This window comes from Hippopotamus amphibius, chromosome 1 (genome assembly GCF_030028045.1).
Source record: "Hippopotamus amphibius kiboko isolate mHipAmp2 chromosome 1, mHipAmp2.hap2, whole genome shotgun sequence".
In the NCBI taxonomy this organism is placed as follows: domain Eukaryota; kingdom Metazoa; phylum Chordata; class Mammalia; order Artiodactyla; family Hippopotamidae; genus Hippopotamus; species Hippopotamus amphibius.
Genome location: NC_080186.1, coordinates 141,145,145 through 141,289,323, shown reverse-complemented (window position 1 = coordinate 141,289,323; position 144,179 = coordinate 141,145,145). Strand labels below are relative to the sequence as shown.

At 36.7% G+C, this 144,179-nt stretch overlaps 1 protein-coding gene and 1 pseudogene across 6 annotated transcripts; both read left to right on the top strand.

Moving 5' to 3' along the window:
- The first annotated feature begins 24,241 nt into the window (after positions 1-24,241).
- Positions 24,242-133,540, top strand: GABRG2 (gamma-aminobutyric acid type A receptor subunit gamma2). 6 transcript variants are annotated; one of them, XM_057747412.1, is made up of 12 exons: positions 24,242-24,348; positions 53,175-53,326; positions 55,015-55,082; positions 59,293-59,513; positions 62,621-62,703; positions 65,238-65,375; positions 82,379-82,403; positions 97,947-97,960; positions 124,320-124,472; positions 129,624-129,829; positions 131,736-131,759; positions 133,185-133,540. In XM_057747412.1, the coding sequence occupies exons 1-12, from the start codon at positions 24,242-24,244 to the stop codon at positions 133,458-133,460; spliced, it is 1,467 nt and encodes a 488-aa protein (XP_057603395.1). In that variant the 3' UTR covers positions 133,461-133,540. The 6 variants fall into 6 exon arrangements, with proteins under 6 accessions (XP_057603395.1, XP_057603412.1, XP_057603406.1 ...); XM_057747429.1 differs by lacking the exons at positions 82,379-82,403; positions 97,947-97,960 and having other exon boundaries at positions 53,184-53,326; XM_057747423.1 differs by lacking the exons at positions 82,379-82,403; positions 97,947-97,960 and having other exon boundaries at positions 124,323-124,472.
- LOC130859913 (tubulin alpha-1B chain-like) lies at positions 57,234-58,799 on the top strand (annotated as a pseudogene).
- Positions 133,541-144,179: the final 10,639 nt, after the last annotated feature.

Sequence of the window (144,179 nt, the reverse complement as noted above, 5' to 3'; positions counted from 1 at the left end):
AAGATGGAGTCCAACTCCTGTGCATTTCTTCTCTAACAATTTTACCTGCCATTAAGAATAAAGAAAACAGCAAACAACTGATTTTTTAAAAATATTCTATGCAGCTTTTATAGTCTTTCTCTCTCTCTCTTTTTAAAATTTTCTTGTTAAAAACAGTCACATGGTCTACTGACAGCTACTCCATCTTTATCAGAATCTGTAGTCATCTCTGGTCTAATGACAGCTATTCCATCTTTATCAGAATCTGTAACCATCTCTTCTTATTCTTCCACATGAAGTTATAGTTCAATTATAAAAAAGTAAATATCACTTATATTGTAATGCTAAATTTCCTCTGCTGACCTCAAAAGCAGATGGGAGGTATAAAGTTTAGAGAGTGAGGGGTTGGGGGACTTGGAAAGAAGGCAAATAAAAAAGGGGTGGGGGGAATCTTTATACATTGTTTTACTTCAACACACACACGTATATATATGTATATTTATATATAAAACCAAGTATATTATCTCTATCTCAAAAAGTGAACATTTAACTGAATTGCAAGTATTTTTGCTTAAAGCTTTTAAATTTGATTTGAGTCACTTCTCATTTGATTAACATAACTCAGATATATTCTGATCAGGGACACATAAATAATTTGAAGCTTGCTTGAAGTTTGACATTTTTGTAACTATTCCCCATTTCCATTAACATGTATAATTAAAAGGTACTCAGTTGGTAGCGGCTGTTATTATCCATATTTAAGATACATAAAATGATGTCTTCTGAGAGTACAGTGTTTTAGGGCTTAAATAATAATGTTACCTGACAAAAAAAGTTATTTAATAGAGTTTTTAATTTAAAGCTTAAATATCTTAAGGTCGAAATTATTTTCCTTTAGTAATGTGTTTTCCAAACCTGAAGAAAGAAAGTATTTTTCCTAAGCAGCAAGAAAGGAAAAAAGAAAAAAGAAAACCTACAAAGCTTAATAAGAGGCAGTACTTATGTCTCAAGGTCATTCAGACATTCAAATTCTAACTTAATTCAACTCACATCCTTGTCTTCACTCTGAAGTGATGTTTGTGGATGTTAAAAATAAAGCCAAGTCATTTGTATTTACCAAAATTGCATTTGTAAAATCACAAACCTATTGAAAGTAAATGTCCTTGATTCCTGATTTACCTCCAGTGAGCTCAAACCAATTTGAAAAAAAGAATACTAAACTGGCACAGAGACATTCCTTGCTGTAGCTGCCTGAGGTATATTCATGCTTTGAAATATTTCCAAAATATAGGTGGTTAAATTTCCTCTAAGAAAGTGTTGAAAATCTCCCTTAATGTCAACTTACTTGTCATATAATTGATGTTCCCATTCTAAATATAAACTCTGACATCTAGAATTAAAGATTAAAGGACATTGAGGAGAATTTTATTTGACATTTTTAGGCTTGATGACCTGTGAAGAAATGAACTTGCTTTATACAGGAGGAGCCCCACAGATTCCTAATAAAAATCCTGAGAACTGTCACTTACTGAGTACCTAATACACTGTCAAACAATTTACATAAGTTATCTGTAGTAACTCTCCCAATACTTTATAAAGTATTATCCCATTGCATAGCAAATGAACCTGTGACCTCAGATGGCTAGGTGATTTGTCACGATTCTGAGAGGTAGTCAGTATCAAAGCCATGCTTACCCCATGTCTTCCTGGATCCAGAACTAGGGATCTCAGTGTCTTTGCCATTTTGTCTTAGAACTGATAGGACAGTTATGCAAATTTAACTCAGTAAGTTTCTGACTAGACAACTAAATTACAAGTTCAGAGAGAGTGAGACCACTTCTAATCTACCTCCATCTCTATGGGGTATTCATTTTCATTATTTCATTCACTTATTTATTAACTCAGTTAACAAGTATTTATTAAATGCAGTCCCCCTGAGCAGGAGAAATTTAAGACAAGTCAGACAAAATTCCTGCCTTATGGAAATCACATTCTAGTAAGGAAGAGTGACAGTAAGCATAATAAGAAAACTAAACAAATAAGAATTTCTAATAGTGACAAGTTCTATGAAAATTAAGCAATATGATAGAAATGGAATGAAACTTAGCATGGTCAGGGGAGCCCTTTTTTGTGGAAGTAGCATTGGATTTAAAAAAATGCACAACTCAGCTTCAACATTTTGAAGCCTGAATTTCATACCTGTCAAGCCTTGAGTTTGATGAATTCAAATTCAGATTTGCTCTCCATGTCTTTAATACTGCTTCCAAGGAAAACTCATTGAGCTCCTCGGATGGAGATGCGTCCTTCTATTGCTAATATTCTTTTTAATCACAGATATTGCTTTATAGTAAGGACATTTTCTTGAAAGAATAATTGGTTCCTGTGGTAGTATAACTTCAAAGAAAAAGTGATTATTTTTTCTAATACTCGTTCCTTGCCATTTCAAAGGGCCTCTTCTGCCTTTGTTAGTGTTGTACATGGTTCTGATAATGAGAGGAGAGTGACCTGCCTTAGTGGAAGCAGTGTGTCAATCCATGAGTTGGCAGTCACTTTCTTTCTTCCCTAATATGTCAGGAACAGCAGTAACCAACCAGGCGAATAGGAGAAGTGTAGTCAGAAAACCCAGTAGTTATTTGGGCACTACCGTGTAGTTGGTTGTTCTGAATTGAATAACTGTTCACAGCTTGTGTGAACCAAACACTTCCTTGATGTTTACGTTATAATGTAATGAAAAACAATACAGGCTAAATCTTTTTTTAATAAATCAATAGTCAAAAAATTCTTACCATCATGAAAATACACTGGTATGTTTATTGCCTTTACTAGCGTAGCCTCTGAGTTAAATTTTCATTTGTAAAGTTTCCTGATAGCATCAAATAAAACCTCTGTAAGTAGAGGTAGTTAGAAACTTGCTTTACACAGGCGAAAATGTACCACTGACTTTAAGAATGTTCTTCATTTGGAGGACAGATGAAGGCAAACCAGATAGCTCGATGCACCTATTAAACTCTGAAATAGTGTTGTAAATTGTAATTACATATTGTTTTACTATGGCCAAACTATGATTAAAAGAGTATTTGTTTTCTTATTACCAAAAAGGTACAGCACATTTTTTTTGGGCCTCCTATGAATTGAAGTGATATAATCTCTAACAGCGAGAGTAGAGCCATCTACTCTCTTTGCTTCTTTTAATCATTTTGTGTTAGTTTTGACAAAGTGTTATTCAAGATTTATTGCAAAGAATTCCACTTCGCTGGAGCTTAAGCCTTACTGTGTAAGCATGGGCAAACCTGAATTCTCTGTGACTTGTGTACGTGGTTTTGAAATAGCTGTGTTTCCAAAACAAAGCTCAAAAGGTATAAAAGACACAAGATGTGACAGGTGCCATATACAGTGTACCTTTGCTGAAGGCAAGGTTTGGTAACCAAAATTCCTTTTTTCGTTAACCTCTTTATAACTTGTCTGAACAACCATTATGTCTTCCTGAATTTTTGTTCCACAGATGTTCAGTCCTCTGTTATTCTAGCACCTTCTTTATAAGGTCCATCAGGGGTGGTTATTTGAAGAATAAATGTTTCCTGTTTACAGCCACTTGCTGTCTCTTGTAATGGTGTTAAATAACGATGCTTTCTTTTCTAAGAATCTTCTGAGAATCAAGCGCGACTTTATTTGCCTATCGACTAACTTCTTTTAATTCATTCAATTACGTGAAATCCCAAGAATTATTCAACATTTTTTCATAATTCACATGAAAACTCACCTCCTTGAATCCTGGAATGTTTGCAGTGGGGCATAGGCAAATGAGATAGCTTGATGAACGTGCAATCTAACAACTTACTCAGAATTGTCTGTCTATATCCCTGACCTTGTATCCCTCCACCTTGCATGAAAAAAGAAACAAAGTTGTACACACATTCACAAATGGTATTGAAGCAAAAAACCACTATGAATCTCAACCCTGTAAATATAGTGGGGAATTTAGATATTTATTTAAATATAATTTAAATACTTTTATTATGATGGGGAAATCACCTTTATTTTTCTGTGACTTCCGCTGTGAGAAATTATAAATTTTCTTTTTTTAAATAAAGTGATATTGACACTGTCAACTTGCAGCCCCAAATAGTGTTTGAGATATAGTATGAGGCTATCAGTAGTAATGTAAACCATTGCAACATTTTCTGGATAATTGTAAGGAAGTAATTTTAAATACTTTGAGAGGTACACCTCCTTTGACCTAACTACTAACACCAAGGCTCTATTTTATGGATATGAAGTATAGTTGGATATATATATGAAATTATAATTTTCAAATTAAGTTACAATAAATACTAAATTGGAACAAAGAAATAGTCATTGCTATAATTGCCTGAGGTATATTCATGCAGAAGAAAGCTTTGAAATATTTCCAAAATATAGGTGGAATATATATTGTGTATATGCATTCATGTATATATTCATTGTAACTTGTAAATTGCAGGGTTTATTTATTCATTTATTCACTCATTTATTTATTTATTTTTGCTTTTGAATAAATGAATCACAAGGGTGGTTATATAAATACCCATTTGTGCACCTCCCATCACTCAAGGTCTTTCAACTATTATTGGGCAGAAAACAGTACATTTATTTGGTCTCAACTTTATATGTGGGTTGAAAGTTCTACACTTAAACTGTACATTCATTATGAATAAATGTTATGTTCTTATTAACAAGATGGGACTTTCCTTCAACAAGGAAAGATTATGTGATTTTTTTTACCTTGTGTTAGGTATACATGCTGATTAAGCTTGCATTTTTGTTTTTCATTTTGTGTTTTAATTCTTAGAGCATAGTTAGTAAGTTCTTGACAATATCACATTCATTAATTAAATTAACAAAGGTTAAGCCATATCATAGGAAGTGAGCTTCATTGCACTCTCAACTATTTATATATGAGTCTTGTGTGGAATGTGTGTTGATGAATGTAAATGTTTTCTGAATGAGAGGATAAGGACTATGTATTTAATCACTGATTAGAAACTTCAAGGGTTATGTACTTAGTCACTGATTAGCGACTATAAAATGGTAATCTTAATACCTCTTTAAAAAATCATGAAAAGATATAATATCAAATGTTAGTGGCAGTGTTGACCTGTTGGAGTGTATTGCTGGTGGGAGAGAAATGATATTGTGACGTTGAAAAATAATTTAGCATTGCCTGATAAAATTGCACATACCCGAGGCCCACTAATTCCTAAGTATATGCTTCATATATTCTCCATCCTTGTATATGTGCACCAGAAGAAATAAGCAAGAATGTTTATAAAAGAATAATAATATGTAACTGAAAAAACAGTGCATAATCCAAATAACTATCAACATTAGAATGGGTAGATAACTTGTGATATATCAATTCAACAAACTATCCCACAGCAGAGACGAAAGTATTATAGCTACATTGAACAACATGGATGAATCACAAAATTTGAAATGAGTAAAACAAAATTGAAAAATACATAATATCATTTTATTAAGATCTATTCCAAATGAAACAGGGTATTTTTAGGGATATAAGCATATACAGTGAAAGAAAACAAAGGAACAATATAGAAATTCAGTCAATGGCTACTCTGAGGATATAAAGGAGATGGGGAAAGGATTGAGTACAGAGAACCTCAGGCTAACGATAATAATCTTTTAATTAAATTGAGTGTTGTGCCCACAGGGATCACCATATCTTTATTCTTTATGCTTTACATATATTTTATAAGTAGTCTTTTACATTTAAATATTTAATGTAAAAATCATTTAATGAGAATGAGACAAAATTGTTTAATGTGTTTAAAATAGATATTGTTTTGATTAAATAAGAATTAAAACCCCAAACAAAATTTAAAATGAGATGGAATGAAACAACTATTACTTTAGATTCCTGACGTTAGCCACTATCATTGCCTATCTGTCACCGTGGTGTCATTAAGGTGAGGACTTAGGCTTTGCATCTTATTTTTTGGCATATACTATATTTTAAAAAAACCTGATAAGAGCTGTATCATTTTGACTCTCACAGAAGCCAGGTTCTTAGCCAAGTTTTTAGTATGCATTTTTTTGAAGGTAGGTGTTCATGTGTGTATGCACAGCAAGGCACTATATCCAGGTCAACATTTCATGCATTTGAGACCCCCTTCTTCTTTTCAGGAGCTATGACGTATGTCTGATAAGTTGAATCTGGAATCTGGTTGTAGGATGATATATGACTATTATTCCATTGTGAATTGTGCATCACAAGGGAAGTCAAGCTATCAAGCTTCAAAAAAGAGTTGTGGGAATTAGAAAGTATTAAAGTCAACTCACACAGGTTTTCATCTTCCTGTGTTACATGTCAAATGCCCAAGGTCCACCTCAGTCCTTCAATACCCGCTGTCTAGCCACAGCTGCACGTTTCACCAATGCTCAGATCTTTAACCACCATAACACTGATTCTACCTAACATAAGTTCTGCAAAATATGTTTTCACTGGCAGATATGTTTGGCAAATACATTGCCGAAGGTAATAGATTTCTTTACTGAAGAACATTTTAGAGGATGTAAAATCTCTAAACTGCTTTTTGATTCTCCTCTAAATGGGAGATATTGCACACATCGTTCCTCAGTTTCACTTGATTATGATGCTTTTTTTCCTTTGGAAGATCATCTCATGGGATTAGTGATTTGTATAGTAGACTTTGAGGAATGTTGCTAACATTTATTCAATTCTATGCTCTACCTTTTCCAAAAAAACGTATAGTAATTAGAGAAATTAAGCTGTGTCAATAGACTGTTAGAATATATTATGGGGTGTTAGAATGGGCAAAGAAGCAAACTGAAGTAAAATATATATGTATATACACACACTATAAAATATTAGAAAAGGTATTTTATAAAAGCATACTTTTTCTTTTGATCTCTCAAGGTATTATTAAAGATTCCCTTTATCTTTAATATATCCTCTTCATCCTGTTGTACCTTTCCTTCCCCCTGATCTATACCCTAAAGTATTAATCTGGCCTCTAGAGTTAAACAAACAAACAAAAAACCACACACAAAAAAGGAGTCTTCGGGTAGATTCATCATCTCTTTAATCAGGCCAAAGAATTTTCACTTTAAATATAGAAGTATGTCTCACTGAAGTTTCTCTACAACTATCATGTGACCCACATCCTCCTTGGTTGTTTTTAGATTCTTAGTCCTCATAAAAGGAGAAGACCAAAAGGTGAGAGAAGTCAGGTGAATGTTCTGAATGAAATGGAATAAAAAAAATTACTGAACAGTCCATATGGAGCTATATTTTATTTAAGTGTGAAATTGGGGGGAAAATAACCTGTCGTGCTATTATTAATGCCTTATGGGTTTTCAGAATTTTCAAAGTAACTTTGCACGTTCTAATTTCCCCTCACAACTTTTTCAAGGGTGTGCATATATAGGATTATTATTTTTGTTTTAATGTGCTGATTAGTAATGTGCAAGACACAGCAAATTTAGATACCCTATATAGTCACAGGGTACAGAGTGATTGTCATAAAATGAGACTTGGACTAAACGGGCCTTAAAGGTTGATTCCAAATTTAACTGTGTTGAATTCTATCCTGTGATAACATTCTTTTTAGTCACAACTATCTCCCAATAATATCAAGGAAATATGGCAACAGGGAATACAACCAAGGCTGTATCTCCGGAATAGTCCTGATACTTGATATTAACCACATTTACCACCTTTATCAATTTCTAAATCACCATTCATGTTTGAGTCCAGTGAGGTAGCATGTGCTGACTGATCAGGAGTCCATTGCTTGTTCCCCACTTGCCTGGGCATGGGGAGGAGAATATTACAGCTCCTTGATCTATAATAGGGCATGGTGGAATCCTGTCTGCTAGGACATATGCAAAAATAAAATGGCATGCAGAAGCTGGATAGGTTAAATAAATTAAAAAATATAAAAATAAGGCATGATGGACCGCTTGTTTCCATATTCCTGGTCTGTTGGTTGGATGAGGTTTGTAGTTCTGTCAACTGGAAAACTGTCACTCAGCATAACCCCCTCTGTAGTCTATCCAGCATCAGTACAAGTTTGTTCTGTGAAGCCTTCAGAAAATGAAATGTGGTGGTAATACCAGCGGTTGGCTAAACTTCAATTGGCAATTATATTTAATAATGAATCTTGCAACTTCTACATGAATTATTTGTACACAGCACAGGATAATCAGGTGCTGAGATCAAAGCATCAGCCAATGTGTAGACAAATATAGGGGAATGATACCTCTTCGTTCTTTATCTTGTGTTGAGCACTGCTGTGCAGACTGAGAACCGGAAATCTCAGTTCTCAGCAAATCTTTGGTATAAAGTGTACCTCTTAAAAAGATTAGGGGGACTTTGGCACTACAAAACTGTAGGATGGTAAATTCCAATATTTTTCGTATGTTAATTTGTCTCTCAAGCCTTTGAAACAGTTCTTATAGACTACTCTGATTATTTCTATTATATAAACAGAAAGCCATTTCTCACATTAAGAAAACTAACAAAGAGTGAATAACTGGAAATGACAAATTCAGAATTCCAACTTAAATGTTTCTGACTCTAGCACTCAATGTCTTAAGCACTAAGGCATGCTGTCCCTAAAGAAATTAGAAGCATCACTTAATGTAGAAGAGGACTTTTCTGAAACCCTGAAATAATATTACTGTAATCGCCTGTCTACATAAGGCCAGTTTGGCATCACTCTCACATTTATCTCATCATCAGGGACAAATTTATCCATATATAGGTGTAAAATTCAGGATTCTGGGGTTTTCTGTCTGTGAGATTTGAGGCAAGTTACATCCCCTTTCAGGACTCAGTTTCCCTTTTCATATAATAGGAAAGTTGGAGTAGATGATATACAAGATGATCAAATGCTGTTCAAAATTCCATCACAGTTTTCCCTTTCTGCCTTGAAATAAGATTTTAAAACCTGTCTAATATATGATTCTTTTGTACAATGGGATCATACAATAAATGAATGGATAGATCTGTAGATAGATAAACTTGTATTGACATTAATGCTTTCCAACCTAAGTATTATAGATCTACCTTTTACACTTTACAGTTTTATAGTGCTCCCTAGAAATCTGATATTTCATAATGTACCAAGTTTATTTAGTCACACACCTATCAAAGGGCCCTCCTATTATTTCCAGGGGTTTTATTTTTGGTTTTTATTGTTTTGCTTTTAAAAGTAAGGTTACAAGATATATACTATATTTAAATTGGACATATGCCTAAGATTTTCTAGTATTGTTAGCTAGGACAATAGGAGGTGAACATTTTAATTTGTTTGCTGATGAGTATCCAAAAATGTTACCATGATTTGTCACCATTGACAGTGCTAAGATATCAATGTTATAGTCTTCTTTGTGTTGCAACTAACAGAGTGTCAATTTTAGTTTATTTAAATATAAGTCATTGTCTTGTGTAAGTAATTCGGAGGCTGAAGAGAGTCCTCTTCAAGTCTTTCTCCCCTCCTGCTATCTGATCACCCCCACCAAACTCTCTAAGAGGTTACAGCTCTTCCTGACACCATCCAGAGGCAGAATTGGATCTCTTGATCTATTTTTTAAACAGTGGGCAAATCCTCTGTAGAATTTTAGCAGCAGATTTCTCCTCTCATTGGCCCAAGTTGTGTCAGAAATTCACAATAAAGCCAATCACTGGAAACTGACTCATCAGGATTCAACCCTGGAAGTGGAATGAGGACCAACATATTTTGCAGTGAATGGGTGTCCTGAGAAGGGTAGAGAGCTGGACAAAATTAGTTGTTTTTAGAAATAAAGTGGTAATTGGTTGTGGTTAAGCAACCAACAAAGTCTGCCACAGATATCTTCCATCTTGCAGAGAGAGGCTGCACTAGTCTGATGGGTATAATGGTATCACGTGGTTGTTTTCATCTGCTTTTCCTTGGCTACTAGTGTGGTTAATTCTTTTTCCATGTGTTTATTGGCCTTTTGCAATTCCTCTTTTGTTAACTTGCTATATCCTTTTCTCGTTGTTCTGTTGTGGTGAAATTACTCATCAGTTATAGGAGCTCTTTGCAGAATAATATATTAACAACTTTTGAGTCAAATATTTAAAAAAAAATTGATAGTCTGTATTTTGACTAATTGCTTTTATAGTTCACTTTCATCATGAAGATTTCTCTTTGCCTCACCCTGCTTTATGGATTCTGGATTTTTGTCTTGTTTAAGAAGCTGTAAGCTGTAAAAATATTTTCCTGTGACTATGGAAGTAAAATCTAATGCATTTACTTACTGGCTTTGATACCTTTTGATGTAAAGTATTATTATAAAGTGGGGTAAAGTTGCCATTAGACTCAATTAGAATAAAGGATGCATCAAAGCAGGATGTTAAGGACTATGTGTGGCCTTCCTTGAGCCCCATCTCAATACAAACACACCCTCCACCCTGTTACTATGTCTCATTGCAACTTACTTTCTCAGTGGTACTTATTACAACTTGTTAGTTCACATTTATTAGTGTGTGTTTTTCTATTTAATATCTATCTCCCCAGCTAGAAACCAGCTCAAAGAAGGAATAGACCCCTCCTGCTTTATTCACTGATGTACCTTCAGGACATCTAGAGCACATTGTTTAGCACATAATAGGTTTTCCATAGTGTATATTAAATGAAGTAATTAACACAAGGTGAAGTAGAGTGGTATCTCATGAAAAAGAACATGAGAACATTGAGACTTCAGTAATTGAGCAAGTGGAAGAAAGGAGCTATTATCCTGGAGAGACCATTTCTAAGATTTGGTTTCTGCTACATTGCAACAACTTGGCAATTTTGATCAAAAAGCCAAGAATTACAAAAATACTTCTGTCCTTTGACTCAGCAACTCAATGTCTAGAAATGATCCCATGAAACTAAGTGGAGAGACAATCAAAGCTTTACATACAAGAATATTCTTACTATGTTATTTGTATTGGTGGATATTTGGAAACAGTGTAGATGCCCAAAAAAGAGGACTTGTTAAAAAATGGAATATAAGAAGTGATGAAATGTTATCTAGTCATCACAATTGGGATTTCAAAGAGTACGTAATGGCCAGTGAAATAGCATTAAAGGGGAGTTTCAAAGATTTTTCTTCATTATTTTTCCAAACATTTTACCTAGAATATGGTTTCCTTCTACAATTAGCAAAAAGTGAATATTATAAAAATATAAAGACTTAATTACATTTCTCAGAAATAACATTGGCACAGTAAGTATTTTCTAAGGCAAAAAGTATTCACTGATTCCTTATGTATTAAGTATGCTTTAAAAAAAGAATAGCCCCTTTAAGTAGCTACATGTCACATTTGAGTTTGAATTTTCTAAAAATTTTTCATTCCTTTAAAGACAGAAGCCCAATGTCTGAAATAAAATGATAAATGACTAAATAGGTTCTCCCCAGGCAGCTGGAGATGACAAGGTTAATATGGTCTAAAGGAAAATGAAAAATGTTTGAAAGCCTGAGTTTTTATGTTAGAAGGGAACATTTTGTTCATTTTTCTTTGCTCATACTAAAAGCCTTATGCTAGCCTAGTTGAACAAATTTTTCTCAAATAGAAAAAAAACATAATCACTACTTACATTGCTGTAGGTCTAAGATTTACAAAGTACTTTTTAAGAGGTAACCAAAATAAAATAGTTGGCTGTCAGTTGGGTGATTACCTGGGTAGAATCAAGATTCTAAGGAAAAAAGGAAGACAATCTGAAGGGAAGAGTAGGAGGCTGAGACTGTTACCAACTCAATGATTCAAACCAAGTTCTATCATTGAACTAAACCCTTAGCTGACCAAGGCTACCCTCCAACCCCTAGCACTCTTTTCTTCTGTATCCCCAGTATCATAAATGATAAATGGTGTTCTGCTATGTTGAAGAGTTAAACATCAGGACTCAAAAAGTACATCATCCGTTGAAAACTATATTAAATAGGAAACAGTCTCATATATTGCAGAGTATTCAATAAGAAGAACTGAAACAAAAATACTTGATAGTAATAATCTTCACCTTTGTCTTAATCTACAAACTGAAGTTTGTTTCTTGGGGAAGGGGGTCATAGGTGGAGGGGAGGCCTGGCAGTCAGGAAATCTGCATTGCCAGTCCTGGCCCTGGTATTAATCAGCTGGGTAACTGTGGATCCGTCATTAAACCTCTCTCAGCCTAATTTGCCTTTTTAGTAGAAAGAGATGTTTTGGTTGCATATTTTCTAAAGTCAGTTTCAGGCCTTACATTATATTCAATAATTTTCACTGAGTAATGAATTTTATGCTGATTAATGGAAATGTCTAAAGTAATAAAAGTGTTAAACTATCTAATTTTCCAAACATAACATTAACGAACTAGTCATTTCACAAAGTTTTAGTTGATACCCCATTCAATATCAAGTTCCCACAACCAGCCATGTGTAAGTTCTTAGAATGTCAACGTTTATTTCGTTGTCGTAAATCATTTTTCCAAAACATACACACAGTGTGCCTTCCTCATGAATCTGTGTGGGACTTGAGGACAAAAGTCATGACTTACTCACCTCATAGCCCAGCACTTGGCACAGTGTCTGATACCTTAGCTGACAATTAACAGTATTTGTAAATGAATGAATGAATGAGTTGTTAAACTGACTTGAAAGTATACTGGTTTGCCTAAGTTTCTGGGTAATTAAGTTTAATTTTTTAAATTAGAAATAGGAATCTAACAAGGAGGAATAAAACTTTATAAGTAAATATCTGCTTTACTAATGTGAATTGAGAGATAAATACAAAGGAATCCTCTCTCCTAATTATTATCATAATGTTGTATAACCATGACTACATCCATCTCCAGAACTCGTTTCATCTTGTAAAACAAACTCTATGCCCATTTAACAATAACTTCCCATTCCCCTCTCAATGCTGATGGTGGCAACCATTCTATTTCCAGTCTCTAGGATTTCAAATACTCTAAGTATCTCATATAAGTGTAATCATGCCATGTTTGTCTTTTCGTGACCAACTTATTTCACTTAATGTCTTCAAGGTTCATCCATTCTGTGTATGTGCGAGAACTTCCTTTCTTGTTTAAGGCTGAATAACATTCCATCGTACATATATATGTACTGCATTTTGCTTATCCATTTATCTCTTGATGCACACTGGGCTTGCTTCTACTTCTTAGCTATTGTGAATTCACCCCTCATTTTGAGCCACAAGTTTGGAGTTCAAGAGAACTACTTAAAGAGAATGACGTGTTCCTTGAAGAACTTGGAGAACATAGGGATCTGTACGTGATTCAGAATTGTAACAGTCTAAAGGCAAGAGGCTATGACTAGAGCTTTCTGGTAACAGAGGAAGAGACTGGGTACATTGGGAACATTCTATACTAAAAGCTTGGCAACAAAATTGTGTGTTTTCCATGAGTCATATGTGGCTCCCAGGAAAGGGGTTTGGCTGTGCATGATCTTGAAAATTTCACATAAAGGACTTCTATTCAGTTCAAAAGGCCTGGGATCTTCTAGAGAGGCAGCAACTGAGGGAGATCTTTGCCACCACTCAAATACATTTTCTACTCCAAGAAGCTTCTTGATAGCCCTTTGTGGGTATCTCTTAAGAACTCTCAAAAATGCCTCATAAAAGAGAGTAATTGTGTATCTAAAGTTCTGACACCAGATTTTAATATACCAGGTGATAACTCCCCTTCACCCCAACACCTTGGTAAAAAGCAGCTATAGGATGCGTACCTCTTTGTGTGTTTGCACGTGTATACATGGGTGTGTGGGAGTGTTTGTGTTAGGGAAAGAGTAAGGGAAGCTATACCAAGAAAAATCAGAAATGTCATTTAGTCTTCCCCTTTTCTTCTCAGATTTCTTGTCCTGAAGTAAATCTTTTCAGTGCAGCAGGGATGTTTAAATTGCAAAGTGTTTAGAGTCTTAAGTTGAATTGTACATGTTAAGACCTGGTAAATACCTCTTCATTTATTAGCTACAGTGCCAGGGAAAGCTGTGAGCTATTGCCTGGGATTTCATGTGTAAGAAAGGAGTCCACAGAGAGACTTGAAATGAGTTTTTGTGAGAAAGACTTTATACGAACTTATGCCTTCGATGTACAGAGTTTGTTGCTCCAGGAGACTCTGAAGTGAGGGGGTCTACAGGGCAGTTGGATATGTATTTATGAAAATAGAAGATCATTGGGAAAGGACTTACTACATTGTGTTCTGGTGAGAGTGAGAATGGTAGAAAATTAAGTCACTAAATGATAATGTCCTCAAGGGCAGGAGATGTGTTTCATGCAGCTTTGTTTAAATGATGCCTAGATTGAGGCCTGTAACTATTTGGTACTAATAAATTTTGGTGAATGTTATTGAATAATACAAAAACACATCATCATCATTATAATAACATATAATGTTGACTATTTAATATGGATCAGAAATTGTATAAATTGTTTACATATATTCATTTAATCCACACAGCTCTATGAGCTTAGCATTATTTGCTCATATGCAGATGAGACAAATGTAAAAAATCTATCAATTGTGACAGACAAGATAGTAAAATTTCTGATAAAACTTAAAACATGGACTAATTTTTCCTTCTGAATCCTATTTTTTGACAAAGACAATAGAAATTATTACACGTTTTCTGTAAGTTTAAAGAAGCCATGTTTTCTATTAAGTATTACTTTGAGGTGCTGAAATTATTTTCCTCAATAAAATAGCCTGATGATTTAAAACTACAGTTTGGTAGGCCCATATTGTGTTTTCTAAGTTTCTACATTTTCTTTCTTCTGATGTAAACTGTGATGAATAAATTATGATGGCTACAATAGTGGTTTTATTTATATATGTGTTTTATAATTAAATTTTTTAAGAAATAAAATCAATCATTTAAGATCTGATTCACCTTTTAACTGAACCCCAAAAAAGGGAAATTAATTAAAAAGAAATCCAAGAATGCCATAAATTATCACTATAATCATGTGCTATCATTTTCTTTTGTCTTTTATTTTCCCCTGCAGTTTAAAATCCTCTTTTAACGAGTACTTAAAGGGATTCTGAAGCCAGTAGGGGGAAATTCATACTATGGTGCCAGGCCTGTCTGTCCCACCAGTGCCATCCACTAATCGTCACACTAAAGGACACCCCCGTGACTCCAAAGTCTAAAAGAAAGTCCCTGGAAGGCATATAATTAGCAGTGAGAGACAGCCTGAGACAAGTCTTTTACTGTGTCATGATTGCCTAGAACATCTGAAAGGCATTACAAGATAATTCACAGCATTGATCAAGTTCTTACATCATATACCGTACTGAGTCAATGTTGAGAATGCCTTAGTTTTTCAGGACTTAGTTTTAACCAAAAAAAAAAAAAAAAAAAGGTGTATATCTTTATCTATATACGTATATCTCCATCCAGGGGCTTCAAAAGAATGGCCAAATTGGCATTCATACCTTTTTGTTGCAGTGTAAACTGGCACAATGTTTCCAGAGGAAACTTTCTAAGACTCAAACTTTAGACTTCAACAAACAGTCAGTGAGCATATAGTATGTGCCAGGCCCTCTTCTAGATACTGGGGAGAGAGAGCATTGGATCTGGCAAGTATATAAATAGTCTATTGTTGTGAAGAACTGATGTACTTACATGATGTCAGGGGTATTATAAGAGGATGAAGATGGAGATGAGGCTCTTTGAGGCCCAGAGTTCAGAACTGACACATTTGTTCATTACAGTGGACAAAGAAAATCCTAAGGTCAGCTCAAATTCAAAGTGAGAGAATTAGACTCTGCCAGCCTCATCTAATATCCTGAGCAATGAGGTACTTGAATTCTCCCATAAGATTTAAGAAGACTAAGGTTGAGAGGACTAAGTCAAACTTTTTTCCCCAGTTTATCTTAATGTGCAGGAACATGGACACTGACCCTATTAATGTCGTGTTGTTAAGCTAACTTACTCGAAGGAGCTGTAGATATCTCCTCCCATCTCACTCCCAAGGAAATCCTATTCAAATTATAGGTCACTGAATGCTTAGAACTGAAAAGATTCTTATATATCACCTGTATCATCCATCATTTTATTGATGAGAAAATAAGGCCTAGAGAAATGAAGTAATTTCCCTAAAGTCACAGAGTTAATGACAGAACTAAGATTTCTGACTCCAGACTCTATGGTCTTTGTATTACATCATGTTTCCTCTAAAGTTTTATTATAGCTCATGATTAAGGAAGTGAATTAGTAACTTATTTATTGCCACAGTCATGTTATTGAAAAACTGTATACAACCATGCTTAAGAGATCAGTTTCTTAGATCAGACTGAGTTTAAAATCTGCTCTGCCGTAGAGTATAAAGTGGACACCATGGGTTATCTTGGACAAGTAATTTCACCTCTCTATATTTTAATCTACCCATGTATAAAAACTTGATAATAATATTACCTTCTCATTTCTTTTTTATGAGGATCAAATAAGGCCTGTCACACATTATGCTATTGATGAGGATATTTTATCAATAAAAACTATTAAGGTGAAATTAATAGAGAGTGAAATGATCAGATCTGTTTTTTTTTGGCTGTGTGTGGACTTTAGTTGTGAGTGGGGGTACTGTGTTGTGGTGCGTGGGCTTCTCATTGCGGTGGCTTCTCTTGTTGTGGAGCATGGGCTCTAGGCGCACGGGCTTCAGTAGTTGCAGGACACGGGCTCAGTAGTTGAGGCACACAGGCCCTAGAGTGCTCAGGCTTCAGTAGTTGCCGCATGTGTAGCTGCGGTGTGCGGGCTTCAGTAGTTGTGGCACGCAAGCTCAGTAGTTGTCGGCTTGGTTGCTCCACAGCATGTGGGGTCTTCCCAGACAAGGGATTGAACCCGTGTCCCCTGCATTGGCAGGCGTATTCTTTACCACTGGAAGTCCCTGATCAGATCTTAAATGTATAATTTTATGAGTTTTATCAGTGTATAAGCCTGTGTAATAACTTTCCTAATCAAGAATATTTCCTTTCTCCCAGAAATTTCTCTTGTGCCTCCACCATTATAAGTAACCTCTATTCTAATTTTAATTGTGTAGATTTTTTTTTTTTGCTTCTCTTGAAGATCATGTAAATGGCATCATATAAGATGTGTGCTCAGGCTCCTCACTGCGGTGGCCTCTCTTGTTGCAGAGCATGGGCTCTTAGGCACGTGAGCTTCAGTAGTTGTGGCTCACGGGCTCCAGAGCACAGGCTCAACAGTTGTGGCGTACAGGCCCAGTTGCTCAGAGGCACGTGAGATCTTCCCAAAGCAGGGATTGAACCCATGTGTCCTGCATTGGCAGGAGGACTCCCAACCACTGTGCCACCTAGGAAGTCCCTGCCTGGCTTCTTTTAACATATTCCTTTTGAGATTCAACCATATTGTCGAGTGTATGTATTTATATATATCTGTATATAATATATATATTTATGTGAATAAATTATTCATATGATTACCCTTGAATAATGTTTTTCTATTTTCTAAATATACCCTGGAATCTGATTATCCATTCTTCTATTGATGATAATTGGATTGCTTCAAATTTGTCTATACAATTCTTATTCAGGGCTTTTTGGGGTAAACATATTTTATTTTTCTTTGATAAACATCTTAAAGTAGAATGTCTTGGTCATATGGTAAGTGAATGTTTAACATTAAAAGAAAATGCCATAATCTTTTGCAAATAGTTTTTATCTTTTTTATATATATTTTATATTTTTATATAATGTATAAGTATACATTTTATATTCTTTCCAGGAAATGAATGGATTTTTGGTTGTTCTGTACCCTCAAAAAATTCGGTATTGTCACTTTTGCTGATTTTAGCCATTACAGTGCATGTGAACGATATCACTGTGGTTTCAATTTGAATTTTCTTAATGAATTCTGATGATGAGATCTTTTTCTTGTGCTTATTAGATACACTCATAACTTTTTCAGAGAGTCTGTTCAAGTGCTTTGACCTTTATGGGGTTGTCTGCATTTTCGCTATTAAGATGTAAGATTTCTTTTATGTTCTTTATTCTGGGTACAAGTCCTTTTTAAGACACTTATATTGTGAGTATTTTCTCCCTGTATGTGACTTGCCTTTTCATTTTTTAGTAGTCTTTTGACAAATAGATACTTTTTATTTTTGTGAAGACAAATTTATCAGTCATATTACATATTTATACCTTATACCTTCTCTAAGCAATTTTTGCCTACCCCAAAGTCATAAAGACATTCTGTTTTCTTCTTTAAATTAATAATTTTAGCTTTTACATGTGAGATAAAATAAAGGGCACATGTTATTCTTTAAAATAATTTAATCCTTTGTTCCAACATCATTACTTTAAAACATTAATCTTTCCCTTTCAAAATGCCTCGCCTTTATTGAAAATCAAATGAATATATATATGACTATTTTTTCTAGCTTCTAAAGTCAAATCTTAGATCAGTGTTTTTAACCTTTCTTTTTTCTATGTATTTAGTTACAAATTTTCCTCTAAGACTTGCCTTAGCTACACAAAACAAGTTGACATGTGGCATTTTAATTCATTTTGAAACATTTCCAACTATTCTTGTGATTTCTTCTTTGATTCACGTATTATTTAGAAGTATTCAATTTTCAAGCTTTTTGAAGCATTCCTACATATTTTATATTACTGATTTCTAATTTAAATCTGTTGTAGTTAGAGAATATATAAGCTTTCAAAATTTTGAAATTTTTGAGGTTTATTTTATGAACAGTTGAAAAGGATGTACCTTTTTTATTTTACTCTGCAATTATTGGATATATTATTCTATAAATATTAAGTCAGAGGACTTTTAATGTCTCCACTATGATTGTGGAATGTGTCTGTTTTTCCTGTTCTGTCAGTTTTTGCTCCTATTTATTTTGAAGCTCTGTCATTGGCTATGTAAAATTTTATGATTTTTATGTCTTCTTGATGAGTTAATCTTTTTTGGCATCATAAAGAATACCTCTTTATCTCTTGTGATATCATTGTGTTCATGTTTATTTTCTGCCACCATTTTGCTATTCATAATCTGATTGTCCCATTCTATTTCCCCTCTGGTACTTTCTGTCTTCTTTTGCATTTGCTAAATATTTTTTTGGTATTTTATTTTAAATTTTCTAATGATGTTTAGCTATACCTTCTTATATTACCTTTAGAGGTTACCATATTCACGTTTAACTTGTCAAACTGTATGTACAGTTGCTATATCATTTCATGAAGTAGAACAAATTACAAAAGTACAATTTTATTTAATCCCAATTCTGGGATACTCTGTGCAGTTGTTGATATAAATTTTATACATAAATGTGTATGACATAAATTTTATACATGAATTAAACTGTATAGTTTCCTCACATGTTATCCATTTTCAGGGCTCTTGATGTAGATCTAGGTTCCCATCTGGCATCACTTTGCTCAGCCTGAAGACTTCATCTTAGCATTATTTTCGTCTGATCTCTTCATCTGATCTCAGCCTTCATTTATTTGAAAATGTCTTTTTTTTCCCCTTTCATTTCTGATGTACATATGTACTGGATATACAATTCTATGTATAATTTATTTTCATCACTTTAAAGATATCATCTACTGTTTCCTGACCTCAGCTGTTTTGATCAGTCAGCCATCATTGTAACATTAACCTCTAGCAATTGTAATGTTTCATTTTTCTCTTGCTACTTTCAAAATTTTCGTTTAATCTTTAGTTTTTAGATGTGTAACTGTGAAGTTCCCAGGTATACTTTTCGTTGTGTTTACCCTGCTTGGGGTCTACTAAGCTTCTTGGATCTATATGTAATATTTTCACAAATTTTGGGAAATTTCTTGGCCAATATCACTTTAAATATGTTTATGTTTATTCTCTTTCTTCTCCTTCTACACTACTTTATCAGGAGGCTTGATATTGTCTCACAGTTTCCAGTAGTTCAATTTTTTTTCAACGTTTTTCTCTGTGGTTTTTATATTGAAATTTTTTTAAGCTCTTTATTGGATGATTTTTGTTGATGTGTTTTCAAGTTTACCAATCAGTTCTTCTACTGTTATTCTTCAATTATCAATCTTATATTAAAACCCATGCATGATTTTTTTCTGTTTCAGGAATAAATTTCAGTTCTAGAATTTTCCATTTTGCTTTTTTTTAAAAAAAGTTTCCATTTCTCTTCTGAGAGTCCCTACTGTATTCTCTCTGACCATGTAAGCATCGTGTCCATGTTTTGTTTTAAGTCCTTCAACTATTTAAAATAGTTAATTGAATATCCTTATTTGCTCATTGCATCTCAGGTTTGGTTTGTTTGTATTAAATGCAATTTTTAAAAAAAATTGTCTTATTGTCCTGTATTTTGTATATTTCATGACTTTGTTTTTACCGTGTATCAAATGTTTTATATATTATCAACATTCTGGTTTTTAATACTCCTCTGAAGAATATTGATTTTTGTTCTACTAGGAGTTAAATTATTGACCAACAGCTTAATATTGTGCAAGATTAGTTTTTTTTTTTTTTACTGTTTCCAGGTTAGTTTCGGTTTTGTCCTCAGGCTTAGACAAAACCTTTGGTCCTAGAACAGAGAAGGGTTATGGTCCTTCTAGAGTTTTAAAAGAAAGTCTGAAGTATTTATTAAGACTCTACCTTGATGGGATTCAAACTCCAAACTCAGTATCTCCTACAGGGAGTGGCAGCTGAAATACTGGCTCAACTTTTTCAGTCTTCAGTTTATGCTTTCTTGTAGGCTTCTTGGTGCCTTTTTGCTCTTTCCATTCAAAAACCGATAGGTAAACAAAGTTTGCATATAGATCTGGAGTCTTAACTTCTGTTGTTACTTTGTTTCTATGATTTTTCCCTTAATTTGAGCTGCTCTGACTGCTCCAGCTCTCCTCTGAAACCTCAAATGAGTAAGATTGTTGCCTTCTGATGATTTTCACCATCCTGTACCTCTGAAATCCAGGGTTTTTCTGGGATAGGGGACTTTACAAGCCAAAACCAGGGAAGCTGCAGGCAAATAAGGAGAACTTAATCATTTTTTAAGTGTCCTCAGGGAAAAGCCTCTTAATCCTAGACCTCATCTGATTCAGTTTCCTCTTTTTATGGTCAAATCTTTACCACTTTCTGCCTGATTTTGGTAATTTCTAGTACTTTACATAGTTGTTTATTTAATGTTTTGTCCACCAGTTATACATGTTATCTGCAGGATGGTTAGCCTACTTCATCATTAACCTAAGTAATTTATTTTAATGCTGCAAGTGATAAGAGACTTGGTGTCAACAACCAAATTGATCCAAATTTCGACCTTATAATTCACTTCTGAGTACAGTAATTATAATAATAATAGTAATAATAATAATATAAGGTAAAAGTGAAAATAAACTTTATTCAGAGAAAATTAACCCGCCAAACAATTCTCCAATATATTGACAATGGCTTGTTTGAATAAGAGGATGCAGGTGGTAGTTTTTTCCTTTCTATGTTTTAATAATTTAAAAATTTTAGTATAAAATATAGGCATATATACATATATTTGCAATGAAAATATGAACATCGCATTTATCAAATAATGGTTGTTTAAATATGTATCATAACATATCTTCTTAAAAATGGGCAAGATTAAATATAGCTAAAAGGTGATTACAAAAGAAATTAGTGAATCAAGTGTCTTACAAAACCAGTGAATACATGTGTGGCAAAATCTTGGAAAATTTATTAATATACTTCATTTTTTTTTGTAGAGAGCAGCCATCAGATAGGAAAACTCCACAGAGGCAAACTGAAGCTTACTAGCCAGGAATAGCACAGTTAAAATTGTACCCGGATACTATAAATAGTAAAATTTCCTCTATGGATTCTCTTAATATGCTGGGAGGTATTCCATTATTGAAATAGATTATAATCTACAGGGATCATTATGTTACCAATAAGGAATCAGAATTTGAATTACTACTTTGTGAATGTGACAGCATTCATTCTCACAGCCTCAATTGCTTATCACTAAAGTCAAGGGAAAAAGAAAACTTACGCTGGAAAATTGAAAATGTTCTATTTTGTAGAAGACAGAATTGTCCCATCAGTTTTTATTTGCAGCCTAATGGCCTTGCATACCTGTTGGGTTTGGTCTCCTTTGTATTTTAAAAATTAGGACATTTCTCATAGTTGTATTCCCATTGTCCTCTGGGAACTCTGACTGGAACAGAGCAGTGGCAACTCCATTCACATGGGGTATGGCCACTCCAGTGTGCATGGTTTCCACCACTGTACTGATTCACTACTAGCCCTTTTCTCTTGCTTATCTCACTTGCTTGGTTTTTGTAGGCATGGGCACATGTGAGCCTTGGCCTACAAAAATATGATAGAACGTCTCTACCGAAAACAAATATACACCTATTAACAACCTAGGCTCTTTTTGTTAAAAAAAAAAAATATGAGGAAGGCCAAAATTCCTCACAATGCAGTAAGGAATAAGAAAATTGCAAAGAAAGGGATTTGCATTTATCCTGCCTCTAATTTAATCACCAAAACAGAAGTCTGTTGACTGCTGCACGTGAATGCTGTTCTTTTAACTGGATTTTGTTCAAATGTCATAGAAAATAACTGTCTAGGTTCTGAAGGCATGCAGGTTTCCAGGCGTGTCTGTTAAGCCTTTTTGCTTCAGGGTCAGAATGTGTCTCCCCAGCCTGAAGGAAGCTACCAGTACTTCTCTCTGCTTTCCTTAAGTATATTTTAGGGTTGCAAATGAAGTGTGCACCGACTCATCCCATATGCTAAAATTTCTGTGCCTCCTGGACTCCTTACTGAAGTTACCTACCCGGAAGACTTTCTTGTAGAAAAGGCACTGGTTTTGAAATGACTCCCTGCTATGTTCCATGAAGGGGTCTGATTGGTCCTCTTCACTTGGACTTCTACATGAACATCTTTGCTGTGGTCTTAGTTCTGCAGGAACCTTGAAACACTCCTCCACTTTCTTCTCCAGGGTGAGTGAATGGGGTTTCCTCTGTGGTGGATGAACTAGGTTGGCATAAAGGGATATCTCCCATGTATCAGTATCCATGGTAACATTCTAGGCAAGAAGGCAGCATGCTAACAGCACTCATCCACCCTAGAAATTTTCAGAATTATCACCAAACAGAACAACAAGAAAAGTAAAATCCCACAGAGCAAATAGAAATCCCTTTATATGGTTAATTCTCTTGACCTTCCCCATTGTCCACCCTCCTTTCAAAAAGCAGCCCCCTATTTTATGCTGTATGTATATACTCAGGCAGGTATTTTCACACAGTTAGATTCTTCAACCTTCAAGTAGTTTGTATCTGTACATTTTCACTGGGGATGGAGAGCAGAAAAGACAGGAGTGAACACTGGGGAGTATAGATTCTTCTTGTTTTGTAATTCTATCAACGTTTTCTCCCTTCACCCAAATTGGAAGTTCACCAAATCTGTTTTATTCTGGGATGCTTTACAGAGAAACAGCCAATCCTCCCCCATACCCTGCTCCCCCTCCCTCTAGGAGGTAATCATGATTTCTAATATTGCAAGATTTTAAATAAGGGTTCTTGGCAAATCTGAAGAGAGAAACCTTCTGTCATTGGTGATATAGTATTTGGGCTTGCTAAAGCATCTCTCGTCCCCATGAAAGCCAGTCCTCCCATACTTGTGTGTGCAGTAAAGGGTTAAAAGGCGCTGGAAAGACACCACGCATGTGTTAATTCCTGCTGCAGCAGCCGCGCATCGCTTCCACTTTGACCTCATAGTTAATCTGCGTGATAGTTAATCACGCAGAGATTCCAGTATTTCTTTTAAACACACACACACAGACAGACACACACACACACACACCTGCCGCCCTCTAAAAAAAAAAAATCAGAGCAAAGCAAGCAAATAAACAAACCTTAACCGATGGACTTCGGGGAGTATGTGCGTGTGTGGGGGGCATGAGTATGTGTATGACTGAGCCCGAGTTTCCCTTTCCCTTATTTGTCTCCTGTGCGTCTCTCCCTGTACCCTCCCCCTGCCTCAATTATATTATTCCCCCGGACTTGGAAGCGGCTCCCTGAGCTGACGCTTTGATGGTATCTGCAAGCGTTTGTGCTGATCTTATTTCTGCCCCCTGAATATTAATTCCCGAAGCTGGTAGCAATACAGCTCCCCAGTGACGGGACCTACTAGAGGCAGGTGGGGGGAGCCACCATCAGATCATAAGCATAATAATAATACAAAGGGGAGGGATTCTTCTGCAACCTAGAGGCTAGAGGCAGGGGAGGAAAAAAAAGCGATGAGTTCGACAAATATATGGAGCACAGGAAGCTCGGTCTACTCGACTCCTGTATTTTCACAGAAAATGACGGTGTGGATTCTGCTCCTGCTATCGCTCTACCCGGGGTAAGATATGCCCTTTTCGGTGTCGTTTTGTTTCAGAGAGGTGGGGGAAGGGGTGGGGACAGGGAAACTAGGGAGACCACCCAGATTTAAAAGACTCTTCTAGGATTTGGGTCTTTATAATTTAGGGGAATGCAAATATATGGGGCAGGAAAAGGAGGGAGGAAAGGGGAAGGTCACTTTCATTTATTTATTAATTTATTGGATTTTATGTATTTGTTTTAGAATGGAAAAGCTAACGTCATAAAGACTTTGTGTGTGGGGAGTAGCTTTTTGATAGTACTGCAATGTGATGTCTAGGTGGGCTATGCTGCTGTGTGCCTGGCATTTGAGGCCATGTTGGAGGCGTCTGGGTGGGGGTCTGGAGGAGAAAACTGCAAATGGGGTCCTGGCGCACACGGGGGAGACGTGTGTGTAGTGCGGGGGATGGGTTCTGTTCCTGTAACCAAAGTATTGCTTGCTCCTGCACCTGGGCATTCTTAAGATCAGTCAGCCGCGTTTTCTATCCAGCCCCATTGACCTGGCAGCCGACTCCCTGGTGGGCTAACATGGTTCAGCACCAGGGACAGCAGTCCTGCCAGGGCCAAATAGAAGGAGGCTTGTCTAACCCCATAGGACAACTTTACATCTACCTACACAGGACATCCTTATAGTATAGACAGAAGGCCGATGGAGCCAAGGAGCACTAATGACGTCTGGAGACCCTGCTCTGATCATCCCTACCCCCTCTTGAGATAGGAGGGACATTGTTGGGCATGGGGCAGAGAATGCAGTTAATCAATACATGGAGGGATATAGGTCTGGAAGAGTTGGCTTTGCTGCAATGTTGAAAAATATGCTGATCCAGGTGAATGTGATGCCAAAATTGTAAAGTTATGCATTAATGTCTTAGAGCCTTATTGCACTGAATAGAAAAGATGGGAAAGGGGGTGATGGATTCCCCCAAATCCTGAGCAGGTGTGTAAGTGTTTTGCACCTAAATTTTTTTGAACTTCCTTGCATTAAAGGTATCAAGGAAATATCCCTTCACATATAGTTCATCATTTATCCACCCACCAAAATAACCCCCCTGCCCAATACGTACCATGAGGATTTCCAGCCAAAACCAAAGGCAGGTTAGAGGTCTATTGTACTTATATTACTTGCACTCTTCTATACTGTCACATTGAAAGAAAGCTCTAAAAATATTGCTCCAAATTCCCTCCTCCAAAAAAAAAAAAAAAAAGGAAAGAAAGAAAGAAAAAAATGAAAAGCTAGCTATAGAAGAAATCAAGCCATTGCCCTAATGTTTTCCTGGGAGTTGACACTCTTATGTAGTAGTCATAATAAAGGGAGATAAAAGGGATGGGGATTAAACTATTTTATTATATTGGAAATTTCTAGTCAACTTTGCTGGTCCTCGATTCTCTAGGGTAGATAATAGGAGGTACAGATTTCAGTAGAAAAGAGACCCAAGCAAAACAAGGAGTGAAAGTCTCTCTTAGGATCTTAAGAGTCTTTGGAGTTTCCAAGCAGACAGAGGCTCCTGCTTAATTCTACCAGCACTTTTCATACCTTCCTCCTTTACTATAAAAATAGAATGTGTTTTCTTTAAGAGTGTAAGATTAAATAGCTTTCTCAGAAGAAGGCCTTTTACTGGAAATGGTTTATGTGTAATACATTTTAGTGGAGTACTGTAAAAATGGTGCTTTTAATTAAAATTTGCACACATTTTACCATTTAATGTTGTATATAACCCTTTATTTCAGAAATTAGAAAATTTATAGTTGCTTGTTGATAGAAAATATCATTCTCATGTTTCTACCATTTATGAAACCTGTGGATTAAGATCTAGTCAAGACATAGTGAAATATCTTTCCTTCCTACACACTTAACATCCATTTTAGTAAACAACTTTATAAATAAGTAGATGAGGACATTTTCACGTATTTTATCTCCAATGGTCTTATTTTAACCTAAAAATGCAGTTTTATTATTATTCATAATAGTATCATATTTAAGATGTCATTGCAACAATCCCACCTTTTCTTTTCCAATATCATATAAAAAGTAATACATGATGATACATTTTATTTTTCAATTCTTAGCATAGTAGCTTAGATAAGCATTTCAAATAACTCTAAATAATGGGAGTTATGGGTCATGTAAACTCTCCAACAGGAGGATATTCACATTTTCTCAGTAATAACAGAATGGAATTATTGCAGTTTGGTGCAGAGAATGTGATCAGAGTTTCAGTTTGCTGCAATCCCATTTAAAAAAAAACCCATTTGAGTAGCTGAATACAGCTGGATGAAAATAGGAGCTTTGGTCTCTGCAGTTGATCCTGAAGAAAGACAATAAGTGACTAGAAAAATGTGGGATTCTAGGAGCAATTTGAAAAAGGCTCTTTGGGTAAACAGTGGTAGTAAAACTGCCTAGAAAGTTGAAGGGAAATTAAAAAACAAAACATTTAAATGACTTTTCGTTTACATAACTCCAAAGAATAATTTTTCCCTCTCATTAAAATGACTAAATTTATTAGATTGTCTCTACAAAAGTAAAACAAGGAGAAATATGAAGCAAAGGAGTGAGGATGTTAATAGCTAACATCTCTTATGTGTGGAATAGTTAATTTCTGAAACTCAGAACTATCTAAACTGTCACACATCTTACATACACTGCTATTATAGGAATCATCTGGAAAATTTACTAAACTTGTATGAGTTTTGAACCATACAAGCTTGTTATTTCCTATCTTTCCAAATTCTCCACTTGGTTTCATTAGAAAAAGAAAAATCAAAATCACTTCCTCAGAATATTTAATTGCTTAGTTACAGACATAACATTTCATATAGCCTACCCTGAGGCAAACATCTATTTGGGAAAAAAAAAAAAGAAAAATATTTATCACCCAATATTTCCCAGGATCCAGCTGCCCACTACCCTTTAGACAAAACATCTGGATTGTAGGCAGGAATTTTAAACTTAGCTTTTAATTTAAATTAGTTACACAAGTGTCTCTGATATCTTAGACTCAGTTTAGAATAGCAAATATCCTCAAAATAATTGAATTATAGTAATACTTAGTAATAGAAGTCTCTGTTTTACACATTTTAAAATTTGCTTCATGTCAAGGATTTCTGCTCATATTGGAAGAATGTTAAGACTGACTTTAGAGACTTTATCTTTGTTGTACATATTATTTTACTAGGGCTGTGGCTACTTCTCACCTAGTCATTCCAAGACAGACTTTCTGCAGGTTAAGTACAAGTAGGCTTTACTGGAATAACATATACTTATTGAAGGGGAGTAGAATTTACCAACCCAAAATATGCCTCTTTGGCATAAGGATTATTTTAGGCTGATTATTTTTAAGAAACAGCAGATACAGGTGAAGCTTAAAACTGAGTGGAAGTTACACTTTTGCAAGAGGCATTCACATTTATAATGTAAATCTCCATTTTTAAGGGTGTCTCCCTCCCTGTACCAGAAACAAGAGTTTTGCTAAATATCTGGAAACTTAGCAATGGTGAAGGCAGGGACTTAAATCTGCCTGACGACTATCCCCCTGTTGACTGTGCTTTACATAATAACCTCCCATAACAGGCTCTCCCTACTCCCAACATCTTTTGTCTTTAGCTGGAGATAGTATTTAAGGTGATGGCTTGTGCCATTTGAAGGACTTACTCAGCTTTCCTGAGTATCTCCCACATATTCAGGAAATACACGTTATTATATGTCTGCTTTTTTTTTTCTCTTGTGAATCTGTCTTTTTTTTATTATAAGGATGTCTCAACCAAGAACATAGAAGAGTAGGAGGAAAGTTATTTTTCCTCCCCTACATGGTTGTCCAGAGTACTTCTGCTAAATTCACTGATCACAGAAATTTGGTAAAAAGTTATAATTGGTGCAGTTTAGGAATTGTTTGATCACCACAGGTGTTAGAACAATTTAAGTGCTTAAAGATACAGGATTTCAGCTGTGATTGGCACATTACATATCAGGTAAATGTGCAAGAAAGAATTCATCCTTCTGCTACTGGGTTACAAGAGATCCATGTGACATCTTCAAAGTCAGAAACCAAATAGCCACAAAATAATATCAATTTCAGACTTTCCCGTCTACTTGTGACATATATGTACATACACTGAACCAAATTTTTAATATATAAATATTAATATATAATTCATATTTTTAAACATATAGTTATATAACATATTTTTAATGTATAAAATATAATATATACGTTACATATATATACACACAGTTAACTTTTACTAAAATCTGTGAAGTAACTCTTGTCAACCACATTTGACAGTCTTAGAGACCAAGATTATAGAGCAATTAAATGACTTGCTTTAATGCAACAGATAATTAGAAATAGTATAAAATAATAACTATGTATGTGGATAGAAATAGAGACATATAATGATAAGTGTATACATTTATATACACATCCGACCAATCTGGGGTTCCTTCCTGGGTCCCCTGGTGGGTGCTCTCCAGAACCAGGACGTGGTTCTCACTCTAGTCAGCGGTTCTCACTCCAGTCAGCAACACTAAGTGCCCACCCCTACCCCAGCAATAGTTAGCAGCGAGTTCCCCCCATGACCTACCAAGGGTGTTGATACAACTGGAGTTTTCTCATTTTGTGGCCCCCACCACTCAGCACTTACCCAGTACTTCTCACCACTTTGCCCCAGACCACTTCTCCCTCAGCAGGATCTCAGAGGGCCAGTCACCTCCCTGCCTTGTCTCTTGGGCCATAGCCACTCTGACCTCAGTGTGCCTTTTGCTAAATATGTTTTTTCTGTATAAATAAAAGATGATTGTTCTCTCAAAAAGCATTTTTAAATGTATATATACATACATGATAATAACTGGTTATATTTTAGATATGTCGCTAATTATCTTCTGAATTTTATTTTTTCTGTTTTGTTTTTTTCTCTTTTGAATTTTTTGATCAGTTTCATCAGTACTTTCTCATAAGTGTAGTAACTAAACTAGATTATTAAGATACTGATCAATTTTAATTTTCATAATTATCTGATTCTACATTCATATAATAGGAGCTAGAAAAGATACCTTATATCCAATCAGCCTACTGAATAAATTAAAATATTGAATCTACATAGTAGTGTGACTTGAGGTCCTCATTTTCCATGTCACTCCATATTTAAATTTATCTCATAATTTTGATTGAAAGCTCTAAAAAGATATGCTTAGAAATAATCCACCATTCAGTTGTTTTATGAGTTTAAGAACATGTTAATTGATACTATTGAGACCCTAGAAAAAATGTTTAGAAAATATATTTTCTTAATGGTTATGTGTAAATAAAGCATAGTTTAATCTGCAATTCAGTCATTACCCAGAAATTTAACTACTGCTTGCCATTCCATTTTCAAAAAAGAGACTTTGTCCTCCATTGAGAAAATTTTATAGGATAACTTGCTCAATGTTGTCCCATAGTTTTCCTACAGAAATTCTATGTCGAGGCAACCATACAGAATATTAAAGCAGAAATAATCACTGCTTCAATATCTGGATATCTCTAGCTTCAATATATAGATATGTAAAGCTGATATTTTTAATCACCTCAGTCGTACAAGCAACAGCTTGATTAACTTTGGCATGTGAAAACTTAATATCAAAGTGCTTAAGTTTTAATTTCTAGAGGAATAAAAATTATACTTTCTAGAAATTGGGGCTTTATTTTTTTCTGAGAATGTTTGTGTGCACACTTTTATTCTCTCTATAGCTTTGTGTGTTAGATGAGGGAGATAATATTTTACCTTTCTGATTGCTGTTCAAAATGAGATGTGGAGCAATTCTGGGACTTGTCCAAGTCTTCTTGAATGTTGATTGTAGAGCAGGGGTTAAGACTTCCCCAGCCACATTCCTAGTGCAATATACCACCACACCACTCAATTACAGTTACTCTTCTCCTTTGTAAAAATCAGGAAACACTAGGATTGTTTTGAGACATGAAAGGCTTCTCCAGTTTGCTTTACCAGGCAGGTTGTTTGTTCTTCATTTCTTCCATATTCTACAGAATATGTATCTTTTAAAAGGAAACAAAAACCTCCTTTTAAGTTACACATTAGTGGCTTAGGGTAAAAAATAAAATTTAACTCCAAATCACATTAATCCCTACAGTATTATGAAATAAGAGGGCAAAATATGGTAATAATTCTATATTATTACAAAAATTGTTATGTAACTCTATAAAGTGCCATGTAAATGCAAATAAGTAGCCCTGATAGTACATTCTCCACCCATTCATAAAGAAACCAAATGAATACCAAATAACATAATAGTGGGAAAAACAAAGAATGCTTTTTAAGCAAAGGTCCTTTGTAATAATTGAAACCCTGCCATGATCTCAAGTACAGTAGTAGAACCAAAGTCTATGTAGTGAGACAGATAAATATCACATTCTGTAATTTGTTTAGGCATATTTAAAATTGTCAAAACAAACCGAATATAACTTGTGAATATAATCTTGATAGGAAGAAATAAATGACTTACTCTTATTTATGTTCTTTTCTGCAGGTTAACAGTCGCTTTTTGTAAATTGCTTTTGAAAACACACTTGAGATATAATGAGGAAAAAACTATAGATATATACTGTAGAAATGAATTAATTCTTTTTTTCAGATTTATTTTCTTATTTATTTATTGTTTGTTTGTTTATTTGGCTGCATTGGGTCTTTGTTGCTGCATGCGGGCTTTCTCTCGTTGTGGCGAGCGGGGGCTGTTCCTCGTGGTGCGCAGGCATTTCATTGCGGTGGCTTTTCTTACTGCAGAGCACAGGCTCTAGGTGCATGGACTTCAGCAGTTGAGGCTTGTGGGCTCAGTAGTTATGGCTCACAGGCTCTAGAGCTCAGCTTTAGTAGTTGTGGCACACGGGCTTAGTTGCTCAGTGGCATGTGGGATCTTCCCAGCCCAGGGATTGAACTCATGTCCCCTGCATTGGCAGGTGGATTCTTTACCACTACACCACCAGGGAAGCCCAAATTAATTCTTAATTAATTCATTAAAGGAATAGTATTTCAGCCAGGTCTGTGCTAGGAACTGGGCATATAATTATGGGGCAGCAAAAGCCATGATATCTGCCATCATGGAGTTTGCAGTCACATGGGGTGACAGGCAGTGATCAAACAGGTGCACAAATAATTATTAAGTTTTAACTTGGGTAAATGCTACACAGGAAAGAGAGAATACATCAGTTTTCTAACTTGGTGAAACCATAGGCTAGAGAAAATCAGTGAGATTTACAAACTAGCTGAAACTGATCTATAGTCACCTAATTGGTTGGTTTTAATATTTCAACATTCTTTTCTTCGTTATAATAGTCTTTGCTCGATTTTTTGCCCTCAGTTGGAGAGGTTTTTCATTTGAAAATGAACTGTGTTTTTTGAAAAAAGAAAATTGAAGATTTTTTTCATGTTCTGGAAACCATTTTTTTTAACTATTTAAAAAATTATGCAATAGACAAGAACTATATTAAGGATAATTAAATAAAGTAACACGTCATTTATGACATTAGTAAATTTAGTTTGTGTTAAAATAATCAATGGCCAGTTGATGAGTTTTTGCTCCATTCACCTCCTATCTAGTAGGTCTACATGTTATGTATGCATAAAAGTAGACCTATTTTCCTGTTGTCACCTACACCTGAGGCACCTTCTCTGATTCTTTGTCAATCCTATATAAACAATCAACTACAGTCAAAGAGGGGGAAGAAAAACACATAACCATCTTAAATATAAATATCAGTTGTGTGTGTCAATTAATTTCAGACTTGGATACAATACAATAAAAAATACTGAATATTTTGAGGATTTGAGAATTACATGCAAAATGCACTGTGTATGACCTACAAAAATGTGTTCAGAAGGCGACCACGTAGCTTACAGGATCTTAGTTCCCTGACCAGGGATTAAACCTGGGCCACGGCAGTGAAAACCCAGAATCCTAACCACTGGGCCACCGGGGAACTCCCTCAGTCACTTTTCAGTATTGATAAATTATAATCTTTCAGCAAGAGAAGAGATGCTAGGAATTACATGTTAATAAATTATCAACTGTTTTTAAAATCTATTTTACCTATTTTCTTCCAGTATCCCCCTTTATCTTATTCTTAGAATAAGCAAGTGTGTATTTAGTTCCTTTTAAATAATCATCATTCTAAAAGGAAGGTGTCCTACGCTTATGCAGATAAACACAAATATGCAACTTTGGATAGTGTCCTTTTTAGTCTCATAAAAGAATACTTTTCCTATTATAGCAGAAAGATTGAGTGAATACATTTTCTCTAAAATTATTCCAAATGAAAGAACAAACAAAAAATTAGATCTGAGGTAGTATTCAGATATTTTCTGTTGTTAATAGAAAAGTAATTTTCCCTAGTATTTCTTAGAAGGAAAATTTAAAGTGATAATTTTTAAAGTCAATAACAGCATCTCAATGATTCCAGGTAAAAATTATCATTTAACCAAATTATTTCCTTTTAATTTGATTTTGTTAATAAAAATCTACATTCTTTATTTTAAAATTAGTTCTTAATAAATGTCAGAAAAACTTGTGAATTTTAAAAAAGTGTACTTTTCAAATTATTCTTCATTAAATTCCACAAATTATTTATTACTTAAATTATTTAAATAATTATAACATTCATAAATCCATAATCAAGTTATTAGCAATTACAAAAATTTAGACACTTTTAGTTTATTCTACATCCAGGTAATTTGTTATTATTTTATTTTTTTATTATTTAAAAAAAATTTATTTTATAATGGAGGATTGTTGATTAACAAAGTTGTGTTAGTTTCAGGTGTACAGCAAAGTGATTCAGTTATACAAGTATCTATTCTTTTTCAAATCTTTTCCCATTTCAGTTATTAGAGAATATCATATGATATTTGTCTTTCTCTGTTTCACTTACTTCACTTAGTATGATAATCTCCAGCCCATCCATGTTGCTGCGAATGGCATGATTTCATTCTTTTTAATGGCTGAGTAATATTCCATTGTATACATGTACCACATCTTCTTTATCTATTCATCTGTTGATGGACATTTAGGTTGCTTCCATGTCTTGGCTATTGTGAACAGTACTGTGATGAACGCTGGGGTGCATGTACCCTTTTGGAACCGCATTTTACCTCTGTATATATGCCTAGGAGTGGGATCGCTGAATCATATGATAGCTCTATTTTTCGTTTTTTAAGGGCTACACCAATTTACATCCCCAGTTCCCCTTTCTCCACACCCTGTCCACCATTTATTGTTTGTAGACTTCTTGATGATGGCCATCCTGACTGGTGTGAGGTGAAATCTCATTGTAGTTTTGATTTGTATTTCTCTAATAATTAGCAATGTTGAGCATCTTTTCATGTGCTTCTTGGCCATCTGTATGTCTTCTTTGGAGAAAAGTCTGTTTAGGTCTTCTGCCCATTTTTTGATTGGGTTGGTTTTTGGATATTGAGCCACATGAATTGTTGGTAAATTTTGGAGATTAATCTCTTATAGTTTACATTGTTTGCAAATATTTTCTCCCATGGGTTATCTTTTCATTTTGTTTTTGGTTTCCTTTGCTGTGCAAAATCTTTAGAGTTTAATTAGGTTCCATTTGTTTATTTTGTTTTTATTCCCATTACTCTAGGAGATGGCTCGAAAAAGATATTGCTATGATTTATGTCAAATAGTGGTCTTCTTGTTTTCCTCTAAACTTTATAGTATCTGGTCTTACGTTTAGGTCTTTACTCCATTTTGAGTTTATTTTTGTTTATGGTATAGCTTCTAAACTAAATTATCTTAGGGAGTCCTTTAGCCCTATGACCACCATTTGTTTTATATCTGTAAGACATTTAATTGATATCGGTATATTGTAATATGTAATGTTCCCCCCTAAAAATGTGGAGAGTAAATGTTAACAGAAATATGACCATGTTTAGATGTTATTATTCATTTAAAAAATCTTTAATTTTATGCCTATTATGAAATGATACTTAAAATATGCCTGAATTTCCCAGTAACTCATTTATTGAACATGCTGAACTTAGATAGTTATGGTCTGGAAATTATGTTTCTCCTCAAACTTCGTCTATTAAATCACTCTTCCCCACACCTGTACAATACCTAAGACAAATGCTATGAATTTTCCATTCATTTTAGAATATATAATAATCTCATTTTCAGGTATTAAAGTCTCCCCTAAATTGGTCCTTCAAACACTCAGAATTTTTTTGTGTGTGTTCTCTGATCAGGCCTGACCTAAGTTTTCTGCAGCCTGCCTGACACAGTTTCTTCATTTTTTTGTTAGGCTTCTCCTCTTTTTATGCTGCTTTTGGCTTTTTCAAGATTAGGGTGGAGGGAGAAAGGACAGTTACATTTGCAGAAAGATCTGATTGTACTCTGTGGGTAGAAAATGCCTAAGTCATGAGTTATTCTTTCATGGGGGGATTGGATGGGTTCTATGGAGCTAAGCCTCTTCCTCCTAGCTCCTCCTGGGGACCTTTAGAATTACAGTATGACCTGATGTGGGTCATGCTGTATGGGGGCTTGATGTTTTAGGACAGGCTCTTAGCTCCACTACAAAGATACATCCTCCCTAACTTTCTACTAGCATTTTCTTGCCAAATAGACAGTCTTTTCAAGATGATTCCAGCATGACTGTTTTTCTGGCATCCATTTAGCTCAGAAGGAAAGAATGAATGAATGAAAAACTCGGGAAAATTGCTTGTCAGGTTCTGAAAATGAAGGTCTTTTTCTCACTCAAATTAACTGTTAGGATTTTTTTCAGGGCTATCACCTTTAGACTTTTTCAGGAAAGAATCAGGCTACATTAGTCATTTGGACTGCCTAAATTATAGAGACCACAGGCTAAATTTTGTTAAAAATTCTCTATCTAGCATGTGTTCAAACAGCATTAAGAAGCAGGTATGCAAGTTTTTTGTTTTGCGTGGAGATAGAAATTACCCCTGTTAGTCTTCTTTAAATAGTAGACATCTATGGGTGGGTTTCTTGACTTTGTTTTTCAATTGCCTTGAGGTAGAGGTGGAACATATATCATTGTGAGGAGGTGATATGAAACTGCACAACTCTTTCTACACTTAGGCCAATAAACTTTTCCATAAGAACTGCTCTCATTGAATCCTTAAACTTCTGTTTTATGGTCCCAAAGTAGGTGAAAGGAAAAGAATCTAGCACTGGTTTTTGGCCTTCTCTAGCAAGTTCTGTCTCTTCTTGGCAGTCTACCACATTTGTTTTAAATGAGAGTATAACACTTCTCACTTATTTTTCTCAGTCCTAGGATGTCAATTATGATAACAATGGGGAAAGTGTATTTAATATTACATTCCCTATGTGATTCATTTCTTCCCAATATCCACTAGTTAATTCACCGTCTTCAAATCTTTGGGCAAATATTGCCTTCTCAATGCCTACCCTGATTATTCAATGTAGTACTGCAAATGTCCCTCAACCCTATACTCACAATTCCACTTATTCTCTCCTATGTTTTGCCTTTCCTTAGTATTTATAGTCTTCAGTAATTAAGTAGAAAATTTTTTATTATGTAACTTACTGGCTTATTATTTTCACTTTTTATTTTCTGCCTTAGCTAGAATCCAGGATTGATGAGAGCAGAGATTCTGTTTTGTCCACTACTATACTCCAGGCTTTTAGAGAAGTTCAATAATTACTGTTTAATTAAATAGTAAAAACTGCATCTCCTTTTCCCTGAAATTATCCTCTCTTAAAAAAGGATAGAAGAAGAACCTTGTCATATTTTCCATAGTACCTCACTCTAAGTCCAGCATACATGGCTGGTGACCAAAATGAAAAAGCCAACAAGTCCTAAAGTGTAGTGTAGTCCTTGAGAGCATAAGCTATGGAGCTACACTTGACCAGGACTCATATTTCTACCCTTGACATTTACTGCGTGATAGCCCTCCATAAACTTACTTAACTTCAGTCATCCTTAGTCTCTTCACATAAAAAAAGGAAGATAATACTTTTTCATATGCATATTTTGAGTAGCAGTTGACATAATACATGGCACATAGTAAGCTTCTCTTGCTTCTCTTATATGTTATTTTTGTTTTTGCTACAGGGTCATTATTTATTTCCTGGGCATATTCCTAGAGACACAAGTAGCCTGTCCACCCCTGTCAAACTCTAAATTTGGGGAAAGTACAAGGAGAGGGGTTTCTTAATAAAAATTCTGTAATTCTGTAGTCCCCTATTGTAATTTGAATAAGATGAGAAAATTGGATAAAGGTCCCTAATGAGTATATTATTCATTACTTTTAATGAATGATTATATTTGTTAATTTTAGATAAATATTATAAACTTGATAAAATTTCTAACACATGTGGATTAGGTCCCAATAACAATGAAATATGTGCTGACACATGGGACTTCTCCCCGAATACAGCTTCTTTAACTATATGCAAAGAAGACAGAGCTGATATTTTTCTATTCAGTGTCATGACTGAGTTTTCATTTTTGTGTGTGTGCCTTATGGATCTGATAATAGGGTGAAATTCAACACCATCTGTCACCTAGGTTACTGCATCAGCCACCTAAAGTATCTTTCTGATGCCAGTTTTGCTACCTTCTGATTCATTCACCACATACCAGAGAGACTTTTTTTCCTAAAAAATATTTTCCTAAGGACATAATTAAGATTCAATAACCTGTTGAGAATTTAAGTATAGAGTTAGATAAAATTTTCTCAAATGTATGCACCAGTATAGCTACCACCCATACGTATATATACAAACATATATTAGTTTCCAATGTATATTGGTTTCCATCACACTTGCAGGTTTTCTGGTGCCCTTTCCAATTAATCACTCTTCTATGCCCTCCTCCGTCCTTTTTGCGTGACTTCAGACTGTAAGTAATCACCTAAGTATATCTTAATAGTTGTTTAAGTATCAATGAAATATTTCAGAAAAATGAAGATGCACATAAAGCAGAAGTTTGAAGACAGGGGTTACAAATTCTGACTCAGGTGATCTGAATAGTGTCCTTCTGAATTGCTATTTTGTGAATCCCATTTTATTTAATCCCCACTGACTGTGTTCCTGGCACTATGCTGCATGCGGAAGCTATAGCATTGAACAAGGCAAACACAGTCTTTTCACTTGTGGAATGTGTATTTTAGAATAAAGACAGGCTTTTAAAAACATAACACTACATTATATATAATATATCATATATTACAACTACACTTATAAATATTCTTATAAACATTTGTTTCACTTATTGCCTCTAAGTAAATTTGTGTAACCAGATGCACATTTTACACTCAACCACTTTTTAAACCCACATATCCATGTGATTCTGTCCATTGTCCCCTTGAAACCAGCTAAGGTGGGATGTCACTTGACTTGTTGAGCTCTCCAGCCCTATGTTAAATGCAGAATGAAAATAAATGCAAAGTAGACAAATTTCCTCCTTCTTGCCTCCTGCCTTCCTACCATAAATATTTATTTCATTCCTAATATTTGTTTGGCACTGGACTAGGGATTGGAGATAAAACAGGGAGAAAAACATGTATTTTTTTAATCCTCTTAGACATTTCAGTCTAGGGACAGGCAGCTAGCAAACAAACAAATTTCAAATTGTGGTAAATGTGAATAAACAAAAGGTGTGGTGTGATGAAGAAAAGAAAAAATTGTTTCAGACAGACTACTCAGGAAAGGCCACTCTGAGTAATGGATAAGAAGTTGATGTTATAAGGTTATTAAAAAAAATTCAGCCATGAAAAGATTGAAGGGAAGACCTTTCTCACTATAGGTAACAGCAGGTGCAAGGGCCCTGAATGGAGAAAAAACTTGGTGTGTTTTAGGAACTAAAAAATAGCCCTTGTGGCTACAGGACAGTGATCCTTGGATGAAAAAGTCAGGATATAGGATTTGGAAGCAGAAAACTGCTTCCTATGGTACAGCCTTGTGGCCATAGTGAATATTTTGAATTTGGGGTAATACTTCATATAATAATAGTCAGTTTTATTCTTAAGGAAGAAGTGTGCCTCTGTGATTTGGGAAACGGTGAGGGTTGCAATTTACCTACCAATTTTCAATTGTTTGGCAATTAACTAAACTGTTGACTTATACCTTCCTTAGAATTATATTTAGTGTTGCTCTATATCTTGCTACAAAATCTTAGCAGGATCAAAATTATTGATTCTGCTATTAGATTAATTATTTGAAACAGTCATTATTTTTTGGCATTATTATGAATGTCATGAAATTATGGCATTATGAAATGATTGCACTACATTTCACTCGTGTTTAAACATATTTTTATAAAGATAAATACTTTGCATGTAAAAAAATGGCAACGGTAGTTTCTTAATTCCAAATTAATTAATGTTTTGGGGGGATCAGTTACTTGCCTGAGTAATTTTTAAATTTTAAGAGATTCTCATAGGGAGAATTAACAGATGTGCACTTATTTCCTATCCATAAAATATATTATTGAACTTTATCTACATAAAACAGAAGCACAGAAGGTAATACTCCTAAGAGCCTGAAAGAGATACAAAAATCTATGTACCAAATAAAAAAAAAAACTACCATTTTATTAATAAAAATTTCCTTCTTCCCAATAATTTTTAGACTCAATTACCTTATACTTTAGTATCAGGAAATTTCACAAAAGTCTCATGTCAAAGAATATTTTGAAAAATTCAGTGATTTAGTTTACAGCATAATAGTTTTGTTTTTGTTTTATTTTTAAGTTAACAGAGAACAAAACTAACCTTTATGGGTGTACAGTTGTATGAATTTTAACACACATGTAAATTCTTATAGTTCAGTATCCCAGATCAAGATATTGAACAGTTCTATCTGCTGCCCTAAAAGCTCCTTCCTACTACCCCTTTGTAGCCACACCCTTCCCCCACTCTTAACTTCTGGCAACAACTGCTCTATGACTCATCACTGTAGTTTTTCTTTTCAAGAATGTCATAGTTGTAGAATCATATAGTTCACTCAGCATAGTACCTTTGAGATTACAGAAGTTACTGTGGGGTCAACAAGCACATGAAACCTGTAAGTAAGTGCAAATTAAAACCACAGTATAACACTACACACCTAGCAGAATGGGTAAAACAAAAACAATACTGACAAGACCAAGAATTGGTAAGCATGTGAACCAACTGGAATGCTCATACATTGCTAGTGGGAATAAAAAACGGGGAACAATTTAGCAATTTTGTATAAGATTAAGCATACATCTAACATTACTCAACAACCTCACTCTGGTTTGCATGGGAGAATTGAAAACTTATGTTCTGGAATAATAGCTTTTATTATTATCTAGACAATTTTTTTCAGAAATGCTTACATAAGTATGATCACATCAAGTTTTCCAGATAAAATGGTGTTTTCCTTTATTTGATTTGAGAGTACGCTCTTGATTGAGTTACTCAGAAGTTTAACAGTTATGTGATCTGCTTTGATACTACTTGTGATCATGTATCTGAGGGCATTGGAAAGACTGGAAAGAATAATGACTGGGAAGACACATGGGTTCTGTGGGAGCTCCTTTTTTAATCTGTGTAATAGGTTTGCAGTCTCTTGAAAAAGGTAAATATACTACTGAGAAAAGACAGTAAGTCGTTATGCCCTTAAGTTATTTTCTTTGTAATATGAATTATCATTTAAAACATTTAACCTATTGTGACAGGGATCTAAATTTATAAAAATATAAATGACACAAACTGACCTTTTTTCTATTATATAAACTTTAGTTTTTCTATGAAACCAGCACGCTGGTTTAAAACACCCTTAAACTTTGGGTGAAGTTAAGATGATTTCAAATTCCACTGGGAATTTGTTTTTTACAATGTTCCAGAATTCTAAGAACAAAAGTAATTGTGGGCTTAGTAAAATACATCCATAGAATACTTACTGATGCTCACTGCCAGCATAGAACGTTTTAAAAAACATCTACCATATTTTCATAGGCAAAAAAGTAGTAATTCCAAGTGCTGAGAGTACTGTTTAGCTCATAGGAGATGTCTGTGAGTAATCGCAAATGACAGAGTAAATACACGACTTCCATGAGCTGGAGCATCCATAATTCTTAGTTATGCAAATTTATATTATGTAGAGACAAAGATGGACTCTTCATGTAATGAAGGTGGAGGGAATGAGGAGGAAGAGAAATGCTAGCAATAAAACTGAAACATAAGACTTGATTGACTTTTTCAAGTGATTGATAACACATTGATTTTGAGAAAATGTCTTATCCAGGAAGAGCCAAATAATGACAACTTAAGAATAGTCTTCGAAAAGTGGCCACACCACAGGAACAAATTTCAAATTTGTATGACTTGAGTTTAAAGACTATAGCACAATATTAAAGAAAAAAAGGAAAAAGAAAAGGAAAAAAACCAAGAGAAAGAAAAATTCCCAGAATCAAGTACATTCAGATGTACACATTGGTAAAATCCCCACATGAAAATGAAAATTTAGTCAGCCACCTGAACAAATTTGTTCCATAGTTCCAAACATCTGTATATTAACAAGACTAGAATATGACAGAATAAAACAGACTATAGTGATATGAGTTTTTAATACATCTAAAGAACATTTAAATTTGATACACTTGAATATACAAAGGAATATATGATGATATTGCATGCGATGTAATCAGCCTTCATTTTTATAAACTGGCTCTCAATGACCTTTAAATTTGGAACAGTCTGACCTCTTGTTCATGGACCATGAGAAAATACACATTTGTTTTCCTACCTACCTGTTGCCCCCTTATAAATAAGTGGACAATTTTGCATGTTTATATGTATATTACCTGTTATTTTGCTAGAAGAAGAGCCAACAGTTTCATCAGCTCCCCAAAATGTTATTCTTACCATAGAAACTGAGATTTGGAACTGATTACAGAGGCACGTTGATAGAAATAAACTTCATACCAAGTTGGAGGTGCTGGCAGACAGAGATTAGTCACATTCTACCACCATGTGACAATGTTTTTCTTATTGCCTTGCATTGTTATTTGTGTTGCATTTTTTCTAGCTGTTCAGGTATTTGTTTGTCTCCCCAAGTAGATGTGAAGTGTTTTGATATCAGCATTGTACTTTGCACATCTTTCCATTTGTAACTATACCTTGCACAAGTGTCTCAAATACAGGCTGATTAACTGAAGGACTGAGAAATCTAAAATTACAAGGCATTGTTTCCCAAATTCAGCCATCTTCATGATTTTTGCCATATCTAAATGACACTTGGTTATTTTTTTACTAAATATTCTTCATAAACCAACCTTTTAAATATAATTATTTTATTTAATAAAGCTAACAAAAGTAATTAAACCTAAAATTCAGTTTCATTTTTCATAACAGAAGAAAACTGCAAAGTAAATTCCGTGAAGCCAGGACAATGTTATCAAGTTTTAATTATATATTATTGTTTACCGGAGGTGCTAATCTTGTTGTTCCTCGTCTTTAGAAAGTAGGTTAGTGAATTGGAGAACACAGTTAAAGACAAATTACAAACAAACTGAGACCTTGTCTTTAATATGATTGGATGAGTTGAAAGAAAATTTAAAAGAGAAAAACTAACTAATTATGGATGTCAATGTCTTTTAATGCTATGCATATATGCTACGTAAAATTGTCTTGGGTACTAGCAGCAGGTGTCCCAGACTTTAGGAAACACTAATATAAGTGATCTTAATAGGATGTAGGATATTTATTTATTTATTTATTTGGTTGCGTTGGGTCTTCATTGCTGCATGTGGGCTTTCTCTTCATTGTGGTTCGCCGGCTTCTTATTGGGGTGGCTTCTCTTGTTGCAGAGCAAGGCTCTAGGCTCACAGGCTTCAATAGTTGCAGCATGTGGGCTCAGTACTTGTGGCGTACAGGCTTAGCTGCTCTGAGGCACATGGAATCTTCCTGAACCAGGGATCAAACTCATGTCCCCTACATTGGCAGGCAGATTCTTAACCACCGTGCCACAGAAGTCCCAGGACATAGGATCTTAATTGCATATGATGCTAATTTGAATTTCCAGTATACCTTGAAACACTGTAGTAAATGACACTTATTTGGCTTGCTTGAGAGCGGGTACCAACATGCTGTTTATTCAGAAAAGAAAGTCCAAGTAGCTCTGTCATGCTCTCCTGCAGTAGCTCTTCATCCTGGCTGCTCCTTAAAATTAGCTAAATACCAATGTCTTGGTCTCATCCTAGTCTAATTAAATTAGTATCTTAAGAGGTAAGCTTTCAGCACTGATATTTTTTTTAAGCCCTCTAGGTAATTTCAACATGCAGCCAGGGTAAGAACAACTGGTCTGTATCCAGCATCAGATATTCAGTGTATGCTGGACATTCTACACTCTTAGTGAATGATAGTCACCGTATAAATGAAGAAATTCAAAGTATTTCCTTCTTTGAATATTTCTTGACAGTAAATAATTATATTTTTCTCTGACATTAGCTTTATGGTTTGCATATCTTCTGTGGTTAAAATTGGTCTCGGATGTCAGTAGTCAGAGAATAGCAAGAAATGCAAACTTCGTTTGTTTCTTGAGTGAGAGAGAGCAGCCCCAGAAGTTGTGTTGGCCTAGTTCATCACCATGTTGTTATAGTTCAACAACAATGCAAGTATAGTATCTAAGTTCTGTCATTTTGTAGAAAAACAATTTATTTCATGAGACCAACATACTTGGGGCCACACTTCAGAAAACTGCCTTCTAAAAATTCTACATTGGTGTATAATGTACAAGATAAGTTGTCTCAGATTCCCCCAAATAATTCAGATTTTGAAGCCATGGCTTCCTATCTGTGGCAAAGTGTACACAAGCAAGAACTTGAGAATATTATTTTTCCTTCTAGTGTATTTTTCATGTCACTTATGTTCTTCATTTGTTTGTTTGCTTTTCATATTTTCTAACTCTTTGTTAAAAACTTCGAACCTCACATTCTCTGAATCCGTTCTCTGAATCCATTCTCTTCCTGAGTTCTTTGATCATCTTTAGACCATTACTCTGAACACTTTCTCAGGTAGACAGCCTATCTCCACTCTACTACATCTTCTGGAGTTTTATCTTGTTCCTTCATCTGGAATATGTTCCTCTGCTGCCTCATTTTGTCTAAGTTGCTATTTGTATTTTTATGCCTTTGGTAGGTTAGGTGCATTTCTCAGCCTTGGAGCAGTGGCCCTCTGTGGGAGGCCTCCTATGTGTCCTAGCAGTGCAGTCCCCTCTCATCACCTGAGCTGTATGCTCTGGGGGTTTCCCCTAAGAAGGCTGCTTCGGTCCTTCTGTTGTGGCAGCTGACTATTTGGGCAGTCTGATAGGCTTGGTTGGTCCCTAGTCTGGTTGGTTGCTAGGCCCTGCCTTGTGTGGATGCTGCGGGTTGCTATTTATTGGGGCCTGGTCACCAGGTGGCTGGTTGAGGAACCTAGGGGGCCCCAGGGCTAGTGCGGGCTCACTGGTGGGCAGAGTCAGGGTGCCAAAGATTCTGGGACCATCGCCCACCCACTGGCAGGGGAAGCTAGATTCTGGAGTTAGTTCTGGACTACTGGCAGGCAGAGCTCATTCCTGGAGTCTGGCTGCAGGGCCCAGGGATTCCAGAGGTCATTTCAGATCATTGGTAGGGGGTACGGTTCCTGACACAGTTGGGTATGACTACTGGGGTGTCTCAAAGGTCGTGTTGATCTGCTGGTGGGCAGAGCCTGGTCCCAGCATAGGGTCTGACCTGTGCTGTGGGATTGTAGTTTACTTGCTTCTTGTGGGTAAGGTTGATCTAGAGGCTTGTGTAGACTTTCTTGCGGGAGGCACCTGTGCCTGGCCACTGGCGGGTAGAGCTGGGTCTTGGCCCTCTAGTGGCCTGTGCCATGTCTAAGGGACATGTCTAGAGGTAGCTATGGGCTCTTTAGTCTTTAGGGAGCCTGTCTGCTGATGGGTGGGGCTGTGTTCCCACCCAGTTAGTTGTTTGGCCTGAGGTATCACAGCACTGGCACCTATAGGCTCTAGGGTAGGGCGAGGTCTTGGTGCTAATGAACCAACATGGCAGCCACTGTGTTCTCCAATACATCTGATGCCAGTGTCTATGTCCCCAGGGTGAGTTGTAGCACACCCCCCCTCCCCGACCCCCACAGGAGACTTTGCAAGACCAGCAGTTTCAGTCCAGCCCACACTCCTGTCAGATTACCGCTTTTGCCCTGGGTCCCAGTGTCCATGAGGCTTTGTGTGCACCTTTCATAGTAAAGTCTCTATTTCTCCCAGTCTTGTGTGGCTCCTGCAGTTAAGCCCTGCTGGCCTTCAAAGCCAAATGCTCTGGGGGCTCGTCTTCCAGCTACCAGACTCCCAGGCTCTGGAGCCTGACGTGGGGCTCAGAACTCTCACTTCTGTGGAAGAACCTCTGCAATATAATTATTCTCCACTTTGTGGGTCGCCCAACTGGGGGGGATGTGATGTGATAACATTGCGAGTCTGCCCGTGCTACCTGTCTCATTGTGGTTCCTTCTTTATGTCTTTAGTTGGAGAAGATCTTCTCTGTTAGGTTCCAGTCTTTTTCATGGATGATTGTTCTGCAGTTAGTTGTGATTTTGGTGTGCTCATGACAGGAGGTGAGCCCAGGGCTTTCTACTCTGTCATCTTGGTCACTCTCTGAGAATACTATTTTCTTTATCATTTTGTAAATTATCACATGAAAGTGCTTTACAAGTAAAGGAATAAATTAAATGAAGAATGTGTCCGTTTAACAATCATTATTCTCATTACCAAGATGTATTATTATTTACAATATAAGAATTCCTGTATCTATTGACATGTCTGTCTTACCACAATTTAGCATCAGCACTTTTATTTTTATTCTGACAGCCATGGACAGTTAATATAACCTTAGAACTGCTTTCTTGAGTTAACCTTGGCCTTATTTCCTTTTTAATCTCCCTAAATATCAATATTTTCAGTATGTGTTATTTGAGTTTTCACATGCAAGACATCGATAGCATTTAATGAAGAGAGTGATGACACTCATTGGATGGCATTTTATATAAGTAGCTCATTGTAATATTATCTACAACTGTTACATGTGCACATTTGTAAAGAGTCAGTTTTACCAAGTTAATTTTCACAAACTTTGAACCTTTAAAAATATCTATACTCTGTGATTCATTCAATATTTTGAAAAAGTATTCATGGGTGTTTTAAGTGCCAGGCACTTGCAAAGTTGTGGGAAACAACACCACTGAAGACAGATATTTCTTGCACTTAGGAGCCTATTATTTTGCTTTTAACATTCAAGTCTAAACCGAGGATTGAAACACCTTTTTGTTGTTGTTACTGTGAAATAAAATGTATATAAAGTACATAAGACATAAATATGAATCGGTGGATCATTATGAATTGAAAGACAAACGCATGTTACCACCCACCACTTCTGGAAATAAATGTTGCCAGCTCCCCAGAAAACATCCTCACCCCCCTCCCCATGTCTATCGACTTTCTCTTCCCTCAAAGTAACCATTTTTCTGACTTTGACCTCTATAGTTGAATTTTGCCTGTTGCTAAATTTTGCACAAACAGAAACACAACATATGTGTGAATGTGTGTGCTGGGTGTGTGTGTTGTATCTTTTACTCAGATTTTTATTTTTCAGATTTATTTTGCTGCACATAGCAGTCGTTTGCTGATTTGTATTGTAAAATGTTTCATTATGTAAATAAATATGCGATATTTTATTCATTCTACTATTGATTTAGGTTATATAAATTTCTATTACCAATAATGCAACTATGAACCTTCTTGTACATGGCTTGGAGTAGACATGTGTATGCATTTCTTTTTGGAATAAATCCAGAGATGAACTTTCTGGGCAGTAGGATACACAGGTGCTCATCATTAGCAGATAATGCCAAAATGTTTTCCTTCCAGCAGTGTCGGAGACCTAGCTGCTCCACATTCGCCCGCTTTTATTTACGAGGGAGTTAAAACAAATACACAACAGCAACAGCAACAACAAGTGCAGTGAGGGCACTAAGCCAAGGAAAACAGACTTCAATGATAAGCCTAGAACATGACCTGATATGACCTAACCCTACTTACACTCTCTGTTCCTGTTGAGTGCTGTGGTTGTCTTCTCCACATTTTCCCTCCTTTTCTTAAATATCTCCATTTTCATTTGCTCTCTGTGTAGTCCACATGCTTTTGGGGATGTCAATTTCATCTTTGATACTAGTGGTAGGAAATATAATTACGCAAAAGAATGAACGTAGTCCCACCCTCTAGCTATAGATTTGGTTTCATACGTATGATTTCATATGTAGTCAGGCTAATGATTCACAAAATGAGAACTTCTGGGGACTTTTAGAAAAGTAAACTTCTGGAAGAGTTTATCTCTGTTTTCATGGATGTAAATAATGAAGCATAGAGGTGAGGAGTTGTTGGCAGCATCTTGTGACTGTACAGTTAAGCCATCTTTGGGTTGAAGCTGATACCATGGAGGACAGAAGGGTGAGATAGGAGTCTGCGTTTTTAAATACATGGTTGAAAAGCTGAATAAAAGCACCATGAAGCTTATCCCATATTAGGCTGTAAAATTATATATCCCTCCTAATTTAGTTTGAATGTTCCGATCCTTGCAGTAAAATTCTTCTTAGTTAATAAAACCCCACAGAAATTTATTTGATACAGGTCATCAGCAATTGCTAATAAACAGTTGCATTTTGTACACTGGAATATATAATCTGATAATTGACTCAGTCAAATAAACACACTCAGCAACAGCTGTAGACCTAATTATCAAAAAATTGAATGAGATATGAGCTAAGGGGGTCATAGTAGGTAGAACAATTCACACAGAATCAATACTTAAAATTTACCCCCTGCCCTAACTCTACCCTCTGTGCATATACACACTCACATACACACCTGTGCATACAGCACCCTTCCCAACAGGTCTGCACAGGTTCTTACATGTCCTTACTGAAGGTATAGAATCCCATAGGCCACTAAAGGCCCTGTATGAAAGAGCACCTTGTGCCCCAGTGCTCCCATTGACTGAAATGCAATGTTTCTCAAGAATCCTGGGTCCTCTAGAACAGTACAGAGGAAGTCTCCTCCTCTCATGGTCAGATTCTAAGTCCCCTGTGCCAAGGATTTATACTCACCTAGCGTAGTTGCTTCTACACTTGATACCAAAGTCCACCTTTTGCAGTGACTGGAGGACATTCTTTGAAATGAACTAGCTTATGCCTTACCCTTGCAGTGCGCACTGCTTTCCAAGCCATGGAAGAGTTTAAGTGAGGCAGCTGATCACATCCATTATGCTAAATTATGAGCTCTGCTTGTATTCCTCATTGTGGGGAGATCAAATCATTGGTACCTGCAATGGCAAGCTTATGAAATTTGAATGTTATTAACTTTGTGCTGAAGGCGCCATACTTTTATGGAACTCAGGCATAAACTGATTTATTGTCCTAAGGGGAAGAGAGCTTGAGCAACCATTTGTTTTCGATGATCTTATTTTTTGATGAATGTACAGTTGCAGATTCTTTGGCCCAATTCCTTTCTCAAACCCTTGCAGCATAATGGTTAAATATTTTGCTCTTGACAAACTAAAATGATTATTGGTAAATATCATTGTTTTTCTTCATTTGTAAAATGGAGATAATTATAGGAACATCAGTGTTCTAAAGATTAAGTGGAAGAATGTATGTGAAGTCCTTAAAGTTATCCATAGAACACAGTGAATATTTAACAGTAGCCAATGTTGGTAGTATTTTGTCTTAGGAAAACTAGTTAATGAAAAAAAAAAAAGATTCTTTTCAAAAATTTTAATTGTAAATTCCGTGCACTCATGGAATTTATAGTTTAGTAGTGGAAACAGACATAAGCAAATCAGTAAATACACATTGTGATAAATGCTGCAAAGCAGTCAAAGCACTGGTGAGAAATATTAAGAGTTGGGTGGGTGACACAGATAGATAAAACAGTAAGGAATGACCTCTACTCATATTCAGAAGGTGATTTTTGTGTTGAAAGTTGAAAGCTTATATGCAATAAGCCATGCCCAGTATTTGTTTGGGAGGTGGAGAGAAGAAAAGATTGTAGGCAGAGAAAGAAAAATATATATTCTGTGTTTATGATGCCAAATACCAATGGATTTGAAGATACCTAAATGAAAAGACAAATGTTGTTATTGTTTCTCACCCAAATGTTGGCTGTTATACTAACCTAGGAGAGTACAATGACTAGAATTTTGTTCCTACACAACTTAGAGCTGTATTGAATCAGTAAAAATATGAAATACCTGGATTAAAATTAAAAATTGCATCAACTACATGATTAATCTTCACAGTAACAAGTATTCAAAATAAGTACCAAAATTCAAATATTTAAAGTCTTCTGTCTAATTGAGAGCAACCTCTCATTGAACATCTCTTCAATATTTGTTTATTTTTAATTCATCTTATTTACTTGTCTTCAGATCTTTATTGGAGTACAACTGTTTTACAACATTGTGCCAGTTTCTGCTCTACAACAAAATGAATCAGTTGTATTTATACACAGATCCCCAGATCCCCTCCCTCTTGAGCCTCCCTCCTACCCTCCCTACCCCTCCCCTCACCAAACATCCAGTTGATCTCCTTGTGCTATGCAGCAGCTTCCCACTAGCCTTCTATTTTACATTTAAAAGCCACTTTTTTTCTTAAATGAAATTGATTTCTGTTTCTGATTATAAACATGAACTCATTACATGTTTGTAATTGTGCATAAATTCAAATCATGCATAAAACTGTAAAGATGAAAATTAAAATTAATAATCTCATTTACAACAGAGATTCAGAGTCAAAAGAGCTAAAATAGAAAGCTGAGAATCTGCTTTTATTTTTAAAGCCTACCCCAACACATAGACACAAATACACAAGAATAAGCACCCCTGGCTTAAATACTCGATGACTGCGATTTGCAAATTTTAATCTGCATATGAATCACTGGAAGAGCTTGTTCAAATAAAGATTCTGATTCAGGAGTCCAGATGGGGCCCAGGATTCTACATTTCTAGACATTTCCCAGAAGATTCTCACACCGCTGGTCCAAGGCTCTTTTTTTTCTTTTAACTTTTTATTTTTTTTATTTTTTACAATAAACTGCATATATTTAGAGTGTACAATTTGATATCCCAATCTCCCAATTCATTCCCCCCCCAACCCTCCCTGCTTTCCCCACTTGGTGTCCATATGTTTGTTCTCTACATCTGTGTCTCTATTTCTGCTGGTCCAAGGCTCTTGGTCGAATGGCTTTCTAATAATTTTTGAAAGCTTTCAAAGATGAAAGCCTTTACAACCTTTTCTGACACTGTCTGTCAGAAATTATCACTTAGACTACAACAAAAAAAAAAGTTTTTCATCATGGTAAGATAATTTCAGAGTAATGTTTACTTCAGTCCTTTACTTTTATAAGATTATGTTTAGTCTATAAAAGGCACAAGAAGGAGTAATCGCTTCTAAAGACCATTACATTTAGACAGGTGCCTTTAGCTAGAAGTTCAAGTGTATGTTTGCTCTTAGCCCACTCAACCGTTCAGTCAGTTTCCTTACATCATTATCCATCTATTTCTGCCCAGGCTTTCTCATGGAGTTCACAGTTCCACAGAATGCCTTATCTCATGGTTATCTTTGTTATTCCTAGAGAGCCTACCTATAAGTGAGGAGGTCTTGACTCCAAAGAATGCTGGAGAAACAGCCAATTTTGAATGAGAGAGGTTCTTTCTTCTTTTTTTTTTAAATCTGGAAACAATCCCAGATTATTCATCAGCCCCATTAATTTAGACCTCAGCTGGGAACATTCTAGAGAATAAAAACTTCATTTATTTATAATGTAGGGGTTCATTATTTTTCTTCCTGGATAACATCTGTTTTTAGTTCTTCTCAGCCCATATTAGATCAAAGCCTGGAAGCAGTGTCTGTAGATTCAGGTTTTAGTTATAAGGTTGGAACTGTTATTATAAATCTACTTTCAGGGCTATGTGTCAGGTACTGTGCTAAGCACTTAATAAGCATTATCTTAACCTTGCACAAAAATGTGATATGAATACTAGTATTAACTCTGTTTTAAAGATGGGAAGTTTGTGAAGCTTAGCAAGGTTAAATAATTTGCCCAAGGTCATAAAATAATGTGACAAGCAAGATAAGAAGCCAGAAGTCAAACCTGGTACTTTCTAACTCCTGAGTACATGCTCTTAATTTCTCTGCTCTATTTTACCTTTTTATGACTAAGTAGGCATCCTGAAGGTAGACCAAATCTGTCACTGACACTTTTATGTGAAATAATCTATTTGATTATTGTTTTGGCATCCAATAGATAATGACTCTAAGAGAATTACTGGTGCAATTCTAGAAAGTAGTATTCCTTTTAAGAAGTATCCCTCATCTTTTTACTTAATGTATTTTTCCTCCTAGTCTGCCAGAAAACAGTAATAATGGTAACATGGCAGCATCATGCTTGGATTATTTATTTGTTAGTATGAGGGAGTGCTACGAACAAGTATACCAAACTATTTATTTATTTTTTGGCTGCGCTGGGTCTTTGTTGCTGTGCGTGGGCTTTCCCTAGTTGCGGAGGCCAGGGGCTACTCTTCGTTGCAGTGCACAGGCTTCTCAGTGCATTGGCTTCTCTTGTTGCGGAGCATGGGCTCTAGGCATGCGGGCTTCAGTAGTTGTGGTGCATGGGCTCAGTAGCTGTGGCACGCAGGCTCTAAAGCACAGGCTCAGTAGCTGTGGCACACAGGCTTAGTTGCTTCGCGGCATGTGGAAACTTCCCGGACCAGGGATGAAACCCGTGTCCCCTGCATTGGCAGGTGGATTCTTAACCACTGTGCCACCAGGGAAGTCCCCAACTATTTAATAGATATTCCCTTTACTTGAAGGAATTTTAATAGGGTGCATATATCAGAGAGGGAGGAAGGGAGGGAGAGGGGAGAGAGAGACGAGGCAGAGGAAGGAAGAGGTTGAGATTTTTTTGAAAAGGCCCTTTTGCATGAACAAATTAAACAGTGATAAAATTTCATTACGATGACTTCCAACATCCAATGGGTCAACTACATTCTTTTCTCAATGACTTATCAGAGGGATTTGAAAATTTCTTTGTCAGATAACTTTTTTTTCTTCTTAGGCTAGTAAGATTTAGGTCATAGGATTAGAACTCTATTACACAGAGTTCATCAGTGCTCTAGAGAAATGATGAATTGAGGCTTAAGAGGAATTTTCCTAGCACACAACTGCTCTCTGCCTGCATTCAAGCAGTTCTCTTTGAAAGCTGGTTAAAACTTTGTCCAACCCATCATACATACCCTCTATGGGTGCTTTATGAAATTTAAAGTTCTTGTGCTAACAGAAGTGCAAGACACAAGACTGGGCTATGTTAGGTTTCATGCAAATGTGTGACTCAGTGTTTATGTTTTCTATTCATAAAGCTTTAAAGGAATAAAAAGATGACTTGCTTACTAAGTTGATCCATGCCAGTGATTACTTTTAAAACTTCATCTCCCATTCTCAAACCAGATTAATCACATAATCAGCTTTCTCTACCATATTTAGTCATCTATTTATCTATATGTATTCGAATATACATATATATCTATGTTGATGAATGGGTATAATTGAGTATAAGATATGGTTTGAGAATATGATGTATATTCAGGGTAACGTGGCAGTGATTTGATTTCTGACAAGACTCATTCTTACCGTATCTTTAAGAAAAAAAAACTGAAAATGAGAATCGGGATGAGAAACTTTATTTATTTTGTATTTTTTTATTTCACCATAATCACACATGGTAACCAATATTTACTGAGTATTGATAAAAACAAAACCGGAAAATTTTGCATTGCCCCAGGTGTAGAAAAGATAATGATTTTGTGTGTTGGTAGGGGAGGGGGATGAAGTTTGGGGCAGGGGAGAGGCAAACTATAGGAATTCCAACATCCTTTCAAATCAGCCTTAGCTTGTCATCCAATCGTGGGTTTTCTGCCAGGTTTTGGCATAGAAAACTGAGTCATAGAATATTATGTCGCTTTTTAACCATTAAAAATAGGTAATTTCACTTCTATGATTGTAGTATATTAACCATTAGTATGAGTTCCCAGCTTAGGGACTTTTGCTGTAATAAAGAGTGGTTTAAAGTCTACAGCTACATCTTTCTTCATAGTACCAGGTTCTTAACAATCAAAGATAAATGAACCGCCCTTGCTTTCAGTGCAAGTGAGGGGAAAAAAATACACATACACACACCCTGGAGGAAGAAAAGGCAGCAAGACTGAGCTCTCCTTAGTAGTTCAATTGAGGGGGGAGAGACTTGTCTGGCGGTTTGTGGGAGTGAATCTAATTATCAGTCTCTTACTTTCATTAATAGGTTGGAGCAAGTTAACTTCTCAAAGGAGGAAGAAGTAGACATTATGCCTGAACTCCTAGACTGCATTATGATCATTTAAGCATTGCTGTCACAAAAATAGTTGTGGTTTTTTTTGTTGTTTTTTGTTTTTTCTATGTAAGTCCTTTGTGAAGTTGGGCAGGTGGACAAGGAAGGACATCAACTATGAAAAAGGCAAAAGTAACTGGTAAAGCATGGTCTACTTATAGATGTGAGGACAGAGCATTTAGGGAAACTGAAGAGTATAGATGTTAGTGTGACTCTGAAGTTTAATTAACCGTCAGCTGAATTTTCACTATAATCCATTATAACGCATTCCTGTCATCCAGTTTCATTTCTCTTTTCCACCAGTGGTCTGTGAGTAAAAGTCAACTTGGTGGAGTCTGTATGTTTTGTGACCAATATTTTTGTTTTCTTAGCCTCACTAGCCAAAAATCTGATGATGACTATGAAGATTATGCTTCTAACAAAACATGGGTCTTGACTCCAAAAGTTCCGGAGGGTGATGTCACTGTCATCTTAAACAACCTCTTGGAGGGATATGATAATAAACTTCGACCTGATATAGGAGGTAATGTTAAAGCCTTTTATGATGTGGGTTAGATGAAAACAAGACCGCCACATTAGGAGAAAGCATCAGCCCATTTTAATAACCAGAAGGATATAAATGATAATTTTACTAAATGTTGTAAATGTAAAGAATGTATAAACAGCATTCAGATCTGGGGGCAGATGGGGCATTGATAAGTTCATAAAGATGATTTTCAAGTTAGCTTGAGAGATAGAAATTTAAATTTTCCTAGACATCTCAGACAGAGACAATAGAAGAAAAGTGACTTCTTTTTGAAGTGACATCAAAAACAAATAAGTACACACTACTATACGTAAAATATGTAACTAATGAGAACCTACTGTAGAGCACAGGGAACTCTACTCAATACTCTGTAATGAACTACATGGGAATAGAATCTAAAAAAGAGTGGATATATGTATAACTGATTCACTTAGCTGAACGCTTAAAACTAACAACATTATAAATCATCTATACTCCAATAAAAATTACTTTTAAAAAAAGAAAGGACGTACTACTTACCTATAGTCATGTAATAGCCACAAAATCTCAGTGGTATACAGTAATAAGCATTTATTTAGCACTTTGTTGGGGGTGGTCTGATCTAAGCTCAGCCAGGTTGGGTCTGCTTATTTAAAAAGGCTGTACTCGCATTATACTCATGGGACCAGCAGACTAGCTAGGAGTACCCCTCATGAAGATAGCAAAGAACAGGAGAAAAAAATAGAAGCTCATAAACTTAATGCTTGGAATTAGAACTAGCACACTCATTTTTGTCCATATATCATTAGCCAATGCAAATCAAATGGTCAAGTTCAAAGTTCAGAGGCAGAGAAGTGCCTCTGAACTTCTGTTGTGACAGCAAGGGTATAGATGCAGCAAGGAGTGAAGAACCCAATACACCACAGAGAACTAGAGCATGGCACGTCGAGGAAAATGGATAAAGATGAGAGAAATGTACTTGTTGAATTGAAGCCTGGAATATTATGAATCCTTGTTCATTAAATGTTAAATGAAAATGGAATACCTTCATTAGGTTACGGATGTAATACTACATGAGTTTTAATATCGGTCCTCTTTGACAAATGGGTGTGTATTGGGTTTCCATATGGTTTTCTTACATTATTTGATGAGTCACAGAATTCATTAAATCATTGAGGAAGATTGATTTTGTGTTGGCTAGAGGTGAATGAGGATAAAGTGGTCATAAAAAGAATCAACAGGGAGCATTGCTTCAAAAACAATTCATAATACTTGTTGCTTTTCATGTCTATTTCATGCTTCTAATGCATATTATTTTCTGGGTCACTAAGTAGTTATTTTTTTCTACATGGGCCAAGTCAAGTTATAATACCCAAATTAATGCTAGAGCTTAAAGGAAAAATAAGAAAATTCAGGATATCTGAGAGGAGGATGAAGAAAATCTGAAGAGTGTTTTCTTATTTATTCATTTTTGTATAATCTTAAAAAGGTAATCAGTTTTAAAACTCTGCTATGCTGCTATTGCATTTATGTTCTTAAGATACTTTGAAATCAAATAGCTAAATGTAGTGAATTACTTGCACCAAATTGGTTGTGAATAAATCACTTATAATGTAACAAAATAAATCTTTCTAGAATAACAAGGACTAAAGCATTAAAATAGTATGCTTCTCCATATGCACATATCTCTATGGTTCTCTTTACAGTGAAACCAACATTAATTCACACAGACATGTATGTGAATAGCATTGGTCCAGTGAATGCTATCAATATGGTAAGTTTCTAATTTTTTGCCTATTTTATTAACACATTAGGAAATGTAGTATCATGGAAATAGCAAGGACTATCTCAATAAAAAATCTTAGAAGGGGAGAGAAAATCTTTCACATCCTTTTTTTCCTCTCTTGTAATATAAATATAATAATTTTTAATGATTTGTTATAAAAATTAAATGTGATAATTATGTGTAAAATGCTATATAATCTTAAAATTCAACACTCATTGCTTATTTGGTAGGTACTGCTGACTACAAAATAAAATATTGTGCTCTACTAGTTTTTAGAATATTCATGGTATGAAGAGGTCATAGTTTGCTTAAAATCAGAATTGTTTTTCAGAGGAAATAGTGCATTAGATTTAACAATAAATAATTAAATTTGTCCTTTTATAAAGCTTTCTATCCAAACCTGAAATAAGAAATTAGATTGGAGCCTATATAGAGTAGAGTAGAATATACCATACCATACCATAGTCATACTATAACTTTAAAGTAGTGTTTACCAAGGAAGCAATAAGGACTCTCTATTGAGTCAGAGACATGAAAAACATTTATTGCTTTCATTTGCGCTGATTAAAAAAAGTATACCACCACCTGCATACTCCATACAAGTAAGTTTGCTTGTTTAACCATTAAACAAATGCCCGGGTTTGAGCCCTGGTCTGGGAAGATCCCGCAGGCCACAGAGCAACTAAGCCTATGCACCACAACTACTGAGCCTGTGCTCTAGAGCCCTTGAGCCACAACTGTTGAGCCCACGTGCCACAACTACTGAGCCCACGTGCCTAGAGCCCATGCTCCGCAACAAGAGAAGCCACCGCAATGAGAAGCCCGTGTGCCACAACAAAGAGTTGTTGTGGGGCCCTGCTCACCGCAACTAGAGAAAGCCTGCATGCAGCAACAAAGACCTACTGCAGTCAATTAATTAATTAATTAATTAATTAAACAAATGCCAACATGTTTCTTCTTTACAACCAAAATTCTCAGAATATTTAACATTCTGATGCAAATTGTAAATATCTAAGAAGAATCAACATATATGTAGTTTATTTGAACACAGAACTTACAATTTCAGAAATACTAGTGCCCAGAACTACTGTCCCAGGATCACAGTTTATGAAATACTGGTTTAAAGAATTTTAAAACTTTTGTTTGTGTGTGTGTGTTTGCCAAAATGTGGATCAGAAATTACTGAGTTACTCTATCTACTGATGCATCACTAATTAATTGATAAAGAATTTCATAGGATAAGTTCTCCTCTCATTACTTGTGGGCTGCAAATATGGAATTAAATAGTAAACAAAGTGGTATGACTTACCCCAGTGGAAATGTAGTCAATTACAGTGAGATACAGGGGCAGGAGTGCAAGGATATAAATCTAGAACAATGCAAATGAGGCAATGGAAGAAGATTCTAGTCTGATCCTGATTTTTTTGTATTCATCATTAATGGTGGTGGGTTGAGGGGATTAACTAGGAAATGTGAATGACTCCCATCTCCCAACTCTCATATTCTAAGAACACTGGGGGTCATGTTCTAAGAACACCAAAGGTTTTTTCTTTAATTTTCTCATTTATAGACATGATTAAAATTGAGTTATAAAATAATGCTAAAAATATCTAAATATGATAGCCAAATTAGATCTTGTGTGTTATGACTCCAGGTCTAATTCACATCACACTTTGTTTTCTTTGATTAAAGTCAGTCACTTGCCACTTTAGTGATATACACATGCATGAGGGTAATTATTACATTCACTTGTCATCATAGCACTTTTTGAATATGCTTTGCAATAGAGATTAGTACAGCAGTGAAGATTATTTTTTAATTGGTGCATTTCCTCTTATTTAGGAAAAAAGACAACTATAAGAGCGAAAAAATAAAAATAGTTACTTACATTTGATATTTGCTATCTTCCAAACAGGGTGCAAAATGTTTTTTGTGTATTCTCCTTGTCTTTCTTCACACTACCAACAAGATAGATTCTCTAGTATCCTCACTTTATTGTGAGACAGTCGCACCTCCAGAGCTCTGGTTTAGAACTGTTTTGAGTGTCCCGGACTTTCTTTTACTCTATAGCAGTGGTTTTTGAACCTGAGTAATTGATCTCCTTAAGAGACAATTGGCGAGTGTGTTATTTACCTCGACTCTTAGCTTGTCGGAGACGGTAACCGGGACTCGGTGTCTACTCCTGTTGTCTGCGCCTGCTGATCTGTAGCCACCATGCCTGAGTGCATCTCTATCCACTTTGGCCAGGCTGGTGTCCAGATCGGCAATGCCTGCTGGGAGCTCTACTGCCTGGAACACGGCATCCAGTCCGATGGCCAGATGCCAAGTGACAAGACCATTGGGGAAGGAGATGACTCCTTCAACACCTTCTTCAGTGAGACAGGCACTGGCAAGCATGTGCCCAGGGCAGTGTTTGTAGACCTGGAACCCACGGTCATTGATAAAGTTCGCACTGGCACCTACCGCCAGCTTTTCCACCCTGAGCAGCTCATCACAGGCAAGGAAGATGCTGCCAATAACTATGCCCGAGGTCACTACACCATTGGCAAGGAGGTCATTGACCTCGTCTTGGACCGAATTCGGAAACTGGCTGACTAGTGCACAGGTCTTCAGGGCTTCCTGGTTTTCCACAGCTTTGGTGGGGGAACTGGTTCTGGGTTCACCTCCCTACTGATGGAACGTCTCTCTGTCGATTCTGGCAAGAAGTCCAAGCTGGAGTTCTCCATTTACCCAGCCCCTCAGGTTTCCACAGCTGTAGTTGAGCCCTACAACTCCATCCTCACCACCCACACCACCCTGGAGCACTCTGATTGTGCCTTCATGGTAGACAATGAGGCCATCTATGACATCTGTCGTAGAGACCTCGATATTGAGCGCCCAACCTACACGAATATTAACCGCCTTGCTAGCCAGATTATGTCCTCCATCACTGCTTCCCTGAGATTTAATGGAGCCCTGAATGTCAATCTGACAGAATTCCAGACCAACCTGGTGCCCTATCCCCACATCCACTTCCCTCTGGCCACATATGCCCCTGTCATCTCTGCTGAGAAAGCCTACCATGAACAGCTTTCTGTAGCAGAGATCATCAATGCTTGCTTTGAGCCAGCCAACCAGATGGTGAAATGCAACCCTCGCCATGGTAAATACATGGCTTGCTGCCTGTTGTACCATGGTGACGTGGTTCCCAAAGATGTCAATGCTGTCATTGCCACCATCAAGACCAAGCGCAGCATCCAGTTTGTGGACTGGTGCCCCACTGGCTTCAAAGTTGGCATCAACTACCAGCCTCCCACCATGGTAGCTGGTGGAGACCTGGCCAAAGTACAGCAAGCTGTGTGCATGCTGAGCAACACCATGTCCATGGCTGAGGCCTGGGCTCTCCTGGACCACAAGTTTGACCTGATGTATGCCAAGCGTGCCTTTGTTCACTGGTACGTGGGTGAGGGCATGGAGGAAGGAGAGCTTTCTGAGGCCCGTGAGGACATGGCTGCCCTTGAGAAGGATTATGAGGAGGTTGGTGTGGATTCTGTTGAAGGAGAGAGGGAGGAAGGAGGAGAAGAGTACTAATTACCATTCCTTTCAGCCCTGCAGCATGTCGTACTCAGAACTTCAGCTTCAGCATTAGCTGACAGGAGTAAAAGCTGACTAAATTGTCCTTGCTTTCAACTGTGATCATGTATTACTTTTCCATGTGTACCTGTAAGATTTTTCTGTCATGTCTCAAAAGTAAAGGCTTTAAGAAAGAAAGAAAGAAAAAAAAAGAGAATTGGCAATGTCTGGCCAATATGTTTAATTGTCACAACTTGGGGGTGGGGCTTGTTGGTGGTGCTACTGGCACCTCGTGGGCAGATGCTAGGAATGGTAATAAACATCCTAAAGTACACAAAACAGCCCCCACAATGAAGAATTAGTTGGCCCAAAATAACATGAGAAATTCTACTCTATGAATACCAAATGCAAATGACTGTATCAGGGCTATGATCTTTTGCCAGAATTCATTTAGACGGGTCTATATTTTTCATAATGTGTTGACTTTACCTTAGCCAGGCTTCTGCTTTCTTTTGGACTCTTCAAAGCCAAAGTAGCTTTGCTTTGTATTGGCAATGAGAACATAAATGATAAATACAAACAAATGCTCTACAATACAATCCTACTGTATTAAAGATGTTCTATTTCATCTTTTTCTTTAAAACAGGAATATACAATTGACATATTTTTTGCCCAAACATGGTATGACAGACGTCTGAAATTTAACAGCACCATTAAAGTCCTCCGATTGAATAGCAACATGGTGGGGAAAATCTGGATTCCAGACACCTTCTTCAGAAATTCCAAAAAGGCTGATGCACACTGGATAACCACCCCCAATAGGATGCTGAGAATTTGGAATGATGGCCGAGTGCTCTACACCTTAAGGTATTCTTTTGGAAAAGGAAAGGAGTAATTGCTGGGAATAAAACAAAGATCAGCCATGTTCTCTTAAAACAAAAAGAACAAAAGATGTCAAGCCTAAATCAGGGTTGGCATACTTGATCAAAATAGTACGTGATGATACAAAATTGGGATTTTTTTGTTTTTTTTTCTGTTGTCAATGAACTTTCTCAAAGGACATAGGTAAAACATTTTCTGTGACTGATGTGAGAACTCTGTTTTCTCACAGGGACATGAAATTCCCCTTGCCTTTGTGAGACCATCTGACCTTTACACCACTCTTAGCTTTTGTGTATGTCCTGCTACTTTAAAATATGGACACTAAAACATAGTTATCCTTAGGAGTTGTTATGCTTGGAAATGTTTCCATTCCCAGGGAAACCATTACCAGAGGAGAATTTTTGGTGTAGAAATCTCCTGTACATCCTTCTTTTTAGCTGCACAATGTTGAGTACCTAGAATGGATTCCATCTCCCAGCACCCACTCCTCACTACATTGATAGGCTGTTTGGCTTCATTTTTTTGCTATTTTAGGAACAGATTTTCTTGGGGAAAATTTGAAGGACATATTATTTATTTTCTGAACTTAAATATTAAGTAACATTTGACAGGTTTTTGACTTAAATTACTTTATGCCATTATCTTAGCACTTCAGAATTGCATACATTTAAAATGTTTTTCTCATTCATGAGAGTATATTATTGTCAACCTAATAGATAAGTACATAGACTTAAGAATCAGACAAATCTGGCTTTGGTTATTACCTCTACATCATACTATTTGTAGGCATTAGGGCAATTCTCCAGGCTTTCTATAGGAGCAGCAACTCTACAGGATATGTACAGAGCTTAGGGGCAGCTATCTGGTAGCAGGGATCTGGTGCTAGAAGTATCTCAAAGTTTTATTGTTATGGTAAGTTTGATATTTCTATTTGGTTATATTTTTATTTGGAGGAATTAGGTGAGAATTGATGGAGATTATTGGCAAAGAAGGCATCACTACCACTACCTCCATGACATGTACGTCCACCCAAGATAATCTAGTTCTACAAAAGAGCAAACACTTACCTGTCATTTTTTTGAGTTTCTATAAAATAGTTAATGATTCTTACCTTACAGAGTTGTAATAAGGACTAAATCGGGTGATATGTAAAGTGCTTAACATACAGCCTAATAAAAAAAGTAAGCACAGCAGATATTTAAATTATTTGTATATATTTTCAGGAATAGATCTGAATAATATGATTCTTCTAGATCTTAGTATCCATGAACTTGTAGTTTCAAAATGGTCCATGTTAAATGCCCTTTTGACATATATATTTTTGCCATATGTAATACTCAAGATATAAAATATAATACTTTAAACTGGATCTAAAGCCTTTATCATCGGAGTTATATCAGTTACTAGGAAAAATAGCCACAATTACAAAAGAAATTCCTTGCATATATTTTGGTTTCATCATGGGTTTTATTAAATTAGATGTAAGGTAATGACTGGAATTAGAATCTAGTGGAAATCAAATTTTGTCTGCTAAATAAGAGCTCAGTCCAGCTTTTGAAGTATTAAGTAAAGTCACTCTATCTCAAGTCCCTTGATTGTTCTCATAATATTATAGTCATTTTTCCACTCGTATTAACTTGCAGAATCACTATACAATATTTAATTATGGAAACCGGCTCAAAAATGTCACTCAGGAGATTCATTCAAGAATTGAATGAGTTTGCCAATCTATATAGAGAGATGATTTTATTCTCGTTGCTTATCTATAATGAGTTATGACTGTGTGTATGCACATAGATATATAGCTATGTTCCTATCGGCAATCTATATTACCTTCAATTTTAATAATTCCAGTTTAATTTGGAGGAATTATACCAATAAAGTATCTAATTATAATTTCATTTATGAATAAAACTAATATTTTCCTTGGTAGAGCGACAGTGATTAAAACCTCCAGTTCTGGAGACATAATCTTGGGTTCAAATCTCAACTATGCCACTAGCTTTGTGACTTTGGGCAAGTCCAAGCACAATAAAGCCATAGTAACACTTACTAAATGAGAGAAAAATTCACCTCAAGTGCCATGCAGATAATTAAGGGTTCGTTGATTATTAGTTATATCTTAAGATCAGTAATTGCTCTATTATACCATAGAAAAATAAAATCTCTCCAATAAAAATTTATTCTAAAATTTTAATATAAACATGTTTATGAAAGAACTTCTTACTTTAAGATTGATATCTGTAATTGTAAGAAATATAGCTAACAAATATGAAATTTTAAAAATCATCAACCCATCACCAGTACAATTTAACAATATATTCATACTTCCCCAAAGGTGATCAAAACATCTAGGTCGCCTTTAAATTTTCTCCCTCCTAGAGTCCCAGCCTCTATTGGGAAAGAAAATCTGTGTGTTTAATAAGCATTTCAGATGCAAACTAATTGAAAATCATTGGCAAACATTTTTCTGATATGTCTGTGTATATGTATTTAACATTTCTTGGTTGCTATTAGATATGCTTCTACTCTTTAAACATCCTATTTAATGGCTGTATAGTGTTCCTTTGTAAGAATGTATAATACTCCGTTGTGAAACAGGTATTTTTAAACTCACATATAGTAATTTAAAGCGAACAGCTAACAAGTACTTACAAACAGAAGCTTCTGCTATAATTAGCAGATAAGATTTGAGAATTATCTGCATTCATTTACATGCAAACAGTAAATGAGCTTAAATTCTTAAAACAGTTTGTTCTATTAAGTAAGTTAAGTGTATTCACTGAGCAATCTCATATGTGCAGTTAATTTGCCAAAAAAATTATGGGATAATAAATATTAAATAAGCGGACTTGAGGTCAATGAGATCCTATTGTTTAGTCTGTGAAAGTAAGTGGACTACATTAAGTCTTAAACACTTTTCTCCTGGACTTGGTGAATCTCTTCAGTGAGGATCACCTTATGTTATCAATCACAATGGGTGACATACTCTCCAGGAATAAAAACGAATGGTCGTTAGAAATTGTGCTAATGTACATTTTTTTTAAACTGTCTAAAATCTTTCTATTTATGTTTCATATCTTCCTGTTTAGGTTGACAATTGATGCTGAGTGCCAATTACAGTTGCACAATTTCCCAATGGATGAACACTCCTGCCCCTTGGAATTCTCCAGTTGTAAGTAACACTCATTCTATATTCTGTATCCCCTCACACCACGAGCCTTTCTGATTGCAATTCAGTTAATTGGAAGACTTAAAGAGAGTGCAAAATTGCATTAAGCAGTGTTGTTGACTTTGAAGATTTTGGCAATCTCTTTCATCATAAAAAAAAAAAGATGATCTATTTTATCAGGAATTATGAATAGATTTCATTGGAGCATAAACTGAATAAATTGGCAGTGGTTTCCTGGAACCCTTTGTTGAGAAGGATTGTAAAGCCTGGCCTGGTCTCAACAGAAAGAGGTAAAGGTGGGTTATACATCTCCACTCCCTCCTCAGGTCCAGGAGAAGAGTGTAGCAGTTGCTAGTTGTTTTCTCCCTTTACATACCAGGACACACAGAGATCCAACAATGTTGTTTGCTCATTCCAGTTTTGGTATACCTATAGAGATAACAAAATTGAAAATTACCTCCTCCATTGGAGTTCTAGTAATATCTAAAACTAGTTATCCACCAGTGAGCAAAAGACTGATTTTTGGTGTCATTTGGGTCCGATTCAAATCCCAATTCCATCACTACAGACTTCAGCAAATTACTAAATTTCTCAATGAGTCCACAACACAGGTGCCCAACAGAGATTGTAAGACCTGCCTCACCTCAATATTGTTTTGTTGATATGTGTAAAATGTGTCGTATCCTTCCTAACACATAAGATTCAATCAAAAGCTCCATTATTTTATTAATATTATTATCATCAGATAATAGACTACAGCAGGAAGATCCATGAGGATTCTAATATAAATTAAGCTTTAGAAACCTTTACAGATATTTCTTGTCTGAATCGAAAACAAGCCTCAGTTTCCCCAACAGGTTTGCCTCACTATTTGTTCTGCATTCATGTTAGATTGCTCACTGGTTCTTATTTTTGAACTGTCAATTGTGCATATTGGGTAGAATGAAAAACTGACTATGAATTTAATATTTTTAATATATGTATAATTTCCCAGCCAGGGAGTGATGGAGACTCCTAAGAACCAACTAAATCATAATAGCCATACTTTCAAAAAAAAATGAGAAAAGCAATCATCTGTTTTGATAAATACATTTCCAGAGGGAACCAAAGGAAAAATTCACTGTATATTATATATATTGAGAAAAATTCCCATTATAAATCTTATTTCATATGTTTTACTTCATCCAAGAGTAGAATATTTTTAAGTGAAAGCTTCCCTAAGGTTTAGGAGATTGGATAGCTTTTCTTTTATTTTCCATCTGGTACTGCTCCTCTGCTGAGTCAACTAAACCTTAAAAAACAGTGATTTCTGTGCCATCAGGTTGCTGATTGACAACTGTCTTCTGAACCCAAAATCAACTTAATATTACTTATTGTTATCAAAACAATTCAATCACCAACATGTTCTCCATAGGACGTTCCTTAATATCATCATTCTTTTATTCTCACTTTTCACCACATCTTGCCCCACCACCCCGCCATCCCCACTCAATAGCAATCTGGGGATCCTGCTTTCTTTATTTTCTTCTTAATTAATAAAATATAGTGGTCAAAGGGTTGGACCAAAAGAAAAGAAAAAAAAGGAAACAAGGGATTTTATTCCAAAAAGTCAATCAGACTTCATAATCAAAACTTATCTTTCCATAGCATTATTAGAAGACAACTGTTGAGAAGATTTCTAGTTTTGTTATCTATCTATCTTATTTGAATTTATTCTACAGTTTACTTAATAATGTTTATCCATTCAACAATTATATATTGACCATCAATTCCACAAAATAAGTACAATCATCATCCCCATAGGTAAACAAATAATTTAGAAGAAAAATTGAGAAACTTTTCTAGGATATTATGTCAAGGGAAAGGTACTGATAATAGCTGCATTCTCAGTGTAATGTTTCTTTCATGAATGCTTTCTTTTGTTTTGGCTGAACATGACTGAGCCTTAAGGAATTTACATAGTTTTTGTTGGTATCTTCCCCTTGGCATTTCTACTTACTGCTTTTAGTTGTAGATTTGTGTGTATATTAAAATGAAACCTCAACAAAGAATAATGTAAATAGTTGAGGTAATTTTTCCCAATCAGCTTCTACTTCAAGGACGTGCCCTGGAGAGGGATTTGAGTCTGTTTTTCTCCTGTTTTCTGTTTCTGCGTGGCTCTCAAAATCCTGGCCTGTTGACTCCCTTTCACCATAAACAATATCACACTTTTTATACTGGCTACTTTTTATATTTTACCCCAAACAATATAAAGTATGCACATAGTATATAGAAAACCATGTGTAGTATACCTTCTATGCAATTTAAGTGCTTTTCACAGGTAATTTTGACCTCATGATTTTTAAATCTAATTTCTTATTAAGATATGATGTCACTGTATTTATTTTCTCAACTGTGATGTTCTTTAGTCCAGGATCCTCATCTAAATCATACGTATCTCTCTTGGTATATCCCTCAGTGTCCTGTTCTTGAAAGGTGGTGGCTACATATGTTCATTTTCAATAATTTAAAATGTGTGCTTTCTTATCTCATGGCAGATGGCTATCCGCGTGAAGAAATTGTCTATCAATGGAAGCGTAGTTCTGTTGAAGTGGGTGACACAAGGTCTTGGAGACTTTATCAGTTTTCATTTGTTGGACTGAGAAATACCACTGAAGTAGTGAAGACGACTTCTGGTAAGATGCACTTGAAAATAATTTTGAGCGACCCTTCCAGTGTTTAAATCCTGCTATATATGATTTAGAAGCTTTCAATACTTATCTAGGAATGATATTTAGAAAATTAAATGAAGTGTTCTAATTTACTAGAGAAAATTATAATTGGTATTCTAGTATAATACATGAATGTAAATGGATTTTATTGATTTAAAGCAAATTAGAATCAAATTGGATAAGTAAATTATTTGCTTAATTTCCTTAAGAAAAATGAGTAGCAATTATTAAAAAAGAAGAAAATATTTATTAGGCATAGGTATAATGTTTCTTTTAAGAAATATGTTTCATAATATATAGAAATAGCAGCATATAAAGTATCACATGGGGAAGATTAACTTTTCAGAAATGCAAAAAAGTGACCATAGTGGATGTGAGCTAATTCCATGTTCAGTAATTAAGTATTTTTAACTGGCTTCATCAGTGAATAAGGGACTGGGTTTTGGTGTCAGACAGGCGTGAGTTCAAATCCCAACTCCATCAGTTACCAGCTACATATTTTAAGAAATCACTGAATTTCTCAGAGGACCAGCTCTCCCAGATAACCAATGTAGACAAAAATATCTGCCTCACAGGCATACTTTATGTATGAAAGAAAAAAAAGTAAAATGCTTAGAATGATACTTGACACTTAGCATTCAATAAGTAGTAGTGCCTAATAGTATTAATTATAATTATCAAGTATGCATGGGACCTAATGTGGTAAGGACTTCAGGTTTTTTTTTTTTTTCAAGAGAAACGAAAAATCTATAATATTTTTATATCAAATATCATTATTTTTAATGCTATTAATTGAACTGATTTAAAGAGCCATGTGGAGCAATTCAAACATATTTCCAGACCAGATTTGTCTCCTGGGTGGCTGTAGGTTCATACAAACCCTCTGCAATGCTGGGTACATATTCCATATCGATTGTAACAGCTACTCCTTTTTAAAGTTATGTGAATTTAAATACGCCCTAATTTCAAATATAAACATTATGTTCACAGCTTACCATCGGTTAAGACATATCTGTTTGTATTTGTTTCTATGAATTAAGCTGTTTTCTGTTGTTTTATTCACACATACCTGATTTTTTTCCTCCTGAAATTCATAGGACATATTTTTGTGTTGACTAATTTAGAAAAAGGCCTTGGTCTATTGTACAGAGAGAAACAAATTAAGGACCTAGACAAAAAAGGGAATTTAAGATTCTACCTTCATAAACATTGCCCTCTAAGTCAAAAACCTAACACTGTTTCTGGCAGTTGCAGATTTTTTCAAGAACAAACAAAAACCTCTTATGTTGCAGAAAGAATCTGAAATAAAATCAAAGAAAGGCTCTAGTCTATTTTAAAAATGTGGCCTTATGTTCTCTTATTCACTGGAAATTCTGACCATCAAGTACTAGAACACTCTTTATTTTGGTCCCCAAAACAGATTCAGGATTGCCTTAGAACAGATCTTCCATCTGTGAGAGAACACATGTAAAAATAGTCTAAGTCTACATGCTTTCAGAATGAGAAATTGGACATTAAATTCTGTTGTATATTCATATCTCTATAGTTATTATAGCACCCTAAAACAGACCTCACAAATTTATGACTAGCAGATCTTTTGTTTAGTCATTTGAGCCCAGAGTGGCAGTAAAACCAAATGGTGGTGAAGGAAGGGTTGGCTTTCTATCACAGGGTTTAACATCATCCCCTCCCCCAAATCTCATACTGAGAATGATCTAGAGTATTTACTGTCTAATAAGAGATACTTCCAAAAGAAAATGATCTATTTACTTAAAGCATGGCAAGAAAATTTATCAAGGTATCACAAGGCTATTAATCTTCCTAGAGAAATCAAAGCAAAACTGTATTGATATCAGATTTGATATTGAGTAGCATCATTTAATTGATTGTATCAACTCCTTGTGAATTTTGATACAGGAGTTAGCCTCCACCTTGGTTGTCTTGTCCACTCCCTGATCTTGCTGGTTTGTTTTTTGTGTGCGGTACCACTTCAATTGCCTCTGTGAAGAGAAAGGGCTGAATTGAAACTTAACATCAATGCCTACAGGCAGCCTGATTCTTGTGATAGTTGATTTTGTAGTGATGGGAAGCTGTGTGATCTTGGTTTTGTTTCTGATACCATTCTTACTTTCAAAGCATGGCTCCACAGCTAGCTAATATCTACAAGGAGGTTATAATAACAATTTTCTTGGGAAGTTATCAGAAGTTCAAAATTATAGCCTTTTTGAATCTTGGCCATTACAACAATGTGATTTTCTCCTAGACTTACAGTAAATGTATCTCCCTTTGAGAAGCCTCTGTCAAAACTAGGTGAGAATATTGCCTAAAATTTGGCCTACTTTACTGCAGGGATTTCTAATCTTCACTCATTCAAGTCCACATTTCATGATTTTCTCATATCTAAGTGGTGACTGTAGTGCAGGTTCCTTAATATTTTTTTTCTTTAAATTGATTCCTTGTTATTAGGAAAGTGATTTTTTTTAAAGAAAAGTTCTTATTAGGACCATAATTGGAAAACCAGAAACATTTGACATAAATAGAAATTGATACAAAAATATAATGGAAAATAAACAAATGTTCTTAAATTTGAAGTGTATACATTTGTGTTCCCTGGACACTATGTTGAAAAAGAAAGACAATAGAGAAAAGGGAAAGAGTAATAACTAGCACCAAAGTAAAACACTTCCTTGATTTAAACAGAATGATAGAAGGAGCAGGAAGGAATAGTCTTACATATAATTCGATGCTATGTGATAATTCTGTATATACCACCTGAATCATTTTTATCACTGTTCATATCTGTGTCACTCTTGAGAAAAATATTGCCTTGGTGGTAGATTGATAAGGCTTGAAGAATACCTTTAATTCTTGGTCAATACAGGAAAATAGTTTCTGGATCCATGATTTCTCTTCAAACCATCACCTCTTCCTGATTGCTCTATATCTGATAATAGCGCCATGTTGTCCCAGCGAGCCAGGCGTGAACACTCAGAGCCACATGTCTGCCTCCCACATCTAATGAATCATGAAGGCACTTATACCTCTGAAATATCTTGTGTAACTGTCCTCTTTTCAGTTGCCATTGCCACTGTCCTAGTTCGCGATTTTGTCTGTTCTCATCTGGACTGCGTTGGGAGCCCATTAAGCTATGTCCCTGCTCTCAGTCTCTCTTTTCTACAGTCTATCCTTTATACATTGATCATAAAAGCTAGCACTTACCGAGCACTAACTGCATGTACCATAGCAAACGTTTTATATAAATGACCTACTTTAATTCTCAGAACCACAGTCATATTTACTGTCATTAACACTGAGGGTATCACCGTGGATGAGGAAACAGAATTCTAGGGGTTCATTTACTGGCAGGGATCAGATTCAGCAGCTGGGACGTGAATTCAGGTGGTTCTCTTTCGGACTCACACACTTAATCACTACACTATTTTTATTCGCACTGTGGCCCGATGAGTCTTCCTGAACCACAACTTTCCTCCCATCCCAAGAATTCAGGAGATTCAATTAAGCCCAAGCTATTGTGCCTAATACCTAAGTCCCTGATCTCAGGAACTTTCCAGCTTGGTTTTCTATAATTTCTCAGCTTGTAACAGAACTACTCTGTTAATAGTTTCCTGAATATAAATAGCCAAACCTATACACACTTTGAATTTCAGTCTCCCTTCTCTTTTAAATAAGCAATGAAGAATTCTATTATATATTTTTCCATGGCTTGTCAGCTCACCCCTACCTTCTTTATGACTTTAAAACATAAATAAACAGCTTCTCTTCAGTGAGGCCTTTACAGACGTTAATGCCAGAATGTGCACTCTTGGAGCCAGGCAGCTCAAGTTTGAACACTGATTTGTATACATTATTGAATATATCTAAGTTCAACATCACCAGTGTTACAGGGTTACTTCCAGGATTAAGTAAAATAATCCCTTAAAACTGCTTAAAACCGTGCCTAACACATAGAAAGGACTCAGTACATGGAAGGCACCACCACCATCACCATCATCAAACTCCCCTCAGGGCATATTCACCCACTTTATGAAAACATAATTTCTGCCTTATATTTTTGGGGCAGTTGTTTTATTCCCTCTTTTCTGCCTTCTCATTTCAGTTAGTCATAAACTTTCCAGTGGAAGCCTTCTTTTTAATCATCTTTGTATCCATGATGCTATTAGCCTGGCGGTTTGCTTAGAGCAGTTGATTAGTAGGTAATTATAAAGTGATAATTATATTGTGACAATTATATTGATAAAAGCATAAAATTTCTCTCAATTAAATAAGCAATGAAGAATTCTATTATATATTTTTCCATTACTCATTGTTTACTCTGAAGTAGAAGACCTTGGACTTTCTAGTCATGTTGCCAAGGCCTGTTCTCCAAGTTATCTCCATGATTTTTGGTATCAAGCAGAGCTCTGTTCCTGATGTTCTTAACCTGAAATGTGGACTAGAAAAATGGCAAATGAGTTTCTTAGGGTAACCTACATTCTTGGGATCCCAATGCCATTATTATGAATCAAAAAGAAATATGTGGTGTTCTTTCTGCAGTAGAAAAATGTGAAATCTTTTTTCTTTCAGTTTTATTGAGATATCGACATACAGAACTGTATAAGTTTAAGGTGTGCAGTATGATTTGATATGAATACATCATGAAATGATTACCACAATAACTTAGTGAACATCAGTCATCTCATATAGATAATCAATTAAAGAAATAGAAAAAAAATTTTTTCCTTGTGATGAGAACCCTTAGGATTTATACTCTTGTAAATATAACACACAACAGTGTTAATTATATTTGTCATGTTGTACATTACATGCCAAGTACTTATTTATCTTTTAACTTGGAAGTTTGATCTTTTGGCTGCATTCATCCAATTCTCCCTCCCCCCGCCCCCACCTCTAGAACCCACAAATCTGATCTCTTTTTCTGTGAATTTGTTTGTTTTTGAAGTATAATTGACCTACAACACTGTATTAGTTCCTGCTGTACAACACAGTGACTGAATAAATATTTCTATACATTTCAGAATGATCACGATAAGTCTAGAAAACAAATCTTCCATATCGTCTTTAGAAATATAAACATCAGTATTTCCTAATTTTTGGCATTCCCATGTACATTAACTATTATTTACATTTTTTTTTTTGTCTTTAACCCACTTTTTTGGCTTTGATTTGATGTGCAAGTTATATTTTCTCGATTTCTATTACAAGAAATGCATAATACTAACTAAAACTAAAAACAAAAAATGTGTACCACTAAATTCATCTTTTCAACAGTTGCATGCAGACCACAATTTTAGAAACACCAGCTCTGTGAATGAAGTCCACATTCACTGTTAGATTTCTAAAATATATATAATCCACCCTACATCTTCAAACCTTGCCCATTATTCTCCCACTATACCCTTTATTTTGCTGAGGTTTTTTGGATAGGTTGTACCTACTTCAGGTCTTCGTGTACATTTCTCTTAATAAGCTCAACTCAACCTTCTCTGCCTATATCAGTGTGTACGTACTGGTCAAATAATTCTCCAGATAGGAAAAAAAAATAGCTCCCAACTTCTAGGCTGTGTTTTAATTTGTATGTCTTTGGCAAACCAGGGAGACACAGGTAAAGATACTCATCGAGGTAAACTATTTTGAGGGAAATAAAAAGGGAAATGGAAACATATATAAGTAGATGGTAATTTTTTTTTTTTTTGTCAATCCTTCGTGGATTTTATTATTATTTTTTTTATATTTTTTTTAGATGGTAATTTTTTTATTGAAAAGATGAGGATGAAAAAAATTAATAAACCTAAATGATAGGAGAGAAATAAACAACTACAGCACCAATCCTACAGTCTCAGGTTACTTTTGAATCACAGGAGGTTGTGAGACCATTTTAGTCAATAATAAACTTTTCAAACTACTAATATATTAAATTAAATCATTGTGAAAGACTGCACAGGAATAGATTCTTATTTTATTTTTACGCTTCAATTTAGAAAAATTAACTTTGGTTTTAGGAAAGGAAAATGAATGGATTATGTAAGGAGAACTGAGGCAGGAATGGCCATGGAGAAGTCTCTTGCCCTTTCTGGGATGAAAATTCCTTATTTATAACGCATTTGACTAGTTGCTTCTTCAAAGTCTTTGAATTTATTTATAATCTTTGATGTAACCAAGGTTACACTATAGATGTTTCATTGTAGTTGTGAACTTTCTTTATAAATTAATGTTTTCCTAGAATGTTTCCCTTCATCAAGTTTTTGACATTTTCAAAGTGAGTCAAATGCAAAAATAAACTCCTTTAGGCTTTTAACTTAAAAGGGATGACATTCCCACTCCATTTTTAAAATCTGTTTTGTTATTAGTGGTATAACATTGTATATATACTGGAATATTCATATACTACATTTAAAAATCCCACACTGGAATGCAAATAGGTGCAGCCACTATGGAAAACTGTATGGAGGTTCCTTAAGAAACTAAAAATAGTGTTACCATATGATCCAGTAATCCCATTTCTGGTATATATCTGGAGAAGACTCTAATTTGAAAGGATACATGCACCCAGGGTTCATTGCAGCACTATTTACAGTAGCCAAGTCATGGAAGCATGAATGGGAAAGATGTACATATATAGAATGGAATATTACTCAGCCATAAAAAAGAATGAAATAATGACATTTGCAGCAATGTGGATGGACCTAGAAATTATCATACTAAGTGAAGTAAGTCAGAAAGAGACAAATACCCCATGATATGACCTACATGTGAAAATCTAAAATATGATAAAACGAACTTATTTACAAAACAGAAATAGACTCACAGACAAAGAAAACAAATTTATGATTACCAAAGGTGAAAGATAAGGTAGGAATAAATTAGGAGTTTGGTTAGCAGACACAAACTACTATATATAAAATAAACAACAAATTCCTACTGTATAACATAGGGAACTATATTTAATATCTTATAATAACCTATAATGGAAAAGAATACACACACACACACACACACACACACACACATATGCAGAACAAAATCACCTTGCTGTCCACCAGAAGCTAGCACAATATTGTAAATCAACTATAGTTCAATTTAAAAAGAAAAAGGTTTAACTATTAAACAAATAATCCCACATTGGAACTTTAAATTCCAAGGTTGCTATGACAGTACCTAGTGAGGAGATAGGGCTTTAGAGGTGGAGAGGGGCTGCATAGAGAAGTCATAGGAAATCTAAGGAAAATTGTTTGGTTTCAAGGTGACAAACTTCATTTCTGCTTACATTCCATTGGCAAGAACTAGCTGTGTGTTCCTGTGGAGATGAAATGGGGCTGGAAAGTGTAGCTCAGTTGTGTAACTCAGGGACAATGGGTTTCATGACTTTTAAGCATCTGTACAACATGCATGACATTTTATTTCTCACAACAAGCTTCTCAGGTAATATTTTTCCATTTGGCAGATAAAGCAAATTAAGTATAGAGGGGCTAAGTAATTTGTCCAAGGCTATGCAGTAGAGTTATTTACCCAGATCCCAAGTTTTTACCCTACTGCCTCTCACAAACACGTGGGGTAAAGAGATGAATTAATTAAAACAAAACAATTATTGCTAAACATGATAATAGCTCTTTTTACGGAGACAGTGCAATGAAGTAATAGCATTTAATGTGATAACTATATACATATATCAACAAAATGTTAACATAGAAATAGCAATTATATTTACATAGAGCAGTAACATCAAGTGAGAAACAATTTAGCAACAATATTTTACTTTTTTAGAAACATTTATTATTTAGAAAAAAATTATTATTCACTTGATAAGGGAACCATGGAGCACCAGGCATATCTGGCCTTAACTAAAACACTGTTGGATCCAGTGTATTTTTTTAAAGAACTTTTATTGAGATATAATTGACATACAATAAACTGCATATGTTTAAAGTGTACAATTTGATTTTTTTTCTTCTTAGTAATGTACATATGGCAATCCCAATCTCCCAATTCATCCCACCCCACCCCCTCACCCCCTACTTTCCCGCCTTGATGTCCATATGTTTGTTCTCTACATCTGTGTCTCTATTTTTGCCTTGCAAACTGGTGGATCCAGTGTATTTGTATAACAGTGTTACTTGCAGAAAACTCTTATCAGAAAGAAAACATAATACAAGGATCACAGGACTACTATTTACAGTAATTCTGAGGATTAATATCTTATTTTAACTGTCTGTCAAAACCAACCAGGTCAAGAGAACATTAATTTTTATCCAAGTATATGGTGTTTCCTAATTCAATTGAAATTCTTTTGCTACGTTTAAAAGACATGTTCATCAATGTGACTGATCCAATTAATAGAGCCCTCCTGTTCAGCTGCTGTTCTCAAATAAATGTAAACCATTAAATAATTTAAAAAAATATGAAACTGTGAGGTGATGGAGAGTGACTCCATAGACATCATGCTGTGTACACAGACTCATTGAAGGTTTCTTTCACTCTATTTGATGCAATCAAGTAATTTCTTCATCTTATGTTTGCATTTGCAGAAAATAATGCTTTCCAGCATTACAGCTATGCAAATTTAAGCATGTCACAAACTGAAAAGGGCATCAAATAGCAATGAGGAAAATAATGTGTGTTTTTTTTAAGGCTCTTTATTGGAATATATTTGCTTTACACTCTTGTACCAGTTTGTGTGAGGTACACCAAAGCGAATCAGCTGTATTTATACATATATCCCCATATCCCCTCCCTCCTGCGACTCCCTCCCCCACTCCCTGTCCTGGCCCTCTAAGGCATCTCCCATCATCAAGTTGATCTTTTGTTATACAGCAACTTCCCACTAGCTATCTATTTTACATTTGGTAGTGTAAATATGTCTATGCTACTCTCTCACTTCGTCCCAGCTTCAACTTTGCCCTCCACTCCAGTCCCATGTCCTCAAGTCCATTCTCTACTTCTGTATCTCCACTCTTGCCCTGTCACTGGGTTCATCAGTACCATTTCTTCCGATTCCATATATATGTGTTAGCATAAGGTATTTGTTTTTCTCTTTCAGGCTTACTTCACTCTGTATGGGTCTATCCACCTCATTACATATAGTTCAATTTCATTCCTTTTTATGGTAGAGTAATATTCCATTGTATATATGTGCCACATCTTCTTTATCCATTCATCTGTTGATGGGCATTTGCTTCCATGTCCTGGCTATTGTAAATACTGCTGCAATGAACATTATGGTACATGTTTCTTTTTGGATTATGGTTTTCTCTGGGTATATGCCCAGTAGTGGGATTGCTGGGTCATATGGTAGTTCCATTTATAGTTTTTTAAGGAATCTCCAAACTGTTTTCCATAGTGGCTGTACCAGCTAACATTCCCACCAACAGAGCAGGAGAGTTCCCTTTTCTCCACACCCTCCCCAACATTTATTGTTTCTAGATGTTTTGATGATGGCCATTCTGCCCAGTGTGAGGTGAAATCTCACTGTGGCTTTGACTTGCATTTCTGTCATGATTAATGATGTTGAGCATCTTTTCATGTGTTTGTTGGCCATCTGTATGTCTTCTTTGGAGAAATGTCTATTTAGGTCTTCTGTCCATTTGTGGACTGGGTTATTTGCTTTTTTGGTATTAAGCTGCATGAGCTGCTTGAATATTTTGGAGATTAATCCTTTGTCTGTTGCTTCGTTGGCAAGTATTTTCTCCCATTCTGAGGGTTGTCTTCTTGTCTTGTTTATGGTTTCTTTTGCTGTGCAAAAGCTTTTACATTTCATTAGGTCCCATTTGTTTATTCTTGATTTTAATTCCATTATTCTAGGAGTAGGGCCAAAAAGGATCTTGCTTTGATGTATGTCATAGAGAGTTCTGCCTATGTTTTCCTCCAGGAGTTTTATAGTGTCTGGCCTTACATTTAAGTCTTTAATCCATTTGGAGTTTATTTTTGTGTATGGTGTTAGGAAGTGTTCTAATTTCATTCTTTTACATGTTGCTGTCCAATTTTCCCAACACCACTTATTGAAGAGGCTGTCTTTTTTCCATTGTATACTCGTGCCTCTTTTGTCAAAGGTAAGGTGCCCATATGTGTTTGGGCTTACCTCTGAGTTCTCTATTCTATTTCATTGATCTTCCTTTTTATTTTTGTGCCAGTACCATACTGTCTTGATCACTATGGCCTTGTAGTATAGTTTGAAGTCAGGAAGCCTGATTCCACCCACTCCATTTTTCCTTCTCAAGATTGCTTTGGCTATTCGGGGTCTTTTGCATTTCCATACAAATCATAAGATTTCTTGCTCTAGTTCTGTGAAAAGTGCCATTGGTAATTTGATCGGGATTGCATTGAATCTGTAAATTGCTTTGGATAGTACAGTCATTTTCACTATGTTGATTCTTCCAATCCAGAAACATAGTATGTCCCTCCATCTGTTTGTGTCATCTTTGATTTCTTTCATCAATGTCTTAAAGTTTTCTGCATACAGATCTTTTGCCTCCTTAGGCAGGTTTATTCCTAGGTCTGTTACTCTTTTTGTTGCAATGGTGAATGGGAGAGTTTCCTTAATTTCTCTTTCTGCTCTTCCATTGTTAGTGTATAGGAATGCAAGAGATTTCTGTGCATTACTTTTGTATCCTGCTACTTTACTAAACTCATCAATTAGTCCTAGCAGTTTTCTGGTAGAGTCTTTAGGGTTTTCTATATATAATATCATGTCATCTGCAAAGAGTGACAATTTTACTTCTTCTTTTCCAGTTTGGATTCCTTTTATTTCTTTTTCTTCTCTGATGGCTGTGGCTAAAACTTCCAAAAGTATGTTGAATAATAATGGTGAGAGTGGACACCCTTGTCTTGTTCCTGTTCTTAGAGGGAATTCTTTCAGTTTTTCCCCACTGAGAACGATGTTGGCTTTTGGTTTCTCATATATGGCTTTTATTATGTTGAGGTAATTTCCTTCTATGCCCATTTTCTGGAGAGTTTTTATCATAAATGGATGTTGAATTTTGTCAAAAGCTTTTTCTGCATCTATTGAGATGATCATATGGTTTTTATCCTTCAATTTGTTGATATGATGTATCATGTTGATTGATTTGTGTATATTGAAGAATCCTTGCATCCCAGGAATAAACCCCACTTGATCATGGTGTATGATCTTTTGAATGTGCTGTTGGATTCTGTTAACTAGTATTTTGTTGAGGATTTTTGCATCTATATTCATCAGTGATATTGGCCTGTAATTTTCTTTTTTTGTGACATCTTTGCCTGGTTTTGGTATCAGGGTGATGGTGGCCTCGTAGAATGAGTTTGGGAGTGTTCCTCCTTCTGCTATATTTTGGAAGAGTTTGAGAAGGATAGGTGTTAGCTCTTCTCTAAATGTTTGATAGAATTTGCCTGTGAATCCATCTGGCCCTGGGCTTTTGTTTGTTGGGAGATTTTTAATCACAGTCTCAATTTGTATACTTGTGATTGGTCTGTTCATAGTTTCTATTTCTTCCTGATTCAGTCTTAGAGGATTGTATTTTTCTAAGAATTTATCCATTTCTTCCAGATTATCCAATTTATTGCCATATAGTTGCTTGTAGTAGTCTCTCATGGTCTTTTGTATTTCTGCAGTGTCTGTTGTTACTTCTCCTTCTTCATTTCTAATTCTGTTGATTTGCATCTTCTCCCTTTTTTTCCTGATTATTTTGGCTAATGGTTTATCAATTTTTTTATCTTCTCAAAGAACCAGCTTTAAGTTTCATTGATCTTTGCTATTGTTTCCTTCATTTCTTTTTCATTTATTTCTGTTCTGATCTTTATGATTTCTTTCCTTCTGCTGAGTTTGGGGTTTTTTTGTTCTTCTTTCTCTAATTGTTTTAGGTGTAAGCTTAGGTTCTTTATTTGATATTTTTCTTGTTTCTTGAGGTAGGACTGTATTGCTATAAATTCCCTCTTAGAACTGCTTTTGCTACATCCCATAGGTTTTGGGTTGTTGTGTTTTCATTGTCATTTGTTTCTAGGTATTTTTTGATTTCCTCTTTGATTTCTTTAGTGATTTCTTGGTTGTTTAATAGTGTATTGTTTGGTCTCCATGTGGTTGTATTTTTTACAGTTTTCTTCCTGTAATTGATATCTAGTCTCATGGCATTGTGGTCAGAGAAAATGCTTGATATGATTTCAATATTTTTTGAATTTACCAAGGCTTGATTTGTGACCCAAGATGTGATCTATCCTGGAGAATGTTCCATGTGCACTTGAGAAGAAAGTGTATTCTGTCATTTTGGATGGAATGTCCTGTAAATATCAATTAAGTCAAGATGGTCTAATGTGTCATTTAAAGCTTGTGTTTCCTTATTTTCTGTTTGGATGATCTGTCCATTGATGTAAGTGGGGTGTTAAAGTCTCCTACTATTATTGTGTTCCTGTCGATGTCTCCTTTTATGGCTGTTAGTGTTTGCCTTATATATTGAGGTGCTCCTATGTTGGGTGCATAGATATTTACCATTGTGATATGTTCTTCTTGGATGGATCCCTTGATCATGATGTAGTGTCCTTCCTTGTCTCTTGTAATGGTCTTTACTTTAAAGTCTAATTTGTCTAACATTAGTATTGCTACTCCATCTTTCTTTTGGCTTCCATTTGCATGGAATATCTTTTTCCATCCCTTTACTTTCAGTCTATATGTGTCCCTTGGTCTGAAGCGGGTTTCTTGTTGACAGCACATGTAAGGGTCTTGTTTTTGTATCCATTCAATCAGTCTGTGTCTTTTGGTTGGAGCCTTTAATCCATTTACATTTAAGGTGATTATTGACATGTATGTTCCTATTACCATTTTCTTAATTGTTTTGGGTTTGTTTTCGTAGGTCTTTTCTTTCTCTTGTGTTTCCTGCTTAGAAAAGTTCCTTTAGCACTGTTGTAAGGCTGGTTTGGTGGTGCTGAATTCTCTTAACTTTTACTTGTGTGTAAAGCTTTTGATTTCTCCATCGAATCTGAATGAGATTCTTGCTGGGTAGAGTATTCTTGGCTGTAGGTTTCTATCTTTCAGGACTTTCAGTATATCCTGCCACTCCCTTCTGGCCTGCAGAGTTTCTGCAGAAAGATCAGCTGTTATCCTTATGGGTTTTCCCTTATATGTTATTTGTTGTTTTTGTTATGGCAGTTATTTCCCCCATTCTATCTTCCAACTCACTTATTCGTTCTTCTGCCTCAGTTATTCGGCTGTTTATAGCATCTAGCGTATTTTAATTTCGGTTATTTTGTTATCTATTACTGTTTGTTTGCTCTTTAGTTCTTCTGAGTCCTTATAAACTGTTTCTTGTATTTTCTCTATTTTGTTATCGAGATTTTGGATCATCTTTCTATCATTACTCTGAATTCTTTTTCAGGCAATTTTCCTATTTCCTCTTTACTTATTTGGTCTTGTGTATTTTTACCTTGTTACTTCATCTGTGATATATTTTTTTGTCGTCTCATTTCCCCCTCTTTGAATGGGCAGGATTGTGTTCCTGTCCCACTGGGTGTTTGGCCTGAGGTTTCAAGCACTGGAGTTTGTAGGCTGTTGAGTATAACTGGGTCTTGGTGTTGAGTTGAGAACCTCTGGGAGACCTCACTGTAAAGAATGTTCCCTGGGAACTGGGTTTCCCTGTTTGTCCGATGTTTTGGACTCAGAGCTCCCACCTCAGGAGCTCAGGCCTGACACTGGGCTTGTGTATCAAGATCCCACAAGCTGTGTGGAGCAGGGAAAATGAAAAAAAAAAACTTTAAAAAAAAGTAGGAGAACAGCAGAAAAATAGCAAGATAAAAAATACAATAATAGGAAACTAACAGATGTGTTAGAAAAAATTAAAAAAAAAAAGATGGAGCAACAGCTGGAAGGTAAAGCAACTGCAATAGCCTAAGTGAGGACGTGGGAAGAAAAAAAAGAAGAAGAAAAAAGAAAAAAAAAAAAAAAAAACAAAGCCAGAAAAGGTCTTGGCTGTGGGGATGGGGCTTAGACAAGGGCAGGGTGGGTGGGATAAGTTAGGGAATGGGCAGGGCCTACACTTAGCCAAGGCCCTGGGGGTGGTGGGAAATGGGGCTTAGGCCCAATGAGGCAGAGGGGCCCAAGAATGCCTCTGGTCCTGGTAGCAAAGGACCAGGTCAAGGTACCCAGCAGGCTCCCTGGGCCCGAGTTGGTGGGAGAGATGCTAGGCACCTCCCCTAGTCCTCCAGTTTCGGAGGGTCCCTCCTCCTTGGGTTCTCTTCTTTCTCACCCGCTCTCTCCTATTCCCCTAGAACACTCACAGCTGCAGGGGGCACTGGAATGCAGGAGAGCAGACTCTGACACCCAACAGGCTTCCCAGGGCCAACTGGGCTATGGTAACACCTGCGGCACTTCCCCAGATCTCCCAGTCTGGTAGGGTCCTTGTCTGCCTCTCTACTTCTCCCCTGCCCCCCACTCTCCTAGGTTCCAAGCAGCTGGAGGGGGCCTGGAGAGTGAAGGACCAGGCCCGGGAGCCCAGTCAGCCTCCCTAGCCAAGAGGGCAGGGGAAACACCCTCTTGCCTCCCTGTCCCCCAGTCTCAAAGCCCCCACCCCCTCCTGTCTGCCTCTTCACATCCTCGCCCCTCCTCCCTCCTTCCCACACCCCCAGGACCCCAGCAGCCTGGAGGGAGCCTTGGAGGGTGGAGGACCTCACTGGGGAGCCCAGCAGGCCCCCAAGCTGGGGAGCACAGCAGGCCTCCTGGCCTCCTGGGTGGGAGAAACCCAGTCGCAGTTTCCCCGATCTCCCCAGCCCCCAATGGTCCCTCCAGGCAGGAACCTCCTCCCTCCCCCAGGGGCGCCTGTCCCGTCGGGCTTCCCTGCCCCCCTGACTTCCCCCAGTTCCTACCCGGTTGCTCTGGGGTTCCTGTGGTCTGCTTGGGCCTCAGGTCCCCTGCTGACCTCCAGTAACTATTCTATTTGTGAGGAGACGCGATCTCCGTGTCTTCCCATGCCACCATCTTGACTCTTCCCTCATTTGTTTGTTTTTTTAATGTTTAACTTTCTTTTCTTCAAAAGGAGGTTATTGTGAAGGTTACAGCACATTGCAGGGCATAATAGCCCAGAAGAGATTTTTGGGGGTATAGAAGCTGGGGATGACCAGAATTTGTTTACTATTCTCACTGAAGTCTAACTCATTTAGAAAATCAAGAATAGCTAGTTTTATTAACCTGAGGCAGAAAGAGATCAGAAAAGCCCAAGAACTAGAGAACTGACATATACGTTAAGCATAACTAAGTATATTATTTTTTTGTTTACTTTTTAAACATATTTTATTGAAGTATAGTTATGCCAATGTTGTGCCAATCTCTGCTGTTTAGCAAGGTGACTCAGTTATACACATACATACATTCTTTTCTTATATTCTTTTCCATTATGGTTTATCACAGGATTTTTAATATAGTTCCCTGTGCTATACATTAGGACCTTGTTGTTTATCCATTCTAAATGTGAGTTTGCATCTACCAACCCCAAACTCCCAGTCCACCCCTCTCCCATCTCCCCTCCCCTTTGGCAACCACAAGTCTGTCCTTTATGTCTATGAGTCTGTTTCTGTTTTGTAGATAGGCTCATTTGTGCCATATTTTAGATTCCACATATAAGTAATATCATTGGGTATTTGTCTTTTTCTTTCTGTCTTATTTCACTTAGTATGATAATCTCTAGTAGCGTGCATGTTGCTGCAGTTGACATTATTTTTTTCTTTTTCTCTTTTTCTTTTTTTCTGGCTGTGCCTTGCGGCATGTGGGATTTTAGTTCCCTGACCAGGGATCGAACCCATACCCACTGCAGTGGAAACATAGACTCTTAACCACTGGACTGCCAGGGAGGTCCTCTCCTTTACTTCTATATATGATGTTTCTGCTATTTAAGAAACTGACAATGCTTCACTTTTAATATTTAAACCACATCATAAATGTTTCCTTTTTCACATTTTTCTCCCAATTGATCCACCCCCCAAATTAACTACTCCTTGTTATACAACATCTCTCAGAATAATGACAAAAAGAAATACTAAAAAATAGAGCTTTCTCTAGTTCTTCTCCTATACCCACCTAATTGTTTTGCCCATAAGCATTTCTCCATCAGCTGTATAAGATGGTATCTTTGTGAATACTGAAGTACAATAAATGACATTGATACTAAGATGAAAGCTTCAATGTAGATAACTGAGTTTACTGGAATAGTTTCCAAACACGATTTCTAACCTGCCTTTACTTGTATGACTTACAGTACCACATGCCTCGATTTTCATCATTATATCTATTTTTCACTGCCCAGTGGTGAAGAGCTTTGTAATATAAAAGATGGTATGTAATTCATGAGCTGTGTAATACCTCCTTGAGAAAGAGATAATGCAATCATGACCCTAACTGTAACCGCCTAATGTTTGCATTTTCTTAGTTGGTGATTTCTTGTGTTACCAGTATTACTGACTGAGAGTAAAATTATATTGATAGAAAAATAAACTTTTAGGGATAAATATAAAAAATTAGGGCCCATTGTAATTTTACTTAGGGTAATTACTCCAAAAAGGTAGATCACTATTTGTAATTGGTCAGGAATTGTGTAACTCCAGCCTATAGCACAGATCATTAGACATGGACAGAGTTGCATTTTATTTATTTCTGTCAACATTGAACAATTGAGAAATTTCATGTGAAAATCTTAACCATCTTTACATCTTAAATTATCTGGATTGTTATTTGCATTTGAAAATCATTGGGTAGAGTTGAACTCTCACCTGTGCCAATGGGTAAGGCACACAATTTCCTTTACCAAAATTCCTACCACCTCCTGTTGTATTTTCAGGACTATACAGTTTTCTTCTTGAATTACTGTTTCTTTATTTTGGAAAGCTATAGGCATCTATATCTCACTTGAAATAGGGGGAAACAAAGGATAATCATTTCCCAAATGAGAGCACATATCTATCTGTGGAAATGAGAAATATTCATTTACTTTTAATAGGCGGAGAGAATTTCTATCACAAAATAATACTGTAAGAAATGGAGGTGAAAACTATTAATTAACCAAGGTTTGCCTGAGAATAATGAGTTGCAGAGAAGTGTCAGAACCTAGCCAACCTAGGTCTCACTTGCTTTTCCCATTCTACAAATGGGTTTATTTATCATAAATATATAGCATATGCAATGCAAACTGACTTTAAGTTCATTCAGTTTATTTCTATGACCTGCTTTCACGGAAAATGGATTTTAAATAAACAGAGTTTTGAAGTTCTATAAATGGACATTTGTGCATCTAGTTTTCTCTGTATTCCCCCCATCCCCCTTTTTTTTCTTTTAGCTTACGTCTGAGCAACTAAAGGCTGTGTTGCAATTTTCCTGCATATTACTGATTAGCAGTCTTGCATAGCCAATTAACACTTTTTCTTTCATCTTCTTTGATAAAATGAGACAGCTGGATATAGCACAAAAAAACCCACTATGATTCCTTTTAAAAGTTGCCTTTGTAGTTGTGCTAGCATATAGTTGAATGACTTTGAGCAAGTCATTTTCTCTTTAGGCCCTCAATATCTTCATCTCAAAATAAAAAATTTAACTAGACTACCTGTGAAGGTCCTTTTCACCCCTAAAATGCTGTTCTGTATTTCCTGATATTTAGCAGCTCTGTCATAAAGCAAATGTCTGGTGGGTATTTAGCTTTTCCATGTTCCCATGAGTTTGTAACAGAAATTTCTTCTCATTTTCTTATTCTGTAAAACTCAGAAATTAATAGATCTATTTTATCTGTCACTGTAGAGAACTCTGGTAGCAACTGTGGGACAAGAGGCCCAGGGGGTTGCCATAGAGATGGTTGGTAAATTAGTTAAGGTCTGAAAAAATGAATTTAGCCTGGGAAAAATAGGCCCACTGTGGGTGTGAGGAGCGAGGGTGGAATTTCATTTAATTCACTGTGAATGAGAAATTGGAGGGTGAAGATAGGACAATGGCTGTGACATGGCTTTCGGAGAGGAGAAAGAATAGACACTTGGTATCCTCAAACAGAAAGAACACTTGCAATCAAGAGCACATGGTATGAACTTTATTATTTTGTGTTTAATTATATAAATTGGGCTGCTGTGAATCAGCAGTTCATTAAAATAGTACTGATGCTACCAACTCTATATAATGATAATAAGAATATAATGTGCTAGTGTGTGTAAGCCCGTTATATATACATCATCTCATTCACTTTTCACAGTCATTCTCTAAGGTGATGCTCATTTTCCAGATGGCATTATGATGTACAACCAATCTTGTAGAAAAGTATCCAGAAAGGGTAGAGATTTTTTCCAAGACGATAGAGTAAGTTACTAAGCAGACATCCATGTTTCCGGAGAGGCCAATTTTCCAATCCAGTGATGACTGAGCTGTTTCTGAATTTGTGTTTGCAGAAAGACGTGTCCTTGGCTCTATTTTTTGTCTAGTATGAAATTTGTTTTCTCTTCATTGTTACGGCACCTATCTATCTAAAATTGATTGCATGCAAGTAAGGTAGAATCAGACTGTATTTGTCAGGTTAAGCTAGAGTATGCTACAGGAGAAAATAACCTTCAACTCTCAGTGGTTTAAAATTTATATATAATATATATATTCTTGTATTGCTCTCTTCTCTGTGCTTTTTCATTCATGCCATTCTCAGGGCCAAAGGATGAAATGATAAAAGAATAAAATGATTCTTAAAGATTCTGTTTGATAGGCATAAGTCATTTGTTCTATTTGCCAAAGCAAGTCACATGAGCAAGCCTAATGTCTACAAGGTGGGATGCATGCTTCCCTTACACAAAGGGCCACCAGTGAAGGCCTCTGTAGGGATGGATTTGGTAGAAGAAGATAGCAAATATTTAAAACTACAAAACTGTAACCAAAATTTACCATTAGTATAATCCTTCATGCTATACATGGCCTGCCTATCTGGCCATGTAAGTACCTATAACTCAAGATTACATGTCAGGATAAGTCACCCCCAGGAAGGGAAAGGAATTGACTTATTCTCAAAGAAAATAGAGCCCAGGCATAAAAATTTCTTTTACTCTGAGAATTCTCCTCTTGAAAAGAGACTGTTTTTGTCAAGCCTGCTTCATTTTGTCAACAACCTAGAGCCATGATTTCCTGTTTATGTGAAATTGGCTTCGGAAGGAGCAGGTAAGAAGACACAGTATTAACGTGAAAACTATCGTAGGGTGATGGGAACTATCAAGTTTTATAAATCTGGGCAAGATTTCCCTTGCTGTACTGCCGGGACAGCTTTATTAATTATAATAGAAAACAAGTCTATAAATATTGGTCCCATACTAAATTCAATTTTACAGATATTAGGCAGTGGTAACTTCTAAAAAACGATAAACCAGAATCACCCTCTTGTCAAGAGGAGGAAATAATTGAACATAATTTAATAATAAATGGCCACAAAATATAAGGAAAAGGTCAGGCTTTCTTGATTACTGTTACTTTTTGCATGGAAAAAATCCTCAATATTTCTAACAGTCGTATGTAAGTAAAGAGTATAAACAGTGGTTTCAGGTAAAACTTAAATGCTTTCTTTTATTTAATCTTAACAATGAGCTAAAATTTTAACTACTTCCTCTCTGAAACATTCTTAAAATTAATTCTGTTCCTCTGTTTTATAGGTGAAGTACTTGAAATATAGTGCTACCAAATATTTAAAACATTTCCACATGGCTAGTTATTCGTAACTAGAACTAATCAATGAGCATCTATGCCCCCAAGTTACTATACCCTGGCCCCTACCTAAGACTAAGCTAACATAAAAAGAAATTTTCATTTCATCGGCTGATACTGTTATTAGTGAGTAGTAAGAGATATTTTGGTTCTAAAAATCTGCCACTATTAATCTACACAGAAATAAATAGTGTTGATAAAGATATGTTGATATGTACGTTAAACCCAGCTTTCACTGATCATTTTATGACAGGCACTGTGCCAAGTACTTTACAAGATTTATGTAAACCTGTAACAGCTTTAGAAGGTAGATCTTACTCTTATTTCCGTGATCACATAGCTGGTAAGCGGCAGAGATAAGATTTGAACCTGTGTTCAAGGAGAGCCATAGCGTTTTCATTGGGTCTCATTTGGAGGAAGTAGTGATTTCATTTTCATTAAGGAAGAAGGCTATTCACATGGATAGGGCTTTAGGATATGTGTGTGTGTGTGTGTGTGTGTGTAACCCATAATAAAGAACACATGTTTTCTAGGTACCTTATGTGATTCGCATATTTTAACAACCTGGTATATTTTGTTATTCAAGTTGATGGCAATATTCAGAGTGTTGATAACTGACTCTAACCTGATAGGTCCAGTTTTTCTTCTTACAAATAGATAAAAATGAGGAAGTAATAGAAGTGTTTTGAACAAGTCCAGGTAAAATGCTTCATATTACTAGAAATATTATCTCTGACTCAAAGGAAAATTCTAGATAAAATTAAATTGATAGTATATTAGTAAAACACTCTTAGTAAAATTTGAAGGGGAAAAATATTTGGTTAGGGGTGAGAAGATCTGGCTTTAAGTCCTAGCAGAACTTATTAATAGGTACATACATCTAAGCAAATCTTCTAACCTCTTGGTAAAATAGAAGAATTCTGATTGTCCCCTCAGAGTTGCTATGAGTCTTAACTGAGGTAAGTATCTGAAAATGTTTAGGAAATTGTGAATAGTTTTGGAAATAGATGATAATGTGATCATAATATAATTGTATTTTCCCCTCTTTCTCATTCCTTTCTGTAACTCTTGAAATTAAAAAAAAAAGTTTCTGCATGAAAATTCCAGGCATATTTAATGACTCTGAGAAAAGTGATTTATAATTTATTGAAAGTTTGTACAAGGTAGTGATTGATGTGATGATCCACTCCTGCTTACCTTGTAACCTTCCACTTTAGACCAAAGAAAAGGAAGAAAGCTGAATTGTGTCCAAAAAGGACAGAAGTGTAAGAGTGCTCTTTTAATAGCTGTCCCATAAAGTGGCTTTGGAGGAAAAGTGCTTGAGGATTTGGGAAAGTGATACTAAGTTGACTTGTTGACTGACCCTGAATAATTTGGAGTGTTCTACACACACACACACACACACACACACGCACACAGTTGCTCAAAGCATCAGAGGAGTTGATTATTTTTCACTTCTCATTACTAGCAATACTCTATGCCATAGTTATATAATAAAGACAAAAACACGCAAGTCAAAGAGACCCTGGACTTGCCCAGTCAAGCTCCCTTATTTCCTAAATTAAAATAATGAAGTCCAGAGAAGTGAAATGGCTTGCCTAAGGTCTCCCAGCTAGTTTCAGAGGCAATGAAGCTTCTAATAATTGGTTTCCAGATCTCATCCAAGCCTCTCTGTTAAGTTCTATAACACAAAAGTTTGCTTTGTCATCTCCTCTCTCTTGCATCCGATATTGAAGTAAAATAGAAAGAATAAAAATAAAAATAAAAATCCAGGAAAAGAATGACTGAGTTAAAAGGTGAGCTATTTCTACTTTCTATGTTTGCTGGAAGATGTTGGCAATCACTGCTTTCTGAGGAGTAAGTTACACGTGGCTTAGCATTTTTGATGGTGTTTGTTTCTGTGCAGTGTTAGTTGAAATACCATGGGGTGGTGAAAGGAAAGCTGGAGTAGAGTGTCTTAAAACCCAGATTCTACTTCCAGGACTGCCTCTAACATGCTACCTGAAATCCTTGATCAAATCCCTTTGTGTATCAGTTTCTTACCAGTAAGATGTACATGATGTGGGCTGGAGTCCTTTCTCAGAAAGGTATGGAGAAAATCAAATGAGAGGATGGATGTGAAAATGCTTTACAACAGGTAGGAGTGCAGCAAGTGCAAAGCATCATTGTCATCGCTTTAATAATTATCTGCAAGGACCCCTTAGATCTGAAGTTCTAAAGGGGTGTGTGTGTGTGTGTGTGTGTGTGTGTATGTGTGTGTATCTGAACTCCAAAGCAGTACACACACCCCACTTGGTGCCAGTAAGGAAACAGAGACATAAGAAAAATGAGTCATTTATCTCAGCTCCAGAAGGAGCAAGACTGGGAATGTGACTCAGTTTCCTGCTTCTCACTCCTCGGTTCCTGTGATCAGATTTTGTCATCAAAACTTAATAAGGGTGACAAGCTGATAACAATCAAGGATATTATTAAAGCAACATAAAAGACAAAATTCTTTTTTCTTCTTTGCTACTCTTGGTGGGGAAACTGCTATTAAAAGATCAAGGCTAAATGTGGAAATGAAAGGATGAAGGGAGTTACACTCAGAAGAAGACAGAGAAAGATGGAATTTGGATGGCCCCTGGGATGCATGCATTTTCACCCAGAGCCGGTAAGGGACCTGTGGCATTGAGAGTGTTGAAGTCCATGGAGGTTTGTGAGAGAGCAGAGCAAGGTACATTCAGTCCTCTAACTTTCCTGGGAATCGAAAGTTAAATGTTTAGATGAGGAATGTAGGATGGAAAACATTTTGAAATGAGAATTGACTTAGAGATGTGGAAACAAATTTAAGAGGATTATCCTTTCCTTTCAAAACATTCAGTGCAGTCTCTTGCCTCTAAGAGGGCATGTAAGGAAAATTACAAACTGCATTAGTGCTAGTCTCTGTTCTGCTTGGGACTGAGAGAAACGAATGTTTATTTCTTTAGAACTGATGGTCTCCTTGAACATTTCTATCAAGATAATTGCTGTATTTTACATTTTAAGACATCACAGTTATCCAATATTGTAATAATTAATAATGCAATTTATTTATTGAAAACATACTATGTGCAACAAAGTGCCTATGGCAATTTCTATAAAGTATCTCTTTCAAGTATCCCCATAAGTATCTCAAAGCAGATATGATGAGTACCCTCCTGTCAGTGATAAGAAAACTGTTACTCAAGGAAATTAGTCCAAGCCTTCGCAGTCAATAAGATAAGTAGGGGATTTGAAATCAGATCAAACAGGCCACAGATCCCAGGTTCTTAAACATTCTGTTCTGTAAGATTCCTTTCAAGGATGCCTTTGGTGAGGGATAGGGGATGAAGAGGAAGAAGAAAAATAATTCTGCAGTTAAATTTTACTTAAAAATCAGTGCAAGTTCAGACCAGCTTGCCTAGGAGGCACTTGCTGAAACAGTAATAGGTTATGCCAAAGGCAGGTTCAAAGGTGCTGTTCTTTTGTAAAGGTCACCTGTCCGGCACCTGAATGTGTCAGCCTCCTTATTTCTTAGAGGCCTATTTACCACCTAATTTCACCAACTCTAGGAACAGAAACTCAATATAGATTAGGGAATTCATGCAAATTAGTGGATAAACCCACTGAAAACATATTGGATAGAAATATGGTTTCCACACTTTTTTCTTCTGACTCAGGACTTTCATTGCTTTAAAAAAATGTACCTTACTTTTTGGGAAAAGTTTTAAAAATCCCAAAAGACTTTATTGTTTTACTTTTGAGATTATTGAGTCCTAGTGGCAATGTTATTTATTTTCTCAATTAGTCCATGCAGAGAATATTAATACAGCCATTTTACAAATTAAAAAATGGAAGCTCAGAAAGGATAAATAATTTGCCCAAGGCCACGTGGCCAGTGAGTGGAAGAGCCAGAATTCGGACTCAGTCCAGATTGCAGACCTGCCTGTATACATCTGTGAAGCACTGCCAAACTCCCCTGCGGTGGCTCCAAGCTCTGGTTAGCTCCTTTCTTTGGGATCAGCTAAGTTGAGCTCCCTGGTTATTTGTTCAGGGCCTCCTATGTTCCAAGCATCATTAATAGAGTTCAAGATGAGAAATTAGACGTGGTTCTTGCCCTTGAGCAGCTCTCAGTCCAAGGGAATGACAGTGAGCTGGATCTAACCGAATTTTAAATATTATTTTACATGAATCTCTATGTGACAAGCCTGGTGAAGCATTACATACATAAACCATACTTTTTTACGACACCAGAGCACATTAGTGCACATATGCTTCAATAGCATGTCATCCTCATTTTTTTTTCTTTCTGAATAAAGAAGCCATTATCCTAAAAATATCTCACATTCTTAAAATACCTTAGTATGTGTTTGGAATATAATTTGAAAGTATTGGTACATTCATTATCCAGTTTAAGTGCTATTGTAGTTTATAACTGTGACTGCTCCAGGGGCTTATTTTAGCGAGTTGCCTACCTCCACCCACCCCTGTCTCTGGCTATCAGGATGCTCGCCCCCATGGCTGCAATGCCTGGTGCCTCCCAGATGGAGGTGGTGGGAGAGAGGTGTCTGCAGAGACCAACTGCCAGCCCAGCCCTCTGAGAACTGGAGTTTGCTTGGGAAGCCTTTGCTAAAACGTTAGCCAATGTGGCATTTCTATAGCTGTGCCAGTTTCGTGTTGAGTGAGATGCTGTATGGTTTCTGCATGCCTTCCCCTGTCTTTGACATTCAATTTTTGGCCCCTAGAAGTACCAGCATGAGCTTTGCATCCAGACAAATCTAATGTGTCTGTAGCTCTAGGTATATGATAATCATTTGATGTTGCATGCAAGCTTTAAATCTACCTTCTGCCCCTTAGGAGTCTTTTCTGTGGCCTAGGAGAATATAATACATCATAGTCAAGGGCAGTATTGAGATCTCTTTGAGATCCATCGCTCTAGTGTTGCAATTTCATGGCTAAACATTAAATTATACTTACTAGACTTCTCTGTACAAAGGAGATATTAGGAAGGTACATTCAGTACTCCAGCACTGTAGCATTAACTTGAATAATGCGTCTTTCTAGCCTAAGAGGTAGACTTGGGAGAATTTTGGATGAGGAGTCAGATAAGTTGAGCTCTGATGCCATCTCTGCCTGCATCATGGACTTGGGCATGTTTCTAGCCTATCTGAGCCATGGTTTCCATGCCTATAAAAATAAGAATTGAAATACTCTATTTGGTAAGCCATATTATATAATTAAATTATATATAATTAAATTATATAATTAAATTATATAATTATTGAACTCTATTGGATCATTTGTACAGCATTGTACAGGAAGGAAACCAGTCAGTTTAGATTAATAATTTCTATTAAAACATGGTACTGAAATCCAGCATTGCTTTCATTAACCAAGGTATTCTTCAGTTAGTTACTTTGTTTATTATTCATTTAGTATTCTGTGGCATATAAGATAAATAAAATCTGTACCAAGGGGTATTAGATTTAAAGTTATATGAGGTATGAATCTCACTTTCAAGAAGCTTAAAGGCTAGTTATTTTAGTTATTTATTCAATAATTATAAAACTGTAGAAGCTCTCTTTACTCTCCTTATTTAACTCACTTAAACTAGTCTACACAGCTACCCTTTCCATTCCCTCTATTGAAAGTACTGACCTATGTCCTTGGCAATTTGAACACGACATGTCCATATAATTCTGTCAATTTAATATTTATCCAGAACCAGTTGGGTTTCTGCCCAAATCTATTCATGAATGTTGAACTAGTATTTTAATGACATACCAAATATTACATGAAGTCACATATTTCAGTACAGGCTAATTAAGAACTATTATAAAATGACATATTAAGACAACTTTTACACTTGATATGTCTTAACTGGATGAATTTACATGTGTGGTTCATAAATTCAGGGTCTATTTATTTTTGTGGCTGCATCAGATCTTAGTTATGGAATGAGGGATCTTCATTGTGGCATGCAGGGCCTTTAGTTGTGGCGTGGGCTCTTTGTTGTGGCATGCTGGCTTCTCTCTAGTTGTGGTGCATGGGCTCCAGAGCATGTGGGCTCAGTAGCTGCAGTGCACGGGCTCTCTAGTTATGGCACGAGGGCTCTAGAGCTCACGGGCTCAGTAGTTGTGGCATGTGCGATCTTAGTTCCCCACCAGGGATTGGACCTGCGTCCCCTGCATTGGAAGGTGGATTCTTAACCATCAGGCCACCAGGGAAGTCCCTAGGGTCTATTTATGTGTGAAAGGTGACACTTTGATAACCAACTGGCAGACTCTTGTTTAATGAAAAAGAGCTTTGGCCTCTTTTTTTTTTTTTTTTTTTTGATAGTGGATAAAGTGTGCACTTTGTAGGCTTTTAGGTTAAAATGCATTTTAAAACATTGCATAAATCATATTGTTAAAACCTGATAAAAGATCACTTCTGATTAACTGACCTACCACAAGCTCTTTCTATTTGATTAAAGGGCTTCTCCTTTATAAGACTGAACATAGATAAAGTGCCATAATGTCCAATTTTGTTATTATCTCCTTGGCAGCTAGTACAGGACCTGACATAGAGTAGATGCTCAATAAAAGTCTGTTGTAGAATTTAAGGAAGATAGCTAGCAAAAAGAGAGAGAAGCTATGGTGGAGATAGAAACCTTTGAACTGAATCTTGAATAAAGGGAGAAATCAGGTTTTATTAGAGATGTGGACAGAGCGGAAAGAACATCAATGTGTCCTCTTGAGAGAAAGGGATTATGGTTTAATGTAATTTAAGATTTATAGGCATATCTCAGAAAAATGATTTATAATTCTAGGCTTGTACTCCCCACAATTGTTGGCCTTCAAAAAGAGAGTGAGAATATGACATCAGGAAAGTTAATTCCTGTTTTTACTGAAAGAGCTTAGTTTGGCACTTGAATATCCATACCTGTAAAACGTAGAAGAGCTAGACATCAAAGGGCTGTACAGAAACATGCATGCATGTATGCATAAATTAGTGCTCTCACTAACACTGCAATGTCTTGGTGTTACTGAAGGCACAAATCAAATTCAAAAATTACTAAAATTATATAAAGCATATTACAGTTTGTAGAATTGAATAAGATGAGTTTAATATATATCTTTTTTTATTCCACTAGCCTAGAGATTGAAATATTTTGCTGGCTGTATAAAGTACACACAGAGACACACAAAGAAACACACAAACAGTGCATATGCTTCTTTTAAAGTCTGACAAAATATGTACTTATATACTTTGAAGTAATTTTGAATTGTTCAGAGTCAAAAGGAAGTTGTATTAGTTAAAATTAAGGAGGAAGTTGAATAAGTGCAATTCATAGACCCTGTGTCCTAATAACTATAAGTGTTAGACCTGCTGCAATTTATGCCTGTAAGAACCAAACCAAACCAAGACTACACTAACTGGTCAATTCTTCTATACAATGGAGTTAGTATTGTCTGCATCACAGGATTATCATGAGATGCACGGGGGCCACACTGTAGAACACATTGTAGGAAATGGGTGTTGCCCCATAGCTGACAGAGTAAATCATGAGGTGGTGTCTGTTTCTCCACTGTCATCCCACTACTATTCTATTTCCCCTCCTTGAAACACTCAGTTTTTTTCTCTATGGCTAAATCATACACAACCTTCAAACACAAGATCTAGCAATGCTATGTCTGAGACCTTTTCCCTGACTACTGCTGCATATATTGCTATCTTCACCACTTTTTATTGTACTGACAGTTCACCACCATTTGGCTAAGCACTTTGTGTTTCTTAAATTGTGGCACATATGTTTCTTGCCTCTCCAAATCGGTGGTAAATACACTGAAAACACAAATGTTTTAAGTGACCCCTCTCGTGGCACAATTTTGAGTGGATATTTGGTGGAAGCTCAGCACATTCTTGGGGAAATGTCTAAAGCCTACTTGGTCACTGGTTCTTCTTGACAAAACACAGTTTTCTCAAAAAAAAACATTTTTTAAGTTATGGAAAGATCCTTAGATTCATTTTGTCTCAATGTAGTCTAAGTAAAATTTACTTTTAGAATCAAAATATGTGTCAGACAGGATTCTTTGTCACGAATATCAGATTCAGTGACTCAAAAAATGTTTATCAAAGATCTGGCTTTTCTCCATGTCTTCTATCTTTTATCCATGGTATTGGCTTCATCCTCAGACACTACACAGAACCACCATGGAGATCCAAATTCTCACTTTCTTGTAGTATAATGGCTGCAGTGAGACCAGACTTCATCTCTTCCCAATGCACTGTCAAAGACACTCTCTCCTTGAAGTGCCTGGTATTTCTCTTCTATTGGCTTTAAATTTGGTCAGGTTCACATCCCTAAACCAATTGCTCTAGGCATGGGAACAGGACCCTCACATTAACCCCCACCCTAGGATCTGGAATGAGGTGTGTACTACCCAAATTCAATGACTGAGAAAGAAGAAGAGTAAATTCCCCAAAGGAAATTAGGGGATTTTGGTCAAAGAAGAAGGGAGGGAGGGGCTACAGAGTAAATGGGCTGTAAAGCTCCATAGCATTGGTGCTTTTTTTCTTAAGCCTAGAGAATATTAGAATGAAATTCCAGTAATAGGAAGAAAAATAAGAAGAAACATCAGTTTAAAAATATGTTAACATCAAATTTACTGTTTCTCATTTAATATTAAGTTTAGACCTTAAGAGCAATCTTTGGTGTCAGACTTTAAGCAGAATATATTTTCTTGTATTCCTTTGACAATGTTTTTGTTGGTAGAAATGGCCCAGGGTAGGAAACAGTGGTATTGTCAATAGCAAAATTATTACACAACATTATTAATTGATGTTTGCTTTGGTCACTTTATAGATTAGGAACAGAAACTGAAGCCAGTAATACAAATGCAAAGCAAGAAAGCAGGTAACAGTAGATTATGAGTGCTGTATCAATCCTGTGAGATGAGGCTACTGTAGCAATCACAAGGCCATGTCTAACTTCATAGGGGATGAATGAGTGGTTTTCTGCCACGGTCCGGATGGAAGGGAGACTAGGAATATTTGTGACTTGCACAAAGAACTATACAAAAGCATAACATACATCTAGTAAAACGTTTTAGCAAGTAATGAAAAGAGATTTTAAAGTTGTATTTATAAACATTACCACTGAAGCACATTTTTCTTTCTTACTTTAGTTGTGAAGAGAGGACTCTGGAGCAAGGCCATAAACCATGGTATAAAGCATATTATCATTAAAATCAGATCAACTATATTCTCACCCTGGCTCTGCCACTCACTAGCCTGTCCTTGAGCTAATCATTTTAACCTTCTGGGCTCCAGTTTCCTTATCTTTACAATAAGACAAGTAAGACATTTTCCTAGAAATATTGTGAAAACAACAACAATAACAAACAAAAAAAAATCATATGTAAAACACTACATACAATGCCAGGCAAATATTAAGTATTCAATAAACTATAGCTTTTTCATAGTATCTCATCCACAGTATTTGATCTCACGTTACAGTATTAATTTGAAAATTAAAGTTTTTTCATCATCATAAAAATAACTTGACCTCAACTCATTTGACAGAAAGAACTGACCTGAAAAGACATGAAGTGTGTCCTAGACCGCATCTCACTTAAAGTGTGAGCATCCGCACATTTTCCTGCAGAAACATAAATACGTGTGATTGTGGCTTCTGCCCCACACACTTCCGAATTGTTCCATGACTGTGTCATATGCACAGTGTTACTTTTGTAAAACGTTTTCATAAAACTGCTTCAAAATACATCTATCCCCAAAGAGGTATGGGATAAAGAATTGTCTTTACTTAAATCTCTGCAGTTGATCCAAATGATTGTGTTACCACTCATGTCCGTCATTAAAATGACATAGTGAGACGATTGGTTCTTTTCCCCTTTATGGCAATGCAAGGGCTTTGAAATAAAAAGAGGTGGGATTGGAATCACTAGGCTGTTGCTTTATTCCTAACCTTTGTTGACTAGTCCTTTACCCCTTTGATTTATTTAGAGTATGAATTCTCACAATACATTATGGGTAGTTCAGCATCACTCCTGCTACTTCGTCAAAGTACAGATTTCCAGACATTCCCCCCCCCCATATCTGCAGTATCTCCAGAGGTGTGGCCTTAGAATCAGCATTTTAAACAGGGTCCCAAGGTGATTCTTAGGCGTAATAAAGTTTGAGAAGTGCTGCCTCAGATCCTAAGCATAAACTAGCCTTCTTATTTCCTCTTGCATAAATGATTCTATCTCACCCCAATAAATTTATTCCCATATTACATTGTACAATGCATTCTGTATTCCTGCTTCCAGGGGAATCATTTGAAGTCCCTTCTGTTGTATTTGATATGTTTTTAGTCCCCTGGCATATTTGGCTGTACCTTTCTTATAGCCAATGGTTGCAACCTCAGCTTTCTAAGTGGAGGTCTTGGAACAGCTCCTGGAAAAGTAGAGTGCATTAACCATCTTCAGAAATTAATCCAGTGAGAGCAAGAAATGCTAAGGAAACTTTTATTCTCATTTTAGAAATGGCAGGAGTGTAACAGAAAGTATGGTTTCTTTCTTACTACAACATCTGACCAAATATATTAGGAATTGTTTGGTAATGTAGGCACCTCTATGGTCAGACAGTACCATGGAGCTTCATATATTTCAAAGGGAAGCACCTAAGTACGCATTAATTTGTACCTTAGAATAATAAACTTACAACTGGTCGCAGCTCTTTAAACAAATATGGTAAACACATGGGCTCAGTAATTGGAAAAATCGAGCTTTAAACCACAAACTCCCAACTGACCAGTTTAGTGAGTCACTCATGTTGTTTATTTTAAATGGACGTTTCTTCATCTATAAAATGAAGAAACTAATATATACCTCAGAGTTTACTTGGAATAAATGAATAATATAGAGGGTAAAAAAATAGTGCATAGGCATTCAGTGTTTTATGTAGCAGAAGACTATCGTCAACTCATTCTAGAATTGAATTATTTTCTTAGCAAAATAGCTGCAGAGAGACAGGAAAATCAAGATACAGCTGTGAGCATCCTCACACACAGCACAAGTGGAAGTTACTAGCCCCAAGAAAATGAAACTGTGTGCTGAACAGTTTTTGAGTAACCTCTGTGGGTGTCAGTGACAACATGAATGGCAAAGCAAAAATAAATACAGGCTAAGAGATATAAAACTGTTCACCCAGCTGGCTATTTGTGCACTCCACTGAGATCAACAACAAGAATAGCAAAGTATGGAGGAGTATGAGCTAAGACCTATAAAATAGGAATCTTTTAAAAGAAATCCCAAAGATAATTCTAAAAATTGCTCATTTGTGTCTTTGTCTTAACATTCTTCCATAAACATGTTGCAGTGTATGTTTTGAATTCTTTGACTGGAAGCCCAATCTGTTCAGTGGAGATGGTGAAGTTGAGGCTTACTGAAGTCAGGCAGCACTTCCAAAACACTGGGTTTGATAGTGGCAGAGCTAAGATTAGAAACAACAGGCCTTGATTGCTGTGATATCCAGTGTTCTACTCACTATAGGGAATGTATCATCGATGAAACTTTCATCATCAATGTAGAGATGTTTAAAATATTGTGTGAGTCTGTTCTTTGCTTTTCCATCTGCAGTTCATTATATCCTTTAAGTCTCATTTACATTAATGGCATCTCAGGCCCCACCAGTAAAACTGAGAAAAAATACTAACAACTTATTGTGGGGTCTATGAAATTCCATGAAATGAAAATCAGTTAATGATATGCCATTTTATGACCTCTTGGAATATAAATCAGAAAAGCCAAATAACAATTGGATAGATCTAGATACTACTTACAGGCTGAAACTTTGCTTAATATGACTTTTCTAGCTGCAGCAATATTTTGCTTTGTTAAATGAACATTTTTATTGAAGGATAACATAGACAAAAATACAAAAACAATATTTTCAGCTCAATGAACTTTTTTCAGCTTCATGAGGTCACTAAAATTTTTTTCTTTTCCATTATAGTTTATTAGAAGATATTGAATATAGTTCCCTATGCTATACAGTAGGACCTTGTTCATCTATTTTATGCCTATGTATATATGCACATATACATATAGTAGTTTCTCTCTGCTAATCCCAAATTCCTAATTGATCCCTTCCCCCCTTTCCCATTGGTAACCGTAAATTTGTTTTCTATGTCTGTGAGTCTATTTCTGTTTTGTAAATAAGTTTATGTATATCATATTTTCTATTCCACATATAAGTGATATCATATATTTGTCTTTCTCTGGCTTCACTTAGTATGATACTCTCTAGGTCCATACATGTTGCTGCAAATTGCATTATTTCGTTCTTTTCTATGGGCGAGTAGTATTCCTGTGTGTGTGTGTGTGTGTGTGTAGGATATGTGATATATGTATATATTGGATATGATATATATGTATATATCTCTCTCTTTCACGTGTTCTTTAGAGACTCATTTGTTGATGGACGTTTAGGTTACTTCCATTTCTTAGCTACTGAGAGTAGTGCTGCTATGAACTTTGGGGTGCATGTGTCTTTTCTCATTAGAGTTTTCTCCAGATACATACCCAGAAGTGGGATTGCTGGATCATATGGCAACTCTATTGTTAGTTTTTTTAAGGAACCTCCATACTGTTCTCCATAGTGGCTGCACCAATTTACATGCCCACTAACAGTGTAGGAGGGTTCCCTTTTCTCTACACTCTCTCCAGACTTTATTATTTGTAGACTTTTTAATGATGGCCATTCTGACCGGTGTGAGGTGATACCTCATTATAGTTTTGAGTTGCATTTCTCTAATAATTAGTGATGTTGAGCATCTTTTCACGTGCTTATTGACCATCTGTATGTCTTCTTTGGAGAAATTTGTGTTTAGGTCTTTTGCCCATTTTTTGATTGAGTTTTTTGTTGTTATTGAGCTGTTTGTTTATTTTGGAAATTAAGCCCTTGTTGGTTGCCTTGTTTGCAAACATTTTCTCCATCTGTTGTCTTTTCATTTTGTTTATGGTTTTCTTTGCTGTGCAAAAGCTTATAAACTCCATTTGTTTATTTTTGCTTTTATTTCTGTTGCCTTGGGAGACTGACCTAAGATAACATTGCTATGATTTATGTCAGAGAATGTTCTGCCTCTGTTCTTTTCTAGGAGTTTTATGGTGTCATGTCTTACATTTAAGTCTTTAAGACATTTTGAGTTTATTTTTGTGTATGGCGTGTATTTTTGTGTATGTTCTAACTTCATTGGTTTACATGTGGCTGTCCAGCTTTCTCAGCACCACTTGCTGAAGAAAGTGTGTTCTCTCCATTGTCTTCTTGCCTCCTTTGTCAAAGATTAATTGATTATAGGGTGTGGGTTTATTTCAGGACTCTCAATTCTGTTTCATTGATCCGTATTTTTGTGTTTGTGCCAATATCATGCTGCTTTGATTACTGTATCAGCTCAATAAATTTTTAACAAAGGGAATACACCCATGTTGTCACTAACCAGATAAAAATATAGACTATTATTACTAATACCACAGCAGCATCCCTAATAAATCTTCAATACCCATTTACCACTACCCCGTCACTATTCTGATTTTTATTTTCTTAGCAGAGTTTTATTCGTTTTTTTAAAAATAAATTTGTTTATTTATTGGCTGCATTGGGTTATTAGTTTTAATATTTACATAAATGTAATAATATAGTGTGTATACCTTTTCATCTGGTATCTTAGATTTACTGCATCCATCTGTGTTTGGAGCAGCATTAGTTCATTTATTTTCACTGATACATAATATGCAATTTCATGAATATACCACAATGTATTCTATTCATGATGAATTTGTTTCAGTTTTTACTACTATAAATAATGTTGCTATAAACATTCATACACATGTCTTTTGGTGCATTTATACATTTTTTATGGCTATATACCCGTGAGTGAAATTATTGGTCATGTAATATGCAGATATTCAGTTTTTGTAGAAACTGCCGGTTTCTCAAGGTGACTGTATCAATTTACACAGTCACTACAAGTTTCAGATACTCTCTGTACTAGGCAATACTGGGATTTCCAGCATCTTTTAAAAAATTTAATAAAAAAATTTTCATCCATTCTGATGGATGAATGGTGGTATTTCGTTGTAGTTTTAACTTACATTTCCCTGATGACTACTGAAGTTGAGCAATTTTTCATATGCTTGTTGGTCATTTGCCTATTCCTCCTTGTGAAGTGCCTGCTCAAGACTTTGTCCATCATTTTTATCTTTTTCTTATTGGTTTGTAGAATTCTTTACATATTCTGGGTACATGTCTGACAAATAGGTGCATATCTTCTCTTATGCTCTGACATCCATTCTCACTTATGACGTCCTTTAATGAACAGAATTTCTTAACTTTAAAGCAGTACAGTTTTGCTTTTTTTAAAAATTTTGGCAGTAGGATTTTTTGCACCTTGTTAAAGAAATATCTGCCTACCCCAATGTCATGAAGCAATTTTCCTATGGTATATTCTAGAATTCCCACTTTACAGTTAGACCTTTGATATTTGTGACCATGATCGATGTGGAATCACTTTCTGTGTAACGAGTAATGTACCAATCAAGAAACAAGTGTTACCAAATTTATATTCAACAGATCTATCAGTAATTTTTGAAGACAGTCCTTTCCACAATGCATTTCAGTGGCAACTTCGTAATAAATTGAGTGACTGCATGTATGTTTCTGAGATGAAATCTAGTCTGATTTTCTTCGTGTCATTGTCACAACTACTCGTTTATAAATATCTCGATATTTAGTCTTAAAATTCCTCAGCTTTATTCTTTCTCTTGACTATCATTGGTTCTTTTGACTTTTATAAAATTTCAAAACAATCTTATCAGTTTTAAAAGTACCTGAAATTATGATCGACGCTGCATTAAATCTATATATTAAATTATGGAAAACTGACATCTTTACAACATTGAGCCTTCCAAGAACAATGTATATATATCCCTTTATTTAGATCTTCTTTGGTTTTATCTCAATCATACTTTCTTTTTTTTTTTCTCTGAACCACCATTTTATTGGCCAAAGAAAAGCACATGGCTTAGCCCATGGGAACCCCACAATAGACAGAACAGTGCAGTCATATGACAGAAGGAATGGACATAGGAAGGGAATGAAGAACAGGGATGATTATTGTGGGCTTGTACATCTTATACATTCCCAGTCTATTTGCTTTCTTCCTGCTTACCCAGCATCTTCGGACTTCTGCTTCTCCAAGTTGCTTCCCTTGTTTCTCGCACTTCTTCACTGTGTACTGGATGTAGGGTTGTTCTAATGGTACCAAGCCTCTGGTGTACCTGTTTCAGAAGTCTCTCCCTTGCCCCTCACCCTCCTCCTCTTCTCCTCCTGCCCCGACTCTCCTGTTTCTTTTTTTATTTTTAAGAACTTTTATTGAGATATAATTGACATACAATAAACTGCATGTATTTAAAGTATACAACTTGATATTTTATTAGTAATGTATATAAGGCAATCCAAATCTCCCAGTTCATCCCCCCCCCACCCCCGCTTTCCCCACTTGGTGTCCATATGTTTGTTCTCTACATATGTGTCTCTATTTCTGCCTTGCAAACCAGTTGATCTGTACCATTTTTCTATATTCCACATATATGCATTAATATATGATACTTGTTTTTCTCTTTCTGACTTACTTCACTCTGTATCACAGTCTCTAGGTCCATCCATGTCTCTACAAATGTCCCAATTTCGTTCCTTTTTATGGCTGAGTAATATTCCATTGTATATATGTACCACATCTTCTTTATCCATTCATCTGTTAATGGACATTTAGGTTGCTTCCATGTCCTGGCTATTGTAAATAGAGCTGCAATGAACATTGTGGTACATGTTTTCTTTTTGAATTATGGTTTTCTTAGGGTATATGTCCAGTAGTGGGATTGCTGGGTCATGTGGTAATTCTATTTTTAGTTTTACAAGGAACCTCCATACTGTTCTCCATAGTGGCTGTATCAATTTACATTTCCGCCAACAGTGGAAGAGGGTTCCCTTTTCTCCACACCCTCTCCAGAATTTACTGTTTGTAGATTTTCTGATGATGCTCATTCTAGCTGGTGTTCGGTGATACCTCATTGAAGTTTTGATTTGCATTTCTTTAATAAGTTGTGATGATGAGCAGCTTTTCATTTGCCCCTTGGCCATCTGCATGTCTTCTTTGGAGAAATGCCTATTTAGGTCTTCTGCCCATTTTCTGATTGGGCTGTTTGTTTGTTTGTTTTGATATTGAGCTGCATGAACTGTTTATATATTTTGGAGGTTAATCCTTTGTCCATTGTTTCTTTGGCAACTATTTTTTCCCATTCTGAGGGTTGCCTTCTTGTCTTGTTTATGGTTTCTTTCACTGTGCAAAAGCTTTTAAGTTTCATTAGGTCCCACTTATTTATTATTGTTTTTATTTCCATAATTCTAGGAGGTAGGTCAAAAAAGATCTTGCTGTGATTTATGTCAAAAAGTGTTCTGCCTATGTTTTCCTCTAGGAGTTTTATAGTGTCTGGCCTTACATTTAGGTCTTTAATCCATTTTGAGTTTATGTTTGTGTATGGTGTTAGGAAGTGTTCTAATTTCATTCTTTTACTTGTAGCTGTCCAGTTTTCCCAGCATCACTTATTGAAAAGGCTGTCTTTTCTCCATTATATATCCTTGCCTCCTTTGTCATAGATTAGTTGACCACAGTTTATCTCTGGTCAATCATACTTTCTAGTTTGTGTCTGCACCCACATGTGTGTATACATGCACACATTTGTGTATAGTTCCTGCACATTTTTTCATTAGACATCATAATAGAGAAAGGCATTATAACGTAAAACAAAGAAGAAGAGGGAGGAGGTGGAGGAGGTGGTAAAAGGGGAGGAGAAGGGAAGGAGATGGAGGAGGGGGTGGAAGAATAGAAAGGACAAGAAGCATAAGAACAAGGAAAACAAAAGCAAGAGTGAGAACAACAACAAAAAAGAAGAGTGAGAAGAGGAACAAGAAAAAAAGAAAACACAGGCCACTCTTGCTCATGAACTCAAAAGTAAAATTGTAATCAAAATGTTGACAAATCTACTCCAATGTTATATAAAAAAGATGGTATTTCATGACCAAGTAGAGTTTGATTCCAGGGATGCAGGGCTAGATTAATATATAAATTCAAACAATATATGTCAAAGTCATCACAGTCAGAGAATAAAAAGGGAAAAGCATGCAGTCATCTCTGTGGATGCAGAAAATTCATTTGGAAAACTTACTTTCCATTAATGATCAAAAAAAAATTATTAAAATGGGAACAGAAAGAAATTTCCCTAATATGATAAATAGTATCTAAAATAAAAACTTATAGCAAACATACATTGTAAAATATTGGAATATTTTCCACTGGAATAAAAATTTAACAAGGTCACTAAATCAAATGTCAATAGAAAATTATTTCTATATACTAGAAGCAATAATTAGAAAATCAACTGATAGCGTAGGATGTTTTCCAAAACCCCTCTTCTTAGTCTGTCCTGGAACTTTGTTTTTCACTACCACAGCATCACAAAACTGCTGAATCAAAAAATATGAGTTACTGCAGTTTTCTTCTCTCTAACATTTAGAGAGAGATCCTGGATGCCTCCTTTGTTCCCTGATGCCTTTAAACAATATGCCTTCATTTCCTTAAAAAAATTTTTTATCTAGCTTTTATAGTTTTATCTCAGGAGGCTTGGTGAAATATAACATTCTACTTTACAGTCTGAAGCAGAAGTCAGTATTGTTATTTTTTCTTACTCTGAACATTATTAGCATCCATTAAAATTTTGTTTTTGAATTTTTTCTTTAATTGCAGTGAAGTCTAAATTAACTATGTATAAAAATTTTGATAAAAATCTTCGATGCTTTTAAGCCCTAACTTTTTTTTCATACATTGCCCATATGATTTCTCCTGACATTTATTAGGGCAGGAAAACCACCTATTTTGGTCTCTGTTTTACACCCTGGCATAGAATCTGACATATATTCTCAACAAATATTACTGAGAAAAATCACCTTACTTCATTGATTCTAAGGTGCTTGTTTATTTTACATTTTAATTTGTCTAAAGTCGAGATATTTAAACATCAATATTATCTCACGATACCTGTCAGGCAAGTAGATTCTGGCACAATAAAGATGGTACCAATATTAAAACCCCTTAGAACATGTTGAACATGATAATCATTGTATACTTGAAAACCAAGTGCTTAGTCCTTTTAGTTCAAAGATGATTAATTAAATGTTTGGCTATTCTACAAAGACTTAGCAACCATCTTTGGGAAAAGATGGGGAATAGATACAATGTCTGAAAATCATCTTTCTAATATTACTTCCTTTCTAAATCCTGCTCCCTCTTGCTTTAATATTGAATGTCAAGGGTATGTTTGTTTGGAATTATTGCTGGATGGGATATAGTCATACTTAGTGAAATCTTTCAAGATTTTCTATGTTTAGATGAAACTTCCCTTTATCCACTGTTTAACTATTGTGTATGATTATGGGACTTTCATAGAATACTTGTCTAGACTTAACAGTATTTTCCTGTGGAATTTGATGGGCATTAACCCAGAAAAAATTATGCAATTTCAAAACAATTACAAAAAATCTGGTTTAGCTCAATATGTCTTGGCGGTTATATCAAAAATGAGTAGGGACATGTGTATGCATGTGTGTGTCTGTGCACACAGGTATATTTATAAAGGCTAATTGTGGCTATCATTTATTGGGTATTCACTATGTGTTAGGATTTAAAAGCTAAGTGTCTTACGGTATTACTCATTTTATCATTACAGTAACTATGAAGAATTAAATTATTATTATTCTACAGATGAGAAAATGAGAGTCATCATAAAATCTAGGGAAAAAGTGAATCTCTTATATCCACATGAACAAGATATAGTAGTAAGTGGAAAGTCAAGATTAGGACTAACTAGAGTTAAAGCAATGCCCAGTACAGGAACAGAGATGCATGATAAAACCAAAGAAGGCCCCCTGGAAAATAGAGTGCTTGAGATCATCTTGAAGTGAGAGAGAGGCTGACAAGAGAGGAGAAGCATTTAGGCAAGGATAACAGCACAAGTAAGGGCTCAGATATAGGAAGGACCAAGCTTATTCAAGCGATCGTGAATGTTGAGTGTTTAAGGAGTCCAGTTAGGAGCGCCTCATTTTTGTCTCTCGTGTTCAAAAACAATTGGAAAATTAAAAAAATGAGTAAGTAGAAAGTGACCAAAGTATCCTCTTTGTTACTGGCAAAGCTGATACTGAAAAATCTCATATATACCTGTGAGAGAGTGGACTTTGTAATATTAAATCCCAGATCTAGAATTATCTAGAAGAATAAAGATTAACCATGCCTGGAAAAGCAAAGAAGAACAGGTGTGCCCTGTAGGGCTCTCACTCCCAAGAAGGAGGAGGAGCAGGAAGAAATTGGATAATGAACGTCCAGTTTCTCCTTCTAAAGTTCATTACTCACCCCAGTAACTCCATCTCCCATGGGATGGACAGAAAGGATGTAGAGAGGCTAATAGTTACTCTAGTAGAGCTCCTTCACTGGGATGGGAACATCAGGTGGATAGGCAGCATCCCTCCACCTTGACCAAATTGAAAATCTATACCTAAAACCCCTAAACTGGCTATTTTTCTTAATTTTCTATCTGACACAGTGGTAGAGATCTGCTCTTTCATTCCTGCTCCTCTTAAATATACCCAGTAGCAATTAAACAGAACTGAAATACTCTGCAAAAAAAGCTCAAGGGATCTCAGAAGTGAGCAAAAAAGAGCATTTCCTAAATGTAAGAACAGTCTTGAAATAAATAAGATACACTGTCCTCTATTCCTATTGCACTGGAGGGACATATGTGTATATTTTCACCTAAGCATATGAAAAACTGCATGGAAGACAAGGTTTCTCACCTTGGGTCATGCTGTCTTTTCAGCTGTACCTCATCTGTGTTCAGTATCTCAAATAATTGAATCTGAAAAGATAAGACTTTGGGATAAATATGCTGTATCCTGAGATGACAGAGGCTTTCACTTTCTGATAAAGGAACAACTAAAGGAATCTCTTGTCTGTATTTTTTTCTTAATTCCTAGAATTTGTATTTATGTGCTCAAAGTTGAATCTTTTGGCTAGCTATATTTGATGCTGGAGTCCTTTTTAATCCTCTGGAAATGCACTGTTATTTTGCTGTCTCCTCTCGTATCCTCTGTTGTTAGTGTCTGTTTTTACAAATTATTTAAAATTTTGTTATGAAGTTATAAAATAATCAATGGTGTCTAAATTTTAGTGACTAAGCCATTTCCCACCGACATTATGGGTGACAAGGACACTGACAGGGCCTCCGTACAAACGTATGCAGCAGCTGTACTTGAAGGCCTGATACATAAGGTTTGTTGGGGTCCTGTACACATTTTTGAGCGTTATGATTCCCAGATTTCTAAGCACTGCCTGGTAAGGGAAGTCACTGGGGCGAAAGGATGCCTGCATTGTCTAAGGAACAGCAAGAGGGTCATTTTGGCTGGGGATAGGCATCGAGCACAAGGAAATCTGGGTTGAACCAAGGTGGTACTTTTGCCAGATGAATCTGATGAGTGGCAGCAGAGTTGAGAGAGTGTAAAAGAGTGGTGTAATGATCAAACAATTGACACAGTAGGGAGAAAGAGAAAGCATTGATGGGGAGAGGGAGAGCAAAAATGTTATAGAGACAATGGATCAAAGGTCCCTGTTAGGTCGAAAGATCTTGGAGACCAGACTATCAGAGGGAGTTAGTTAGAAACAAATGCAATGTTGATCATATAGCAAGATTCATAAAATAGAGATTATAGAAAAGTGGCAGTTATTAATTTTTTAAAAAAGTGGTGTTGAGTATGCCACACAAGTGGGTGAAGGAAGTAGTACTGAGGTCAACATCATTGTATCAGCAGACTAGAGGAATTCCAGGAACTCACAGGAAAGAGTTTTGTAGACTAAAATCTGAGAATTTATATCAGGGGTGCCAGAGAGTGTGGCAGTGAGCCGGGAGTTAAAAATCTTCAAGTAACTAAGGGGAAAAAAATCTGGGCTTATTACAATTAGACGTGGTAGATTCAACGTGGCTGGTGTTGATGTGGTTGTTGAGCATATGACTGGGGAGGAGTTATCTGCAACTCAATCTTCCCCTATAAATGAGGAGAGGCATTCTGGAGAAACAGCTTTCCCCAGTGTGCGGTCCAGTTGACACCTGATGACTGGAAGGGCCTAGAGGGTTGTTGTCTTAGACTAGTGCATTGACTCACTCTTGACCTCTGTTGGGGAGGATGGGGTTATACCACGTGTGAGATTCCACTTGACACCTTTAAATAAAGTTGAAACTTTGGGGGAAGGCAGATATTATCCCAGCACGGGGTTTCCCTACTCAGCCTGATTAATGGTGGTAGAAGGCCTAGGGCATTGCTTCACATGACTCTCAGGACTAATTCCAACTTCCTTAGTATGACATACGTGAAACTCAATATCTGCTTCTCCAAGCTTTCCTTCTCTACCTTCTCCTTCACCCAATCTTAACACTCCACATCACAGTCACAATAACTGTTTACAGTTTTCTAAATACGTCAGGCTTTCACAGGCCGTAGGGAATTTGCATTTGCTGCTTCCTCTGTAGAATATTCTTCTTGTGTTCTTCACTTGACAACTGCTATTTGTCCATCATTCAGTTGAGATGAAGCAATCTCTGAGAATGTCTGCTACTCTCTGCCTTTATTTTCCTCTTTCACGGCACTTATAACAGCGCTACAAATTGCCTGTTTACCTGAAGTACATGAGTGGCACTTTTTGAGCTGGGACATTCTTGTTTACCCTTGCATCTTCAGTTCTTACCACCAGCAGTGGCTTAGAGCAGGTGGTCAATAAACACTGGTTGCTATAAATCTATTTAATTCCCAGTAGTAACTGAGCTTCCTGAACGTTTTTATATTCATTATTCCAAAATTCCAGATGTAATTCCCAGACGTCATCATCCCCGCAAATCTACCTCCTTAGAATTCACCAGTGGCACCCTTAAAGGATAACAGAAAAAATGTCTCAAGTAGAGACACGTAAGTAATGGAGAGTAAGAGACCAGAGTTGCCTGGAGCTCTGGATTCACGTTAAGGATTATTTTTAGCAAAGTCTCCAAATCACACACTGACAAATCTATGTGTTTTGAATTTGAATACCATTTATTTTGGCATGAAAATTATCCCTCCACTATTGCCTGTACTTCAGATATTTGGGATAAATGGATCCCCCTCCTCCCCAATTAAAACTATGCTAAAAACATTGAGATTATTCTAGGTTTGTATTAGGATGCTTTACTCTGTCCTCTATCTGAACACCTATATGATTCACTTTGAGTTTATGACTAAACCTAAGCTTTTTGTAAGATTATAGAATTGGGAATATTCTTATTCATCATGTAATCCAAACCCTGGAAGCTCACAGCTCCAGACATGAGTAATATCGAGATTTGGCCTTAATGTTGGATTAGACAGTCTTCTCAGTGTGTGGCTTTGATGGTTTGGATATGATTCTATATGCATATGTGCCGTGACACCAGAAACCCCAATACTAACGCTCTTGTCCATTGAGTTAAAGCATCGTGTCTACAGGAATCCCCTGTAAAATGCAATGCTGCTGAGAAAGACATGCATTAGACACTTAGTCTATCATGTCTTCTTTTGGTGAGATCAGCCAGAAGGAAGTGACACAGAAGAGAGTTCAGTGCAGACGTGAAGAAACATGTCCAAAGAGTTAAGTAACTTACCTACAGTTATCTACCTAGTAAGAACGAGAGTCAGGGTACAGATCCAGAGCTGATCTCAAAGCCCACACTGTTTTCATTGCATAAATATGATTCAGAAACAGTGTTGTTCAGGGAAAGCAGAGCAGAAAGCCCTGTGTGGAGTTGGGCAGTGGGTGGAAAGGAGACCTGCAGTCACACAGGACAGACAGCATCAAGAGGAAATGACCAGAGAAACGGGGAACATGAGATACAATTTCATCCTCTCTCATGCTTTTGTATAGATCCTCAGAATTAAGCAGAAAAGTAGAAAACTGTTTTCTTATAACTGCTGGTCCAACTTCCTGAATGCCCTTCCTCTCCCGGGGATTAGAGAACATGGCTACATGCCAAGTCAAGTATCTCTTCTGCTTAGCTGTCCCGAATTTTCTTCCCTGGTTGAGATACAGAGAGGAGGTATATTGATTACAGCTCAGATTTTCATCCGGGCCATTCAACCTACACTCAGCAAGTGGCGTTCTTTCACTTGTGGAGGCAGAGAGATGCTGTCAGTGTCTCCCGGGAGGACAGTTGACTAAGTGTGGTGAGACTGTTTGTTGGCATCCCTTCCCTTGTCTGGGTTTGTTTTACATAACAGCATGCCACAGCTCTTCAAGAAACAATGCTAGAAACTGCCCTGCCTTCCCTTCTAGTGACATGTAGGAAGGGAACATCAGCACTTGCAAAATACTCTTGCTCCAAGCCCAGCTCCCTGTAGACAGATAATCAATTTTCCCCAAAGCCAATCTCCTCTCTCTCCTCTCCTTCTTCTGCCTTATTATGCATGGTAACCTATGACAGAGGAGGAACTGAGAGCTTCCATTTCTCTAGGAGGAAGGCTGGGGTCTCTCTTACTTTCCTCATTTCTAAGATGAAAGAATTGAACAAGTGGATATCTAAAATGTCATGTTTCTATGGGTTTAGTTATTGCATTATTATTTCAGTGTCAAGCACCCCAAAATCAGTGCAATGCTTTTAATGGAAAGGCACTATGAGAAAATCTCAAATGGAGATCAAGTTACTGAAATTTTATATTTTAATCTGATCCTGTGTCCCTGGATGTATAATTTTAAGTACTGCTGGCCTAGATAATGCTTGAGATTCCTTGTAATTCTAAATAGTCTAAGCTCTATGCTCTTTCTTTTTAATACTTTATTTATTTATTTATTTATTTGGCTGCACTGGGTCTTGGTTGTGCCCCCTGCACTGGGAGCATGGAGTCTTAGCCACTGGACCCTCAGGGACGTCCCAGTGTCTTTCCTTAATAAGAACAATGGCTAGACTATATAGGAGAACTCAGAGGGAATATGAGGAATGTTTATGTTACCATAATTTTTTTGGTTTCTCTACAAAAGATGAACTGCACATAACCTTGGTGACTTTGACATTGGGGTAGATTATAAATTGTCCACTAAAGCTAACACATGGCAAAGAAGAAAAGAGGGGGATCTCTCTTTAATATTCGGTCTTAAAACATCACTAAGAGTATCTTTCCTACCTTTGCAAAGGTTAAAGATACTAATGTTTAACTTAAAGCAGCTATTTTCAATTCTGCAATGTCCTATACTTGCAAATCACTTTACAAATGTTTCCCACTACTACTTCCATGCCACAAAAATCATCATGTTGTTACAGAATTTATTGGGGCAAAGAAGCTATGCATAAATGTTACAAAGTGCACATCCTATAGAAACTACTTGAAAAGAATGAGTGAGATTTTTCCTCCCTACAGGGCAGGCTATCCAGGGGGAAGAAAGGGACTTCCATTTTCTCACTGTTTAAACACCAGATTCCAAGTGGGCTACAATTTCATTAAGTCTGACACCAAATCCTCCTTGGGAAATCTCTCCCCATCAGCTGCCTGAGTTGTTGTTGCCTCAATGCTGAGAGAACAATAGTGCTTAGCAAATAACATAACTGTCTAAAATTAAGGATTATTATTTTTTTCTTCTGATTCTTTGCAAATCATAAATGCAGTTACTCCGCAGCAAGGACTGGTTAACTCTGAAGTTTATTCAGAGACTCAGGCATGGGAAAGGAGAGAGAAAATCTAATTAAAACTTTAATGCATAAAACTAGAGTTCAGTTTTACAACTCACAGTTTAATTATTTAAATGACAGTATTAATGAAAATGAAAAAGTGCTCGGGGGTAAATCGAGAGACTGGGAAGCCCCTGTATTCCTCAGAGCCCCACTTACTCTTCTGAAAAATGAAGAAACCGGAGCTCGGACGCTGTAGGATCAAATCCAAGTTCTAATTCAGCAATGAAAGCACTGAAACCTCCCTATGTAATGAGGCCAAAGACAGTTTTGGTTTTGGTGAGTAGAGCATTGTTCTTGATGCTGATTAGACACGGAATACCATCTGCGAAAATAAAGTAAGTGCCAGCTCAAAAAAAAAAAAAACAAAACAAAACACACACACACACAGATGAATCTGGAGGGCTTCTGATAATCTCCCGCATCACTCCTGCCATAACAGAAGTCAGATAGAAAGCAAATACCGCATGCCACAAATTCACGTGATCCTTCTCTCAGAGCTGCTGCTCCCAGAGGCCCATTTTGCTCAAATACAAAATCCTCACGTCTCCCGTGGACAGAGAATGCTGGGCATCAACCCCTGGTCTAGACTGTCCTGTGCAAAATGAAAGAGACACAACACTCCATGTGGAAAACACACTGATGTCAGAATTCATTCTTTGACATATAAATTGAAAACCAAGACAGCCCTGAGGTCTGAATACCAAGCATAATCTGAAAGTGGATGTGGTTGCTTACTTTTTTCAAGTTTTCATATTATTTTCCTTTATTACACAAGCAAGTCCGCAACAGGGGTGTTTTGGTGGGTAGAAGAAGGTGATCGTGCTCCTGATGAAGAAGAGGCAGGACAGATGTCATCTCACCAGCCCTAAGGTGAACTCTTGAGTCTGGAGCACAGGGCCTGATGCCCTCCTGCAGGGAGGCTTCTTCTCTCACGGCTGCACTGTGACCTTCTCATGCTTTTGTCTGTAGAGAATGGGTTATTCCTGTCTTTTACCCCAGGTGGTCGTTACAGTGCAGGAGAGGTCCTATCAGGTGTAGATCTATAGAACCTTTAGGTTTAAAACCAGAGAAAGAAGGAATGACGTGAAGCTTTTGATTTTCTGACAGGTGGAGAAAAATAGAAATATTTATTGTAAACATAAATCAAAATGAAAAGCTCTAAATACAACTAAATTCTCAAGTTCATAGGACCCTCTGAGTTATGTAAAGACATTTTTAAAAGGAAAAAAAATGGTAATAACATTCAGGAACATGTACTAAGCACCTCCTATGTCTCAGTCTATGTTATAAACACTCTATGGGAATCATTCTACTTAATTCTCATCACAACTCTGTGATGTAAGGGTGACTTATCTCCATTTTCCCATGTGGGAAAACTGAGACCAGAGATATTAAATAACCTGCTTAAGGTTATGGAGTGAATGAATGCTCAGCTAAGAAAAAGCTAGTGTTTTTTCTTTTTTTTTTTTTTTTTGGTCAAATGTCCCATTCCTTCATTTTTTTAAAATAAAGTTTAAAACTCCCATTGGTGAAATATGGACATACATTTCAAATATGCAGATTTAGAGAGCATCACTAATAATAATTTTTAAATATTAAAATAATATTTAACATTTGATACAGAATTTCCACAAGATCTATTACCTAATTGAATTAGTCATATTTTGTAAAGAAGATAAAAGAGGAGAAAGAGCTTTACCCAAGGTCACACAACAAGATCATAGCCAGACAGGAATTAGAAGCCATGTCTTCTGACTTTGAGTCACAGTGCTTTTCCACCCAAAAGATAAAGTTTCATGATTCAGAGATATTGAGCTTTTTTAGAACCAACTCTATGTAATGGATATAATATATGATGTAGTAGATATTTTTTATGTTAGTAATGACTTTTGACAGACATCTTAAAAACTACCTTGAATATCACAAAATGCAAAACTTCATGGGTGAGAGAATTCCAGCAGGGAAAAAACAAAACAAAACAACAACAAACCTTTAAAACGAAGTGCTTGGGCATAGAGCAAAGAGCAAGTGAGATCAAGTTTTTAAGCCTACAGTTGTGCAGAGTATCCCCAGGAGTGATTTGACATCTTGGGGAGCATTTTGTGATCTGACCTTTTGAATTCGGATGTTCTTTTTCGAGCTGCTTTCAAAGTCATTTTAGAAAGCTTGGTATTCTGGTAACATTAGGTTTCTCAACCTCTGTGGAGTCTTTTCTTTAAGCTAATGTCAATGCCTGGGTTAGACTAATCAGGTCTGGCTTCAAAGGCAAAGTTACGCCAGGCCCACTGAAAGAGTGGCAAAAAAAAAAAAAAAGAAAGAAACTATTTTTGCTAATATGCTTATTTCTCCAGAAGAGCTTTCTGGGTTTTGAGGTATAATTATTAATAACATTTCTCTTTGTCTCCTGACTTCAAAATCATTTGTGAGATGCATTCATAAATTCAACAGAGTTCAAATATCATCTTCATTGCTGGTAGCATTGGTTTAGAGGGTTAATTTGTAGTCACAATTGAGATTCTTACTATATCTCATCCAGATCTAATCTTTGGTATTAACCAACTCAAAGGAGTTGGGTTTTGGTATAACCCACCTCAGCTTGGCTGTGCAAGACCAACATACTTCCTTAACTGGCCGGCTCCAACTGAGTCCCTATAGTAGGGACTGAGTGGGATAAAACTCTAGATTAACCTCTAAAAATTAGTCCATGGCTTGACTCAGGAGAGCTAACCAAATGGAGAACAGACACAAGTGATTGTTAGATCCACCTAGTAAGGAAACACAAGTAAGGAAATTGGCTAGCTGTCCCAATTTCATCAATCAGATAACACAGAATGAATAAACTGAGAAGTCAGAGGGGAAACTTTTCTTTCCAGTACTTGTGAAAGGGTGGAAATTCCTATTTAATAGGATAGGAGGAAATGAGGGAAGATGGAAACTGGCTGCGTATGGCTAAAGACATCATTTTCCAGGGATTGAACTATGAGCCATGCCTTTTCCTACTGGGATGTCTCACTTCTTTCCAAAGGTCATGAGTAGGATTTCTACTCACTTCCTGAGAAGTACATTCTATGCCAGAATGGCAAAATATAACATATTGGCCCCTTTTCTGTGGCCCTGGGATTATAACTGAGCCAAATCCATTAAAATGTCTAATTACAAGGAGCATAGAGTCCTTCCTCAGCTAGCATGTACCTAAGGTTGACTGGAAGTAAATGACTGCTATCTTTCTCAGGATTTCTCAGATTTCCACTGATACCTCAATTAAGCCAGTCTAATTTTCTTATCAAAGCTGACAGATTTAACTCTCGTACGGTGTGTGTTCCTTATTAGTATCTTACTTCTGCGCTATTAAAAATATTTCCAGTCAGCAACTTAAAGCCAGGAGAACTGAGGGGAATATGAATTCACATTCTAAAATCTTCCCTGAAATGGGACTTCTCAAAGAGATACATGATGAGATCTGGCGGCATGACAATACTCCTCTACCTAAGGAGTAACTACACATAAAAAGACATTTTGTTATCTTTCACTACCAAGCCATGTTGCTGTGTAATTAGTCTGTACCTCAGAGTCCAAGTTGAACAGAAAAGAAAATGTAATTTTTGTTGGCCCAAATCTGTGAACTGTATTAAAATGATGGTATTCATGGTTTTTGTGGATACACTGATGTTCATATAAACAAGAACAAGGCTGACTGCTTAACTGTTGTCCCTGACAGTTGCAGGTAGCCTTTTAACAGAGGCTAAAAAAAAAAAAAAAAAAAAAAAAAAATCACTGAACGGAAAGCTGCATGTAGCACTCATCTATACATTGTCTCTGAAAGGTTACAAAACACTTTCCCTACCATTGGAAAATATGGTTTTTCACCACAGTCTTAATAATAGGTGTGATTATCCCTATTTTACTGGGAGAATTTGAACAATTTACCCAGATCCCTGCACCTTGTTAATGAATTCTGGGACTGGATCCTGTATATTTTCCACTACAGTGACCTACTCTGCCCTTATGCAAAACATGTTTTAGTATCTAGCCAGATGTTTGTAGGAGCTAGGTTTAATTACACTGGGGCATTGCATTTCTTTTGGATGGATCAAAGTAGCAAATGCATTCGTTTGTATCTTCAGCTTTATATTTCTGAGCCAGAGTTGTTTTATTTATATAAATCCCAAGGTGGATTCATTTGCTACATGGTTGGAATTTGATGACGGGCTCAAAATTACAAAAGCCACGTTGAGCTAAAAATCAGTGGTGGTTTTTTCAGAGGGTGAGGAAGAAAAGCTTATGACACTAATAAAAAGAGTGTTCTAGGAAAGGTGTAGAGAATTGAGATCTTAGCAAATACCTAGGTCCTGTTTGAACCTGGAGAAAACCACTACCTGGAGGCTTTGCGAATATTGAGCTTCCTTTCATCTAGAGCTCTTCTCCAAGAGGAAAATTCTAGAATGATTTTAGAGTTAGGCTGGCATTCTGGACAAATGAATTTCCATCCTCCTAAAAGTAACAGGTCCATGAGATAAGGTTCCAGAGCAAATGAAAGGAAGTTTTCTCGTTGTGGTTGGGGCTCCCAGTCACGCATCCCAGCTTTCTATGTCCACCCCATTCAGTACCTGCTCACCTTGCTGCTCTTTTATCTCCATGATCCTTACCACTGCCTCAAAATCGCATGCTGCTCACTACACAAAGAGTACTGGTTTGGGAGGCGGGAGGGTTGGGTCTGCCACTCTGTGTCCTTGGATAAAACACCTGTCTTTGTCAATGGGTCTCAATTTTCTTTTTTTCAGATCTTTATTGGAGTATAATTGCTTTACACTGTTGTGCCAGTTTCCGCTGTACAACAAAGTGAATCAGCTATGTGTATACATATATCCCCATGTCCCCTCATTCTTGAGCCTCCCTCCCACCCTCCCTATCGCAGCCCTCTAGGTCATCACCAAGCATCGAGTCGATCTCCCTGTGCACTGCAGCATTTCCCACTAGCTACCTATTTTGCATTTCATAGTGTATATATGTCAACGCTACTCTATCACTATGTCCCTGCCTCCCCTGTGTCCTCAAGTCCATTGTCTACGTTTGCGTCTCTGTTCCTGCCCTGTCACTAGGTTCATCAGTACCTTTTTTTAGATTCCATATATATGCGTTAGCATAGGGTTTTTGTTTTTCTCTAACTTACTTCACTCTGTATGACGGACTCTAGATCCATCCACCTCACTACAAATAACTCAATTTCATTCCTTTTTATGGCTGAGTAATATCCCATTGTATATATGTGCCACATCTTCTTTATCCATTCATCTGTTGATGGACATTTAGGTTGCTTCCATGTCCTGGCTATTGTAAATAGTGCTACCATTGTGGTACATGTTTTCTTTTTGGATTATGGTTTTCTCAGGGTATGTGCCCAGTCATGGGATTGCTGGGTCATATGGTAGTTCCTTTTTTAGTTTTTTAAGGAATCTCCATACTGTTTTCCATAGTGGCTGTATCAATTTACATATCTACTAACAGAGCAGAAGCGTTCTCTTTTCTCCACACCCTCTCCAGCATTTATTGTTTCTAGATTTTTTGATGATGGCCAGTCTGACTGGTGTGAGATGATACCTCATTGTGGTTTTGATGTGCATTTCTCTAATGATTAGTGATATTGAACATCTTTTCATGTGTTGACAACCTGTATGTCTTCTTTGGAGAAATGTCTATTTAAGTCTTCTGCCCATTTTTGGATTGGTTGTTTGTTTTTTTGATATTGATCTGTATGAACTGCCTGTATATTTTGGAGAGTAATCCTTTGTCAGTTGCTTCGTATGCAAATATTTTCTCCCATTCTGAGGGTTGTCTTTTCATTTTGTTTATGGTTTTCTTTGCTGGGCAAAAACTTTTAAGTTTCATTAGGTCCCATTTGTTTATTTTTGTTTTTATTTTCATTACTCTAAGAGGTGGGTCAAAAAGGATCTTGCTGTCATTTATGTCATATGTTTTCCTCTAAGAGTTTTATAGTGTCAGGCCTTACATTTAGGTCTTTAATCCACTTTGAGTTTATTTTTGTGTATGGTGGTAAGAAGTGTTCTAATTTCATTCTTTTACATGTAGCTGTCCAATTTTCCCAGCACCACTTATTGAAGAGGCTGTCTTTTCTCCATTGTATATTCTTGCCTCCTTTGTCAAAGATAAGGTGACCATATGTGGGTTTATCTCTGGGCTTTCTATCCTGTTCCATTAATCTATATTTCTGTTTTTGTGCAGTACCATACTATCTGATTACTGTAGCTTTGTAGTATAGTCTGAAGTCAGAGAGCCCAATTCCTCCAGCTCTTTTTTTCTTAAGATTGCTTTGGCTATTTGGGATCTTTTGCATTTCCATACAAATTTGTATGGGTCTCAATTGTTTAACCTTTAATAGGATAGACTTGATGGACATGAATAAATGCTAGGATCCTTTCTAAATTTAATTCTCTTTTGAATATTTAGTAGCATTTCTTCTATGCTTGTATGTGCCAGAAGTGTTAATTATATTCCATAGATTACACTACTTTGTAATCGTAACTGACATTAATGGGCCTTTTACTGTGTGCCAGGAATTTACCAAGCATATTATATATATTAACTCTTCTTATGTTCATGATAACCCTATGTGGTGCATTCTCTTACCATCTCCACTTTACAGACAAGGAAGCGAAGACTCAGAGAGTTAAGGCACTTGCCTAAAATCATACAACCAGTGAGTGACAGGACTAGAACTTTTGAACCTAGGCCTGTTACCACAGTCCCTGCAGTGGACACTTTTTTTTTTTTTGGCTTCTTCATGCAGCATGTGGGATCCTAGTTCCTTGACCAGGGATCGAACCTGTGCCCCCTACAGAGGAAGTGTGGAGTCTTAACTGCTGGACTGCCAGGGAAGTCCCCTCCTTCCCATCACCATTTCTGAGCTACTGTGCCCATCGCCCAGGTGCTGCAGAGGTTGGCTGCTAACAGCTCATGACTGTCCCCTTCTTTGGAGAACTGCCTTTGACCAACATAGAGCCATCTGAACTAGGAGACTGAGACCACCCTACCTCAGCCTGTGGGGTACAAATGACTGCTGCTCTGGCCTCGAGGTGGGACTAACTCTGCGGTGCAGTTTGTTCCAGAACTTCCTGGAAGCTCTCCTCCTCAGGCTGAAGCAAATCTATGCTCAGCTTTTTTTCCTGCTGCCCTTGTCTGCTTCCCTCACTCCCCATCTTCGAACAGCTAAACCCCAACAAGTCACCCTTGCAGGAATTCTGGACTCCACTTCGGCTTCCAACCTGAAGCAGCTCCTGTTCTTCAGGACAACTCTGCATTCCCTTTCCTCAGTGGAGAAGTCAGAGGGAATCTTGAAAAGAGGCATTTAGCCCGGAAAATAATTACAAATTACACTTTTTATTTTTCACTGTATTTTCCCCAATTGCCATTTTGTTCTTTTCCACCACCATATGAGTTTGAATAAACAGCAGATTAAATGATAATGGTGAAGTTGTGAAATGAAAACACACCTATTAGACTTAACATGGAAGACTGTGATGGCTGTTTCAGCCCTTTGTGCTCTTCCCTCCCTAACTGCATCTAGTTGAGAAGCTCAAATCAGGAATCGATTCTTTAATAAGCATTTTGCAGCCACTCTGATGCAGCCGATTTTCCTTTTTTTTTTTCCTTCTGGGCAGTTAAAAGACTGCTAACAGCTCACTGTGACCTTATAGCCACATCTTTAGGGATTAAGTTCAGCGAGGTATCCAGTAAAAAATATTTCCAGAAGCAATAATTTCTAAAGTAAAGTTTAATATTTTAATTACTTAATTAACTATTGGTTGTGTTGGGTCTTTGTTGCTGCATGTGGGCTTTCTCTAGTTGCTGAGAGCAGGGGCTACTCTTCATTGTGGTGTGCAAGCTTCTCATTGTGGTGGCCTCTCTTATTGCAGAGGATGGGCTCTAGGTGCGTGGGCTTCAGTAGTTGCGGCACTCAGGCTCAGTAGTTGTGGCGCACAGGCTCAGTAGTTGTGGTGCATGGGCTTAGCTGCTCCGCAGCATGTGGGATCTTCCCAGCCCAGGGATCATACCTGTGTCTCCTGCATTGGCAGGCAGATTCTTAACCACTGCACTACCAGGGAAGTCCCTAAAGTTTAATATTTTAAGAGCCCATGTTGATCTCTGCCTTGATATGAAATGCTTTGGGTGTTTAGTTCCCCCAGAATATTTTTTCATGGCCATCCTAGCTAAAGCATTTATTCATTTAACAAATAATTGAATTCCTTCTGTGTACCAGACATTGTACTAGATGCTGAGAATAAAATAGTGAGCTAAATAGCTATAGCTACTTCCATTGTGGAGATGGATTAATTACTATCTAAAGTGTAATTCAACATTCATGCCAATCATATACTTCCATACAGGATCAGTTTTATGAGAGTCATATGGTCTTACGAGATCTTACTGAGAACATCTGATCTAATAAAGGCTTCTTTGATGATGGGATACATTAATTTACATCTGAAGAAAGAATGAAGTTAAGTAGAGATGGGGATAGTAGACTTTGAGCTGAGGGAATCAGCATGTGAAAAGACCCTAAGGTGAGAGGTAGCAGGGAACATGTAAGATGACGCTGGAGAGTAGTCAGGGAACAGAGCATACGAAGTCTTACAGGATGAGTTAAAGACTTTTAATGTGTCCTGATATCAGTGGGCAAAAATGGAAGCATTTGGAGGTGTATGTGTATGACATGATTGGAGGTGTGGAGAGTATTTCAGAAATGGAGGCAACACAGGCAAATAAGGACAAAAGAATGAACAGTACCCCTTGGGAGAGCAGAAGGTAAATCAGGTTGGGCGAGCATAAAATGGAGAGATTATAAATGGTGTGAGACACAGCTGGGATGGTTCATTGTGGATCAGGGCAAAATGGCCTAGAATCATGTGTTAAGTAGTATGGATTTTATTCTAAAAAACTTGGAAGGGAATGGCATGAGCAGAAATGCATTCTACTAGAGAGATTAGTTTAGACCAGCACTATCCAACTGAGCTTTCTATAATGAAGTAACTTTTATAATCTGTAACTTTTATAAACTTTTATAAGCACATGAAATGTGGCTTGATCAACTGAAGGAATAGGTTTTAAAATTTTACTTAATTTTAAAATTCATTTCAGGTGGCTACCACTTAGCACAGGTCTAGTCACAGTACAGGGTATGTGTGCATAGCGTGGGCTGGTGTTGGGGGTGGTTGGAAGGTTCGAATGAGGAAAAGGATTGAAGAGATAAGCTGGGAATCTGGGAGAGATAATGATGCCAGGAAGAATAGAGACAGAAAAATCATAGAAGTGTGAAATGAAAATATTTAATTTACTTTGTCTAGGGCTTAGAGAACATGAAGGAAATAATGAGAGGGAGAGAAACCTAGATTAAATTCAAACTACAGATAGCCTTGCATGCCACAGTTAGAAGTCTGGACTTTCTGTAAAGAGGAGAATGGATCTCTTTAAGGTTTGTGAAGGTTGACATTATTTAAGCAGAACTCTCAGAAATGTGCTTGCCAGAAACTTCATCTAATCAGGGTGTGTAAGACTAATTAGCATCTATATGTTTTATTAGCATCCTTGGCCCATGGAGCAGTGATGCTATATTCATATGTCTTTCTTAGCCTAAGGACTCCCTATGGCAAGGATTACCGTTTAGCTGTTTTGCCCTCTTTTGACCTCCAAGGACCTAGTTGCTGGAAAAATGCTGAATGCAATTCCAGAAGAGCTGAGAGCCTAAGCCATGACTGGGAATGGTAGGCAAGTGATGGATGCAAAACTACTTGGGAGCGGCAGGGACAGAAGTTAGCAGCTGGTTGCATTTGAAAGTCTTTTCTCTCTCACAATGCACTAGGCGCATAAGGTCAGGGACTGGGATTTTGCCCAAGGACTAGGTATTCTACTCATACTTTTTGGCACAGAGCAAATCTTGAAAAAAAACTTGGTGTCAACTGAAAGGCAATATTTAAAAAACTTTTTTTTTTTTGCAGAGTTTATTCCAAATATCTAGAACTAAAATATATTTTTATGTGCTTCCAGATTACCTTCCAGTTTGTCAGTGTACACCCCTACCAAAAGTGTGTAGCTCTTTCTGTCCACGTTTTGTCAGTACTGGAAATTGCCAGTTTATTTTTCCCCCCTGATATGATAGGCTAAAAATGAAATTTTGTGATTTTACTTTGCATTTCACTGATCACTATTGAAGTTGAGAATCTTTTATTCAGTATCTATGAATTGTCCATTTTTTTCTACTTAATTTCTAATTTTAATTCACAGCCTAATTAAAACTGTGGGTCTCTTTCTCAATAATTGAGAGCATTACTTATGTATCAGTGATATTAGCCTTTGATTTCTTATTTATTTGGGAAATATTTTATTCAAGTGTGGTATTTTGCCTTTTAAAATTAAAGGAAAAATATCTATAATACAGAAGTTTTAAGTTTTACATGGCAAACCTGTAATTTTTTTCTCCTTTATACCATTTATGTTTTAGCCTTTTCCACACTAAGGTTATGAAGATGTTCTCTTATATTTTTTCCTTATGTAGTATTTATATTCATGCTTAAACTTGGATCTTCAGTATATCTTAAATTTATTGTTGTGTGTTAGGTGAGGTATGGATCTAATTTCAGAAAACCCTTTTCCCAAATGAAGTTGTAGCCAATAAACTCTTCTGCCTGCCTGTGGTCAAGACCAACCCTGTGGAATTATGCCTCAGAATCAAGTGTTTAATGAGGAGTGATAAAGGAAGATCTACTGCATTGTCTAAACATCTCTGTCTGAGTTGTAGGAAGAGACAAAATAATCTTGTTCTCATTTAATCCATTTAATTTAGAACCAGTCTGTGAGATTCCATTGGTCTTTATCTCACATTACCTAATACAGTGCTCTTTGCAAAAAACTGATTAAAAATATTTGTTGACAAATAAGAGACTAGAGAAAGGAATGTAGGAAGAGTATATTAACACTAAGTATGCCTTCAACTTAACCTGCTAGTGAATATATATTCTATTAAACTATATTTAAGTGGAAGAACCTTGGAAGGGGAACAAAGTGAAGTTTTAGTTTTTTCAGCATCCTGACAAAATGTTTAGGAGATTTAAAGGTAATATATGCAAACCATTCAGCGCAGTGTCTGCACATAGTAGGTCCTCATTCCTGGTAACTAGAAAATAGTTATTTTTTCAGGCATTCACTGGAGGGGAAGATGTCTCTATTATGGAATCTTTAAGTTTTTAAGAGGAGATAGCTTCATGTATGAAACAAGAGCCTAAACACTCCAATAAATCTGAATTTTAAAGCTTTTAAATGGTTAATATCACAACTAAAAGAATAATAATTGAAGTTCATCATTCACTGATGTTGCTCTCTTCCTAAAACTAGATATAAGAATCTTACAAAAAATAAAAACTGAACATTAATGGGTATTTTCAAATTATATGTCTTCTCTCCTTAATCATAGCCTGTGTGTATTACATTCTAAATTAGGACAAAAACAGGGAACCAAACTAATTTATAAAATTATATGACTTTAAATATCATCTGTTAGAATAATCAATAGAAAGAATAAATTTGCAGTGGCTGAAATAACCACCTTTGATTTGGTTGGCATTTAAACCTTTTGGGCTTGGGGAAATCACTGATGCGGCACTTTCAGGGGATTTGACTTTATAGGCTTCTCAGCCCAAGAGTTTTTAAAAATATAAAAAGTGATGTGGCCTTAGAGATAAGACAGGCATCAGGCTGTCACTGTGAAGCTGCTTTGCTTTTAAATGGCCTGTTCCCAACTTTGAATCCATAATCTAGTGATAGAAAAGCTTTGGATTTGCTGGCAAAGATGAAAGATGCTCAGAAGCTATTACCTTAAAATAGAAATTGATAGATAAATAGTCTGTGGAAGTTTAGATTCTGCCCTAAAGGGAAGTGGAGAATTGAATTGAGATAATTATCTGTTAATGTGAGGCAAAATTAAAAGTTCACCTTTAAAAGAGTCAGATCATTAGTGCCAAAGTGTAGATTCTCATTCCCTTACATGATAAGGTGTAAAGAGAAGTTACTAAAATTGTCCAAATTTATCTAAAATATTATATAATTCATAAAGTTTCACTTAAACACATGTTTAAAATATGAAGAGACTTCTCAAGGGTTTGGAAAATAGGGAGAAAAAGTGCCCCTGAATATTATTATTTGAAAAGAAAACCTCTCTGTGTTTCCTACGTAGAATAAGAAACTTGAATTTACCTCTGGTATTTTGATCAAAGAAACAGGAATGAAAGAGATAGATACTAATAGGGATCATCTCAAATTAAATGTCCTCATTCCTCAATCATAGCCTATTATATTCTAAATTAGAACAAAATCAGAGACCAAACAAATTTATGAAATGCTATGACTTTAAATAGCTTAAGTCCAAATAAATCAACACAGAGAAGCATCATCTCAGGCAACTAACCAAAATCTGGTTACGATCAATAAGAAAATTCCTACCTTTAACTTTTCAGGGATAATTGCTAAATAAGGGTTAATTAGTGCTCTCAGAGAGGGAACTGATGTCCCCATGGGAGCCTAATTCCCTAAGTAGTGTCAGGGTCACTATCACTGCCTGAACCAGGACTGAATTAGAGACAAGTGATAGTCCATCAGTCCACCCAAGGGCAGTATTAGGAGGCACTCATAACCCCACTGAGGAAACGCTGCAGGGTTAGGGGAGCGTCTTCACTCCCTTGAGGAGTACCCAGTGAGGGGTTTCCCTTCTCAGCAGCTTAGTAGGGTGTGGAGTGAAGCTTGAGAAAGGGGAGGAAGAAGTGGGCTAGGTAGTAATAACTCACCCAGCTAAGCCAGTCTTCTCTCCATGAAGCTTCTAAAGTGCCTTATTTTCAAATCAGATCTAAATCACCTAAGTAAGCAGAGAAACACAGACACGAAGCCAAGTAATTCCACTAGAACACGATTTGGATTTCATTGGCCATGCATTTTAGGACAAATCATAATTTAGTAAGAACAAAGAAGCAACATTTGAAAAGTGGTCTCATGTTTTGCCTCACATTAGGAGAGCAGGTATAGTCTTTCAAACTGGTATGCTCTAATAGTACTATAAAAAACATAAATATGTATTAACTGGGATATGTCCCATAGTATATTTTCTAGCTTCAAAAATTAAAATTTTGTAAAATTTCACTTGGAATCATACAAAATGAAGGACATGAAATTCTGAAAACAATGCATGCATCACGATGTTAACAAGTCAGAGACCTGGGATTGTGTTACATTAAGCAATTCTCATGCATCGCTACATGATTATTCTCGGGTTCCTTGATTGCTCTACTCTCTGGATTATTTACGGAAACTCCTTTGTAACCCAAATGTTCCAGAATACAACTTCTTGATTCCTGTTTCTTCCTCTATATTTTAATACATAAAGACATTAATTCATTTAATCATTTACTCAACAAATGTTACGGAATGCCTATTTGGAATCAAGCGGGATGCTAAGTACTGGTGGAGCGATGATGGGCTAGAGTAGGCACAGTCTGTGGACTCATGCAGATAAAGTCTAATAGGTGGGACGGATATTACAAAAATAACCACACAAATGGGTGAGAAATTACAAAGTGAAGTAACCTGAAGGAAAATCACACGATTCAATGGAAACATGAGAAAATGTCACAGCATAGGAAACTGGTTATACACTGAGTAAAACAGTCATTTATTAGTGTCAAGCACCAGGATATTTCTCCCTGATTGGTTTGGAGAAAGGTCTGAGAACAAGAGGAAATCATGGCAAACCTTAGACTTCACTGCAGGCAAGACAGGCGCTGAGTAGAAACACTGCTCCTTTGCCTCTCCACCAAACAAAGAATTTTACGTTGTGTGTATTAAGCAGGCAGAGAAGGCAATGTCAAAAATCACCCCAAAGAAGAAAATATGGGCAATATGCTCAAAAATGTCTCCTATCTAGTAATCACATTGCTTCTAAAAGGATCAGAATTCAGTACAGGTTGCGTTTTGCTCTTTGTTGTTTTTGTTCTTAATGCAGGTGGGTTAAAACCTTTAAGTGCATATAGGAGTTATATACATGCTTATTTTCAAAAGCTTTCCAGTTTTGTTAAGGGTTTTCTTTTTTTAATATTTACTTTTATTAATTTATTTGTTTGGCTGCATTGGGCCTTAGCTGCAGCATGCGGGATCTTCACTGACACATGTGGGTCTTCAGCTCCAGCATGTGGGATCTAATTCCCTAACCAGGGATTGAACCTGGGCCCCCTGCATTGGGAGCACAGAGTCTTAGCCACTAGACCACCAGGGAAGTATGGGTTTTCATGGTCTATCTTTGTTCTGTTCCAGGAGATTATGTGGTCATGACTGTCTATTTTGACCTGAGCAGAAGAATGGGATACTTCACCATCCAGACCTACATCCCCTGCACACTCATCGTTGTCCTGTCCTGGGTGTCTTTCTGGATCAATAAGGATGCTGTTCCAGCCAGAACTTCTTTAGGTGAGACACAATTCTTTGTGTTGTAGTGTCCTAAGGCAAGTACCCAATATCACTAATCTTTATTCCCCTTTATAAATGGATTTACTTTTAATTCAGTCATCAATTACATAGAAATGCCATCTGTTTCATTTTAAAGAAAACTAGCACATTAAAATACAAAAACAGTGTTTAAAGTTTCCTAGTTCTATTTTGTTAAATTACCTCCATAGTCTTTCTCTGGTAAGTTTTTAAATAATTTAACTAGAGGTAAAAAAAACCTTCTCTTTTCAGTATGTTTGTTTGTTTTGTTCTCTGGGTAGTTGTATACTAGCGCTGCTCACACCAGCTCATGAGAGCTGACTGTGTTTATCCTTTCCCAACCTCAAGTTCAGTGATGCCACACTGGTAGTGAAATCAACCAAGGTGAAAGTATTAACACCATGGAAATAGGCAAACACTAAAAATCAGGGGCATCTTTTTCCCTAGGGAGCCCATTGTTACACATCTACTAGCACACCACTGGCTATTAATTTCAACATGCATAATTATAGTGATGACATTTGAAGACATACATAGTAATTGGCTCCTTATAGAAGAACCATTGAAAAGATTATTTGGGGGAAAATATAATTACCTGTGAAATTTTGGGAACCCCTCCTTCCAATTTTAAGGTCATTTGCAGTTTGCTCGAGCTCTTGTATATGGTGATATCTATCTTGGAGTTTCACATCTTTTTCCTCACATAAGGAAAGAGGACTCACATAGATTATGACAACGCCACAGACTCACAGGGACACTGGAGGTCCATGAATAAAATTCTCATACTACATAAAATTTCCTAAAGACTTGTCTAAAACTACTGAAAAATGAATTACAAAACCACTATCCTCTTTTTATCATCTGTGTGAAAACTAGAACCACATTTCTTGCTCACTCTTTGGCTGGAGAGGCAGTATTGTATAATAGTTAAGAGCTTAGGTTTTGAAATCCAACAAATCTGAATTTCAACCCATGCATATGGTATGGCCTTGGATATGCCCTCTAGTCTCTACAAATCACATTTTGCTCACAGGTGAAACGTATTATTTCCTGTACCTAACTGTGGGGTTTTATTAAGTTAAATAAGGTATTCCATGCAAAGTGCACGAAGCATAGTAGGGCCTCAGAAATGTTAGCAACTGTGGTCATTTTCGGAGAAAGTGATCTGTACCAGGTTATTAAAACTGAGGGCAGAAATAATTACTGGGGAAAAAAGATATCATTTGCATTTTTGTTCTCCTCCAAACCTAATTTAGTCTCCCATCTGTTTCAGAATAAAGTTATTTCGATTTTTTCTGTTACATGTGGTACTTTATGTTACTGGCCCTATTTAACCATTATAATATCTTGTCTAATGCTACATGCTAAGACAAACCCAAAACGTGCTGAGTCTGTTACTTTAGGACTGTTACTTGTGATTGTGAGTAGTGTATTGCACTACATGCTTATATGTCTGTTACATCAGAATGTAAATGTCTTTTTCACTCCCAGTATGGTGCCTGGCACATGGCTGGTACCTCAATGATTATTCAAGGAATGTAAGCACTTATGAATTAATGGAATAAATGCACTGATGCATTCCAATCTACCCATCCCAAAACTATTTTAAGGAACAGATTTCAAATCAGTCTCCTCTCTTGAAGTCTAGATTCCTGCTGGTCAAAGTCTCTCTTAAGGCCACTCTAGTAGCTTATTTCCAGCACTTACTCAGTGAGTGCTCACTGGCAAAAGACCATGGTGGGAGAAGGGACCAAGGTGAGTGGGCTGAGGTACGAGGGACAGGTCCCCAAGCAAATAGCAGGTAGGTGCTCCTCTTACCTGTTGATCATTTACTTTAAGTCAGGCATCTTCAACATGGTCCCAATGCTTTTTCTACTCTTCACAACAACTACATGTAGAAGCTGTAATGATGATAAAAGTTATTATCACATTTTAAGAGCTAAGGAAGCTGAGGTGCTGCAAGGTTAAATGACAATTACAAGGGCACACAGCCAGCAGATAGTAGATCTGCACCTGGGCTGATTGAGACCTAGATTTGTTCTGGGTGTGAGGCCTTGAGGGCCAGTTGTGGGGAAAGGTGGGGTGCTGAGCTGAGCTGGTTTCTCTATTTTACTTTTGCTGTCTCACTTCTCTAGATCAGTGCTTCTTAGATTTAACTGCACATTTAAATCAGTAGGGGGCCTTTAAAAGTACAGCTGCCTTAGTCCAACCCCAAGAGATGCTTATTTATTTTGTTGAGAGCATGGGCTGGGTGTCAGAATTAAAAAAAAAAAAAAAAAAAGTCCCCAGGTGATTCTAATGTGTGATCAGGTTTAAGAACACTGACCTAGATTTCATTAAGTCCAATTACCTTTTCCAATGTTTACAATCAAAAGTTGAACCAGATGACATTAAACACCTGTGAACTTCAAGTTTCTCGCCACAGAACAGTTAGAGAGCCAAGTTGTTTGATGAGTGAGATAAATATACCCATGTGGCTCAGAGACTGACTGCTTTCTAAGCTCAGCTCACCACAGAATGAGGAATAGTCATTTTGGAGCTTATAATCCTTGAGTATAGTTTGGTACCCAGGTGGTAGCTGGTGAGCTTTAATCGTGATGTAAAGATGATGGATGAAACAAGGAAAATACCAACTGGTATTTTCACCCAAGTTATGAGGTAAGGTAACATGCCTGAAGGGCTCACTGCATGCCAAGTCTGGAGGAACTGAAAAAGGCTATGGATAGTTTTCATCTGCTGCAGGTAAGAGAAGTCTAATTTTCTTGCTTAGCAAAACTGGGCTTAAAAACCACATTGAAAACAAACAAAAACACACATCAGGCTATCTTGTTGTTGGTAAATCAGTTACAACTACCATTTGTCTTCTCCTCATTGTTCTCTGTGGCTCCAGGCCGACCTGAAAATTTCTTGAAGCAATTTTTCAGATTCTTCTTTTACATGGCTGTGATGAACTTCCATGGAGCCTAATAATATCAGACGTGCCAAATTTTCTTAAGTGAGCTTATCTGTGATATCTAGTCTGAATGCTGACATTTTCACTTCTCATAGGTCATGTGTGGTTTGAGGCCTGAATGTGAAGACCAAAGTGCCAATTTAGTTTTGAAATTCCCCCACAAAAATATCAGCTGTGATTAGGTATAATCAAAAACTTTTCCATGAATTAACACATAGACAACCTAAGTGAAGCTTCTTTTAGAGAAGCAGATCTTTCTTCTCTAAAATAGATGATAATGACACCTTATATTTATTGAGACTTTCCTAGGAATCGTCACCCTGTGTGCATTGTTTAACTTAATCTTCACAAGAGCCTTGTGAAGTTCCCCCAGTCACTGCCATCCCCAGTCTGTAACTGAGAAACTTGACCATTCTTATGTTTCCGTCATGACAACATGGAAGATCCACAGGGCTACATCGTATCCCAAATTAGGGATTTACAGTAGCTCCCAAGTGTGTGGTGCTTCATCCTGCATATTACAGAGACCAATTTACAGAGAGGAAATGCAACAGTGTGGTTCAGAGCATTGTGTTTGAAGTCCAACTTGCTAGGTTTATATGTCATCTCTATCGCTTACTAGTTTATTCCTTCTGTGCTCAGTTCTTCTCACCTGAAAAAGAAAAAAAAAAAATAGGATAACACTACTTACACCATTGTGAGGATTTTGTGGAATAATTATACAAGTACTTAACATAGTACCTGGCCATTTATCTTAAATCTTATGTGCTATTAAAACTATCTTCCCCAAGTCATCAATGTGGATTCCTATTTTCAAATGCAGGTTGAGTCTCTTTGATCTCTCATACATACACTCTTCTTCAACTGTTTTATTTATTCATTCAACAGATATTTATCCTAGCACTATACTCACTTGGGGGTTACAATGGACATCAAGATACATCTCTTGTCTGTTGTCACAAAGTATATAGACTAGACAGGGAGATGGATTACTTCACAATCACTAACATGCAGAAACTTAAACTAGGCTGTTGAAGTGACTGAAGTTCCTAGAACTGGAGGTAGAACCTATCAAATACTGAATCTGTGTTGCGTTTGTTATAAATAACACAGCTGTTACAGAAGGAAAGCCCCTGACCCTTCCCTGGTAGACTCCTATAGGTTGTCTTAACTTTGTTCTCTGTTATTAAACAATGATTGGAGAGGACTAGTTTGCTTGGGCACTGTTACACAATGGGGAAAAGAAGTGTTTTGAAATCAGACATTTAATTTTTGTGTTCAAATCCTCCTGCTACTTTACTGACATGGTCCTTAGCCTCCTTTTCCTCGACTATGAAATCAAAATATCTCCTGTAAAGATTCACAGAGAGAATGCACATAAAATGCTTATTATAGTGCCTGGCAGGAGGAAGTTTTTAGTAAATATTAGTTATGATATTACTTCTGAGATACCTATTTTCATCACATAATAGTCTCTAAAGAATTTATCAGAAAAACAGGGAATTCATCAGAACATGTCACCGACATACAACGCACCTCCTCTATTTAATCCCTTTAAATGACTTCTCCTTGCACTTTGAATAAAATGCAAACTCCTGTGCACACTCTGTATGATTTAACTTCTGCTTCCCCAGCATCACTGTGATTTCCCCACCCATCCCCAGATGCCAGGTATTCTAAAAATTCAAAAAACAGATAAGATTTCCCTTCCTCAGAACCTGCCTTTAATTTATTTAGTGCTAATAGCCAAAAGGTTGGTTTCTTCCAATTTTTCAAGCTTCACCTTAAATAGCACCTCTTCAAAGAGGCCGTCTATCTAAGTAGGTTCTCACCATCCCTGCTCTTCTGCATGGCGCATCCCATAATGTGTAATTATACTTTTCTTTGCTAACTTGATTCATGGTGGTGTCTTTCGCTGAAATGCAAGGGACATATGGGCAGGGACCATGTCTACTTCTCAGCACATGCTCAGCACATTTCGCAGCACATATGGTAGATGATACATGGTGGGCAGGCGATCCGTGTTTGTGAACTGAGTGAACGAGTTCCAGGGATGCCTCCTTTCCCAACACTGAGGTTGCTCCTCAGAAGCCACAACACAGGTTCAGCTTCGTTAGCGATGCAGTCACCCAGCCTGCTGATGTGGTCACATGTGCTGTGTCTTTGTGCCCTTCCTCCAGGCATTACCACGGTGCTGACAATGACCACCCTGAGCACCATTGCCCGCAAGTCGCTGCCCAAGGTCTCCTACGTCACAGCGATGGATCTCTTCGTCTCTGTTTGCTTCATCTTTGTCTTTTCTGCTTTGGTGGAGTATGGCACCCTGCATTATTTTGTCAGCAACCGGAAACCAAGCAAGGACAAAGACAAAAAGAAGAAAAACCCTGTAGGTATCCTTTTTCACCGGGATCTTTGAAATTTTTATGCAGGGAGATCACCTGGTTTCGTTTTGGTTTGGTCTTGCTTAAGCCTATTTGCTGGCTATCCACACTTTGGGCCCCAAGAGGAAAAGGGAATGTGTGACCAAGGGAATGTGATTCACTAAGGCAAACTCTTGCTCTGTTTAATCGGGAGCATAACCATGGCTGAACAGTGCACTCATCTTCCAGTAGCTGTTATTTTAGGTTTCATTGATTTTCATCTTGTTGCCTCTTAACTAATACTTTTAAATTATTGATGTTTTAAGTTTTTCATCCAATGCTTTCCAAAAGGAAGCCATAAAGTTCTTAAAGTTTCAGGGATCACCCCACTTTTGCAAATAATTTAATGTGTGTGTGTGATTGCCAGAGGATTTCTATTGGTTTTATACTCAAAATATATTTTTTAGCCTCCCTGTTTTCATTTTCTCATATATAATATGAGTATTATAAAAACTACATATCTTATGAGGCTGCTGTGAGGAATAAATGTGGTAATGGATGTAAAAACCTTGCATAGTACCGTACATTTATAGTTGATGATGATGGTTGATGTTGATGATTTATACAGTTACCAACCTGGATTGATTTCAGTGATTTGGAAACAGGTAGGATGACTTCACCTTGCCACTAAACTTTACATAGAGCTGGTGGAGCACAAGTATAAATGCCTAAGGCAACTGTCTTTTATTAGGGATGCTGAAAAGAGCATGTAGCTACCCAGCTGCCCACTTAAACATAGTGTTTGGTTCATAGGAGGCCCAAGGAACTCCTGAATTTATAGCCTTTCCTGGTCTTCTGCTCTATGGGCTGTGAGGGCCATGATAGTGGCCAGCTTTCTGACCTATGGAGTTTGGGGAGCTGAATTATAACCACAGAATCTAGCTGATTCTAGATGGCATCCTGATGCAACTCCAGAAACCCAGGTGAAATTCTACAAATTGCACGTTTATTTCGATGTAAGACATTATAACAGGTGAAGAGAGAAGCACCATTATTCTCGATGATTAATTCAAAAGAAATGCTTTAATTTCCCAAATATTCAGTATACTTCATGCAGCCCTTTCTTTCTCTGTCTGTATTGCCTCTCTTTACCTTTGCATTTTCTCTATCCTTAGTTTATTTTCCTTGTTGTGTTGTTTTTTGTTTTCTCCCTCTCCTTCACTTGCTATTTCATTTTCCCCCAAAAGATAATTCTGTTGACACTCAGCATTATTAACTGCCAGTAGAAATAAGGATGTGAGGACTGACTTAGGACAAAGCCCTCTGGTCCTCTCTAGCAGAGTGGATTTTGTTGCAGAGATAGAAACACTTTGATTCCTTGAGCCAGGGTCATGAAGATGGCAGAAGAAGAAAAGACGGCAGAGGAGAAAGGGAATTAAAGAAACTGCAAAAATGAAGTTACCTGAGAACTTCATGCATTTCCCCCCCTTTAAGCCAATTAGATGATTTATCAGAACTAGCAAGAGCCCAAACTGTGAATGAGAAGCTGAAATTTCATTCTCCCATTTAATATGCTCTTAGGATCATTGTGTCAAGACTCTCCTAGTAAGGCCTCCTTGATGATAATTAGAAAATAAAATCAGCATTTCTGAACAGGGGAAACGTGCAATAGAAAGCTTCCTCACAAGTGAACAACACTGGCTTTTGCAGTTAGATCATTGTGGATTATTTAATTTTCCAACTTGAGGTATATGCTTTATTCCAAGCTCAGGACTGTCCTTCTGTGTTTATAATTTCAGTTCATTTTACTTGCTATGTTTTCAAAATGTATTTTTAATTTATCTTATTTTGTCTCTCTCTTTTTTTTTTTTTTCTTTTTTTCTTCTTTTAATTAAAAAAATGTGATTCTCTTTTCTGTCTACAAACCCAAAGCTTCTTCGGATGTTTTCCTTCAAGGTATAATGTTTTTGGAATGGAAATTCACTGCATGCAACTGCTGAATTTAACTATTAATGCTTACATGGTGTTTTATTTATTTTTTAAGAGTAGAAATTTAAGCCTTCTACTAGAGATAACACATTTAAGATGGAGAAAGTTCTATAGATTTCTAGAGTTGATGCAGCAACCCTACATTAATTCAGAGGTTTTGACTCAACATGAAGCTGAAAATCTCTAAGCCCTACGAGATGTCGTTAGTAAAGCAGGCCTCTTTAAACATCAAAGCCAACACTTACCTTCTCTTCTCAGAGAAAAATGGAATCCAGTTTCACTGGTTGTACCTACCGTATTCCATATATACCATATATGCCCTAAAATTTAACTCTGTAAATCCTAATTCAAAAAAGGGTTGTTTTTCAATAAGTACATGTAATAATCTCCACTGACCTGAACTCTACCTCAGTTCTATAAAAATAATACTGGCCTTGAAATGCTTTAAGTTAAAACACCCATCCCTTCCTTCCAGGGTGATCTAGGAGCCTTCTGGCTCTATCATGCAATATTCAATGAGATTTATATATTATCAGATGAATTCTGATAGCTGATTCACAGACAACAGAATCTGTGTTTATAGTCTCTTAAAACTAACTCATCCAAATTAACATTAAATAATTTTTTTAGTTTCCTAGCAAGCTTGTAATTGGTGCAGCAGCAAAGATTAGATTAACGTTTAGTTAACCGGTATAGTTTCTTCTCAAATGCCAAAGAGAGTTTGACAGATGGTAGCACTTTAAAAAAATTTTTGCTCACATGTAGGTTAATATTGCTGACATTCTGAAGCCTCTAAATGGTGAATGTTAGAAAAAGCACTATACATTCCTTTGAAATATAAGTCATACGATTGTGGTGTAAACTGAGGAAACTTGTATATTTATATATATTGTAACATTCTCTATTATAAAGCATTTACTAGATTTGCTCCGTGTGATGGGATTTAGTATTGGCCTATGTAGATGAGCATGACACAGAAGTTGATTTCAAAATTGACGCGTTTTTATTTCTCTGTTCTACTCACATGCAACACCATTAAATGCCTTCATGTAACCAACCTCACATCTAATATTTACTAGAATAAGATTCCATGTAGTTGTTTGATTTAAATCTTTCAACTTTGAGTTCTTTTGGTGTTCAATCTTCTTGCTATAGCTATTAGCTTGGTGGTATTATTTTCAGCTGCACTGCTTAAGCTCAAAATTTGAAATCTGCAAATGTGCTATCCTTCTAAGTTCAATTCTACCATTGTAGCTCACGATGTCATAGCAATTCCCTGAGTACTCATTTTCAGATTCATCATTCACATGGGTGACATTGTGGAGAAACGGTCTGGGATTTTTATCAAGTATAACTCATTCTGATCCCTCTCCTTCCCTACCCTCATCTCAGGCCCCTACCATTGATATCCGCCCACGATCCGCAACCATTCAAATGAACAATGCCACACACCTTCAAGAGAGAGATGAAGAATACGGGTATGAGTGTCTGGACGGCAAGGACTGTGCCAGCTTCTTCTGCTGTTTCGAAGACTGCCGAACAGGAGCTTGGAGACATGGGAGGATACACATCCGTATTGCCAAGATGGACTCCTACGCGCGCATCTTCTTCCCCACTGCCTTCTGCTTGTTCAATCTGGTTTACTGGGTCTCCTACCTTTACCTGTGAAGAGGCATGGGTGTTACTGATGTGGGTCTTACTCACTACATCTCATGGAGAGAGAGATGTCCTTTCTAAGTCCACTTACATAATCCCCTGTGTGGTTTATAATACTCTAAATTTGTTTCTATGTTCTAACCTGGTAAATTGTATTCATGTCATACTGTTTGCGCCCAACTCTCCTGTTGTAAGTGTAATCTGAACTATAATGTTTTTGCTGTGTCTCAAACCTGCAAGGCAACATGAAATTAGAGCAAGAATATTGAAACCAAACAAGATCTTTTTTTTTTTTTCAGCTACAGCAATTGCAATAGTGAAAGCCATGACTATTTACAGTGGTGGTATCCCTACCCAATTCAAAATACGATTAGATGCAAAAGATCAAAACGGTACCCTCTGTTCATCTGGGGTCAAGTTGTGGTAAATTTGATCCCAATAGGATATCTCCCTTACTTGAGAAAAATCATACCTGCTTTAAATATAGGAGCCTAGACCAGAAATTTATTACATCTCCATCCCAAGACATGAAGAAAATTTCCTCCACATCACATGTACAATGATGTAAATATTTCAATAACATAGAATGCTTCAAGTGTAATGCATGCATCTTCTAGAGCTGAAACAAATGGATTGAAGTTAACATCATATTGTCTTTTATTCTGTGTCTTTGGGCTATAAAAGAATCATGAATGTAATTATAAGGGTTTGGGTTTGGAATTGGAGGGAGGAATTTTCTCTTCGTTCTCCCTCATGCATGAAGATTCAAACGTCTTATTTTTTTCCTTGTATGACACATTAAAACACTAAGTAAAAATATAGACTGGATAATTGACATTTGCCACCTCGAAATATGCCCAATTTCATAGAGTATAAAGTAAATGTATGTGCTTGCTGCTATTTTTTCTTCCTTTTAGGATGATAGGTCATGACAGAACTGACTCTCCATCTCAAGATCTGCTTCTAGTGATCGTGAGTGCCTTGTGGGCAGAATCCTTGTCATTTCCTCTTTGGGTCCTCAGCACCTTGTGTAGTGCTTGGCACCTAGTTGGTGCTCAATAAATATGGGTTGACGTGAATTGGCTTTATATGCTTCTGGTGAATCTCTCTGAGCTGGTCTGGAACCAGTGATTCATCTTCTCACACAGGCATTATCCAGTGCTATTTGATCTTGTAGAAGTAAACAGAAGGATCCAAAGAATTCTGGCTATTGTTCATCACCAAACGTTTACTTTAGGCAACGTCCATACTCCTCTTAGAACAATATTGGTGGCCTATATTTATGTACAGAACTGTCTACTAGGGCATGATTAGAATCTGTGTGTTACTGTTCCAGGTTTGGAGATGTGTCAGCTCTGACCCATCCACCCTTTCACTGAGGACACATGACAGGCAGAAGCAGGAGTCGTACCTGACTGGTGTTCAGAATGGAGTAACCTCTGCTCTGTGGAAAACAAAATGTACTGACATGTACGTTTCAAAAATGAGAGAACAAATGAAAGACTTACATGGAGGTTGAGCCTATGACTGTGTCCTCATTCAACACTATTGTATTCACATGAAGTGGCTGTCCCAAGACTTCAGATATGATGAGTTGAGCTCCATTTTCATGTACTCATCCTGAATCCTTAGTTTTCTAAAATATCACCCTTTGTCGGTTCTTCCTTTTGGCAATCACTACGCTCAGTCAGAATTTAGTCATAGCTATAGATCATCTAAAAAGAGTAGATAAGAAGAGAAGGTGGCATTGTTCACAGAAACCATGGAAAGTCATCATCAAGTCATCTGGATGAATCTTGAAACTCATTTAGCTGCCAATTTTACAAACCTTTACTGTATCAGTGCTCTAGTATATAACCTCAAACTCATGTAAATAGAATTATTTTCTTGTTTTGAATTGTTAACATATTCAGTGTTGACTCTTTTGGAGAGTTGTTGGCAAATTTTCAATGACGAGAAGCATCATTATCGTCAACTTGAGATGTATTCTGTTAATGGGGACACTCAGAAAAGCTAGCTTCCAATGTGTGCATAGTATTGGCAACATGGATATATACTATATACCGTCGAATTCTTAATTATCAGCTGCTCCTGGTCTATGTATTTGAAACCTTTTCACAAAGAGAATTGCCTAACATGTGGACTTTTACAATAAAAATGCTGCATTCTAATCCATGGTGTCAGGTCAGTGGTTTGGTTGGACTTGTCTGTCTTAAGGAATGTGACCCCTCTTCCCTGTCTCATTCCCCCACACTGCCTGCCCCTGCATGTGAACTCTATTGGTGAGCAGTGTGGTCATGTTTTGCCTGATAATGCGCCTCCCTTCAAAGAAAGGAAGAGATGTATTTGGGGTGTGGAAGAGAGATATGAGACAGAAATGGCGTGAAGTAGGTGGGGCTCAAGACTTCTGCACCTTAAACTGTGGTGTGGTTAAAAATATGGACACCAGTTTCACACATCATTGGGATCCCACCTCTACCATTGGCCAGTTTGACAGCTGTCAATTCAGCCTTTATAAGCCTCCATTTTACCAGCTGTAAATTAGGTATAAAAAGGCCACCCCAGGATTTCCTAGGTGGTGCAGTGGTAAGGAATGCGCCTGCCAATGCAGGGGACACGGGTTTGAGGCCTGGGCTGGGAAGATCCCACATGCCACAGACCAACTAAGCCCGTGTGCCACAACTACTGAGCCCATGTGCCGCAACTCTTGAAGCCCACGTGCCTAGGGCCCATGCTCCACAAGAGAAGCCACTACAATGAGAAGCCTGCAGACCACAATGAAGAGCAGCCCCTGCTTGCAGCAACTAGAGAAAGCCCGTGTGCAGCAACGAAGACCCAACACAGCCAATAAATAGATAAAATAAATAAATTTATAAAAAAGGCCACCCCATGTGGTGACACCAGTACTCTGCTGCTGTGCTCCTCCCATTCCCATCAAATCAGCTCTCTAAAAGCATCCAGCACTATTAATATATGTCTTCAACTGTGGCGCTGTAGCATGATGTTTCAGTTTTAAAGAGCACTTCAATTGCAAACCTTCCTTTAAACTATAGGCTGAAAATCCAAGTCTCTTATTGAAAAAAAATCTCACATATTAGATTATTTTCAAGGCCAAAGACTTCTCTGTACCCCCCAAAATTAAAAACATAGGGAGCCATGCTCCAGAGACAGTATCATATTTTCTTGAAGTCCTTTGAAATTCTCAGAAGAATAGAGTTAACATAATCCTTTACAAACACAGCTGCCCCAACCGTCCTTTAGCTGTCACTCTTTTGGCCCCTCATGGCTTCCTGCATCCAACTTAAACATCTATTTCTCACCTTCCAGACACGTAAAAAAATTAGTTTTCACTTTGGTCTTGTCTTCTGTCTAACTCAATGCCCTTATGTTTAGCTAAGTCCATAGTCATTGGATGGCCTTCATCCCCTTTTTAAAGTCTCAATATTATTCTGGCGAGTAGCAACAATCTTTGTCTCTAACGAAGGTCAAATTAAATTTAACCAAATGATGCGGTCATTGGGGATTATGTCAAAAATTGCTATCTCTGTGCCTTGTCACTATGGATTTTTGTTAAATGTGTAGAAGAAAGGGAGAATGACCTACACCAATAGCGCTGCTATATATTTTTAATGCTCGTTGAGTTGCCAGAAGTCACACAGCCAGTTAACAGCAAACCCAGGACAGCCACCCAAGCATTGCTGTTTCCACTGCCCCTCACGGTGTTTCAGGATTTGGAAGTAAAATCCTGGAATGCATTATCTTCCTGTTAATGCTTTAGGATCTGCCCAATTTGAAGATGCCTTCTTTCTCTGAATGTGACTTCACTTTAATTGCAATGAGACAAATTTTAAATATGTAGCAACAGAGATAAGTTGATGGATTTTACACTTATATTCTCTAATATAATGAACAATCACTTTTCAGTGTTACCCACTGCTTTCAGAATTCTGTTTGAAAGAAGGGATCTCCAATCATCTGAAAAATTCTAGACCCAGTGTTGACCATTGTCCCTCTAGGCTTGGAGCAATAGAAAACCAGAGTTTCCTACAGCTAGTCTCTACAGGCTCAGGCTTTCAACTGTATCAGAAAAGTGGGAGGACTGCTCCATTCTTACTTGGTCTGAGGTTAGAAACCACAGGCAATTACAAAATCTAGTTGTGCCTTTTTCTTTATTTGGGATTTAAAAAAAAGTTTTTCCTTATTATTGTTTGTATAGCAAAATGGAAAAGAAGAGGCTCTTACTCCAGATTATACAGGTTCAAATCCTGGCCCTGTCAACACTTATTACCCAACTTGTCTCTGCCTCAGCTTATTCATCTGAAAAATGGGGATAATAATGGTTCGTAACTCATAGTTTCATTACATGGAGTGACTGAAGTAATACCAAGGAACTACTGGATTGTTAGTAATTTTCTTCAGCACAGATATAGTGTCAGAAAGCAAAGGGCATGAGGACCACAGTCTAATTTACTTAAGTATAATGATTATCATCAATGAAATTAATTACTACATTTTCCCACTTTGTAGGGAACGCGGCACAATAAACATCTTTACTGGCATCATGCCATACTTGGGAAATTCACGTACATAATGAAAATTTTTATAGAGCTAAGTATTAATAAATAACTATTCCCAAGTGGAACAGTATATAATTTAAATCACTATGTGTGATACGTATGAAGATACAAATGTAGATATCTTTTGAAAGTTAAACATGAGGATTTCCCTTAAAAATATATAAATCCCTAATAAGATTGCTAAATAAATGTGTAACATTATCAAGAAATATGTAGTTCTGTCTTAATACAGTATTTTTTTGCAGTATAAGTCAAATACATTATTTTGTAGCTAAGTTTTAAAAAATTCTTAATGAAGTGAACACGAGGACTCATTAATCATTACTGAGGACTCTATCCATAAAAAAAGAAATGTGACTGGAGCAGGGATAGAGACTTTAAGGCACATCTGAAGATTTTCCAAATATTCCTATCAGTCTCTCACATGTGAATGAAAGGGTTTAGTCCCTTCTCCTGACATGTCTTAGTTCTGTCACTCCTCTGCTGTTTATTATGTAATGCTATTATTGACTACCATCTAACATTCAGAGTCTCCTAGACTCTGCCATATCTCCACATAGCTCTCCTAACTCATCTGTCCTAGTTCCTCCTTGAGCCTCCTCCAAAATAGTGCCACACTCCGAGAATACCTTTTCCTGCTCAACATACTGAAGAGTCACTGATTAAAAATTCTACCTGGTCCACGAAGCCTTTCCAGTATGACTAAAGCCATATGACAGTAGGCTATTTTCTTTCATCTCTCTCAGCACTTGATGTGATTTTTGAATAGTCTAATCCTAATGTTTACCTCAGCTAAGTACTTACATTCATCTAATCCTCTTAGTAAACAAAATTTAAATGAACAATTCTGTGATGAGAATATGAAATAAATAATTCACTATTCCTTTGCATCTTAAACACAGTTATTTATCTTCTGTCTCACTCCCTGCTATACTCATTGGCCTCATAGGTTTTTTCTGTCCCTTGTATTTTTTATGGGTCTGGAAATAAGTCCCCCATCAAAGAAGTTTTGATTAAGCATCTGTAAATTCAATTCAATATAAAGCTTTCAGTAAACACATATTGCAAGCTTCACACAGGGCACTGTGAGTGCAGGGAGAAATACATTTTAGGAAACTGTCTGCTTCAAAATGCCCATAATATGACAGAGGAGTCAGACAAGATTACAAGTAACTGTAATGAAGTGGCACAAAATAGTTGTAGGTAGAAGAAACTGTTCTGTGGGTGAAACCAGAAAAGTTTTCCTCTGTGATACCAAGCATTCCACCATATGTGAGGAGGACCCAATACTACCTTAAAACTTTCTTTCTGACTCCTAATGAAAGCCTTGCAGGAAATTTGAAAAATATGAAAATGCACAAAAGAGAAATATTATCCTTTATCCACTAGCAGTAGTTAACCACTAAAAGCATCATTTATCTTTTTCTCCTTTTTCAGTTTTCTTTCTCTCTATATTTAAACAGATGATAGATAAATCAGAGAGAGATAAAGGTATAGATACAGATACAGGCATAGGTAAAAATACATAGGTATGTTTTGTAGCCGATTTTTTCACCCAATTGTGCACGTGTGTGTGTGTATACATATGTAACAAACATTTTCTGGCATTCTATTATATAGCTATATTACAATTTATTTAGCTAGTCCCTATTCTGCTTATTTTTGTGTTTATAAATAATGCTACAATCAATATCTATATATATGTCAGGTACTGTATATATCTCCCAGTATTTCTATACAATAAATACCTAAAAGTGGCTTTAATGAATAAAAAGGTATAAGCATTTAACAGAATCCTGGCAGAAACCAGATGGTACACTCAGAGGGATAAGTGAAGAAAAATTAATGAAGGAGTTACTTGCAAAGATGTGGGCAAGGTAAAGACCCATCAATAAAAGGATGGTGTAGTACCATGGGTCTAACAACAGTGGAAAGTCATTACCATCTGAATTAGTGTCCTATTGCCAGTGTATCAAATTACCACAAACTTAGCGACTTAAAACAGCACAAATTCATCATGACGTCTGAAAAGCTGCAAGTCTCACTGTCTAAAGTGGAAGTGACTTCTGAGCTGACTTCCTGTGGCATGCTCTAAGGGAGAATCTGCTCTTTGCTTTTACAATTTGCTAGAGGCTTTCTGCATTCCTTGGTTAGTGGCCCTCTTCCATCTTCAAAGCCAGCAATTACATCAGTCCAACCTCTGGTTCCTTCATCATATCTCCAATTCTATCTCTGACCACTTACAACAACCATTGATAATTACACTGGGCCAACCCACATAACCCTGGACAGTCTGCTTATCACCAGATCCTTAATGTAATCAAATCTGCAAAATCCCTTTTACTAAGTAAGGTATATGCGCAGGTTCCAGATGATTAGAACATGAGCATCTTTGGAGGACAATTATTCTGCCTATCACACCCCTCTAGACCTGAAAAGTGCAAATGGAAGGAGCAGTAATGGAACCTAGAAATTACTGTGGAACAGAAGCCACCCAACAGGAGCTGTGGCTTCAGATAGGTGGTACAGCCACTGCCAAACAGTGGCCAGGCAGGCAGGGAGGGTGAGGATAATTACCCAGAATTCTCTCTTCTCCTCAGAAAGCATCCCACTGGTCAAACCAAATGGAAAGTATTAGAGGGCAAGGAAACCCACCCAGACAGTGAGGGCCAGAGCAGTCATGGGGCATACCAAATAGTGGGGAGGGTGGAGAATGAATCTGGAGAATGGATGGAAATTATCGAGCAAGTCTCTCCCAAAATTAGCACATGTATCATAGCTTCTTTGTTTGTACCCTAGTCATCATAACTCTCTGATGATAAAGGTGAAATTTGGGTCATTTCAATGGATTCATATTCCATGAAAAAAGTAATCCTTAAAAGGAATCACAGTGGAATTCTAGACAGCCCTATATTCTATACCATATATTCTATTCAGCACAAATAACTTTCCAATTGGATTTACAACAGTCAAGCAAACGCCTTCAGAAAACCGCTTTCTGGGAGTTAATGCGGGTTAATAGCCATGGCCCTCTGGTGAGCCCCATGGCAAGGATGCCCAGTCAGGCAGTGATTTGCAGCCCAAAGCAGCCTGGAGCTATTTTAACAGAGGGTGGACCTTCTAATCCAATAGTTCTCATCTGCTATTCCTCAGTTTAAAAACAGACAGGACTTCTGAGTCAGTGGGAACTCAAGGGTACAATTCTATACTGGGTTCAAGGCTAAAAATAGCAAAGCCAGAGTCCTATTTCTGTAAACAAAATGACAGATAGATTCAGTAGGCACTTTGAACCCAGTGTCCAACCAAGTACAAGACTATGACTTCTTCACGGAGCAGCGCCCCCACTCCTTTGAAAGTCACAGGAGGAAGTAAGTCCTCAGTAGGACCAGATTTGAACCCTGCTGAACAGAAGAGTAAGGCAATTCTAGTTGGTACTTAAATTTAGTTGCTTTCCTCTTCTAAGCCTCTACTGACTACGTCCCTCCCCTTTCACCCTTTCACTTTATTTTTTTCCCAAAAAGACTTGATCCCTTTGTAAGGTAATGAAGATGTGATTCAATTCAGTAAGTATGCTGAGCACCACAACATGCCAAACACTGCACTGTGCTTTGGAGCTATCATGGCACAGACCTTGTCCTTATAGAGTTTACAATATAATGCCAAAAAAATCACAAATTTGAAATTCAACGAGTGGTGGGAATTACTAACGCGTAAGTAAAGATCTGATTGCAAAATTCTTATCCCGTCCAAGATCCTATATGTATGGGAGGTTGCCGTGGGGCAAAATATAAAGGATCTTGATAGAAAATCAAATCAATTTTATCCCAGCTCTGTTTTTTACAACTAACAAGTGTTATGACCTCAGGGGAATAAAAATATCAGGCTCAGAAATTTCTAATGAGGGATTTGGACCACATGAACTCCAAGTTTACCTTTTATATCTTATATAAACTACATATGAAATTTCATATAAACATCCTAAGTACTAACACTTCCTTTGAAAAGGAATGACGAGAATGGATACAGTTTGAGAATCAGTAGACCTGTTGTTTTGTTTATTTAGATTTATACTAGTTCACTTTACAAAAAGCATTTCTTAGATTGGTCATAAGTTTTAACTATACCATTGCATGTAGAAAAAAATGAAAATAATAGCTTAGCAGTTGGAAAATATTCTACAAGATGTGTGAACAGAATAATCCAATTGTGAAAATATACCTATATGTATATCCATGACCATAGAGTAGCCTTCATTTCTAGTTTGAGATTATGTAAGATTAGCCTCTACCAAGTGAGGAAATCCTTAATGCTATTTATCTTGATTTGTGCTATTATACATGTGCCAACCAAGAATTAGGCACATAAAAATTGATCATCTTTGTGAATGTGACCTGAAATATCAGTTTTCTCTATTCATGACCTCAGTTCCTATAGAGCTGTCTCCCCTTGACCAGAGTCACATGGCCCTCTAGCTGTGCCTAGATCTCAGTCACTTTGAAAGTCAGCTTTCAGAGAGAGCTCTCCAATGGAAATCATAAAGTGTTTTGCCACCCATCTGAGAGTGAGCCATAAAAGTCACCCACGTTCAAAGCAAATCAGGACCTGCAACTTCTCTGGAATCCTAACACTGAGTCCTTCAAAGAAAATTTTGAGTATGCCATCTATTATTTTAAATCAGAAAATCATAAAGATAACTTTCAAATTTGTTAGATAAACAGACAATAGAAAGTTTTAAGAAAAAACGCTAAAAATATTTATGATATTTAGAGCATTAGAGAGTATGGATTTTTTTTAAAATCCCCTTCTGAGTTTTCTCAAATCCTCAGTTGTTCACATGAATTAATCTTACAATCAGAAAAGTGATATGTTTTTAAATTTAAAAATTGCTACGATAAAAATCTGGATTTTAAAAATACATTACATGTAGTCAGTTTAGAAAAGAACTTTCTTAGAGAACAAGAAATTCTACCTGGCAAAGCATACACTACACATACACACACACACACACACACACACACTCACACACAAGCACGAGGAAAAGTTTTTTCAAATGTTACATGTTCTAAAAACCAGAAGTAGACTGCACTGACTTTCTGCTATTGCTCAATCACCTTCCCTTTGTCCTCTCCTCCAAGCCCTTCCTATTTCAGATGGCATTTCAGGAAGCTATTTGAAGACAGCCCCTCCCACACCCACACCTCCACTGTCCTTCTTTTCTTTCTGAAAAATACAGAAAGTGCTCAAGGGAAGCACCAGGGAAATAGCTGTGGAGATGAGAGTTCTCTTTATATTTCCATCATTAGGGGAGCCCATGTGGCAATAGCCAATCTGTGTTCCACCATCCCACAGTGTGATTTTAAACATTTCTACAGTGATGGGGCCCTAAAACTGGGTCACAGTGGCCCTCCTCCAATTAGTCACAGCCACTCCGCTGTGAGGCTGATGGAAGGATGCTGCAACATTCCTCTTCCCTAATGTGGCCTGGTTAAGAATGATTAAACGGTGTGCTTTGCTCTCCAAAGTACCCACACAGAGATAACTGAGTGACGTGTTTAGAGGACATGGTGGAAGGTGAATGTTGATTTTCTGTGTATGTTATAGAATCTCACACCTTACAAGGACGTTGAAGATCATCTGCTTCATACAGTGAGGCTTTTATTCAATTATTCATTCATTCAAAATATTTGTTAAGCACTTACTAAGCACTAGAAATGATGTTCCATGCTGAGGGCAGAACAATAAAGTCACAGAAACTTACTTCTTCCTTTTTTAGAAAAAAATTGTTCCCTTATTTAATAAATATTTCTGAGTACCTGCTGTGTACGAGACACCGTGAGGCATTAAGTCTAGAACAGTAAACCTTGCAGCAAATAACGTAAAGACCTATATCCAGTGTATACTTGCCCAGCCTTCAACTGCCAGCTCCTCAATTTCTTTGCCTTGGGTTACTGGAGTTAATTCTGCTGTCTACACGGTAGGGTACAAGTGTCAGGAAAGTACATTTTCTCTTCCAGTCACCTGCCCTCCCCTTAGCCGCCTTCAACCATTAACTGATGGGAGCTGGTGATGGGGCGATTGACTAGTCTGGGACGAAGGGGTTACCCAGTGCCAAAAAGTGTAACTTTCAGCACAACCAGGATAGAATGTGAATATG

Excerpts from the sequence above, each read along its gene's own strand:
- GABRG2 (XM_057747412.1), top strand. The coding sequence starts at position 24,242 with ATGAGTTCGACAAATATATGGAGCACAGGAAGCTCGGTCTACTCGACT. Across the intron at positions 53,327-55,014 it reads ACTTCGACCTGATATAGGAG|TGAAACCAACATTAATTCAC; the intron begins GTAATGTTAAAG and ends TTCTCTTTACAG. Across the intron at positions 131,760-133,184 it reads TTCGGATGTTTTCCTTCAAG|GCCCCTACCATTGATATCCG; the intron begins GTATAATGTTTT and ends CCCTCATCTCAG.